This window comes from Peromyscus californicus, unplaced genomic scaffold (genome assembly GCF_007827085.1).
Source record: "Peromyscus californicus insignis strain IS unplaced genomic scaffold, ASM782708v3 Scaffold_14__1_contigs__length_90479793_seg_2, whole genome shotgun sequence".
Taxonomy (NCBI): Eukaryota; Metazoa; Chordata; class Mammalia; order Rodentia; family Cricetidae; genus Peromyscus; species Peromyscus californicus.
Window position 1 is genome coordinate 68125176 of NW_026294436.1, and position 143474 is coordinate 68268649.

A 143474-nucleotide genomic window follows, 5' to 3' on the forward strand; every position below is an offset into this window, starting at 1 on the left:
ATGTGAAGACTATAAAGATAATGTATTTTCTCACTTTTATCTCCTAATATCAAGAGATGTTTGAAAACTTTGATATCAGAACACTCCCCCCCCCCATTGGGTTTTTTTTTTTGTTTGTTTGTTTGTTTGTTTGTTGAGACAGTGTTTCTCTATGTAGCTTTGGGTATCCTGGAACTCACTCTGTAGACCAGGTTGGCCTTTCACTCAGAGATCCACCTGCCTCTGCCTCCTGAGTGCAGGGATTAAAGGCATGCTTGACCACTGCCCAACATTTCTCCCTATTTTTATAAGCATGAACAAACAAAACAATCAGTTGATTCATTTTGATGAACCAAGCTTCCAGATAACAAACTAATCACTGTCTTAGTGTGTGTGACCACCCCTCCTTGGCCACATCATCATTTATTTTAGCTTTGCCTGTAGTTATAAAGTACAGTTTTAAAGGCCAGGCATGGTGGTACACACCTTTAATCACAGCGGAGACAGAGGCAGGCAGAGCTCTATGAATTCTATGTATCTCTAAGACTTCCAGGTCAACCTTATCTACATAGTGATTTCCAGAACAGCTAGGGCTTTGTAGAAACTCGGTCTTAGAAAAACCCAAAATAAAGCAAAACAAAAACAGCAACAACAAAAAGAACAAGCTTAAGGGCAAAGACTAATGATACAAAAACAGTATAAAGAACCTTTCTCCAGTGCTTATGGCTACTGGTTATTGGTTATGAAGAAAACATAGAATAAAATATCTGTAGCATTAAAAAAAAAACAACAATTATGTACAAATTCTTAATTTCCATGATGCACAGTTTCTGTTCTCGAGCAGTAAATTCAGAATTTTGGAGGAGTCCATACTTTCATTTATGCAGCCTTAACTGAACTATAAAGTCATTTCTTCCAGTGACTTTAAGGTGGCCTCCCTTTAGCTTTTACTCATTAATGTTTGTTCACATCTCCGTGATAATCTGTTCATTAACAGATCAGTCCTTCAGGCCCAGCGGGGGGGGGGGGGGGGGGGGGGGGGGGGGCGGGCGCACAGAGCCAGGCAGATCTCTGTGAGTTCGAGGCCAGCCTAGTCTACAGAGCGAGATCTCGGGCAGGCATCAAAACTACACAGAGAAACCCTGTCTCAAAAAAACCAAAACCAAAGTAGATCAGTCCTTCAAGTAGTATTTTTCCATACATCTCTGGCCATTCTTCAGGGTCCTCTTCCCTAACTCCTCCCCTCTTTTCACACGGCTTAACAATTTCACTATCCACCTCCATAACTAATATATGGCTGTCAACGTCCCTCTTGAAAGTGAACTCCAGGCCGATCCCTAGAACAATCCACATTGAGAAGGAAAAATGGATTCTTGTGAAGGCAGCAAGTCACTTACATCGGATGCTAAAAATTGTAATAAAAATAATTTTCAAAGCGGCAATCAGAATCGGATATGTGCCGCCCCCCACCCCCCACCCCCCCCCCACCCTATTTTCATCTCCACACTCAACTTGGCGATGGAAACCTTCCATTTTCCGGCTGGCACAAGACCAAGACGTAAGTCTGGGCCAAACCAATGGGAAAGCGGAAGCTAACATCCACTTCCGGGTCACGTTCCGAAGCCTCCACGGAGCTGGAGAGGCTCTGCCGCTTTCCCATAGGCAACGCACGAGGTAGTACTCATGCACGCTCCCCGACTGCCCGCCGGGCTGGTTCTGCGCAGGCTCACAGGAAGCGCTGGCCAACTCTTGCTTCCGGAGAGGGTTTTCTCTGCCTGTCCGCGGCGTGGAGACCCGGCAACTCTGCAGCCGGGCTATAGCCACTCGCGGGGTCGGTGCGCCCTCCGCTCCCACTGCAATTGGAAGAGGTATGTGAGCATCCTGCTTCTTCCTTCTGCTATTTCCTCTTGACTTTCTGTAATCTTGGGTTCTGGGAACGTGAGTTACGGGGACTGTGAAGTGTTGGTTACCGTGGCAACCGCCACCACGCCAGTTTGAGTTCTTGAGAACTGGAGAAGGGTTTGCGTTAGGTCTCCCTTACCATAGTGGTGGGTCGATTTCACATTCAGGCGTTTTTTCAAGCTTTTGCGCCGAACGGTTGAGTTTGATTTTTTAAAAGGCTTAATCTGGATTGAAGGCGGAGGAGCAAAATTTGAGGCAGCTCTTGGGAGATGGCCCAGCAGGGAATAGCCATTACCGTCAAGCCAGGTGAGTGCGATCCATGGTGGAAGGACCCCTGTAAGTTATCCGCTGACGTCCACACGGGCGCGGTCGCTCACCCCGCACAATAAACAAAATGTAGTATTAAAAAAAGAAATTGTCAGCAGGCACAAGGCCCCGGGTTCCATCTCCAGCACCGCAGAAAACAGACAGACAAAAGCAGCACCAGTGCATTAATCCTGGACAAGTCTGAAGGTGTCCGGAACTAGGTTGGTGCTGTAGGATTCAGAAAGGAGGGGAGTTTGGTGGAATTCTAAATTGTAGTACCGGAAGCTTCAATACTCGGTAGATACACAGAACAGGGGTCTTGAGCTTTTTGACAGGTAAATGCAAGCTCAGTGGCACATGGCTACTTTGGTAGAGTCATTTATTTGCCACGATCCCCTGCCCACCTCCTAGCCATTTTCGTCATACCAGCTAGTCTGTGTGCTTTGCATTTCCTAGATCCTGTCTTCGCTTCTTTTGGTCACATTACATACTTTGAGTCCTGTAGTTTTCATTACTGACGTGGAAGAAAACAAGGTTGCTGCTGTGATTAAATTAGCTAATTTATAGGCTAAGTATGTACTTAATTCCTGGTAAATACTAGCTACTGCTATTATTGTACTTGTTATATTGTGTTGGTGCTGTGGGATGTTCTGTATGTCAAATGTGTTGCTGATTAGTCAATAATTAAAACACTGATTGGCCATTGGCTAGGCAGGAAGTGTAGGCGGGACAAGGAGGAGAATAAAGCTGGGAAGTGGAAGGCTGAGTCAGAGAGACACTGCCAGCCGCCACGATGAGAAACAGCATGTGAAGATGCCGGTAAGCCACGAGCCATGTGGCAAGGTATAGATTAATGGAAATGGATTAATTTAAGCTGAAAGAACAGTTAGCAAGAAGCCTGCCACGGCCATACAGTTTGAAACCAATATAAGTCTCTGTGTTTACTTGGTCGGGTTTGAGGGGCTGTGGGACTGGCAGGTGAGAGAGATTTGTTCTGACTGTGGGCCAGGCAGGAAAACTCTACCTACATGTTGGTATCTATCCTTCGATTTCTTTCAGTAGCTTTAGGTTTTTACTTTGTAATCAGGATGTCTCATTTTTGTATGTACTTGATACATGGCTTTACAGTAGTCTTGATTTTTTTATGGATTTTAAAAAGGATTCTTATTTTACGTGTATGAGTGTTTGCTTGCATGTAATTGCACTACATATATTCCTGTTGAGAAGGTCATTGGATGTCTTGGAACTAGGGTTCCAAAAGATCATGAACTGTTATGCATGGGTGCTGGGAACCCGAACAACATGGGTCCTCTAGAAAAGCAGCAAGTGCTCTGCTGAGCCATCTCTCCAGTCCCCAGTCATCGTCACCGTCTTTTTTTTTTTAAGTGGAACTTCAGTTTGGGCTGTTGAGGACTTGAACAGATTCAACTGTTACTTTAAAAGAACTACCAGATACAATGGGTTCTGCTGCTCAGGTGATATTTATTAGAAGAAAAGATGGCTACTTTTCTGTTCAGTTCAGTTGCCCGTGGATTAGCATGTACTGAAGCTGACGGATACTCTTCCGTTTTGACTAGATATGAGCGATTTCGGGGAAGAATTGACAAAGCTTGCTGTGGCAGAGGATGGCAAGAGAGAAACTTCTGTGTTCTCTAATCCAGGAATGCACTTCCCGTGGCTTCAGAATCGTGTAGAAACTGTAGGTAAGTGGACACTTTCGAAGCCTTTCACTCTAGTGCAAGGAAGTGCTGAGATTGAACACAGATTCGAAATGAATAACCAAGCTAGTTAGTTTTTCCCCGCCCCACAGTTTATTTTAGTTGTTGTTGGGACAGGGTGCTATTTATCCCTGGCTGGCCTGGAACTCACTGAATGTAGCTCAGGCTAGTTTTGAGCACATGGTTGTTCCTTTGCCTCAGCCTCTGAGTGCTGGGATTACAGGTGTGAACCATGATGTCTGATTGATTATCTTGTTAAGATTAGATGGGAGGTTTCTCTTTTTCTTTCTTACAGCTGTAGACAAAAAGGAAGTTATAAGAAATCAGTTCTCTTTTTTCTTTTAGGGTTTTTTTTTTTTTGCATTTAAACTAATACAGAGTCTATATTATAATAGATATATATTTATTTTTAAATTTTTGGTCCTCTCTACTGAGCACTTGTATCTTTGGCATTGGCAAAATATTAAGGACTTACAGATGAAGAAAATGTGGTCTCTCATGGAGGAGCACATACATAGGAAATGTTAAGGAAATTTCTGTTGAATTCAATGGAAATAATGCCTTATAGAATTGATGTAATAGGTTTAGAAAGCGTTTTTCTTCATTTGTAATCTAATGTAGGTGCAGACAAGGTTTTTAATGGGTTAACCTCTATAAGACTATAGAAAGAAGCCGGGATCTGTGTGCTGCCGTGTGTCAGACTTTAAATACACGTACACCAGCACTTTTCTTACTGCTCTTGATGCTGTTCTTGGCTCCTGGATTTAGCTCCATTTAAAAAGAAAAATTTATTTGACTTTATATTTCCTGTAAGTTAGTCCTCAGTAAATGTGTGCACTGGCATTTTTCATGTGAGGACACTGAATTGCAAAGAAATTAAACTCTTAAGTAATGATATAAGGAAGCAAATCAGGTCTGTCTGATCTCAAATCCTATGATTTTTTTTTTTTTTTTTTTTTGGTTTTTCGAGACAGGGTTTCTCTGTGTAGCTTTGCACCTTTCCTGGAACTCACTTTGTAGCCCAGGCTGGCCTCGAACTCACGAAGATCCGCCTGGCTCTGCCTCCTGAGTGCTGGGATTAAAAGTGTGCGCCACCACCTCCTGGCTCAAATCCTATATACTTTTAACCATAAAGAGGTAGGTAGAGATTGGCCTGAGAGCAGTCTCCAGTTCGGTGAATTATTTGAACAGATTATTTGCCTGTTTTGTGGGCTGGTTGCCTGGAGTTGTTGCGATATAAGCAGCTTGTGTAGTTCTTACTAGATGCAGGGCCTGCTTCAGAGAGCCGGCTGAGGCACAGCAGTCTCCATTCCTTCCTTCCTTTTTTTTCTGTCGTCTCCCTTTCTAGTTAGCTTTCAGATAATTCCGGTACTGCTAGTGTCAGGCCCACGAGGGTGTCAAGGCTGGGGATCCTGGGTGTTTGGAGTGCGCGTTAAGTGTCTGAGAAGTACCTGGTCTGTGCTGTCGTCTTCCCTCCAGCCCTCCTCAAGACAGGGTCTTGCTGATCAAACCAGGTTGGCCTCGAACTCGCAGCAATCCTCCTGCCTTTGTCTTCCGTTGCTGGAGTGGTGGATGTGCACCACCGTGCCCCACTGAGGGGCTGCAGTCTTAATCATGTTTGTAACTTATGTGACCCTGTGAGTATGTTCTGTGTGCTGTCTTGTAATACTTATTAAACTGTCTTGGCAGTTTTAAGGTGTCATATAAATTGTTTTGTAAGTTTATAGTTGCAGGTGAAAAAGTTTCACCCTGTGATGGATTTTTAAAATGGAGTTCTGTTACTTTTAAAATAACCTGGTGGAATCTAAGCATACAGAAATTTTTAAATGATAACAGATAGTAAAAAGCGGTGGTGGCGCACGCCTTTAATCCCAGAACTTGGGAGGCAGAGCCAAGCGGATCTCTGTGAGTTCAAGGCCAGCCTGGGCTACAGAGTGAGTGAGTTCCAGGACAGGCACCAAAGCTACACAGAGAAACCCTGTCTCAAAAAAGCCAAAAAAAAAAAAATGCTTTTAATAGATGGGAGTTTTAGAATATTGCTTTTTTGAAGACAGTATATATCACTACACACACACACACACACACACACACACACACACACACACATATTCTTAATGTCTCATATATTGTAAGTATTAGGAGTTTTATTTTTGCATTGAGACATTGTAACTATTGGTTGTATACAGTTGATCAAAGTAACATAAAAGCTTCGTTGAGAGATTGTTGGGACTTAAATATTAGAGTAAATTTTAATTTGTATTTTATCTCAACAAAATAGACAAGGGTATCACTTTTTCCTCAGTTGCATTATGAACCCATGGGTAATTGTTCTGTCTTTATCTCCCTTCCCCTGGCATGATCACTTGAGTTTTGAGGCAGAGTCTTGCTGTAGCCCAGGCAGACCCCAGACTCAGTTTTCTAGCCACAACGGAATTATAGGTGTGCACCACAGTTTGACTGTTCTCTATTTTTCTCCCCTATGGAGGACAGATTTAACATCAATTTTATTGTTTGTTTCACAGAATTATTAAAAAAGAAAAACCGAGAGAGAGTAAGGGAGAGTCAGGAGGACTGAGAGATGCACAGGAGGTGGAAGGGAGGGACATTGAGTTTGAGACGGTGTAGGGAAAAGGGGCTTCTGGGACATCAGCGGAGAAGGAAGGGCAGCTGGTGATTTCTCTGCCTCTCTGAGCTAGCAGGCTTTCACCCCAGCGTCTGGCTCCCGAGTCTTTATTGGTAAAATTGAACAATTGAGATTTTTGTTAAAACAACACCTCCTTTTTGGGAGGCAGAGGCTATCAGATCTCTAAGTTCCAGGGAAAACAAAGTTAGCAGTATCTCTGTGGTTTTGACAAGACAGATTTTGGAAATCATCTGACTTGCAAGGGGCAATGTTAAGAGCCGTTCACTTGTAAGCCTCATCTTTTGCCTGCAAGTATTATGTACATTTTGACTGTAGGCCTTGAACACAGGCATAGTTCTCTAGAAGATCAGTTTTAGGAAGGAGTGTGTGGCGACACAGATACACACATTGATTTTGTGCTCTTTCTGATTATTATGGGCATGCTGGGGATTATATCCAGAGTCTTGCATGTGGCTTGTAGTGCCACTGAGCGGCAGCCTCTCTCCTGGCTGTTTACATTTAAGAAAATTTTACTGTGTTAAATTTATTTTGGCTTCTATGTATATGAGTATTTATGTATGTGTGTGTACTATGTATGTGGTACCCACAGAGGCCAAAAGAGAGTGTTGGATTCCCTGGAGTTATTGACATAGATGTGTGTTGCCATGTGGCTGTGGGAACCAAACCTGGTCTTCTGCAAGAGCAGCAAGTACCATCTTTGCCATTGAGCCATCTTTCCAGTCCCTAAGATTTTTATTTCTTATTATGTGTATATGTATGTGTCTTTCGGTTTGTGCATGTGAGTGCAGTGCCCATGGAGGCCAGAAGAGGGTGTCAGATTCCCTGATCTGGAGTTACAGGTGATTGTGAGCTGCCTGGGTGCTGGGACCTGAATTCTCAGGGTCTCTTTAAGAGCAGCACGTGATCTTAACATCCGAGCTGTCTCTCCAGGACCTGCCCAGATTGTTTGAAAAGTATCTTCTCATGGTTCCTATTGGTCTCTGTACTTGCTTAAGTAAGGGAGTCTGGCTGGAAGACTAGGGCCTGGAACCAGGGACGATTGTGCACACCTGCAACTCCATTGTTTGTGAGACCAGGCAGGAAGAGTCCCAGGTTGTACTGGCTACATAGTGAGCTTGAGGTCAGCCTGGGCCATGTGAGTCCCAGGAAACCAGGAACAAAATAGAAACAAAACAAAACAAAACAAACAAACAAAAAAGAAAGAAAGAAAAAGACTGCTGGCCAAACAGGATCGGTTAGAAGGGAAAAGGAGCTATCAGTCTAACTTGTCTCTTCTATAATATAATAGTGTAACTAAGCTCATGGACTGTTACCATGGAGATTCTCAGTACTTCATAGACCTAGCTGATGCTAATGTTTACAACTGTGTGGATCTTGATTCATTTACTATTACTGAATTACTGGAAACTTGATCCTTAAACAAAAAAGGTTCACTTGGAGTTTTCTGAACGTTAGTGGGTAATAAAGACCATATTTCCCTAGCATGATAGCATTGGTGACTTTTACCCATTTTAAATACTGGGGCCTGTTCCTTTGGAAGGTTCTATCCAAGTTATTTAGTAAAGGAACAATCAGTTTTAAAAGATATAGGGAGCTGGTAGGACAAGGCCATCTACTATATTTATTGAGGCAGAATTTCCTTATGTAGTGCAGTGTTTGGACTCACAGTCCTGCCTCAGTCTCTTTAGTGCTCAGATTACAGTGCCCTTGTGTCCAGCTTGGTTTTCGGATTCTCCTTTGAGTTTCTATATAAGCTAATTTCAAGAGTATGGAAAGACTGAATGTATAGCACAGTGGCTCCTTGCATAAGATCCACGCAGGACTACTTGTCAACATTCCATCATCGGTCGGGAGACCACTAAAACTAATATTATATGGCAGGGTTTAAGTTAGTGGGCTTGATACTGTGATAGGCTGGGTCATAGCACTTGCTGCCCTTATTAAAACTTGTATTTACTGAGGTTTTTGAGTAGCTGAATTGGAGTCAGTGGAGTAATCCGTCTTCTGTCCATTGTTGCAGTGACTGGAGGGAAGAGGAAGAGGGATTTTACTCAGACGACAAGCGCGTGTTTAAACTTTATCCACGAAGCCCTGCTGAAGCACCAGTGGCAGCGGGCTGCCGAGTATATGCACAGTTACTTACAGACCCTGGAGGATTCCGACACCTACAAGAGACAGGCTGCCCCTGAGGTAGACGCGGGAGTCTGCTGGACGCAGCCGGTTGCTGGCAGTTCTGTGTCTAGCTCTGCCCACAGGGCCTTTTGTTTCCCCTGCCTCTGCTTCCTGAGTCCTGGGGTGGTGGGTATGCCACCACCATGCCTGGCTCACTCCTTCCTTTCATTGTCAGGACTCCATTGTATGGAATATCATTTCATACATCCACTCATCAGTGGATTCGCTCAACGTTTCATGTATGTGTTTTCGCATGGTGCTTGCTTTAATTTCTCTTTGGTATATACTGAGGAGTAGAGTTATAGGTTATATGATAACGCTACCTTTAATCTCTTAAGGTTTTACCAAACTCCTTACCAAAGTGGCTTTTCCACTTTATATTTCTACCAGTAATATTTAATGTTCTAATTTTTTCACATCCTCATTGATAATTTCTATCTATCTACCTACCTACCTACCTACCTACCTACCTACCTACCTACCTATCTATCTATCTATCTATCTATCTATCTATCTATCTGGCAGTCTTGATTTGGATACCGTGCTGGCCTCAGACTCAGGTTTACATCAGGCCTCTGTCTAAACCTCCTGAGGCTGGGAGGCATGAGCAACCATGCCTGTCTTTTTTGATACTTCAAGTTGTGAAGTAGAATTTGCTCGTGTTATGATTTGTATTTCCCTGTTGACTAATGATGGAGACGGGGCTTCTCAAAACCGTGGTTGGTTATGAGAACACTGATGGCTTTCCATTTCCCGAGCACCAGCCACAGTCCTCTGCTTGCTGTGGCCTTCCTCAGGATGTGCTCACCCTCTTCCTGGTCTTCCCGTCTGACCCCATTTCTTTACCTTGGGTGTTCTTCTCTAGCCTCACTGCCGTTGCTTTCCGTGGAGCAGGTGAGGCAAACTCTATCCCTTCCATTTCCTTTTCTTGGAAGGGTCTTTCTTCAGCCACTGCCACCCTCCTGAGGCCTCTTCTAGTGACTCCGCTCACATACCCATCCCTGCCCTTTGCCCAGCACTCCTGATGTCCTGTTGTGTAAAAAGCCAGATGTGGAGGTGCACACCTGATAGACCAGCAGGGGAAAGAGAGGCAGAGGCAACTTTCTTTTAGAGACTCCTGATTTTATTCATCTACTTTAGGTTGAAAGAGAAATAGACATTTGCTCCCTGAGAAAAGCAGAACTCAAGTTGTGTCACCAAAATGTGGCCTGAGGACATATATTTCATTACAATTTGTCTTTTCTGATAAATACTCTTCGATTGCCAGCCTAAGTACATAGCACATACACTCAGTGTGGATGAAAGTTCAGGGAGCATGGACGTGTCTGCTGTCTGCGCTTGGAGGGTTGAAGATGAGATTTTGGGGAGCGTGGACATGTCTGCTGTCTGCCCTTGGAGGGTTGAAGATGAGTTAGCCCTGTAGGAACCTGTTTTCTGATTTACCATTTCATACTGATTTTTAAGTTTATGCTGAATATGCATCTTAATGGTGCCTTCTAGAGAGCACTGATTTAATAATGGCACTCTTACTTTTACCTAGGGTAGTGGTGTGAGTGAGAATGCCCCCATAGGCTCTGATTCCACTGGTGGTACTGTCAGAGTGTAGAGATCACTGTGCTTCATGCTTGCCCTTAAGGTGTGAGCTTGCTGCCACCATGCCTTTGTGCTCCGTTGCAGACTAACCCTCTGAACTGTGAGCCTAAATACACTCTTCTTCTAAGTGCCATGGTCATGGTGTTTTGTCACAGCAACAGAAACATCACCAATCCAGCAGAATTTTGAGATGTAGTGATTACCACCTACTTAAGAATGCAGGTTTGCTAGGGAAGTGTAGTGAAGTCTGGACTGGTGGTCTCCATGGAGAGGAAGTATAAGTTGCTTTTAAATGTTATAATCAGGAAAAAACAAACACAGTTTTGTAGGAAGAAACTGGATAAGGTAAGGATTTATTGTTTTGATACTGATTTCTGCTTTGATAGATCATTTGGAAGCTTGGAAGTGAAATTCTATTTTATCACCCCAGAAGCAATGTGGAGACTTTTAATAGCTTTGCTGACCGGATGAAAAATATTGGTGTCTTGAATTATTTAAAGGTGAGAATGTAGATTTTTATATATTTTTTAAAATCATTTATTTTATGAGCATTGATTGGTGTTTTGCCTGCATGTATGTCTGTGTGAGGCTGTCAGATCCTCTGGAATTGAAGTTACAGACAGTTGTGAGTTGCCATGTAGGTGCTGGTAATTGAACCTGGGTCCCCTGGGAAAGTAGCCAATGTTCTTAACTGCTGAGCCATCTCTCCAGCCCCAGATTTTATATTTTTAATGTGTGTTTATTTTAATTGCCTGTATCAATGCTGAGATAGAAAATCATGGAAAATCGTTAAGTCCCGTGGGTAAGGAGACAGGAGAATACTACTGTGCAGACTGCTCGTTTCTGGTTTCCAGCCACCTTCCATGTGATCGGATTGGAACCCTGTTGGTCTGTCTCTGGCTGTCAAACCCAGTTCTTCAGAGATGAGGCTGGTCCTCACTGTGGACACAGCCAGTCCTCACATGGTTGCTGACCTGACTTGAGCCAAGCTGGCAGTTTTGGAAAAAAGCAAACTGTGAAACAAAGTAGGAACTTGAACTTGTTCAAATGCTGTAACGTTCCTGCTGTTTGGATAGAACCTTCTCTCCGAATTCCTGTCTTTTAATAATAGTTTTTCTGCGAAAGGGACTGAGACCATCCCACAGTATTATAGCCTCTTCTCTATTATATACTCCTAACTAAAAGAACACCATTCTTTAGTAATTTTATAAATAATCTGTTATTAATATTTTTTCAAGACTGTAAAGTTGTATAAGAACTTGACCACAAGTTGAGTAAATATGATAGAAACCATGCAGTATGCAAAGCATAAAATGTGCATTTCTGGCTCTTGGTTTTGTTTCGGCTCTTGGTTTTGTTTTTACTTGTTCAGTTTTCTAATATTTTGTGTGTGTGTGTGTGTGTGTGTGTGTGTGTGTGTGTGTGTGTGTGTGTGTGTGTGTGAGAGAGAGAGAGAGAGAGAGAGAGAGAGAGAGAGAGAGAGAGAGAGAGACTATGTCTGGAGGTCTGATGTTGACACTGGGATTCTTTCTTGATCATCCTCCACCTTACCTATTGAGGTAGGGTTTCTTGCTGACCCAGAGCTAACTGGTTCTGGCCGGCTAATCTGGCTAACCAGTTTGCTCTGGGATCCTGGATCCACCTCTTGTGCACTGGGGTGATAGGCAGGCCCCTATGCCTACCAACTTGTTCTGTGGGTTCTGGGGATCTAAACTCTGGTCCTCATGCTTTCTCCGCATAGCTTATCCACTGAATCATCTTCCTAGCACTTCCCGCTCCCACACACTTTTTATTTTTTTTTTTTATTTTTTTTTTTTGAGGCGGAGCCTTGCTGTGTAGCCCAGGCTAGTTTCCAGCTCACAGTCCTACTCAGCCTTCCTGGCTCTGGGATTCCAGCTGAGGCCAGCACGCCCCAGCTCTGTGGTTGTTTTTGCCTTTCAGGGATCCTCTTTCCCTTTAAACTAAATCCATTCTTCAGCACTGCCTGGCAGGATGTTTTCTCTGAGCATATTTGACGTTTGTGAAGTTGTTAGTTAGGCTGTTGTCTACTGTAGGTCAAGCAGGTAAGGCTATGTCATTTATCTTGAGCAGCCTCTTCTGAAGGGTCATCGACAACAGGTGAAGTATGGTGTGAGCAACTAGTTGAGGCTACAGTGTGGCCTCTCTGCCCAGTTCTCTCACTGTGTTGCACTGTATTCTGTGACTCTCAATTACACAGTGTTAGTTGTTTCACAGTGTCTTTCTTTGCTCTTAAAAAATGTAAATGACAGAGTATAGACTATACCACTGTCTGAGCTTTCACCCTCTTCTCTCTCTCTCTCTCTCTCTCTTTTCGTTTTCTCTGTGTAGCCCTGGCTGTTCTGGAATTCACTCTGTAGCCCAGGCTGGCCTCGAACTCACAGAGATCCGCCTGGCTCTACCTCCCAAGTGCTGGGATTAAAGGCGTGCGCCACCACCGCCCAGTTGAGCTTTCACTTTTATTTGAAGGTTCTATTGCATAGTTTTCAGGACTAGGCCAGCGTATGTTACACCTTTCCTGGGGTTTCTGACTAATAGTTCTGACTTTAGCAACAGTGGGTTCTTCTTTTTGGTGCAGATCTCCTTACAACATGCATTGTATCTTTTACATCACGGAATGCTTGAGGATGCAAACAGAAATCTCAGCGATGCAGAGACATGGAGATATGGGGAAAAGTCGTCCTCTCAGGAAGTGTTGATCAACCTTGTTCAGGCCTACAAAGGGCTTTTACAGTACTACACTTGGTCCAAAAAGAAGAAGGAGCTGTCAGAGCTTGGTGAGTGGCCATAGTCAGCTTTCTTTTGGTGAAGGGACAGCAGGGCAGCATGGCTCACACAGACCACTGAGCTCATCCAGATGGGATGGAAGACACATTGCTCTTGGGAGGCTGAGGCTATCTTGAGTTTGAGGTCAGGGTGGGTTATATTACATGATCCTGTCTCAAAAATTCAAGCAAGCACTGGGCTTGTATGGGCAGAAACGCTTTTGGTTTTTTTGTTTTCTTCATTAAAGACACTTAAGGTTAAAGATCTTCTGAAAGCTCCTCTCATTACTCTCCCTAAATCTACTGCAGAGTAAACCATCAACTGCATGCAGAAAGAAAGTGCAATGTTATCTATCCAAAGGAGTGGTAAATACCAGTCCAAACAGTCACGAAAGAACTTGCTCATTTTAGTACCACATGTAAGAAGAAAAGTAAATAACAACTTTAAACCAGTAAACGATTTCCATTTGCTTGCCTCAAATTTTTTTTTTTTTTTTTTTTTTGGTTTTTTCGAGACAGGGTTTCTCTGTGTAGCTTTGTGCCTTTCCTGGAACTCACTTGGTAGCCCAGGCTGGCCTCGAACTCACAGAGATCCTCCTGGCTCTGCCTCCCGAGTGCTGGGATTAAAGGCGTGCGCCACCACCGCCCGGCTCAAATTTTTTTTTTAAATCAAGACAAGGTTTCTCTGTGTAGTTTTGGTGCCTGTCCTGGATCTCACTCTGTAGACCAGGCTGACCTTGAACTAACAGAGATCCTCCTGGCTCTGCCTCCCGAGTGCTGACATTAAAGGCATGTGCAACCACTGCCCAGCTTTGGTCTCATTTCTAAGCACAGACTGAAACTAACTCACCCAGCTACTGAGAAAAGAATCAGTGTGCCTTTTTACTTTGAAGTATCATTTTGTGCTTCTGTTAGCTGTTACTTTTGAAAAACTAACTCTGCTTCAAACCTTTTATGAAATTTAACACATACAGTATAGAATGAACACATGTACAATTCCCATCCCTGTAACCACCACACAGATTAGGGAACTGGTCATTGCTCTCACCTTAACCTGGTAGTTGTACCCATGAGTCTTCTTAATGCTTCCTCTGTGCCTAACTAGTAATCACTCCTGAGCTGGCTAGTTAATGTCAACTTGACACAAGATAGAGTCACTAGAGAGGAGGGAGCCTCAAGTGGAAAAAACACCGCCTCCATAAGGTTGGGCTGAGGGCAAGCATGTAAGGTGTTTCCTTAATTAGTGATTGATGGGAGAGGGCCCAGCCCATTGTCATGGGCAGATGGTACTGGGTTCTATAAGAAGGCCGACTGAGCAACTCAAAGTCATGTAGAGCAAGCCAGAAAGCAGGACTCCTCCAAGGCCTCTGCATCAGCTCCTGCTGCCAGGACCCTGCCTTGTTTGAGTTTCTGTCCTGACTGCCTTCAGTGATGAGGAAGTGTGAGCCAGATATAAACCCTTTCCTCCCCAACTTGATTTGGTCATGGTGTTTCATTGCGGCAATAGTCACCCTAAGACAATTCCTCTGCCTTTATTTATATTCTTCCCATATAACAACTGTAAATGATGAGGGTAATCTTATAAAAGAATCTTAAAAGAATCACAAATCTGAACTTTTATGTATGAAAAACAATCATCTCTACTTTAAATCCTCAGGTTGCATACCCACTCACTAACAGTTTTTTATTAAATCATATCAGGAAGCCGAGGGCAGAAATGGGTACAAGGAATTAGTCATCGCCTTTGATCACCAACACATCCTCGCAAGAAAGGCACATCAGCCGCAGTAGCCAGGCTGCCATTGCTTTTGTTCATGACCTCAACGCGTCCCTCGCTCAACTATTAAGTGTGTCTTTCTACACTTTCAGTTGTTCCCCAAGATTTTCTACCTCAAAGTCATTAACGAAAACATCTTAACCTATCTTTACTAACAATTCTGCATGTCTAAATTCTTTCTAAGGGTGGGGGTTGAATCATTAATCTGCTTCAGCAGCAGTGCTTGGAAAAAGTCAGTCACTGTTATTGTAAGTACTAGTGACAGTGCCCAGTGAGGGACCAGAGACCTCCGAGAGTTTTCATGCAGCCCATAGATTAGGAGGGATGTGGTAACCACGAGGTGGTGACCACAGGGCAATAAGCAGAGCTGTGCTTAATGACAGCATGAGGTCAGTCAACTATTTCTCTTTCAGACTTCTCACAGATCAGGGGCTTCCAGCCACAACCGTTCACGTAGACAGTAGTTTTTATAATTGCCAGGAAAACAGATTACTAATTACTTTTCATATTTTAGAGTTCTGTCCAATTATCTTAATAAATCATCCAATTCTCTGTTTTTTAGTTACATGAAGACATTATTTAAAGCTTTTTTAAAGCTATGATGTACATTGAAACCATGAACACATTTCCCAACATAAAGATTAAAAGAACTTTGGCTAGCCTAACACCTGGGATTAGATCATTTTCCTTAATCTTTAACCTAAACCACAGTCTATATGACTCCTCAGGGAAAACTCCTAAGTCCTAGCTGCGTGACACTTCCTTGTTCCTGTGTTCTATCTTCTGCAGCCCCTACTTTTCAGGGGCGGGGGCAACACTATATCTTACCTTTACCTATATTAACTTTCCCACTAACCTAACCTCTATCATAATCGTACTATATGTGTTAGAAATCCTTAATCATCAAAATTCTATTTAAACTAACACTATTATTGTATAAAATCATTACTTCAATTAACAGTTCAGCTTAAGAGGGAATCATCTTCATAATAATGCACAGGTGAAAATGCCCAGTAGAACAGAATATTTCCATGAGATAATCACACTACAGTAGAGGCAGTGGGGATCCTCCCACACCCATTCATGTCATGCCAAATACCAGAGAACACTTAGACATTTAAAAGTCATCGCAGTAGCAAGAGACGTTCTGTAGCTGAAGCCCTGGGAGCTTGCCTATCTGGGAATCACCCATCAATGCCTTGCATTCTGGTGAACCACACTCCTGAAGCTCAGTTGCCACGTGTTGCTCCTCTGACATGGGCACCGGCAGAATTGGTTGTAGACTTCAGATCTACAAGGATGTCTACTATAAGAGTCTATTACTGTTTTTGTCCTTATATTTAGATGTTTAATCCATTTTGAGTTGCTTTTTTGTACATAAGATAGGTAACAATCCACCCTGTTGTTTTGCATGTGGCTGTCTAGTTGTTTGATTGTACTTTTTGAAAATTCTTCCTTTCAGTCAGGAGATGATGATGTTGCACACCTTTAATCCTAGGACTTGGGAGGCAGAGTCAGGAGGGTCTCTGTGAGTTTGAGGCTAGCATGGTCTACAGAGAAAGTTCCAGAATAGCCAGAGCTGTTTTGCAGAGAAACCCTGTCTTGCGGGGTTGGTGGGGGGTGGTGGTGGTGGTGGAGGGGAGCGTTCCTTTTTTAAATTTGTCTTGTAAGCTATACTGAAAATGAGTTGCTCATAATCATGAAGGTTTAATTTGGGGCTCTGAGTTCTCTCGTGAGTGGTCTATGTATGTTAATCCTTATGTCTGGAGCATACAGTTTTGATTACTATACATTGTAATAAGTTTGGAAATGATAGTATGCATCTTCCAACCTTGCTCTTTTTAAAGATTGTTTAGACTTTGCTCAGCCCCTTGTATTGTCATGAACTGTGAGATCATTCATCTCAGCTTGTCAGTTTATGCAACAGCCGTTGCGATTTTGATAGGGATTATAGGATTTTGGATGAACCTTAGCAGTCGTTTTCTTCTTTATAAACATGAGGCAACTTTACATTCAAATTTATTTAAACAATATTACCTTTCAGAGTATAATTTTTCATATCTTTATAAATTTATTCCTAAGTATTACCTTTGTTGAGTGTGTACTTGTGTTCAGGTGTGCATGAACATTGGGAATATGGGAATGTGGAGACCAGAGGTCAGTCAACCTTGATTGTCATCCTCAGGAGCTGCTGTCCACTATGTTTTTTGAGACAGGGTCTATGTCGCCCTGACTGTCTGGAACTCACCATGTAGACCAGGCTGGTTTTGGAACTCACAGAGATCCTTCTGCCTCTGCCTCCCAGGTGCTGGGATTTAAGGTGTGCATCACTGTGCTCCATCATGTAATCTATTTGTGTGTATTAGTTTTATATCCTGGGATCTTAATGAATTGTGAATGCTTATAAAGTTTTTAAAAATTAAAGTCTATGTGTACTGTCTGCATGTATGTCTGCACCACATACATTCCTGGTGCTTGCAGAGGCCAGAGGAGGGCAGCAGATCCCCTGGGCCTGGATTTATAGATGGTTATGAGCAACATGTGGGTGCTAGGAATCAAACCCTGGTCCTGTAAGAGCAATTAGTGTGTGTAACCACTGAGCCATCTCCACCCACCAGCTCTTAGGAGTTTTTCATGGATTTTTTTTTTTTTTTTTGGTTTTTCAAGACAGGGTTTCTCTGTGTAGCTTTGCGCCTTTCCTGGAACTCACTTGGTAGCCCAGGCTGGCCTCGAACTCACAGAGATCCATCTGCCTCTGCCTCCCGAGTGCTGGGATTAAAGGCGCGCGCCACCACTGCCTGGCTTTCATGGATTTTTTAAGGCTTTCTGTGTACCAGGATCATGTCATCTGAATGGAGATAATTTTTCTTCCTTTCAGTCTAGAGTCATTGTGTTTCCTCGCTTCGTTACCCTGATGAAAACCTAGGGTAGTGAGCAGAAGTTGTGACAGAGGAGGCCTTGTCTTTTTCTCAGATTTCATTGAGCTTGTTAGCTATTTTTTAATTAAATTTTAAATATTTAGAAAAGTTCAGATGGAGTGAGTCCTTCTATTGCTAGACTGGTGCCTGTTTATATGACATAAAGCGTTATTGAGCTTTGTCACGGCTTTGCTGCCTCTGTTGATCACCGTGCACTGGTTTAGTTTAGAGGGTGGCTCTTCATGCTTACGTTAGTTGATAGTCATCTGCTTAGCTAACCTTGGGTGTAGTCTACAATGGCTTTTTCTAGGTGGCTAGACTCAGGATTGCCAATACCCTGTGGGGGAGTTGGGCATTCCGTAAGAGGTACTAGTTAGTTCTCTTTACACTTGTTAGAGTTTACCAGCGTCCACCTGGGCTTGAGCTTTGCTTATGGCTTCTCTAGTAACTTTTTTTTTTTTTTTGGTTTTGCTTATGGCTTCTCTAAATGAATGTATGACTCTCACGTTTGAGCAGATGAAGATGATTATGCTTATACCACAAAAACCCAAAACATGCTCAGCCAGAGCTGCAAGACGTCTGCAAATATTAGTGCACTGCTTAAAACTCCTGGAGTTTGGGATCCTTTTGTGAAGAGTTATGTGGAGGTAAGTCGGTTTTCATAGGCCAGGGTGGCGATGCGCTTGTAGTCCCAGCACTGAGAAGGCTGAGACAGGATTGCTGCAAGCTTGAGCCCTAGGTTAGCCTGGGCTACATTTGTAGTAGAACTCTCTCGAGAACAAAAGTACAAGATTGTGTTAGTTTAATTTTTGTCATATGATCAGAAGGAAGCTAATAGAGGAAATGCTTAAAGTTTTCTCTTTTTTGGTCTAAATAATTTCTGCTTACTAATATGCTATATAAGTTAGTCTTGTTTCGTTTTACCCCGGCTAACTTTTTAATGGTTTGAATGTGAAATGTCCTATAAAGACTAAATTGCTTGAATGCTGGTGGTCACTAACTTTGTGAGATTGTGGAACCTTTATGTGGTAGGGCCTAGCTGGAGGAAGTGGGACTCACGGAGGGGCCTGCTTCCATCCTCTCCTGGTCAGTATCATGTGATGAGTAGTTGCCACATGCTTTCACAGACTAAGCCTTCACCATGTCTTCTCTTTCTTGATGGATTCTGACCCTCTGAACTAACCCAACTGAGTTTTTCTGTATGGCCCTGGCTGTCCTAGAACTCGCTCAGTAGACCAGGCTAGTGTCAAACTCAAGAGATCCGCCCTCCTCTGCCTTTGAGTGCTGCGATTAAAGGCGTGTGCCACCACCACCTGGCTAAATCCTTCCTTCTTTTAGTTGTTTCTGTGAAGTTTTTGGTGGCATTGATGAGAAAAATAAATATACCTGTCATGGCCATGTTCATAGTGATATAATTGTGACTGGCAAGTTTGTTTTTATTGTTGAACATATGTAAAAACATAATAAAAGAAATCATTGCTAAAGATTTGGTGCCATGTAGAAGGGAAGTGGGAAAAATCTGGACCAAATCACAACATAAGGGGTGAGGAGAACGGTGGCTTTTAGAAAGTGTTTAAAATTACCCCCGTATCTCAGAGTCCTTGCAGAAGAACTGAGGGCTTGGGCATGCTTGGCGCTAAAGTGACCATTTTGCTATCAGAAGATAATCTAGTTCATCTGTGAATCGCTTCAAAGGTCGGAGATGTAATTATCGTGTACTCCTTAGTGCTGAAGTTATGAGGGCGCTGAGGTAGTTGAGTCACACTCTTGAGTAGTGTTCTCTACTTTGGGGACGTGGATGGATATCTTGTTCTTACATTGGGGGTCTACATTTTCCAGTAACAAATTCAAGGAAAAAAATGAGACCACATGTAGACCTTCGATCCTGTTTTGTAGAAGTTGTAGGGACGTTAGAAAAGCAGAATGAGTGTTGCTGTTGTCTGCTCTACAGTATTTGTCAGTTTTGCTGTTCTTAGCAGTAAGCTTGTAGCTTCTTTTTGTGGAGTTGTTGTACAGAATTAACCTAAGACGTGCTTTGTTTCATACAGATGCTAGAATTCTATGGTGATCAAGATGGAGCCCGAGAGATACTCACCAATTATGCGTATGATGAAAAGTTCCCCTCAAACCCCAATGCCCACATCTACTTATATGAATTTCTCAAGAGGGAAAAGGCACCAAGAGCGAAACTCATAAGTGTTCTTAAGGTATAGAAACTTCCCCAGTGTTTGAGTAGAAAGGCATTCCTTACATCGCGGCAGCAGGCTGGGGATGTAGCTCAGTGGTAGAGCGTTGGATAGCGTATGCAAGGCCCTGGGTTTGATGCCCAGCACCATAAGACAGAACAACAACTAGTAAACAGCAATGTACGAGTGGTGTACTGTGGTCAGCAAAGAACGCTGCTCCCTCTGTGGAAGGAAGCTTTAGGAGGGAACTCCAGCTCCAGCTCCTGAGGAGAAAGTCTCTCACTCTGCTTGGAAAACACACAGTGATATTTTTGAAAAATCAACTGTACTGAGATTTAGTTGCCATACTTTACAGGCGATCATTTTCATACTTGGTTGCACTTTAATGAGTGTATGCAGCCACAGAACCTCCATGATAATGAAGCTCAAGAGTACTTCTGCAGGACTCAGGAGTCCTTGTCTAACCCCCTAAATACCAGCCCACCTACATGCCCCTGTGCCAGGCAGCCATTGGTCGATTTATTTTAAACCTCTTCTGAAATTTTATATAAATGCAGCCTTATAGTTTTTGCTTTTTTTTTTTTTGGTCTGGCTTCTCTTGCTTAGCATATTTTTAGTTTTCTCCATGCTGTGGTGTGATAATGTATGCATATGTACATATGTGTGCATGCATGTAGAGGTCAGAGCTGGTGGTGTGTCTTCCTGTTGCTCTCCACTTTATTTTTCACAATTGATGATAGCCAACAGGCGTAGAAGTAAGCCCCCTTTGAGCAGCTCCTCACTGAACCCAGCACTCCTCATTGGCTAAACTGGTTGGTCAGTGAGCTCCGGGGAGCCGCCCTTCGCTAAGTTCATAGGCATGCACTGCCTTGACGTGTGAGTTCTAGGGATCTGAACTCAGAGCCTTATGATTGCGGAGTAGGTACTTTATTGAGCATGGGTTTTAGTCATGACTTAAATTTCTTGATGGACGAGGAGACACATACGCATGCATGCATGCACGCATGCGGCTCGCACACACGCTTGGTGGTGCTGGGGAGTGAACTCAGGGCAAGCTCTCTCTCACTGAGCTACAGTACCAGGCCTTATTTTCATTCTTTCACTGTTAAGAATCATGTGCCGAGACATATGTAAGTCTTTGTTCATTTTCTTGGGTAGCTAGCCACCTAAAAATGGGATCACTAAGAAGGAGAGTCTGTACTAACCATCTAAGAAAGTGTACTGTTGACACCACTACTGTCTGTGGATAAAAGTTCAGTCTCTAGCTCCCCTGCCTCCGTCCTGAAGATTGGATCATGGCCACTGTAGTGCTGTATTGGGGTCTCATGTGACTTTAATTCAATGTTCCCTGACTGATGCTGAAAATCTTTTGGGGGCTGCTGACTATTTCCTTGTATTTATTTGTCAACAGTTTGTTTAGATATTTTGTGTGTTTCTTGGGGGTGTTTTTATTACCAACTGGGGAGATTTTATGTAATTTAGATATAATTCCTTTGTTAGATATGGATTTGTTAAATGTGTTGTCTGTGGCTCTTTGCTTGCCTGTATTTTTTTTTTCCAGTCTTCTTGGTGCTGGGGATTGAATGAGTTCCTTCAGTATTCTAAGCATCCACTGTACCACTGTGAGTGTGGTATGTCTTAGTTTGGGATACTATGACCACGGCAACTCTTATAAAGAAAACATCTAATTGGGGTGGCTTGCTTACCATTTCGGAGGTTCAGTCCCTTATCATCATGATGGGGAGCATGGTGGCGTGCAGGCAGATGTGGTGCTGGAGAAATAGCTGAGAGTCCTACATCTTGCAGGCACCAGGAGGTCAACTGACAGTCACACTGAGGGAAGCTTGAGCAAAAGAGACCTCAAAGCCTGCCCCCACAGTGACGCACTTCCTTCAAGGCCACACCTCCTAATAGTGCCACTCCCTTTGGGGCCATTTTCTTTTAAATCACCACAGTATGTTTCTATCCATGCCTCTCTGTATTATATATACATAATACTATATGTTCCATTTCTTAACAGTGTCTTTCAGAGAGCAGAAATCTCAATGATGTCCAAATTTCCGTTTCCTTTTATGGCTTAGTGCCTTTTATCTGAGAAATTTTTGGCCTTCCAAACTAACAGTTCGCTTTTCTGTTTCATTTTTTTAGATATGCTGAATGGTTTTATGCTAAAGGTCTGTGATGGGTTATTTTTGTGTACTGTGATGTGTAAGATTCAGGGTTTTTTTTCTCCACTTGGCTGGTCTAGCACTACTTTTTGAAAAGGCCTGTCTTCTCCATTGGGAGCTTTAAGATCGCTTGGCCCTGATGATATATATTTCTGTCATTGTACCAATAGCATGGTCACTGTAACTGAGGAAGTCTTGGAATCTCATGAAAATTATATTAATCTGTCCATTTTAAATTTTTTTCTGCATTTTCTGGGTCGTTTAACTTTTATATACATTTAAAAATCAGTATGTTGCTATAGAAACAAAAGTCTTGGAGGGATTTTGAATCTGTAGATCAATTTTGAAAGAACTGGCACCTTTTATATATATAAATATATATATTATAAAACAATAAGCACCTTTGTTACATGAGCTATGAATGATGATTTACTTGCCTTTCTGGGCCTTAATCTTCCTCAGATAGAACTCCAGCTCCTTGCCTTCTAGCACGTAGCCATCTGCTCGGCCACACTGGCCTGGTCTTGAGGCAATACAGGCAAGAAGCTTGCCCTGCTGGAATTGCTCCTCCAGAGGACTTCTGATTTTGGTGTTCTTTTTCTTTGTATCATATTTCTTTTGGAGTTTCTTTGATCATTTTTTGTTTAATATTTTTTCTCCTCAGGAGTCGGCTTGGCCCCCTTCTTGCGGCCCAGGGGCAGCGCATAGTGAGACTCATACCACTGTCGGTATGGAGTGTTGTGGAAAAGCACAGTACAGTTCTTCACCAGGGTCTTGGTGTGGACCAGCTCATTATTGGTTTCATTGTAGACAACATCAATGATCCTTGTTTTGCGAGTACAACACACAGAGCCCCAGGAAAAGTTCTCCACATCCAGTCTTAGGGCACTTCTTACTGCCTCCGCGAACTCGGACTGTGTGTATACAATGAGGGCCAATTTTAGTGCTGGCAGCAGGCTGTCCCAGCTCATCCTTCCGCCTCCTTGTGGTAGGGCTTTGTCTTACCCCCGGTCTTGTTGCGATGGTGCCAGTTGTCTCAGGAGATGCCCGTCACTCGGCGCTGGCTGGAAAGAGGAAGCGCAAAGCTTCACGGTCTGGTTTCTAAAATGCAGCCCAGCCTTCTTTTCCTTTTACTCTTTTTTGTTTAACTACGTATGCATGTGTGGGGCTGTGCACATGAGTGCAGATGCCCGAGGTGACTGGAAGAGGGCACTGGAGTCTCTGGGCTTGGAGTTACAGGTACTGGTGAGTCACCTGACATGGCAGCTGGGAACTGAACTCTGGTCATCTGAAAGAGCAGCAAGCTCTTAACTGAGCCATTTTGCCAGCCCCAAGAATTGACGTCTTAATGAGATTGAGGTTTCCAAATGGAACATGGCATGTCTCTAGGTCTTCATTTTTTTCTGAAGTATTTTACTTTCTGGTGTATTATTTTGATAAATTTATTACAAAATAGTTCATGTTTGGGGTTATTATATAGTATTTGTAAATTTTTTTATTATGATAAATATGCATATCAAAACTTTTCACCTTAAGTAATAGTTAACATTAAAACTTAATGATTTCTTGCTGTCATCACCACAGTTTTTGATGTTTTTATTATCACAAAGTTTAGACAGTAAGTTGTTACTGCCTCTCTGAAACCCTGGACATCTGTCTTCTCCTTAATGAATCTGCCTGTTCCAGATACCTCCTCTAGGGCAGAGTCACGCAGCATTTGTCTTTTGTGTGGTTCTAATTCCATGGTCCCTCGGGTTGCAGTGTGTCGGAGCTGCCGTTATTTGAGAGGCTGAGTGTTTGACTGTGCCTACAGAACACCTTTGGCTGGCCCACTCACCTGCTGACAGATGCCCAGGTTGTGTCCTGTCTGACTGTGGTCAGCAGTGCTGTGGAGGAGGTTGCTGTGGGAGTGTTTGAGTGCTTGCTTTTAGTCATTTAGGTGTACACCTAGGGGTGACATTGCTGGATGATATGCGGATTGTTTGTGGAACATTTGGAGGAATCATCAAACTGCTTCCCAGAGCAGCTGTATCCTCTGTGTGCCCTGCTAGGAACAGAGGAGAGTGCAGGCCTTCCACGTCCTTGCCAACTCTTTATCCCACCCCTTTCTTTCAGATCATAGGTTATTCTAGTGGGTGTGAAATGATGTCTCATTGTAGTTTAGATTTGTGTTTCCCTAATGACTAGTCATGGTAGAACATCTTTTCATGTACTTATTGGCCATTTATTACCATCTGTGAGTAATGTCTATTCAAGTCTATTGCCTTTTTAAGAACAATTAGGTAGGGGTGTGTGTGTTGAGTGTAGGCATTCCCTCCCTCCCTCCCGTCCTGAACCTAGGCTCCCCATCATGTTAAGCACATCTTTAACTACTGAGCTCCAGCCCTTCTTCAGCCTCCCAAATGCTGGGATGCAGAGGGACAGGCTTGAACACTTATGTTTAAGATAAAATAATTAGAGAGAAATGCTATTTTTTCTTCTGAGAAACCAAGTATTGGGAGCTAAGAATACGGTCGATAGTCTAAGATCTGTCGTAGCAAAATGAGGATCAGTGTCATAGGTGCAGGGAAAAGCGCAAGTGAGGGGTGGAAGTGCAGAAACGTCTGGCGGGGCTCGGTGGGAAGAGCTGTGCAGGTGTGGTTGGAGTCGGGAAGACAGGGAGGAATAGCACACAAAGCAGATGCAGACAGGCGGCACTAAGGAGCCGTGCCTGAGAGCTCCTGAAACTCATCAGGGTGGTAGTTACGTGAGCGTGCTTAACTTCACAAGAACGTGTTGACTACCACACTGCCCTTGTTTGCCATAACAGTACATGTGTTTCAATGAAATATTTTAAGTGAATCGAGACATTCATAGATAAATCATGAAAAAATGTGACTGTAGCAACCAAGTTTAATAACTTCTGTTATTGATGTGACAGTATTTATTCTGACTTTGCTTCACTGACCTTTTATAAAACCACCAAGAGAAACGGACAAGATTTGTTTTTTGTTTTGTTGGAAATCAAGTCAAAGTATCCCAGGAAACAGAATGAACTCAATTTTTTCCCCTTCTCATACATTACATCCCAAACAGTTCCCCTCCCTTCTCCTCCCAGCCCCTCCCCACCCACATCACCTTCTTCGGGATGCACTCCTTCTTTCTCTTCAGAGAAGGGCAGGCATGAATTCACTTTTTAGATGAATTTATTTTGTCTGTGTCCAAGGGTGTGCATGTGTGTCACCGTGCGCTTGTGGAGGTGAGATGATAACTTGTAGGAGTCGGTCCCTCTCTACCTTCCGACCCCCAGGGTTCAAGCTCAGACTGCCAGGCACAGCGCAGCAAACACCTTCACCCATGGAGTCATCTTGTTGACTCAACTCCTTTTTAGAGTGTTTTCAAATGTGAGATCATGTGACTTCAAATCCTGTTTGTTCCAGTCATAAAATAGTTCTTTGTATTCTTAAAAAATAAAATCTTTAAGTTTCTCCTTACTTTACAGAAGCACTGTTTAAAATATTCACAGGCTTTTTAGTGTGTTTTGTTTGAGTATGTTCTCTAAAATTGCTCTCTGCCCTTTTGAGTTTTTGTCTTATGTAAGTCTTCTGTGATATTTTCTGAGCGGCATGGTATTTTCTATGTGAGTTCTTTGATTTTGTTCTCGAGACTTGGTGTCGTGTAGTTAGAGACTGCTTCAAACTCGTTCTTCAGCCTGGTCTGGACTTGAGGTCCTGATCTCCTGCCTCTGCCTCCAGAGTGCTGGGATTACAAGTAGGCCACTATACCTGGCTTGTAATTTCTTCTTTTATTCTTTCTAAAAGCAACATCTTTTAAGTTTTTACGTTGGCAAGCAGTATAGATTTGTGTAAGATACAAATAAAAGCCTGTTTACTCCATCTATTTCTTCCGTAAACCTTACCATTTGTTAGCAGGGATTTTGAGAGGGTAAGGAAGGGAGACTATAGATGAATTAGAGAGAGAGAGAGAGAGAGAGAGAGAGAGAGAGAGATTGCGAGTTCGCAGACGCCAGAGATCAACCTCAGGTGTCCTTTTTCAAGAGCTATCTACCTTGTTTGTTTGTTTCCTTAAATGTTTTTTTGGTGAGAGAGTGCCTTGTTGTGTAGCCCTGGCTGGCCTGGAACTCTCTTGTGTAGACCAGCTGGCCTTAAACTAACAGAGATTCACCGCCCTCTACCTCCCAAGTGCTAGAATTAAAGGCATACACCACCACACCTGGCCTATCTTGTTTCATAAAGAGGGTTTTCTCCCTGGAACTCACCAAGTCGTCTAGGCTGGCTGGTCAGCGAGCCAGGGACCCACCTGACTCTGCTTCTCCAGCGCTGAGACTCCACATGTGCCCAAGTTTAGGGATGAGCGTGTGGTCCTCGTGCTTACTGTGTGGGTATACTTCAGCGTCCCTACACATGTACGTGTGGAGGCTAGGAGTCTGTTGCTAGGTGTCTTCCTGTGTTGTTCTCCACCATATTATTTTAATTTTTTCCTTTATTGTATGTGTACGGGTGTTTTGCACGTCTGTACATCACATGCATGCAGTGCCTCTGGAGGTCAGAAGAGTGTTGGATCCTCTGGCGACTGGGGTTCAGATGGTTGTGAGCTGCCATGTGCCCCTCCACCTTTTGTGATACAGGGTCTCTCACTGAACCTAAAGCTCACCACCAGGCCAGGTTGCCAGGGCAGTAAACTCCCAAGATCGCCCTGTTCCCCACCCTCAGATTATGGGCACGTGCTACTACACCCGGCTGTTCATGTGGTGCTGAGGAGCTGAGCTCGGTCCCCGTGCTCCCACAGTGAGCACTTTCCCACTGAACCAGCTCCTGGACTTTTGTTTTCTAAAGTAACTTTTCAGAGAATACCTTCTGTTCAGATTGAAACCGGATAAAAGCAAAGTACTTTTTAAGCCCTTAACTCATTTGCTGAGTGCATATTAGCCGGTTAGAATTTTACATGAAAAGAAGCTAGAATTTGAGAAAGTCTGTATAGTGTATAAATTACAATACCATTTTCTCTTTCAGATTTTACATGAGATTGTGCCATCTCATCCACTAATGTTAGAATTCCATATGTTGCTTAGAAAATCAGGTAAAACTGTGTTTTATACTCATTTGTGCATGTAGACTAGAGGGAGGACCAGCCATCCATGGTCCAGGGGCCACGTCTACTCATCTCCTGTTCTCACAAGCTAAATTCACTTGCACCCACCCCTCCTGGAATGCTGGTGGCTGCTTTGGCTTTATGACTGTAGAACCTGCAGCTGCAATGGAGATTCCACATCCACAGCTCACAAAGCTTAAAATGCATGCCGTCCAGTCCTCATGGAGAGACTTCGGAAGCAGGAGGACAGAATGCCCTTCACTTCTGTGATTTGCCTCTTGTTAACTCCTTGAGGGCTGCAGTGCAGTATAGTAAAGAATGTATGTCTTAGAAGGAAGTCAGCTTGTTTAGGTCAGTTGCTCAAAGTCTGTAGGTCTCAACCCATGTATACCAAAAATGCCGAATAGGGTAGGTGGTATTTAAATTGAGGGGTATAACTCCAGAAGAGGCTCATCATCTTAGTCATTAACCTTCAGCTCACCCCAGGACAGTGAGCATAATGAATCGTTTTAAAGAGTTAACCAACCCGAAGGCTTGCGGTTCATACGCTTCGTTCACTTGGTGTGTCGTCTTAGCCCTTGTGCGCCTCTCCAGTGCCTGCTCTAAGCTTGGGCTTCTGTGACCATTGCAGAGACAGAAGAACACCGGAAGCTGGGCTTGGCTGTGCTGTTTGAAGTCCTGGGTTTTGCTGGATGCACTAAGAACATAACTGCCTGGAAATACTTGGCAAAGTATCTGAAGCAGACACTAATGGAGTAAGTGAGAAGCAGCATTTATCACTGGTTTATCATAAGTATTAGTCACCACATTTTAGCTGTTGCTTTTAAAGTTTTTAACTTCATATTTTTGCATTTCCTGTATAAGATCTTTAGCTCTTTTTTTCTGAGTATCAGAGGCTAGAAAATACAAAATCATAAGCCTAATACACATAAATTCTATGCATATGTTTCATATTAGCAAAGTCAACACTGCATCTTAACGTGCATTTTTTTGTTTTGATTTTGTGAAACCTTGTGCTTATAATTTTGTTTTTTTGGTTTTTTTTAAATATTTTTATTTTATAATTAATTTTACATGCATCTTAAAGTGATGCTGCACCTGCCCATGCATATTGTCAGCACCACATTCTGGGTGTGAGAAAAGGCGTGGCCCTGCTCATGTGTATGTGAGAAGAGAGGCCTCCTAGAGTTAAGCTTTACTTGAATGCTATCTCTAGTTTGGGTGGTAAGGAAATCCCGTGCTTCGGGAGTAGAACTGACTTTACCCTGTGTTTACCGCTCTAGTTGTGGCATGAACCAGGGAGATGGGGCCTAAAAATGAGGCAGACTAAAGTCTCATGCAGTAGTCAACTTTATTCAGAGCATCAGACAGTTTATACTCTGAGGGTTAAGAAGAGTCACCTGAGTAAAGTGTCCAGTCACAGGGACAAGATACATGTGGAAGAACATTTTTCCATAGAGGCACATGAGTAGCAACGGCTGAAATAAACTCATTCTTATCCACTGTACCCGGAGGGGCATGCAGACACAGTCCAGGAGCAGTTCCGTGTTTTTGAAGAAACTGAGGTCACAAGACTCTTGTCTTGTTTTCTTGGAATTTTCCCCTCACACCACTTTATTCTTGGACTATGTTTCGACAGCCATGGAGATAGAAGAGTGCTGGAACTAGGTGGTTTTTACAGAGAGAGCTGAAGACTTTTTTTTTTTTTTTCCTGAAAAAGTTCTGGTAGCAGAGAAGTCAGAGGTGAAGGAGCAGCAGATTTGTGTCTGGTGAAGCCGTTTCCTTGTTCCCGGTGCCCGCTTGGTGTTTTTTCACATGGTGAGGGAACCCAGGCAGCTGCTTTCTGGGGCTCTTAAGGGCACCAGTCCAGTTTGTGACTGAGCACCTCATGTCCAGGCCCGGTGCCCCCCACCCCCTCATTGTAAAGGAGTCTGAATAGTGCGTTCACACTACGGCAGTGTGATTGCTGGCACAGTCACTGCCAGTCACTTCACAGATCGAAAGTTCCATTTACACCTACTGGGCCATAGGGTTCCTGAAGGCCAAGACACGTACTGGTCACACGTTGGGTCTCCGGTTCTACCACAGGGCTGCCAAGGTGTTGAGTACACAGTACTCAGTTTACACGGTACACTGTTGGTGACGCTTAGTTTGCTTGGCTCAGCATCAGGCCTGTGTACTTGTATGTTTTTGTAACAATGGCATCTGAATTGGCATAGTAACTTTGGTAGCATTTAATTGTATCTAAGGCTGTACAGTACCTCTTTAAGTGATTATGATAATAGCTAACAGTTACTGTGTAGCAGACACTGTGCCAAGGAGCTTTATGGAGAATCTGCTGTACTGTTGGGCTAATTTGCTCTTCCGCCATGGAAGAAATTGAGGCTCAGAAAGGGAGCATGTGATTGGAGATGGAGGATCTGAGAGTTCCAGGATTTGAACTCAGTGTCCGTGCTGTGGAGCACTCTGCTGAGACAGAACAGAGTGAACATGGGCTTGCCCCATGCTCCTGTCATGGCCATGCTCAGAAGTTAGTCCAGGAACTTCTCCGCTATCATCTTAGAGACTGCTCACGTTCAGCTTCTCATGACAGCTTTCCATTAACTGACTTGTCCTTTTCACGTGTTTCCTTCCAGAAGCCATCTGGCGTGGGTGGAAGAAGAGTGGAAGTCTAGGAGAAGCTGGTGGCCGGCCTTTCACTTCAGCTTCTTTTGGGCAAAGAGCGACTGGAAGGCAGACACTGGCTTGGCTTGTGAGAAAGCGTTTGTAGCGGGAATCCTTTTAGGAAAAGGTCTGTGGTTTTCTTCTCTGTTTATTTGGATGTAGCAGAAGCTAGAAGGAGGGCCCAGTTAGTTGTTTGTCTTGTCCAGGATGATGCCTAGGGGTTTTAGATGCTTGAGAAAGGACTGGGATCAGAGTGTGAGCCCTGAGCAGGATTGTGATAAGAGCTTAGGAGGGATCCTGTGAACTGTGTGGTTGGCGTCCATGCCCTGACTTGAGTTCGGTGCCTAAAATACACTGTGCAGACTCTGTTGGTCCTTGCTGTGTAGATTTACTGAGCTTGTGGGCATCTCAGAAAGCACAAGGATGCTCTTCATTGACCTCAGTGTTCTTTTTTTTTTTTTTTTTTTTTTTTGGTTGTTGTTGTTTTGTTTTGTTTTTGTTTTTCGAGACAGGGTTTCTCTGTGTAGCTTTGCGCCTTTCCTGGAACTCACTTGGTAGCCCAGGCTGGCCTCGAACTCACAGAGATCCGCCTGCCTCTGCCTCCTGAGTGCTGGGATTAAAGGCGTGCGCCACCACCGCCCGGCCGACCTCAGTGTTCTTCATTAGCTTCATGTTATATTCACTCTCCTGTCCTGTAAAGAATGAAATACCACCTATCAATAGCGAGTCTTCAAAAAAGAGGAAACTGGTCTTTTATTATGGGATATTTTGGCCAGTAAAATGCTCGCCTGCTTTGCGCCACTGGCGTGGGTGGTGGAGCACACTGAAATAAGAAAGGAGTGCTGCAGTGTCGCTGGGGAGCCCTGTGCCAGCAGGGTTTGCCTTTGTTTGTGTTTGTATAATGTGCAGTGAGATCCTGAGGCTCACACCCACGTGCATCTCTTGTGGAATGAGAATTGGTATGTTTCTTAGAGTTACTAAGAGTAGGAAAAGGTTGATTTTTATGAGAAAAGGGGGATTAATGAGAACAGAGCTGAAAAATGCCATTTCTAATAATGCCCACTATGCTTCACTTTCTGAACACTGAGCACAGTACAGACGGCTCAGGGCACTGAAGGCCCAGGACAGTTTCTAGTCTTCTTACTTGTCACTTAGGCCAAGTCGTGACCTATGGTGGCCTTCTGTGTGAAATGCACATTGTAAACATGGCTCTTTTCCTTATTTGTTAACAGGATTGTAAATACCAAGTGAACATCTCCTGGAGGGCTCTATGAGTTCTCAAGTATTCTAGAAGTGTGAGGCATGGCTCTTCTTGAGAATGGGCGCCTTTCTCCCATTGGGGTTGGTTCTGGCACTGAGCTAAGTTTCCTTCTTGCTCTGGCCATCATCGTTACATCCCCATATTCCATCTCGGTCAGCTTCTGCTTTGTCTTAGAGTGGGTGTGACAGCTGTCCTTCATCCCATGCTGTGTGGAAAGCAAGGCAGGCCCTTTTCTCTTTGGACGGACCTTTCCTCACAGTTAGCAACCCAATTCCCTTCCTACTTAAGCTCTCACAAAGTTTATGCAGTTGTTGGTATTGGGATAGGGTGAAATTCTTTCCAGTCTTCTATATAGGTAAAAGCAGAAATCTCGCTGTATTTAACTTCTTCTGTAAGGTAGTATGGCATGTTTCTGAATACAAATTAGTGCCTTACTTCCAGATACTTAGGAGGCTGTGGGAGGAGGATCATTTGAACCTAGGAATTATATGCAGGCCTGGACAACACAGCTAGATCTGTCTCAAAAGAAGCACCACAAATCATTTTAGTAGCACCACAGGCCCTATAGCCCCCATCACTAGCATGTGTCTTCAAGGATGGTAGATGGGGAGTGTTGGAGTTATGGTAGATAACCTAGCATTTCCTTAGGAAAGATAGATGAACGTCAGCTGAGGATATAATACAATTAATTTTTCGTGTGATTTGTGATTGTTTTGTTTAATATAAATAATTACAGGTAGGCCTGGCAGTACAGGCCAGTAATCCCAGTTACTTGGGAGGTTGAAATAGGAGAATTGCAAGTTTAAAGCCTGCCTGGGTTACACAGTAACTTCAAGGCCAGCCTGGATAGGTAACTCAGTGGGACCCTTTCTTAAAACTAAAAGTAAAAAAAAGAGGCCTGTAGCAGGGACTGAAGAGATGGCTCAGTGGTTACCAATGCTTGCTGTTCTCACAAAGGATCCAAGTTCAGTTCTCAGCACCCATATTGGGTGGTGGACGACTGCCTGAACTCCAGCACTCTCTTCTGGCCTCTGCAGGCACCCAAAATACGTGGTGTGTGTATACACACACAAGTATACATAAACAAAATCCTTAAAATCAAAGTAAAAGATGCCGGGGTTAGGGAGCTCAGTGATAGAACATTTGCCTAGCATGTGCAAGACCTTAGGTTCAGTCCCTAGACTGCATGCATTCATGGATGGATGGGTGAACAGAAGTCTCATCATATCAAGCTTACATTTTTCTTTTCGAAATTGACTTCTCTGAAACCCTTGACAAGTGTCTTATCTTTGCCTTGTGAGACTGAAGGGCAGGTAGACTCTCTCAGGAGCACTAGGCACCTCGGTCACAGTGTGATATCTGTCCGTCCACCGCTTGCTAGAAGACCAGAAGGAACTGGGTTTGATCGTTTCTAATCTATAATGTATTTATTCTAATCTTCCCCATTCCCGCTTTCTACAGAAAACTTTCTTACTGTGAGAGACGCCACTGTAGCTGATTTACAAGCTGGCATTGAGAGGGAAGCTGGGCTAGGGTAAATTAGCTTTTGGAAGGCTCCTTAATAAGTGGGTATATGTAATATGGGAACAGTGGAAAAGGAGTTGAAGTGGTTATGGGTGAGCTCTGCCTTCGCAGCCAGTACTCGCTTTCATTGGTGAAGCTTTGACAGGATGCCTTTTACGTGTACATTTTAAAGGGTGATTCTTACATTTGATTTTAGCCAGAAAGCTGAGAAAGGAGTGTTTTTGTTTCTTAAACAGAAAAAGTGTTTGTTTAGTGGGAGAACTTGGTTCTCAAATAGTTACTTTTTACATTGTGACACAAATGAATCATTAGTGTCTAGGACTGAAGCAAAATTTAAAAGTATAGTATAGTATAGTATGTAGAAATATACTTAATTGATAAATATTAAAACTTTTATTTTGTTTTATTTTTTAGATTGTAGATATTTTCGGTATATTTTAAAACAAGGCCATGAAACCTTGAAGAAGAAAATAAAGCGGATGAAGAAGTCTGTGAAAAAATATAGTATTGTAAATCCAGATGTTTGCACCTAGATTGTAAGTTGTTTTATGGCTCAATGGTTATTGAATGTGTTGGTTTGATATTTTAAGAGGGTTGTTTAAATTATTTTAAGTGTGTGTGTGTGTGTGTGTGTGTGTGTGTGTGTGATAGAAGTCAGCGGCATCATTCCTCGGGAGCCTGGCTTTGAGACAGGCCTCTCACTGAGACCTGGGGCTCACCTAGTAGGCTGGCTGGCTGGTGTGTCCCAGGGACTCTTCCTAGCTCTGGGATTGTAGTTGTGGGCTACCCTGCTCAGATTTTTATTTTTTAATTAATTCATTCATTTGTGTGTGTGCGCGTGTGTTTATGTGTGTGCACATGTGCAGATGACTTGGCATGAGTATGGTGGAAAATAACTTGCAGGAGTTGGTTCTCTCCTTCCACCATGTCGGTCTCAGGGATTGAACTGTGGTCGTGAGGGTGACAAGTGACCCTTCCCACTGAATCATCTTGTCACCCTATGTACTGCTCCTTATGTGGGTGCTGTGCCGGACTCATGTCTTAGTGAGCCGTTTTCCCAGTCCTTTGTTTTTTTTATTTATTTTCATTTTATGTGCATTGTTTTGCCTGCATGTATAAATGCGTGAGGGTGTCGGATTCCCTGGAACTGGAGTTAAAGACAGTTTTGAGCTGCCACGTGGATGCTGGGAATTGAACCTGGGTCCTCTGGAAGAGCTGAGCCATCTCTCTAGCCACCCCCATTTTTATATTTTTTTATATTTCATTTTACTCTCAGTTATAGTAAGGGAGATGACCTCACTGCCTTTGCTGTTTGTAAATGTCTATATACCTATAGTTTTCTTTTCTGTAACATTACGTGTACTTTTTTTGTCTTGTTCCCAATCTTTTTATTTATTTATTATTTTATTTTATTGGTTTTTTTCTAGACAGGGTTTCTCTGTGTAGCTTTGCACCTTTCCTGGAACTCGCTCTGTAAACCAGGCTGGCCTTGAACTCACAGAGATCCGCCTGCCTCTGCCTCCCGAGTGCTGGGATTAAGGGCGTGCGCCACCACTGCCCGGCTTCTTCTTTTTTTTTTTTTTTTTTTCCATTTTTCTTTATTAAGAAATTTTCTACTCACTCTACACACCACAGATCCCATCTCCTCCCTCCTCCCACCCCCTACATGTTCATTTTTAAAGGATGATTCTTACACTTGATTTTAGCCGGAAAGCTGAGAAAAGAATGTTTTTGTTTTTTAAACAGAAACAGTGTTTGTTTAGTGGGAGAACATAGCTGTGGAATAGTTCCCTTTGCAGCTGACCTGCCTTTGACTGTTGTGTGCTGCATAGTGAGTGCATGTGCTGTGAGACCCTAACTGATCTATGTCCCATTTACCACCAGGAAGGAAAGTATTAGAGATGAGATCTGTTGGGAGGTGAAGAGAGGCTCAGGAAAGGGCTTCTCCTTCCTCTGTTGGTTTTAAGCAGAGCCAGTGGGACCAAGGGAGGAGGGACCTTTGACCCTGGAGGGCTGATTTAGGTCAGAGTGATAGAGGCTGTGGCTTAACCTCCAGGGCCCGGTGATCTAGGATATGCTTTGGGACTCGGATGTGCCCTCTCCTTTTCTCTTGCGAATGAGAACATAACAATAGAATCTTTACCAGTAAAATAATGTCCCACAGGTACAAAGTAAGCCCAGTGGGACAGCTTGACCTGAGGCCAGTGATGTGTGCCAGGAACATTAGCTGGGCTCTGTAGCGTATTGTGCTGATAAATGCTTCTTCAAAATGATCTTGGCTCTTGTGCAATTATTGTTGAAGTGGCTGGTATTTGGATTCCAGGAAGGCTTACTAGTGTTCAGGTGACAAACCACACATTTCCCCATTGGCCTACAGCCCTCCCAGTCTTAAATCATGTGCAATAAAATTGGGAAAGTTAGGCTTTGTCAATAGTTATTGTCTCAGTAGTATTTTGTACGTGGGGGAGGGGCATCTTATCAACAAACAGCTTCACAATGGACAATGAAACAAGCCGGTGTTTCTTAGCACCACTTGTAAACCACGTCGGAGTTAGCACATGAAAAGGACCAGCTTTCCTGAGAGCGGGTGCTTGGATTGCATGGTAGTTCAGTGTAAACAACACTGTGGGAGTAAATGCCCAGGCAGACCTCAGAGTAGAGGCCGAGATTAGCAGGACACCACTCCTGGAATCTTAAGTTAGGGTCTCGTGTTTTCTGGGACTGTGAAAGGGAGGTGAGTGGCCGTGGTTCTTGGTTTCTCCACAAAGCTTTGCTCTCTTGTTCTGTTTTTGTTTTTTAAACAAGGTCTGCCTGTGTAGACATGGCTGGCCTTAAACTCACAATTCTCTGCCTCAGCAGTTACATGTATATGCTCCAACATCTAGTTTTTCTTTCCTAGAATTTTCTTATCACATGTTCAGTTACAGCACTGTGATTTAACACCTGTGGAAATTACTTTAGGTCTGCTGACCCTAAAGCCAGTACTATGAATAATGCCAGGTTTTGTTAGGCACCTTGAAACTCCCATTTCTTCATACCAGCACACTTTTGTGTTATCTCTTCTGATCAAGAAGGGGAAGTTGGTCCTCAGAGATGAAGTACCTCTCCAGGGTCAGGCCCCAACCATGCAGACCCTACCTCTCCTCCCAGCCCCATGTGAAGCACTGAGCTGGGTAGCTAGGATCAGAAGAGAGAGGATTCACAGCCCTGAGCCCATTGGCTCAAGCAAACTAGGTCTGTTCTCTCTCTCAGGCTTTTGGAGACTCCCCTCTTTGTGTCCTAGGAGCCCTCATACTGCGTCTTACCAAATTACCACATTTAATTACTTTTGTATTCTTGCCTTTCTCATTAGTATGTTAGTGAGGCATAAATATCTTTATGTTACCACCACCTAACAATGTTTGATTTGGTAAATAAGTGAGTTGAAGTAAATAAAAATGTAGGAAAGTGACTGAGAGTGTCCTTAGCAAGTTTATGCCAAGAATAGGGTCTTGTGAAACTGTTGGGTTAGTGTCTTACTTAGTGTTCCATTGCTGTGAAGAGACATCATGACCAAGCAGCTTACAGAAGAACATATTTAATTAGGTGTTTCAGAGAGTTAGTTCATAATCATCATGGCAGGGACCATGGTGGCAGGCAGGCAGGCATGGCACTGGAGCAGTAGCTTGGAGTGTGCGTCTGGTCCATAAACATGTGCCAGAGAGCCAGAAACCGAGAGAAACTGAGCCTGATGTGGGGTTTTGAAATCTCAAAGCCCACCCCCAGTGATATAACTCCTCCAGGAAGGCCACACCTCCTAATCCTTCCTAAACAGTCCACCAACTGGGAAAAAAAACATTCAAATATAACAGCCTGTGGGGGTTTTTCCTATTCATACTACCATAGTTAGAATCCTGGGTTTTATTGTTATGTTTTAGAGAGAAGGTTTCACTGGGCAGCTCTGGCTGGACTTGAACTTAGATCTGTCTGCCTCTGCTTCCCAAGTGCTGGGATTAAAGGCGTGTTCACCGCACCCAGCTATGGGTTTTTCATTTGGTAGTGTGTGACTTGGCAAAGTTGCTAAGCATTCTATTTTAAAATTGGCTTGCTTTCATTTAGTTTGTTGTCTAGGATAGTAGTTAATGTTGGGTCAAGTTAACTGCTAAATATCCATCATGATTGCATGAGGATCCTTTAAAGAACAGGAGCTAATAGAACTTTAAGTCTCTTGCTTTTTCCTAGAAACTTCTGAATGTATATCTTTGAGGTGTACAGCTTGGTATCTTGGTAGATGTACACATTGTAAAATGATTACTATGATCAAGGTAATCTATTACCTCTGCATAGTTACTGTATCTATCAGGATTCTCTAGAGGAGAAGCCGCCATAGAATGAATACATAACACAAAGGGGATTTACTAGTTAGATTGGCCAGTGCAATACAGCCTGAGTAGCCCAACAGTGGTTGTCTGCACACTGGAGAAACTGAGAACCCTAGCTGCTCAGTCCGTGAGGCCAAATGCCTCAGCAGTCCTATTCTGTTACTGAGGGCCTGGAGAATTTCTGGAGAGAGGTTGGTCTTCAGTGCACTTTGGAAGCCAAAGAATCTGGGTTCCGATGTCAATGGAGGGTCATTGCAGCACCGTTGTAGGCAGTAGGGTTCATGCCAGCAGTCTACTTCCCAGCAAGGGTGCAGAGGACAGGCAGTTTTCCCTCTCTGACCTCTATACCCGGTCCACTGCTGGAGGCTGGAGCCCACTCTGGAAAGATTCTCCCCATGAATGAATCTTTCTAGGATGTACAATTAAGAAGTGCCCAGAAACACATCACTTAGTTGATTCCAGATCCAATTAAGTTGACAACCAAGACATCATCATCACCACAGTTAGTGTTTTGTGCATGTGTAAATGTGGTCAGAGGACTTAACATTTCATGTCTTAGCAGACTACAGCTCAGTACATCACTGAATTGTGATCCCTGCTTTGGATTTCCAGCAGTTATTCCTCTCACCTAATTGCAAGAGCAGTATGCATTCATATTGAGCCATCATCTCTCCAGCCCCCTAGAGTTACCTTTTTTTAATGACTGAAGAATATACACAAATCTTTTTTTTTTCTTTATTGACTTATCTATTAAAGGACATTTGGATTGTTTTTCCTTTTAACCATTGTGAATGCTGCTGCAGTGAGCATAGGAATCGTATATTTTTAGTCCTAACTCCCAGTTCTACTTTAATAGACGCCAGCTCTGCTTTGGAGTTTTGAAGAGCCTCTGTGTTGTTTTCAGTAATGAGCATGGTAGGCTGTAGCTGTAGTTTGGTGGGAGAGCATTGCCTATCATACCTGAGGCCCTGGGCTCCAGTACTAGCAATACTACCACCACCACAATGACAACAACAATAACAACAACAATAACGATAATATAATGAAAACCAGTTCACATTGCCATCAGTAGTACACAAAGTTCCCTTTTCCATATCCAATGCTTGTTTTTTCCTCTTTGATAATCACCCAAAAGGTGTGAGACAGCACCTCCTTGTCTTAATTTCCTTTTCTCTGATTATAACTGTGAGCATCATTCATTCTGTGCACCTGGGAGTCATTTCAGTGTCTTCCCTTGAAAAGCATCTACTTAGGATTCTGCTCGTTTTCATAATCAGGTTACTTGCATTTTTATTACTCATTTGTCTTATATATCCTGACTATTCCATGTCAGATGATTGTATATGAATCTTCCCTCCCAAAACAATCCCAAAGTACCATGGAGTCAGAAAGACCTGGTGGTTCTTAAATCCCAGCACATCTAAACACCTCCTCTAATGGTGCAGCCCCTGTGTTCTGTAACAGTGGGTAATGGGAGAATGGTAGCCATTGAGTGGGTGCTATGGGGCCTGGTGCATGGATTTTCTTTAAGGGGTAATATTATTGGATAGTAACATTTTAAAAAAGAAATGATAGGCTGCTAAATGAGAGTCCCCACAGAAGATGTGGAAAGTATCTTCGTAGATAGAAGTTGGCCTTGAACTCAGAGAATAATGATTCATTCACAGCTCCCATTATGACTCTAACCTGAATTCACAGGTAACCTCCCCCATCACTATGGCCATGTTCAGTTAGTGTGCCTTCAGAAGCTAGCTGCAGTTGATACAAGTTTTTTTTTGATATGAAGAACAATTAAAAGTGATTGCTGAGTTTGGTAAATCATGCCGAGCTGTAATCAGAATACTGGATTTTATTACCATTTGCCCTCTGGTGGGATTCTTATGTATCTTACCTCTGTGACTCTGCAGGCTTGTCTACATGCTGGTAATGGGATGTATGTCTAACCACCTCTGAGAATTATTTTGAAGATTGGGAGGTGAGGTGTGAGAAGATGCTCTATAGACAGGAGCTGCTTTCCATCATCAGGTTCATCTGTTCATCTGCAGAGTTCAAGAGAGGAGCATGGCCTACAAATGGACTGCAGAGAGACCGTAAGCTACAGGAGGACTGTAGCTCAGGAGATGACCTCATTTGGAGATGTCTGTACATAAATAAAATAAGGTCATGTTAGTGGGCCTTAATCCAAATGGCTTGTGTTCTCATATAAACAGATATGCACACAGGAAAACAGCATCTGCTCATGAGGCAGCAGTTGGAGTAGCACAGCACTACTAAGCCATAGCTGCAGAAGATGGCTTGAGAACCACCACAAGCTGCTCTCACAGCCCTCAGAAGGAACCAGGCCTGCCAGCACCATGACTTCAGGGCCATCAGAGCTGAGAGACAATAAGTTTTCTCTTGAGAACCTTTCAGTTTATGTACTTTGTACAGCAGTCTAGGCAAACTAACACAATAATTTACAAATGTGTTTTTCAAAGATGGGTGCTGAGGGACCACAGCAGCACCATGGCTAGGCTTCACCTGGCCCTCGCCTCCACTAGGCCTGAGTTTTAGTGTAGCTTTAGTATCCAGTTTCTGCACCCTGTTAAAGCAGGAAGAGGAACCTCAACCAATCATGTTCAGGATGACCTCATCCCGCCCTGGCTGCCTATAAAAGGAGTCTCAAACTCCATTTGGGGTCACTGCCATTTTGTTGTCTGGCTGAGAGACCCCTGCATGCTGGAATAAACAATGCTCTTGCTGATTGCATATGTGAGTGGTGGTCTTTGTTTTGTGGGGTGTTCAGTGGACCCTAACACTGACGTGATTTCAGCCCTTAGTCTGGTTCTATCAGATAGGTCCAGACAGTTCTCCAGCTCCGTCTGCTTCTAATGGTCCAGTGGTGACATAATTCCCAAGATTATCTAACATTCTGTTCTTTTCTGCCAGTGCTCTATATCAAACCCCCTTCAGCCTAAGATGTTCAGATGTCTGGTGTCACCATTCCTTCCTGTGAGTCCTCCATGGTGCTGTCCTCCCTCTCTATTAATACAATCTGCCTTCCATTATTGGACATTGTTTTATGCTTTCCCCCATCTTAGTTAGGGTTTCTGTTGCTGTGAAGAGACACCATGACCACAGCAACTCTTACAAAGGAAAACATTTAATTGTGACTAGTTTACAGTTCAGAGGTTTAGTCCATTATCATCATGCAGGACATGGCAGTGTGCAGGCAGGCATGGTGCTGGAGAGGTAGCTGTTGATATGCAGGCAACAGGAAGTAGACTGAACACTTGGAGTAGCTTGAGTAAAGGAGACCTCAAAGCCCACCCCACAGTGACACTCTTCCTCCAACAAGGCCACACCTACTTCAAGGCCACACTTCCTAATAGTGCCACTCCCTTTGGGGGCCATTTTCTTTCAAACCATCATACTCCTTCCTCCATCCTCCTGTATGGTCCAGGTTAGCCTCGAGCTGCTGATCCTCCTGCCTCAGCTTCCCAGGTATCTGCCACCACACCCAACTTCTCAGAGCACATTTGAAGCATCTGGCTTATTTATCAGTGTTCCTTTTCCTACATAGCACCTTACATACAGTAATACTTCGTTGACACTGAGGATCTGTTGAAAAATGACATTGCATCGTGTAATTGTATCTGAAATGTGACATTAATCAGGAGTTTGTGTCAGGGTGCCCAGTGGACTGCTGATCTTGCCTTAATAATCTCTGCAAGGACATCTGCCTCAAACAGGAAAATCTCCATGTGTTTTTTGTGGTCAAAGGAAAAAGACTAAGACATAAATGCTAATAAAAGACCAAGACATTGTCTCCAGGATGGGAGATGCACACCCCCTCACCCAGGCTCCGGTGCTTAGGAGGCCGTGGTGACTGTGGGGCCAAGGGTTACTGCTCCCCTCCAAGGCTTCTGTAGCAACGACAAGCACTGACCTTTGAGTAAACAGCCCTGTGGAAAGTGCACAGTCACAGTGAATCACGCTCCAGCCTGTGCCTTCAGAAGCAGGCTGTGCATTTATCTCTGGGGTGGTGTGTTTGCCTAGCGTGTATGAGAGCCTGGGTTCCAGCCTCAGCTCTGCCAGCGAGCCGGCAGGTGAAAGCAAGGTGTAGTGTTGACAGTCACCGTGACCACCCACTTCTGACTTCCCCTTGGTTTTATGGGCTTTGTTTGTATCTTAAATATTGTGGGGCTTTTAACATCCAGAGACTTAGCTACCCCTAGGCTCATGGTCTTAATGTCCTCCTGGTAATGGCTCTCCTGTGGTCAGTGGGAGAGCTACTTGGGCTGCCCTCTTGAGAAGCACAGCAGGGCTGGGAGGGCATGGAAAGATTTCTGACAGTTCCAGTGGAACCACAGAAATGCTGGAAGGAGGCTCAGGTCAGGTACTAAACATCTGCACGAACTCGTGCCCTCTGGGTTTGGGGCCGTGTGAGTTTGGAGTTCCATATTCAGCCATTAAAGAACTAACTAAAAGCCAGGTGGGTATGGTGGCACATGCCTTTAATCCCGGCACTCGGGAGGCAACAATCTGAGGCCAGTGTGGCCTACATAGGGAGTTCCAGGCCAGCTGGGGCCATGTAGTAAGACCCATGTCTAAAAAAAAGAAAAAAAGGCCTATTGGGTGACAGAGACATATATGAAGCAAACAGTCTTAAATACTGATTAAATGTACATGGGAAAGAATGCTTCTAAAGCAGCTGTAGGGCTAGTGTGGTGGCTTAGCAGGTAAAGGTGCCTACTGCCAAGCCCAACAACCTGAGTTCGATCCCTGGGTCCCATATAATAGGAGGAGAGAACGTACTTTTGAAAGTTGTCTTCTGACTTCCAGAGGTACCATGCCCCCCCACCCCCACACACACACAATGGCTGTAATCAAATCAGAGCAGCCATAGATCTGGCAAAAATAAGGAAGTCGGGTGATCTGTGCTTCCTGGTCTTTGTGGTCCCGCATCCACTGCACTTGGGTCTGTGATACAACCTCTCACAACCGTGGGGAATGTGGTAGAGTAAAGCTGCTCACCTATGCAGCTGGAGAACAGCAAAGGACAAGGCGGGGTCTCAGGTACTGCCAAGGACACCCCCTCTGCACCTGATTTCTTTCTGTGAGACCATGTCTCTGGAGGTTCCAGCACATCCCAATGGTTCCACAAGCTGGTGGTGGGGGGCAAGTTTTCAATGTATGCATTTTAGAGAATATTTGATGTCTAAACTATAGCAGCTAAGGGGTACAGGTCAGTGGTAGGGTGTGCTCAGCGTATGTGAGACCCTGAGTTCAATTCCATGTACCCCTTTGACCTGCTAGGAGGCAATTGGGGTGCCTGGAAGGGGGCTTCAGAGGGTGGGTTTGTCCTGTCTCTTACTGTGAGGATATAAAGATTCCTCACTGGACGCTGGACTTGCTGGCTCCTTGATTCTGAGTTCTCCAGACTCTTAAACAGATAAATTTATACTGTGTATAAGCCAATCAGTCTATGGTATTTTTGTGTACTTTTGAGATAGGGTCTCATATAGCCCAGGCTGGCCTCAAACTTGATTTGTAGCCAAGAATGACCTTGTACCTTCGATCTTCCTGTCTCTACCTCCTAAGTATTAACTTGACAGTTGCACACAGCACAGTCTGGTTTGTGAGGTACTGGGAATCAAACCCAGGACCTTATGCATGCTAGGAAGCACTCTACCAACCAAGCCACCTTCCCGTCTGTGCTGTTTGCTGCAGCAGAGTGAAGTGACTGAGACATCCTCCCTTGACTGCTTGTGCTTTTCTTGTTGGGGATGCAAGATGGATGAAATTTCCTTCCAAGCTGTCTAAGCACACGCCAGACCTCCCTCCCTGGCATGTTTACAGACCCACACCAGTCGTCCTGTGTGCCATTCCACACTGCAGGAACCTGGACGCTTGCCTTGCACAGAGTCTGCCGTTGGGACTCTGTGATGTGTGATGTGCTGCTCAGCCTGCAGAGAAGCCGTCAACAAGGTGAGAGTTTCCTGGCCCGCTCCCCACATGGTGGGAATTCTGTGCAGTTTGAGGAATCACAGCACCTCGGTCCCTGGCACCATCACACCTTTTGGCTGAGCACCCATGAGCCCCAACCACTTGGTACTAGTATTGAGACTTGCTCCAGCTTTTCTTTTAGACAGAACTGCCAGGTAGGGACACCTCTCACTGATATCACTAGGTATGTTGAGCCACCAGTCCAGAGAAAGGACTCCACCTCAGTGAACCTGGGGCAGGATGTGAGGGAGAGAAAGAAGGAAGAGAAATTGGGAGCGGGGGAGGGAACTTGGGCAGACTGGGCAGGCCAACCCAGGAAGGCGGCAGCAGAGACTCCCCAAGGCCCAAATGCTGGGAAAACATACTAGCCCACGGGCTGTTCCTGGTCGTCCGGCCCCATGGCTGTCTCCTGGCATTTTCTACCTGGGTCTCTCATTCTTGGGCTGGGTGGGCCTGCTGCAGGGACACCCCCAGTGCTTGGATTATGGACCACCCTTCCGTCCTCCTCTCCACCTGGAGTTTTGCTCTGACTATGACTCCTTCGGCTGCTGTGATCAGCGCAAGGACCACCGCATCGCTGCCCGGTACTGGGACATCATGAACTACTTTGACCTGAAGGGCCACGAGTTGTGTGGAGGTTACATTAAAGACATCCTTTGCCAGGTGGGTCTGAGTGTAATCCTATGAGGAGGAGAGAGGGCAAGTTTGGAAAAGTGCTTTCTGGCTTTAGGGTGCTGGGCTGAATGGCAGATCCTGGGCTAGGACATTCTTGCCAGGTACCTCCCTGGAGAGCTGGAGGAGAGAGTGTACACTGGTTCTCCATACTCTTCCCTCTGGGGTTTTTCCCCAGACAGCAGAAGACTAAGAAGTATTCATGGAGTTCTCAGTGCAGCTGCTCTGTCCTGCCTATAGGGACCAGAGAGCTGGGCACAGCATTCCTGTGGCATTTGTGGATCATACAAGGGAGGGTGTGGTGGCACCTGCCAGGGTGGGTGCTTTGCAAAGGGGGCTTCTGCTGTGTCAGTGGTGGGTCCAGGGCTTGGGGTCCTGTCTGCAGAGCTCCCGAGCTGGATGGAGACAGCCTCAAGTTGCTGGGAGGTGATGACTCAGAGTTTCTCTTCTCCAGACTCACCAGCAGCCAAAATCCACACTTGGGAGGCATCGCCGTAGGTGAGCTGAGATTGAAAACATGAAGGTTGGGGGAGGGGGGAGGGAGAGGAGCTGCTGTTAAGAATGCAGCACTCTAGTGATGGGACAGAAGTCCAGGCTGACCTTTGACCTGATGCCTTCCAGGGTATGTTAGGGCTATGATGTGGCTGTCCCAGGCCTTCTTTTCAACGATGGCCACTGTTCCCAAGAATGCTGGCCTCCCCAGCTCTACGCATGGGCACAGACATCCCAGGCAGGAATCATAGTGCAGTCTTACTCAGAGGACAGCCGCCTTGGTGGCATTGCCCTGGGGCTGTGCTCTCATGCCAGGGCACCATCCCTTAGCTGTTTCCTGGAGACTTGTCTCTGAGATGAGCGTGTGGGGTGTGTGTGTGTGTGTGTGTGTGTGTGTGTGTGTGTGTGTACTGGCTGGAGGTCAATGCCAGGTATCTTTATCACCCTTCACCTTATGTTTTAGGACAGGGTCACAGGGTCTTGTAAGATTGGAACTCCCTGGGTTGGGGATTTAGCTCAGTGGTAGAGCGCTTGCCTAGCAAGCGCAAGGCCCTAGGTTCGATCCTCAGCTCCAAAAAAAAAAAAAAAAAAAATATTGGAACTCCCTGATTCAGGTAGGTGGCTGGCCAGTGAGCTGCAGATAGCCTCTGTCTCTGCTCCAGTGCTGGGGTTACCGACCCAGTGCCAGGCTGGGATCCAAATGCAGGCCCTCATGCAAGCAAGCCCTTCAGTAACCGAGCCGTCTCCTCAGCCCCAGACTTTGGGTTTTACAAATAGCAGGGAAACTTTATTTCTGAGATGTCCTCTACTGAAAACCCCCCTCCCTTCCACGTCCTCTCCAACTCAGAAAGCCACATTCAGCTGCTGCCTTGTTTTATTGAACTTGAAGAAGACTATAACCTGATTTGTGTCTATCCGTTAGACAAGGCCATTTCCCCCCACCATGTGTGGTCTGTACCTGAAAGCGATTCTGCGGGAAGCAGGTTGGCTTCAGGTGTCAGGACCTCTTGATCACATCACACCAGAGTTTTGTGCCAGCATCATGTCTGCCCCGTTTCTGCCGTGGTTTTCTGAACTCCAGGGAGTATGAGCTGCGTGAGAAGTTGACTGTGCACTTTGCTCGCCGCTGCTCGTGGGCCTTGCACACGGGGGAGGTGCAGTGGTGCACACACACAGCAGAGGCTCTTCTGGGCCTGAGTCTCTCCCCCTTGGAGAAACACTGGTTTGGTTCCTGAGACGAGTCCAAACAACTCTGAGATCTAAATGGCTGCCTTCGTGTGCCAGGGTGAAGGTTACATTTCCGCTGCCAGCTTCTGTTCCCGAGTGTTTCACCATTCCTCCCCTTCTCCCTTCGCTCTCCAAGAGGGCACGGACTGGGCTGGGCTGACACTAGAGAGTGGGCCCTTTTGCTTTGTGTGGCTCCTCTGACAAGCGGCCTGGGATGAGCCAGACAGTCCAGGGGGAGATACTGTGTATCTCTGGGTTTCTTTGTTTCCCTCTCCCAGTGGCCAAGGGCCACACTGCTCTCTAGTGTCCCATCACGGGGAGTGAGTGAGAACAGTGGGACTCTGTATACAGGAAAAGTGCTGCTGTCCCTTGTAAAGGGACCAGTGAGGAGTCCAGTCACATAGGCTGCTCAGCTTCCAGAGCTGCCAGTGATCTGGGGAGCATGGCTGACAGAATCCCCTCTACCCTACTGCCCCGAATTCTGTCCTTTAAACCTATGTCTTAGTTACTTTTCTATTGCTGTGACCAAGGCAACATATAAAAGAAAGTATTGAATTTGGCTTCTGGTTTCAGAGGGTGAAAATCCATGATGGCAGAGCAAAGGGAACAGCTAAGAGCTTGTATGAGGGGCCTATTGGAGAGCCTACTCCAAGGCTACCTCCAGGGTAATGCAAGAAAATCCACGAAGGCGGCGAGGGCTAGACCTTTTCTATCTGAGGGTAGTTAGAACTAGGTTTCTAAGTAAGAAAACACACATGCTTTCTGATGGTAACTTTCTCTTTTACTTCATCTGAAGAGTGGTCTCTGACTCTTTCGGTCTCCACACAGCTACATGTCTTTACATACATGCATCTTTTCACATGGCTACACGTCTTTCTTTGACATACATTTCTCTTCTGCATCTCTTTTCTATACAGCTTCATCTCCCTTGTCTCCACACAGTCACAAATCTCCACACAGCCACAGCTGAACATCTCATTACACAGCTCTCTCACCATACAGCACTCTTTTTTGTTTAGATTAGCATATCTTTTTTTTTGTTTTTTGTGTTTTTTTTTTTTTTTTGTTTTTTGAGACAGGGTTTCTCTGTGTAGCTTTGGAGCCTGTCCTACATCTCGCTCTGTAGCCCAGAATGGCCTCGAACTCACAGAGATTCCCCCGCCTTTGCCTCCTGAGTGCTGGGATTAAAGGCGTGCGCCGCCGCCGCCGCCGCCGCCGCCGCCGCCGCCGCCGCCGCCACCCAGCTCAGCATACAGCACTTTACACAGTTTCTAGGCACAGCTCCTCTACATAGCAGCAGCTCTTCCACACAGCTCTCTCTCATAGTTACACACACACACACACACACACACACACACACACACACACACACTTCTACATTATTCACTCACTCTTTACTCACTCTTTCACCTATTCACCCCCTCACACTTCTCTCATGCTTCTCCTCCTCCTCCTCCTCCTCCTCCTCCTCCTCCTCCTCCTCGTCCTTCATCTCTCACTTGATCTTGAGCCACAACAATGGGGCAGAGGGAGAGCACTGGAAACCCCAAAGCCCACCCCCAGTGACACACCTCCTCGAAGGCCACACTCCTTCCCAAACAGTCCCACCAACTGGGGACCAAATATTCACATATATGGGCCAATAGGGGCCAGTGTCATTCAGACCACTACAGCTGCCGTTTTTACTTTCCAAGTCTCCATGCCTCTGTCTGTTATCACTACAGGGAGACAACAGAATTCTGTTGTCTCCTGAAATCGCTATAGCCTAGGTCCTAGACTCTAGGAGGTCAACCAGCAGATACTCCCTTGGACATTTAATCCTTACATACTTATATATAGGGCAGTCTCATTACTGAAATGCTGGCATTGAAAGAGAAACATATAGCTTCTAGCATAGTGCCTTGCCTGTGTCAAACACAAATATTTAATACATGAAGAAATGACTGAACATCTTAATCTCTCGGAGTATTTTTGATTATATAAATTTGAATTGTTAACTATTCAACGTGAAGGAGCATAGACTGAAATACTAACACTAGGTGTCTGGGTTTAATAGACACGGAACTTGTGTCATGGTGCTTCACCTTGAGAAAAGGAAGAGTTGAAAAGTGTCTTGGAAAACTATTCTTCCAGGGATAGAGAGGTGCTTCAGTGGTTAAGAGCACTTGCTGCTCTTGCAGAAGACTAGGGTTCAGTTCCCTGCACCCCACATGGTGGTTCATAACCACCTGTATCTCTAGTTCCAGGGGATCTGATGCCCTCTTTTGGCCTCCGCAGATCCTGCATACACAGTGCACATAAACTCATACAGGCATCCACATGTACACATAAATAAAGAGAAATCTTTAAAAGATAGTCATCCACCATGTAGTCTAACCTGAAGTGTCAAGAACTAAGCTATTGAGAGCTGTGGTGAGCTGTGCAAGATCTAACAGCCTGTCGTGGAGTGGGGAGGGGCTCATGGGATCCCACCCCTGAGGATTACTATCTAGTTAGTGGTTGGCCAGAGAGGGAGAGACATCTTCTCCAGTGGTATAACCACAAACAAGGTGCCTTGATCCAGTAACCAAATCACCACCCATTCCCCTGTAAACAACATCACACACACACACACACACACACACACACACACACACACACACACAGTAGATGGGATGCTCTTTGGAAAGAAGATCAGTGAAGATGGGAAGGGGACAGGAGAGGTGATGTGGTGAATTATGATCAAAATATGACATAAAAATGTCATGAAACCCATTATTATATACAACTTAGTATTTGCTAATAAACTTTTTAAAAAAGAACCAAGCTACTGAAATGCTAGATACAGTGTAGTGAATACGTGAGGTTTTTCTCCGGGTGCATTAACTCTATCAAAAATCCAGAGAAACGATTAACAGCAATTTGTATGCAAACCTCCAGAATGCCGATACCCCACTAGACCGTTTCTCCTTTTTTGGCTTGTTCGAATTGTGATGGAGCTTCCCGTTCTTTTTGCAGGAGTGCTCTCCTTACGCAGCCCACCTCTACGATGCCGAGAACCCTCAGACACCGCTCCGGAACCTCCCGGGCCTCTGCTCTGACTACTGCTCTGCCTTCCACCACAACTGTCACGCTGCCATCTCCCTGCTGACCAATGACCGCAGCCTCCAGGAGTCCCATGGAAAAGATGGCGCTCGCTTCTGCCACCTCCTCAACCTGCCCGACGAGGACTACTGCTTCCCCAATGTCCTGAGGAACAGCCAACTCAACCGCAACCTGGGAGTGGTGGCTGAGGACCACCAGGGCTGCCTGCAGCTCTGCCTGGCCGAGGTGGCCAATGGGCTGAGGAACCCCGTGGCCATGGTACATGCTGGGGACCGCACCCACCGCTTCTTTGTTGCCGAGCAGGTAGGAGTGGTGTGGGTCTACCTCCCTGATGGGAGTCGCCTGGAACAGCCCTTCCTGGATCTCAAGAGCATGGTGCTGACCACACCGTGGATTGGGGATGAGAGAGGATTCTTGGGGCTGGCTTTCCATCCCAAATTCCGCCGCAACCGCAAGTTCTACATTTATTATTCATGTCTGGGCAAGAGGAAGGTGGAGAAAATCCGGATAAGTGAGATGAAGGTTTCTCTGTCCGACCCTAACAAAGCGGACCCCAAATCAGAGAGGTGAGACAATCCCATGAGAACCTGGAGCGGTGCTCCCAAATGATGCCCATCCATTCTTGGGGTGATCGAGGAGGAATAGACCTGGTGTTTGAGTGCTAGCCTAAAATCTTAAGAAAACAGGCTGGACAGTTGGCTCAGGGGCTAGGAGCAGTTGTTGCTCTTGCAGAGGATCTGAGTTCAGTACCCAACACCCACGCAACGGCTCACAACCATCTGTAATTCCAGTTCTGAGGGATACGACTTCCCCCTTCTGGCATCTGCTGGAACTGCATGCAGGGAAAAAAAACCCATACTTGCAGGAAAAAAGTAGTACACATAAAAACATGTTGAGAAAAGAGTCACTACTGATGGATGAGGACAACCTGGATAACTCAGTAAAGCATCCTTATGGGGTATAGCCCTTGCTTAAAGATCCTAGTTAGAGTCAGGCTTAAGGCAGGAGAAGCCAGGACTGGCAGCCAAAAGGAATTCTAAAGTGATGATAGATCATATATCAAACACAACAGTAGCCTCTAATTGATTGTGTGGCCACGAGAAATCAAACCCTTTACCTTTAGTGAGGGGTTTCTCACTCCCATGGGAGCTGTGGCACAAGGCCATACAGCTATTGATGCATGATTAGATGGTGCTGTGGTTTCATTCTGCTGCTGTGTGACAGGTCCCATGACTAACAGCTTAGAGGAAGGAAGGATTTATTTGACTTACACTTCCAGGCCACAGGCCACCTCTGAGGGAAGGTAGGCCTGCTTGCTACTCCATACAGCATTACCTCTAACTGAGGGAATCATTACACTGTCAATAAAGACAGCAGGAACCATGGAGGCTGCTGCTTGGTAGCTGGCATATACTCAGCAAGCTTCTTTATACAGCCCAGGACCACCTGTCTGAGGATGGTGTGTCCACAGTGGGCTGTGCTCTCCCACGTGCATTAACAATCTAGATAGTCCCTATAGACACGCCCACAAGGCAATCCAAGGAGGCCGTCCCTCTTCTGAGACCCTCCGCTCAGATGATCTGGACCGTGTCACGTTGCTCACCAGGACAGATGAGACACTAGTACTAGCCGGCTCCACGATCACCTTTGTCTCTCCATCACGCCACCTTCTCCCCTTCTTTCCCCTTCCTGCCCCGGCCCTTTTCCCATCATAGACAGGCTAAAGGGTTGGAAAGAACAGGATGACCTGCTCCATCTGCCTTTCTAAGGAAGGAATGGGGAGTTCTGCTGGGTAGAAAGCAAACCCCAGAGAGGGGTGGCTGTTACCTGGCCGTGTCTCAGCTTGCGAGGTCATGGTATGAAAGAGGAAAGATCTACAAAGGGCTGAGGAGGCAGCTCAGTGGCAGACGATTGCCTGGCTTGTGCAAAGGCACTGGCATCAATCTTTAGTACTGAAAAAAAAATTAAAAGATTCACATAGGAATTACACCAGGAAACATGGGGCCCCTCAGGGCCCCAATCCACCTATGTTGTGGTCCTTGGAGACTGAAGCCAGGCTTGGCTAACTTTGCAGACCTCGGGGGCTTGGGCCAGCCAACTTCTGGGTGTCTCGAGAGCATGTAGCTTCAGCCTTGTCAAAGCCTAACGTATAGTTTCTTTTTCTCTTCCAGGGTCATCTTGGAAATAGATGAACCAGCCTCAAACCACAATGGGGGACAGCTTCTCTTTGGCCTAGATGGCTATCTGTACATATTCACTGGGGATGGAGGGCAGGCTGGGGATCCCTTTGGCAAGTTTGGAAATGCTCAGAACAAGTAAGCTGGATGGAGGCTGCGCCCCTGTTCCTCTTGAGTGTACCTCTGCTTCAATGTTCTTTCTGCCAGAGTCAAATTCAGATCTGATCCCTTTCTCTGGGAGGAGCCGGTGGGAGGATCCGGTAGGAGGACCTGGTGGGAGGAGTCCATGAGAGGACCCTTTGGCTTTTTGCCCTATAAATAGTACAGAATACTTGTCTAGCTAATATTATAAATGCTTAATGTAGCCAGGTGTGGTGGCATACACCTTTAATCCCAGCACTTGGTAGGCAGAGGCAGGTGGATCTCTGTGAGTTTGAGGCCAGCTTGGTTTACACTGTGAGTTCTAGGACAGTCAGAGCTCCAGAGCGAGACCCTGTCTCAGTAGATAGATAAAGAAAACAAATACTAGTATAACTACTACAGTGTTGTGTAGAAAAGAATTTAAAATTTAAATGTATGTTATCTGGATGCTCTATGACAACCACCATCTGATTTGGCTTAACAGTAGTGTTGAGCAGTGTGTCCCAGTCTCTGTACTAGGTCCCGAGACACATGAGAAGCCAGTTAATAAGAGCTGATATATACTGAGTGCCCAGTATGTTGACAGTGACTGCTTCAGTCAGACTGTATATTATACTTGAGAACATGACGTGCTTCAAGGGCAAGAAAAATGTAATCGGTTTTCATTGTTATGACATCAGTACCAGGGCTCCTGGAAACATGTATGAAAAACTCCCATGAAGTGTAGGGTTTATGGTTTGCCCTTTACAGCCACAAGAAAGAAGCACAGTAGGTAAATGAGGGACCCTGGGACTGGGACACTGGTGTCAGAGCCCCTCAGTGCCATTCTGCCCTTTGCACTCAGGAAGCACTTCCTCCCACTATTTGTAGGAGTAAAATATTAACGTTAATCACACTAAGCTAGTGTCTGCTGAATGCTGTCATTCAGGGATTTCACCAAGAACCATGTGCATAATAGCTTATTAAAAAGTATTACGACAGCAATGCCACACAGTGTTCCTTACCTACGCGCTAGGAGAGTGCGGCCCAGCAGTCAAACTCATTGGAAGAGCCTCTCCAAAAAAAAGTCTATTCTTTTTCTATCTGGGGAAAATGAAAACCTTTATTTATTTTCAAATTTATAATATTAGACCAAATTGGAAAGCACCCATCATTAAGATAGTAAACAAAAGCTGCCGTTTACTTAGGGTCACGTGGTGCAGTATGGCGTCATGTTCTCTAGGAGATATCCTTGAGCCAGAGGTGAGGAACCCTTAAACATCTTGTATAGATTTAAAGAACCAAGTAGGTCACTTTCCCCTGAATTTCCAGCTCTCCTGGCGCCAGCTCTCAGCCTGTCCTGCACCCACCCCACCCCCACCCCTCTTCTCTCCTCAGGTCCTTTGCGATTCTTACTTGTGTCCTTGCTCACCCAGGGCCTCTTTCTCGGCTTTTTGTCTTTTAGAAGTTCCCTGCTGGGGAAAGTGTTGAGGGTTGACATGAATGGAGCAGGCACAGATGGCCGGCGGTACCGAGTGCCCTTGGACAATCCCTTTGTGTCTGAGCCGGGTGCCCACCCTGCCGTCTACGCCTACGGGGTCAGAAACATGTGGCGCTGTGCCGTGGACCGAGGGGACCCGGTCACCCGCCAGGGCCGAGGGCGGATGTTCTGTGGGGATGTGGGCCAGAACAAGTTTGAAGAAGTTGACCTCATCGTTAAAGGCGGGAACTATGGCTGGAGGGCGAAGGAAGGATTTGAATGTTATGATAAGAAACTTTGTCATAATGCTTCCTTGGGTAAGTAAGAGGGCGTCTGGGCTTTTGAATGAGCTGACTAGGTTGGCAGTGGAGGTGGGGGAGCACAACCTGAGTATCCTGAAGGTTGTCTCCATGGTAACTTGTTGCCGGGTTGTGGGGTGGTACCTCTGCTTCCCCCCGACAGTGGCACCAGACACACATCCTTGTTAGAAAGTCCATCTCTGCTGGGTGTGGTAGTACTTGCCTAGAATCCCAGTGCTAGAGGCAGAGGCTGGAGGATTGTGACTTCAGGGACAACTTGGGCTACACAGGGAGTTCAAGGCCAGCCGGAGACCCTGCAGGGGGTGGGGAGTAGCTCCCTAATGTTAGTGGATCAGTTATTTTCCTATATCGTTCTCTCTCTATGTGGCTGCTGCCGTACAAACAGAGGTTTGAATGACTGCTGTGTGGCTTGTTTTTGTTTCTGCTTCTTGAGACAGAGAATAAGCCCGAACCAACCTTGACCTTGAATCCATGATCCTCCAGCCTCAGCTTCCTTGGTGCCAGGAATGCACAGCCTGTTCGTTTTCACAAAACCCTTCTCTCTGTAGCAGCTTCCTTTGCATGCCTCACTGGAACACTAGTTCTGTTTTGTGGAATGGAATGTTGACCAACTCTGAGACAGAAAACAAAGCCAATTGATATTGCTTTGGGGCCAGTGAGAAGGCTCAGTAGGTAAAGGCACTTGATGCCAAACTTGGTGACACGAGTTGGTCCTGGGACCCATGGGATGAAAGACTTGAACCAGCCCCTGAAAGCTGTCCTCACGACAAGGGCTCACACCCATAAATGTAAAACGTTTTTTAAAAAGATGGATTCATATGGTGTGTGCCAGGCATAATGCACTTACAGTTTTGGGTGAGCTGGGGTACAGGAACTAACTGTACTTTAAAGGAGTTCCTTGAGTGGCTTTTCGGCATACTATTTTAAGAACCACTGGTAGAGCTCATTTGATGGCTGCATGAACTGAAAACAGTCTCCCCGTTGGGACATCCACTAAAATGGTTTTCCACATACACAAGGAAGAGAGCAGCCCCTCAAAATCAACACTCAAGGGGCATTCTGGAGCTCCACCCCTTCCAAGTGGAAGACTGACTAGCACCTCTGCTCCTTTTGAGGTAGGGTCGCACATAACCCAGGCTGGCTTTGTGCTTGTTGACCCTTCCACCTCCACCCATGTCTTAAGACTTCCCATATGCTGACACCCGAGGACCTGGCCTGAGAGTCTAAGAGGGGAACCAGGTGTCAGGGAGGCTTGCATGCCGTGCTGAGAGAAAAACAATAAAAACAACCTAAAAACACTTGACTCAGTTGTCTCCCTTACTAATGGCCGAAAGCTCAATCAGCCAGTTTCATTAAGAAACCCACTTTTGATTCCTTAGAACTCTCCGCTCAGGCAGGATCTCTACTCTTTTGTCTTGGTCCTGACAGATGACATTCTGCCCATCTACGCTTATGGCCATGAGGTGGGAAAGTCGGTCACTGGAGGGTATGTCTACCGTGGGTGTGAATCCCCCAATCTCAATGGCCTCTACATCTTCGGGGACTTCATGAGTGGGTAAGGAAGTATTTATTTATTTGTTTGGGTTTTTTTTTTTTGGTGTGTGTGTGTGTGTGTGTGTGTGTGTGTGTGTGTGTGTGTGTGTGTGTGTGTGTGTCAGGGTATTGCTCTTCCTGTCTGACCTGCAGCTCTCTATGTAGAACAGAATGGTCTCAAACTCATGGTGATCCTCCTGCCTCTTAGAGGTGTACTTCACCAGGCTCAGTTAAGACCCTGTGCTAGTATTTATGGATCCCTGATTCTTGGTGGGGAAATAATCTCTGGAGTGGAAATACGGATTCCTACATCATAAGGTTTTATTTTTCATCTAGTCGACTTATGGCTTTGCAGGAAGATAGGAAAACCAAGACATGGAGGAAGCGAGACGTCTGCCTGGGCAACGCGACCTGTGCCTTCCCGGGGTTGATCATCACCTACAGCAAGTTCATCATCTCCTTTGCGGAAGACGAAGCAGGTAACCCGTTTGAGTCCTGTTGGGTTGTTCTTCCATAACCACGGGCACCGGCTGCACGCTGGCTGTCATTTGAACAGTGACTGTCACTTCTCTCACGGCGATCCTTGAGCTGAGTTGGATAACATGCTGGGTCATTAGTAACCTCAGTGGCAGGTGATGCAGTGACATTTCAGTGTCACCAGGGAGGAAAAGGGTTGACTGTTGATTGTCCCACATGTCACCGTGTTGTGGTGAAAGAACACACCTCCTTGTGAGGGACACCTCCGGGTCTGTGCTCTCATCTCTGACTCTGGAGAGGTTCATGTAGTGCCCTTCTGCCGACTTTATTCTAAAACAAGGATGAGAATGTGGGCAAGGCCCAGTGGGTCAGATTACATGTGCAGCCTGTTCTTCTCCTCTTGGATGGTCTAGGAGATTTGTGTTCACTGATTGGCTTGGGGTCTTCCTGACTCTGTCAGAGTTTGTAAGGAAAGAGATCTGGATGTAAAAGTTGTATGGGGGGCGTGGGTAGGCAGCAAGGTATACAGTCAGTTAACAGAGCGGCAAGGTGCATGCTAAGGACATCATTATGATTGAAGCTAAGATATGTACTCATGTCTGTGGAACATGTATGCTCCTAAAAACATACAGCCAGAGAACTCATTTTTAATTTCAGTATTCCATTAGTTAATGTTTCATTTTGAAAGGTTAAAATTGAACATTTTAAAGAAATTCCACTTTGTTTACCTAAGTATGCACAGGATATTTTATCTAACCAAGCTTAAATGGCAAAAACATAGTAAGATGACATCTTAGGCTGGGATGTAGCTCAGTTGCTAGAGTACCTGAGGTTCTGGGTACATTCCTGTAATACCAATATTTAGGAATGGAGGCAGGACAATCAGAAATTCAAGATGCTCCTTGGCTACAGGGCAAGTCTGAGACTAATTTGGATATATGAGATCTTGTCTCACAACACAACACACACACACACACAAATGCACACACGTACACACATACACACACGTATGCATGCACACACAGAGAGACAGATAGACAGAGACAGACACAGAAACATAGACACAGAGACAGACAGAGACAGAGACAAAGAGACAGAGAGACAGAGAGACCGAGAGAGTACAAAAAAAGCAAAGACCAGTATCTGTGAGTTATAGACACCTGGGATTCTCTATAGGTGTGAAGCCAGGGCTGTGAAAGCCCCCGAGTTTAGCCTCTTTCCACTTGGGGCTTCGGGGTTGCTGCACAGAAACCTAGCTTGAGTAAGTAATAAAGACATCCAGTTAGTTCCTTTTCCTTCTTCTCACCTATCTGCTAGATGGATACTTTGAGAAGAACATTCTGTATCAGCAGAGGGTATTTTGGGAAATTCAGGATTTTTAAATAGAAGAAGTCTGTATGAGTTACAAATTGGGAATCCAAATCCATGAAGAAGTAGAGAAACCACAGGCTGTCAGGAGTCTGCTCAGTGGAGAGAAGATGGATCCGTGCAAGCCATCCACCCTGGTGGGGCTTCTCTGCTGGATCCTCCCAGAAGGTAGACAGAGCCAGAACCCCAGAGGCTGGCCTGCCTAGAGATGTGTGTCTTCTGTGCCTTGCTTCTCTGAAACAGCACAGAACCCTGGCTTTGGAGGTTTGGTTTGTAGAGCCTGTAGGCATCTGTCAGAAGGAGAAAACAGGCTGCTTTTGAAAGCTGTCAGGACTCCTGGCAAACAAGGCTAGTGTCCCTGGCTGAATTCTGGGAAGTAGGTCTTGGCCAAGGCTTTGCCCCAGGTCAGCCCTGAGGCCAGGGAAGCTGCCCCGAGGCGAGCTCCTTTCTCTTGTGCCTTACTTAGCAAAGCACTTAGCAAAGCAGGCTCCACCTCATGCTCACTGTGTATTCTTCCCCACCGAGACGCTTTCAGGCGGGAAGGTCACTGTCTCCTGCTCAGTTGCAGCTTTCCGTTTGTTCAGTGGAACTAGACTCCTCCCTCTGCTCCTGCCTCAGTTTACTCACAGGCTCTTAAACCTGCCTCCCAGTGTAATGGAAGTGAGACCGAGTGGCTGGCTGGCCCCCAGCTACCCAGGGGCCACTTTGCAAGCTGACCTAGGTAAGGGCTGGCCTAAGCAAGCATGCTTGCAGCGAGTCCCACTGTGTTAGAGTTCTCTCTCTGCCTAAAATAGATACTAAGGGGCTGGCAAGATAGATCAGCTGGTAAAGGTGCCACTGATACCTGACAACCTGAGTTCGAACCCAGGACCCGGGGAGAGAACTGCCAATCCCTGCAAATTGTTCTCCGACCTCCACCCATGTGCCATGGTATACATGCCCCTCACATTCACAAAATTAACAAATAAAATGTAAAATAGATATTAAAAGGTTAGCTGGACACCGTAGATAAAATTTGCCCTTTGTATTTCCCCCCCAAAGATAGAACTGGAAATCCAGAGCATGCTCGTAACATATACATTACACAGGCTGTAGTCATGTACCGTGAACTCGAAGTAAGACAGCCCCGCCCCCAGCTTTGGAGTTTCTATATGGGTTGGAGGGTTCTTGCCAGAGAGTGGCCTGCATTCACACAAACTATCGGAAGACGGCTCATTTGTCTGATGATGTCTGAAGGTATTTGGCGTTTCGGGTCAGATAGTACAAATTGTAGGATGTGTCCTCATCCCTTGGACCCCTTCTCAGAACAGTTATAGACTATCTTATCAGTATGTGAAGCCATAATGTCTTCAATACTTGTCACCCTGGGTAGCAGACTCGGCAAAGCCTTAGAGCCTCTCATGGCAGAGAAACACATCGTCTGTTCTCCACAGATCTGAGGACAAAAGCTGTTAAAGGAAGCCATAGAACTGTCACGTTTGCAGCTTCATGGCCGTCTCCTGTAAGGCTGACAGAGAGTCACATGAGCCATGTTCATGAATTTAATACAGCGCAGTTTGCTTCGCATTGTGTCATGTTGGCCGCGCTGCTGAGGCGCCTGCCCTGGAGATGAGGAGGAGGAGAGGGCTGGGGAGCTGGCTCGGTGGTCAAGTGCCTGCGTGCAAGCATGAGGACCTGAGTTCAGTTCCCCAACACCCAGGTAAAAACTGGTGTGCGCTGTAATCTCAGTGACGGAGAGGCAGAGGCTGGTGGACCCTGGGAGCTCAGTGGCCCAGCCAACCTACACAAATTGTGAGGTCCTGATTCCACAAGAGACCTTGTCTCAGAAAATAAGGTGGAGAGCAGTCGAGGAAGAGACTTAAATCCACCTCTGACTTCTGCATGCTGTTGCATACATGTGCACATCACTCGTACGAGCATATACATATCCTCCTTCCCCTCCCCCACACAAAGCACTGGTAACTGGTTGTTACTCTATGTTTCTTTGAGACACTGTGACTCTCTCTTATAGATGAATGACTAGCTGAGTATGTATGTAGGTTGGGAGATCACCTGGGGTAGCACAGCTCAGAACTGGTGTTATGAGAATTTGTGTCTAGAATTACCGATATAACATTGAAGCCTAGGCTCACCCTCAGACACAGCCATGCTCCTCACAGACAAGTGCCATGCCAGGTGAGAAACCTGGTAGTGTCTTTGAGACAGGAATGAAGATGTGTCCTGAAAGGCAAGGACTGGGAGGAAACATGGCCCTTTTAAAAAGTGGTACTGGAGAGTATGCATGGGGTTGTTGGGGATGGGGGTGTGTGGAGAAGACCAGGAAGAAAGGTTGGAAGGGTGAGGATAGTCACAAAGAGATAAACAACCCAATGACTGAGAAAGAAAATGCCAAAGCTAGGCTGGGAGGAAACAGGGATGAAGGGACAGAGTAAAGTGATTGGCGGATGGCCCCCGCCTGCACCCAAGCCTCACCTGTGTAAGTGGCTGAGAAGCGGGTGGAGCTTCACTGAGGTGATGTTTCCAGGAGTAAAGAAGTAACCGGAGAAAACCCTGCTGGATTCAGCAGCACACACACACAGAGTGACCTCTACCGGGCCTCGTTCTGAGATAGTCTTTGGGGGTTCAAAGGTGAACTTCCCCCCAAGAAGCCTGCAGCCCAGCGAGAGGCTGGCGGTCAGGAGTCCAGAGCTCATCCATGGTGCTCACAGCATTTTAGCGCCATAGCTTCATTAGGCTGTTTTCTGTGTGTCCAGACGTGTCTCCGCCCTGATGATATGGTATTCTGGTTGCTCACTCCTGTTTCTTTAGGGGAGCTGTATTTCCTGGCCACCTCCTACCCAAGTGCCTACGCACCACATGGATCTATTTACAAATTTGTCGACCCGTCAAGGTGAGATTTGGTGTCGTTTTAATCTCAGGAATTAGCTCATAGCTGGACCTGCAGATAGGCGCTCCCTCTGAGGCTTGTTTCCCCAACCCAGGGTGGAGCTCAGCGGATAGCTGACACATAGGTCTAGCCATTGCTCAGGGTCCGGCATGGCTTCACTTCACAACTGGGCTCTGCATCTGTGTGATCTCAGAAGTGATCTCATCTGGGAGAGGTTTGGTTGGTCCCCAAGGCTGTAGAGTGTGGACTGGCACAGGGTGAACCCACCCTCCTCCGTGCTCTGTTGCTGTGCACAGCTCTTGTTCTCGGGCCGGAGCAGTTAGTTCAGCCTCTGGAGTACTCTGGGTGGGTGGTGGTGCCTGGACAGGGAACTCTGTCCTTTGTACTAAAGCCTCCAGAGTGAGCCTGGCTTCCCCTCCCGTGGTACTTCAATGATTAAGTGTGCCAGGAGATAATCCCTCTTTCCCAAGAACAGCTGTGAAAAGCCAGACAGAAAGCAGTTGTAAGCTTTTTTTTTTTTTTTTTTTTTGAGAGGGGAGTCTCGTATTATTGTCTAGGTTGGCCTGGTACTCATTATGTAGTCTTGAACTCAAGGCAGTCCTCCTGACTCAGCCTCCTGAGTGCTTGGAGTGTAGGTGTGAGCCACAAAGACCTTTTTTTTTTCTCCTCTTTTCGTGACGGCATTTATTGTCACTGTGCACCGGGGGCCACAGCAAGCACTGTGCACACACACACCTGTTCACAGGATGCCAAGGAGACAGAAGAGCAAGCCAGTCGAGTTAAGCCGCTGGCCTACGTGGGGTGAGAGTGACCTCGGAGAGAGGGCTGGAGTAGAGTGGTGGCGGCAGAGAGGACCGGCTGGGGGGTCCAGCTCAGTGCCCGAAGCCCCACTTGTTTCAGGAATTGCGCTCATGCAGTTTAAGAATGAGCGTGATGCTGGCCGGAGAGGTGCGCCATACTTAGGGTCTGTGCCAGGACTCTTTGAAGGGATTTTCCTCAAAGTGATTCACCATTGCCACTGCAACAGCTGTTACCATCACCACCATCATTACCACCATCACCACCATCATCACCATCACCACACCATCACCATCATCATCACCATTACCACCATCATCACCATCACCACCATCATCACCATCATCATCACCATTACCATCACCACCATTACCACCATCACCACCATCACCACACCATCACCATCATCATCACCATTACCACCACCACCATCATCACCATCACCATCATCATCACCACCATCACCACCATCATCACCATCACCATCATCATCACCATCATCATCACCATCACCACCATCATCACCATCACCACACCATCACCATCATCACCACCATTACCATCACCACCATTACCACCATCACCACCATCATCACCATCACCACCATCATCACCATCACCACCATCATCACCATCACCATCACCATCACCACCATCATCACCATCACCACACCATCACCATCATCATCACCATTACCATCACCACCATTACCACCATCACCACCATCATCACCATCACCACCATCATCACCATCACCATCATCATCACCATCACCACCATCACCACCATCATCACTATCACCACCATCACCACCATCACCACCATCACCACCATCATCACTATCATCTGTTACCATCACCATCATCACCATCATCACCATCATCCTCCGAGCACTCACTATGTGCTGGGCCTTGTCCAAGTGTTTTTTTCTTTCTTTTAAACTTCATTTTTCATCAATCACTTATGCTGTGCCAGGCACACTGAGCTTCACTATCTTCCTGTGAGCCACTGGAAACCATTATTATTATTATTATTATTATTATTATTATTACATTTCATAGAAGCACACATGGAGACTTTGCATGGTGTCCTGGGCTGCTCTGATGTGGACTGAGCTGTGCCTGTCACCGTGCTGACCTCCTTTTTGTGCTGCCTCCTGAAGGCCCCGAGGACCCTTTCTCCTCTCCGTCTGAGCTCAGAGCACAGTCCTGTCACATCCATGCAGCCCTGTGCACAAGAAAGGACCCACCCCAGTTCTAAAATGTCCACCCCATGGTGATCTTGATCCCCAGTCGTCACCCTCTCTGCCTGTGTTTCTAGGCGCGCCCCACCAGGCAAGTGCCGATACAAGCCAGTGCCCGTGAAGACCAAGACTAAGAAGATCCGCTTCCGGCCGCTCGCCAGTGAGTCCCTTCATGAGTTTTGGTGTTAGTCATTGGTGCAGCCACAGCCTTAGAAAACCCCCAGGGTGGAGGGTCAGACTCTCTTTGTTTTCTTTTTGTGAGATTTATTTTGTTTTATGTGTATGGATGTTTTGCCTGCATTTATATATGTGCACTGTGTGTACGCAGGAGTCTACAGAGCCCAGGATGGGGCTTTGGATCCCCTGGAACTGGAGTTCCGGTTGGTTGTGAGTCACTGTGTGGATGCTAGGAACTGAATCTGGGTCTTTGACAGGAGCAGCAAGTGCTCTTAACGGCTGAGCCATCTTGAGCTCCGTGACTACAGCTTCTCTTACGAGGGTTGTTACGAGGGTTGTTCACCTGTAGCTCAGGTTATACATCTCTACCGCAGACCAGAGTTAATGGGGGAGATACCTGCTTCTACCCTGATCTGTTATTCTCTAGTCATCCATCCATCCATCCATCCATCCATCCATCCATCCATCCATCCATCCATGTAATTATTTATGCATTCATTCATTCATGTAATTATGTGTTCATGCATTTGACAATAATTATTAGTACTTTGCAGCAGGTTCTGTGCTAAGCCTGGGGCTATAGCAATGGATGTTCAACATCTCTGACCTACACACATTCCAAGTCAAATGGGAGGAGGACATAGAGAAATGAGCGTATCACGAGGGTCTGGTCCAGAAGGCTATGCAGGGCACTGTGAGGGAGCCTGAAGAGAAGGATTCTTCATGGTAAAATGGGGAGTCACGAAGACTTGAAAGAGGAAGGATGCCATCTCAGGCAGACATCCCAGAACCACTTATCTCTGGGGTGACCCCAGTCCACAAAGGAGGCATTTACTGCAAGGCCAGAGAAGGACATTAAAGCAATATCAATACAGAGAATTGCTATCACGGCAAGCTGGGTGTGGTGGGTGTGGTGGCCCTTACAGTACCAGCTCCTCAGGAGGCCGAGACAGGAGGATTGCTTGAGTCTGAGTGTTGGAGGCCAGTTGGAGAAGTCAGCACGGCCCCTCTTTAGGAGGCTGTGGGGTCCCCTAGTGCGTCTTTTACAGCCTCCTCCCAGGCCATAGCTTTCTCACTGAATAAATGCTTACCTTTCAGCCACGGTTTTGGACTTGCTGAAGGAGGAGGAGTCACAGAAAGTGGCTGGGAGGTCATCCAACGCAACCTTAGCTTCAGACCGGACTGCATCTCAGAAGGGCTCCCTCAAGAAGCCAGCTTCTCCCACAAGCAGACAGAAAACAACGAGAGGGCCTGTTACCAAGAAGAAAGGCCGAGTGTGGTCCCCGGGTCCCCAGGGCAAGAGGAAGCGGAATCCCCACGCCCGCAGGGCTGGGATAAGGCAGGTGGCAGAGCAGAAGTCCCTAGGCAGAAGCCAACAGTGACCTCTTGGTCAAGCTGGCTGCTGAGACCAGAGTTAGGAGATGGCCTCACAAAGTGAAAATTGCTGAGGGTGGGTCTCAGACAGTCAGGGAGCCTGGGTGGAGGGGGGTGGGGGTGGGGGTGGGCAGAGCTTAACTCCAGTGTGTGTGGTCTCTCTCTCTCTGGGAAATCTTGCTGTGTACTGAAGAAACAGGAGCTGGTCTGTGGGCGGCATTTCTGTGGGGAGACCACAGCCCACATGACCCCGCACCTGGCTTACAGCATGCTCTTGTGTGTATACCTGCTGGAGTCCACCGACATCCCTTCAACCTGGGGTAATAAATCAGCTTTGGCTTACACTGGTGCATCATTTGATCTCAATGTTTGGCAGTGGGAAATCTGGCACGATTCAGCCAGCTTGCTTAAGCAGCTCACCCCACTCTCCTGTTGCCTGTGAATGACTGGATCCGCAGTAAGCCCTCTGGAAGATAGATGGCCCCTTTCTTTCCTCCAGACAGAAGACCATGAACTGAAGACAAGCAGGCTCAGCTCTGATCACCTGTTGTTTGGGCTCAGCAAGGCTAATAAACACAACTACATTGCATTTGGGGTCCTCCGATCTGCCACCTCTGTATGCTTCTTCTTGAAATCTCCTGACCCTGCTTCTCAGCCTTGCTATACCACTCTGGAAGATAAGGGGGGGGGGGCTTTTTGATTGGACTTGGCAGTAAGGAAACAGGGCACAGATCAGCCAGCCAATGGTCCATCTCAAAACAGTATCCCTGCTTCTGTGAGGGCTGTGGCTTCTGAACCACAGGAGGAGTCAAGAACCAAAGTGTGTGTGTGTGTGTGTGTGTGTGTGTGTGTGTGTGTGTGGTGCTGGAGAGATGGCTCAGAAATAAAGGGCACTTCTTCCGCAGGACCTGCGTTCAGTTCCCAGTGCCCACACAGCAGCTTACAACTGCCTCTCGTTCCAGTTCCAGCGGATCCAGTGTCCTCTTCTGGCTGCTGCAGGCATCACATACACATTTGGTACATATACTGACATGCAGGCAAAATACCTATGCACACCAAAAAAAAAAAAAAAAAAAAAGAATAACTAAGAAAGGAAGTGAGGTTCTGGCAGTCCTCCAAATCCCGAAGATCAGCTCTGTGGGATGTTCAGTTTCAGAAGAACAAGCATAGCACACTGTGGTGGCTAAGGCTTTCGGAGGCCATGTGGGCCTGCTCGAGATGGGGATGAATACACTCTGGACAGGTTTTTGCTTGCTTTTTGCACACCGACTCACTCTGCACCTCCCCAGCCTCTCCAGTTCTTGCTCTTTCATCTTTATGGAAGATTCTGGAATCTTCAGGTTCTGGAAGTCCATTTTCAGGCTTGTTTATCCTTCTCCTTCTATCCCCGCACAGGTCCGCCCCCATCCCTTTCCTTACCAATAGTTCTTACAAGTCCTCTGCAGGATAGAAATAAACTTCAGAGGGCAGCTCTGAGGCCTCACACTTTTTGTTGTTGTTTTTGTATTGTTTTGTTTTGTTTTTTTGAGACAGGGTTTCTCTGTGTAGCTTTGCACCTTTCCTGGATCTCTCTCTGTAGCCCAGGCTGGCCTCGAACTCACAGAGATCCGCCTGGCTCTGCCTCCCGAGTGCTGGGATTAAAGGCGTGTACCACCACCGCCTGGCAAGCCTCACACTTCTTACTTTGCAGATGAGCACCTCATCTTAAAGATGGAAGGGATTTCAACCCAGCATCATTTGTTGTATGATGGCTGAAAATCTCGGATCCGTTCAGAAGGATCGGCTCTGACCCCTGAAGTGAATATTTGAGCACACATTGTCTCACTCTGCCGGTGAAATCTCTCTTCAAAGGCAGACAACAAAAGCAGAGTCTAGGTTGGTAGTGTTTAAACTAAGTATCCAAAACCCAGGTTATCAAAATACAGACCACACACACCAGATGTAAGTCATTCTGAACTCTTAAAAAAAAAAAAAAGATTTTGAGCCGGGTGGTGGTGGCACACGCCTTTAATCCCAGCACTCGGGAGGCAGAGCCAGGCGGATCTCTGTGAGTTCCAGGCCAGCCTGGTCTCCAAAGTGAGTCCCAGGAAAGGCGCAAAGCTACACAGAGAAACCCTGTCTTGAAAAAAAAAATAGATTTTGCTTTTATTTTTAATTATGCATATATGTGTCTATCTGTATGTGTTGACTACAATGCCCATGAAGGCCAGAAGCCCCTGGGGTGGGAGTTGAAGGTGCTGAGAACTGAACTGGATCTGGAGTCTTTTGTAAGAGCAGTGAGTGCTGAGTTCTTTTTCCAGCCCCAGTCTGAACCTTCTGCACGGGTGGATGGAGGATGGTCGGTGGGTCTAGAGAGCCGGAAGGAATGGTTACTCTGAAATGCCCGGGAGCTGGGGGAGGGGCAGAGAGTTCCTGGCCCAGCGTTCTGGATGAACTAGTCTGGGAAGGTTATTCATGCTCTGAGCTTTCACAAAAGGGCCTAAGAGTTAGAAAACCCAAAGGTCCAAGGTGTGTTCAGCTTCCACGTAATTTATGGAGTTGAAAGGTCCAGAAAGGAAAACACAAAACCAAACCACAAACACATGTGCCGGTGTTTGCTGGGACAGAAGGACAAGGACTGGCCAGACGGCCGAGGTGATACGAGGGTATGGCAGGAGACAGCTCCATGCTGCCGCCCACAGCGGCTTTGAGGAGCTCCATGGCCAGAGACCTCTCCCCAGGCGAAGGTGCCGGACTGAGATGGCAGGGCAGCACACTATGATGCTGAGTTGGGGTTTTAAGCAGAGGTTTTAACAGGGTAAAGCACGGGGTTAACAGGAGGCAGACACTAAGAGCCGGTTAGCAGACGCACAGTGTGGGCTCGGCTCACACCCGCCCCCCCAACGCCCTCCCCCCTCCCGGTGGGGGGTGTCTTAGTCACAGCGGCACGCTCTTGTGGTGGCTCCGGAAAATACATCAAGATTTCTTGGGAACTTTCTTTTTTCCTCCTCTTGCCCTTTTTGGTAAAATGGATCCACAGGGTTCCTGAGGCACCTTGGATAGCATTCCATTCTGACAAGCTAAAACCACACTAACAAAATAGGGGAAATTCGTTATAATTATATATTTTATTTAATCCAGCAGTGTTGTTTGCAACCAGTTAGTTGATGTCCTAATGACATAGTTTACGTTCCTTTTCTTCTTTGTTCTAAGTTTCCTAAGTGGAGGTACGTTTGTCTCTACTCATCTCTATTCGGCCCAGACGCGCTTCAAGTGGCCATCAGTCTGTGGATCCTGACTGTTCTAGGCACAGTCCTTTAACAGGCCCCCAGCCCTGAGATCTGGGTGAAAAATCCGGAGTCCGGGAAATCCATGAGTTCAGAAAAGGTTCTTGGCCCGGCACCCCCAGTGCCTGTGCTCACAGGGCATCCCAGCATTCACCCCCAGTGCCTGTGCTCACAGGGCATCCCAGCATTCACAGGAAAACATTTTGGGAGTCCCTCCCCCGCCCCTGCCCTTGCGCAGGCCAGGACCTTGGACCCAGGCTCGGCTGGCGGACCGGGGCTGCCACGTGTCGGCCACAGCGCAGGGCGGTGTCCGGGTCCCGCTGGCCACAGTCCCAAGGCCGGGCGTGGGCGGCTCGGGGTCCCCCCTCCCTAGCAGCCGCCAGAGACGACCGGAGCGGCGCCACAGCGCCTCCCACCGGCCGACCTGCGCAACGGCAGGCCTGGAGCCTCCCCACAGCCAGAGGTCGTTTGCCTCCTGGTCCGCCTTCCTTTAGAGAGGGGAGGGTGGAGCCTGACACCTCCGTCCTGACTCACCAGAATGTCCCCCCCTCTCCCCCACCCCTGCGCGACGCTAGCTTCTGTTGTATTCCAGGATTTTTTTTTTCCTGCGTCACTTCTGTGATACAGTAAGGATGCCTGGCATCCATGCCTGTGTCTGTAGAGGCATCCCCAGGTGCTAACGTCTTAGGAATCTCGTCCCCATCGACTCTTTTCTGTTTGTTTATTTATTTTAAATGGTATTTTCATTCTTGGAGAGTTCCGTATGCTTATGCAACTGTTGATTCTGTCCACTCGCCTACCGCCTCTCTCTAGCTCCCTCTAGTGCCTCCGCCCCTCTGCCCTCCCAGCTCCACCTCCTCTGTTTTTATTTTTGTTATCAGTGACCCCTTGAACCCAATTAGTGCTGCCCGTACGCACCTGGGTGTGGGGTCATCCACTAGGGCATGCGCAGGTAGCCACGTTAATGTGATTTGATGCATGCGACAGCCGTGTCGTGCCTCAAAGTCAGTGCTTCACGGCTCTCCTCCCTACCTGCTGGCTCTTCCGTTCTGTCTGTCCCTTTGAAGTCCCCTGCGCGCTGGATCTTGGGAGGTCGGTGCAGATGATCCACCCACAGCTGAGCACTCAGTTATTTATACTCGGTGCTTTGACCCGTTATGTCCCTCCACACGAAACCCCACCCACTGCAAAAGGAAGCTTCTCTGACCAGAGTTGAGGCCAGCGTGAATCTATTGCATGGGCATACATAGTTAGAAGGTAGTTGATAGCAGGACCATCTAGCAACAAAACAAAACAACAATAACAACAACACAATAGTACGGGCTTGAGAGATGGCTCAGAGGTTAAGAGCACTGCCTGCTCTTCCAGAGGTCCTGAGTTCAATTCCCAGCACCCACATGGTGGCTCACAGCCATCTGTAATGAGATAGAGACAGAATGTTGTATACATAGTAAATAAACAATCTTAAAAAAATAAACAAAACAATAGTAGGTACCCATACCCCCCGACAGTGCCTATGATCTCAGTCATGGGCTTTTGACCAGGTTTACAGCACCAGGCATGAAATCCCTCCTGTGGAGCGGGCCTCACATACAATTGGAGAGTGGTTGGTTACCTGCTTAGCTGTTGTGCCATTATATTCCCGCAGGCACGCTCTGCTCTCAGGCCAGTGTTGCTGCATCCAACGTTCACAGTTGTATACTGATATTGGTGTCTTTTCTCCTCCAGGGGCCTGCATGGCACCTCTGGCACTGTGCGGCGAGCTAGCCAGCAGTTTCCTGGTCAGTTCACATGGCGTCTTCAGCAATAGGGTCTTACTATGTAGGTGGGTGTAGCTAAGGTTTTCCTGGTCCTGCCTGGCCCACGGTCAGGATAAATCTCTCTCACCCGCCAGTCCTGCAGCTGCTCAGACCCAACCAAGTAAACACACAGAGACTTATATTACTTAAACTGTTTGGCCTAATGGCTCAGGCTTCTTGCTAGCTGTTCTTATATCCTAAATTAACCCATTTATGTAAATCTACCTTGCCACATGGCTCGTGGCTTACCAGTATCTTACATGCTGGTACTCATGGCAGCGTCTGGCAGCGTCTCCTGACTCAGCCTTCCTGTTCCCAGAATTCTCTTCTCTGCTTGTCCTGCCTATACTTCCTGCCTGGCTACTGGCCAATCAGCATTTTATTTATACAGAGCCATATCCACAGCAGGTGGGCAGCTAAGAACAATAGCAGCAGCCTGTGTTGTTCTGGGTGCCTCTGGGGTCTCCTTAACCAGTAACTCATAGGGAGGTATGCCTGCTGGCACTGAGATTTTCATGTAATAACATGTCTTCTGGGAACAGCATTATCTACTCATGCAAGATACTTCTGTTCAATATCTATCTATCTATCTATCTATCTATCTATCTATCTATCCATCATCAATCTATCCATCCATCCATCTATCACCTATCTAGCTATCCATCTATCATCTATCTATCCATCCATCATCTATTTATCTATCCATCCATCATCTATCTATCTATCTATCTATCTATCTATCTATCTATCTATCTATCCATCCACCATCTATCCATCTATCATCTATCTATCCATCCATCTATCATCTATTTATCTATCCTCCATCTATCATCTATCTATCTATCCATCCATCCATCATCTATCTATCTACCCATCCATCCATCTTTTATCTATCTATCTATCTATCTATCTATCTATCTATCTATCTATCTATCTATCATCTATATATCTTAAAATTAGTGGGATTTCATTAGGCTTCTTCATATACCCATACTTTTGACTAATCCATTCCCTGCCATCTGAGCTCCCAAATCCCCTATCCCCATGAAAATCTTTAGCCCTTTATTCTACCTACGCCTTTCATGTCACCCATGTTCTACTCTCCCCTTTAACTGAGATTTTTTTGGGGGTTGGAAGATGATGATGATGAAGAAGAAGAAGAAGAAGAAGAAGAAGAAGAAGAAGAAGAAGAAGAAGAAGAAGAAGGAGCCATTTTTGTGTGGGTCCTTGTGAAGCATACACGAGACAATGGGTGTGGGATTCTTTTACTATTGGTTGTTCCTGTGAGTGCCAGGTGAAGCCATCCTGCTGGAAGAGGGTCATTTGTGCACAGTGACAGCAGAAGGCACAGGAAGGGACAGAGGCCATGGACTCTGGCCCAAAGTTCCAGTGGTGTGGCCCAAACTGCTTCCCCACATCAGTTGCATGGGGCATTATTCCCTTCCTCTGGGAGCTGTACCAAGAGGTGTGAATTGTGTTCAGATAGGTGAGCTCCCTTGTTTCCTGTAAGACCATGGGTTACAATGAATCTCTCTAAGATCAAGCAGCAAGTGTCCACCCAGGCCAGGAAGATCATCTTCCAGCAGATACTGCTGTCCTTGTTCCCAGGGCTTCCCCCTACCTGGAAGGACTGTGGGCTCTGGTGTTTTGTGGTGACAAATGAGATCCTTTCATGGACTGGAGAGCAGCTGAGCCCACAAAGAGACTCCAGGAAAGCTCCCAGCCACCCACTCGCACCAGACCATCTGTGTGTCTTGACTGCCTAGTGGCCATGTGAGGGAGAAGAGGTGGCCTTCAGCAGAAACAACCTGATGTCTCAGGATCTTAATTCTAACTGCACATGGGAGTTAGCTGAGTGCTGAAAGAATGCCACCAGGTGCCTGAGATTCCCATTCAGTTACTCTGTGGTGCGGTTTAGGCATTCCTTTTGAAAGTCCTTGATATGATTTTATTTGAAGGCAAAACTGAAAACCACTGATAAAGATTTTTCTTTTTAAATCTTGTAAATGAATGATCAGAAACTCTCAGAGCTGAAATACAAATCCCCTAGCATGAAAACGTTGGGTTGGTTTTCTTCTGGAGAGTAGTTAAGCCTCTTTATCTGCAGATCTGAATCCAGACAGATTGTTCGGACGGTGCTGGCAGACTGGAGCAGCACGGTTGAGAACAGACTGTTCTAGAACTTTGTGTCCTGGATCGGGAGATGGTGCTAATTCTTGTTTGGGGGCAGGAAGTCTGGTTTCCTACGGCTGCTGTGTGCTACTCCTGGCTGTATGACCCCTGCCAAGTGACTTGATGTTTCTGAACCTCAGTTTCTTCATGTATAACAAATGCTTCCGTAGAGAGCCAATATAGACTACTCATGGGTTAAATAACCGGAGGCCACGGAGTTCTCTGCATGCATTTGGCGCCTTTAGAAGACCAGTGACTCACCATTATGTTCCTGGGGCAACTCGTTTGTGTTAAATGGTGGGGGTGGTAGTGCCTTCTGCTCCCTCCCACCCCTCCTCCTCCCACCCCTCCTCCTCCTACCCCTCCTCCCACCCCTCTCCACCACCCTTCCTCCTCCTCCCACACTTCCTCTTGCTCCCCTTGCCTCCTCCCACCCTTCCTCCTCCTACCCCTTCTCCTCCTCCTCCTCCACTCACCCTTCCTCCCACCCCTCCTTATGGTGATATTTTATTTGTATTAAAATGTTATTTGTAGGTTAATAAATAAAGTTGCCCAGGGGCCAGAGCTATTAGCAAGCCACATGAAAGCAGGACAGTGGTGGCGTACGCTTGTGATCCCAGCACTTGGTAGGCAGAGCTGGGTAAGTCTCTGTGTGTTCAGGGATACAGCCATTATTGGATACACATGCTTTTAATCTTAATACCAATCATGGAAAACCTGGAGGCCTATACAGACAGGCTGTGAGGAGGCGGTCATGTGGTTGGATTTACAACCAATGAGAAGGCAGGACAGGAACTCTATATAAAGACTTTAACACAGGGGTAGCTCTGGTTCGGAGAGGTAGGACCACCGCAGGAGGAAGGGTAAGGTTTTAGCTCTTAGCTCTGACATCTTGGCTTTCTTCTTTGCATTGGTTCTGTGTTTCTTATTTAATAAGAAGGTTGGTTACATCTACACCTCCTTTCATACTTCCTCCTCCCACTCCTCCTCCTCCCACCCCTCCTCCCACCCCCTCCTCCTCACCTTTCCGGTTTCATTCTGCTTCTCCCCCAGTGTACTAGTTCCCTTCTCCCTGCCATGACCAAATACCCGAGAGCAGCAGCTGAAGAGAGTAGAAGGTTCTTTCGACTCATCATTTAGGGCATTTAGTCCTTCACGGTAGGAAGGCAATGATGGTACACCTGTGGTGCTGGGAGCTTGTGCTGTGGCTTGTTCCTCACCCAGGGAAGCAGGGGCAGAATCAGGAATCAGGGAGTAAGTTCCAAGCAGGGCCTGTCTATACACCCAAAGGTTCGTTCCTACAGCCTCCCATGCCCCAGCAAGGCTCCATGCCCAACGCACCGTCCCCGAACAGCGCCACCTACCGGGACCAAGCATTTAAACACATGAGCCTATGGGGGACATTTCACATTCAAACCGCTGGACTTGGGTATTTGAGTTCTAGACACAAGGTTGTTAATCAGGGGTGGTTTCACATACCCCCACCGCAGGGAGTCAATGGCAACATCTGCAGATATTTTGGTGGTTATAACCTGATGGAGTTGGGGAGTGGGAACGCTACTGGCATCTCCTGGGCAAAAGGCTAGGGCTACTGTTAAATGTTTGTGGTGGGCAGGCCGCTTCACAGCAACACAGACTGCTTTGCCCAGCGGCACCAAGGTCGAGAAACCCCAGTCTCCAAACATCGGCAAGGAAGGAGTCTGGAGCAGGCGGTGAGTGCTACTAGCTGTGCATCATGCACTGGGCAGGCAAGGAACAAGGACTTGGGGCGACGCCCGACCAGCAGCCTATCTATTCTTAGTGGCCACAGTGGAGACACTCTACCTCTTAGATGAGGAGGGCCATGATGACACAGCACCGTGAGAATAATCTTGCCCCAAAGTTGAGAGACCTTGGTCCAAAGGTTAAATATAGACCAGACGGTTGCATCAGGTCCCTTGGGAGGGCCGTCTTTCTCCACGTCTGTGCTTGGGACACCTGGAGACAGCATTAACTTGTCTGTCATGAACTCAACATTTAGAAGTGATGGCTGCCAAAGAAACAGGGTGAGGCAGGACTGTAAAAAGCTCGCTCAACTTCTTTGTTGGTGCCATGAGTCTTAGCTCATTTACCTCAAAGATAGAAAGATCATAAGACTTCCAGGCGAAGTGTTCCAGGTGAGTAAGTAAAGGAGAATTCATGTAAAACTCCCTTGGAGAAAGCTATTTTCCCTACAAGACGACCTCTGTGGTCCTCTTGGCTGCTGCTAAGCGACTGGCCAGTAGGTGGCGCCAGGTCACCACATAAGAGGATTCCTGCCCGGCCTACAAATTATTCCTGTCAGTCTTGGAGTGCAATTTACTCCGGGAGAGAAAAATAGAGTAACAGGAAAGATTTAGTTCTTAAAATAAGCTAGCAGCTTAGTGAAGCAAACACGACCACGGCAGGTACATTTTCTGGTGGAAAAGGACATTTGCTGCCAGAGGCCCTGGCTGCAGATGCCAAATGATCAAAACACACAATTAAATGAAGTCAGGCAGCAGGCCTGGCCTCACAGGTGAATTTGAGCCATCTGGCGCCCAGTCACAAGTCTGGGATCCGGCCTGGCCAGTCTCCTGTGGTACCGGTCCGGAGGGACCGGCTCTGCCACCCAGACCCCTGTTTTCTCTGTCAGTTCTGGTGCCTGGCCTGGGGTCCCAGCGTGTAGCTGTTTTGTCCATTTGCAGTTGTCACACGATCAGCTTGTCTCTTTCTGGATCGTGGTTTGTGCTTCCTTGCCTGGGAATTGAGCAAAAGGTGGATAGCAGTTTGAAATGTTGCAGAAGAAGCCCCTTCTCCGCACCCCCCCCCCCAACCCCCCAATTTTGAGAGCTAGGTGGCTGGAAAATGCTGCGGAGCAGATTCTGATATTTTGGGAGAGTCAGTGCAGGCCATTGTGGCAGAGATTTGATGGGGATAAAACCGGGGAGAAAGATGGTGGGTTAAATAGGCAGTAGGATGATAGTTTTTACCAGCATATAATAATTATACATCATAATGAGTTTCATTATGACATTTCCAGACTTGTATCTAAAGCATTTCGACTATGTTCACCATCTCTTGCCCCCTCCCCCTCCTGCTGGTCCCTTCCCTCTTCTCAACAAGCCCCCCTTCAACTTTCATGTCTCCTTGTTGTTGTTGTTATTGTTTCGTCAGGACCGCTCGCAGCGGTATGAGTGGAAGGTCATTTACTGGAGCAGGGCGACTTAGCAGTGGTCATACCACCGAAGAAAGCGTTCCCTTCCCCCAGCAGCCATTCACTGCCCCCAACTCCTCAGGGAGGGGCTGGCCTCCAGCACCCCTTTGCCTCCTGAGATGCTGATGGCTTTGTCCTGTGCAGGTCTTCTCAACGGCTGTGAGCTCAGGCACGACATTGCCATACCATGCCCAGAAGACAGTGTCCCACAGCAAAGCATTTTTGTTTCTTAAAAATGTTGGGGGACCCCCCCCCCATGTATGCCATGCTCTGTTCCCAGAAGGCAAGCACCAGCAGTAAGTCAGTATGACAAACTATAAACAGAATTTATGTAGTCGAATGAAGGAATCAGTAAGTTTGCAGCCCACGGTAGCCTACCAGCCACATTCTGCAGCTGACAAGTGCTACTTCATGAATGATCAGAATCGAAGTCTCTGCACGTTAATGATGCTTGTGAATCTCAGTGGTAGACACCAGGAGCCTGGTGGTGGGACGCCGTCTCCCAAGTCACTTCACGTTAGCAGCGGACCCTCAAAGCTCTGTTCTAAGAAACAGTTTCTTCTTCATGCCTTAGAGAGCAGAAGTGTTCAGGCAGCTAACTCTCATGCAGAGATAAACTGAGAAGTGAAATCCACGTGGGAGTTTGCATCCCTCATCCTGGGACATGGCCGCCGTTCATCTGATGTTTCTCTCGCTGTGGAACACCCGCTCTACACCGTGCCAGTTTCAGGGCACTGAGGGAGAGCTGAGCAGAAACGAAAGTTGGCTCTCTGCCTGAAGACATGGAAATAGGTCCTCTGCTCTGCAGATCCTTCACATATCTGATCTGAGATATGGACGCTTCTAAAATTAACTTAGTGTAGAAGAACTTAAACGAACTGCCCGAGGTTGCCCAAGCACAGATGGAGGTCTGAAAGGTAGAGGAGAAATGACTTCCGGAGGTGAGAGGAGAGATGGAGAAAGGCTGGGGAGGTAGTCAAGGGAGACAGTCCCGAGCCAGGACAGATGCCTGTGGAAGGCAGGGGCTGCCTCTCTACCGGGGTGTCAGAGGGGCAGAGGGTGGGGGTACAGCAGGGGGAATGGAGTACTCACAAGGTCACTGTGAAGTGTGGGGCGAGATGGTTGTTTTTGACAGTGTTGGGGAGTTTAAGGAGGGCAAGGGAGATTTGACCTTGGTGCTTTGAGCTTCAGAAAGGACTCAGCAGGGCCACAGGAAGAGGCTGCCTTCAGTCGGGTGCTGGCATTCCCTGGAGGTTTAGTGATGCATATCCCTCCGCCTGCCCACCCTGGAGCAGAGGTGGGAGAGAAGATTCTCAAGGCTGTGGACAGTACTGGGGCCTCCTTTTTTTTTTTTTTTAAACATTATATTTACAGTGAAGGGATTTCTTCTTCTTCCTCTTCCTCTTCTCCTTCTTCTTTCTTTTTCTCGAAAATAGTTCTAGAAGCTAGCAATATGGTTTAGCAGATAAAGTTGCTTGCTGCCAAGCCTGATGACTTAAACCCACATGGTGGAAAGAGAGAACCAACTCCTACAAGTTGTCTACTGACCTACAAACACGCATACACAGACACAGACACACACAATTAGGATTTGTAAAAATCTGGTCCATTCTACACAATGCCTTGCCGATTGCTAGTCTTCTGTCTGTCTTTTCCAAACAAGCATTAGTGAGAAGTCCGGCCTTCCTCTCTCGGTCTCCAGCCTAAGGTCTTCTCTAGTCCACACCTCTTTATCTATTCACTTCACACTCCATGTGAGGGGGGATGCTGTGGGAAACGCAAAGACGACTCAGCTGCCGGTCCTTTCTTGAGGGGGCTTCGACGTCTGCCTTGAATGAGAAAGTATCGGATGACGGAAGAGAGGAAACGGAGTGCTCCAGGGATTGAGGAGGAGGGGGCATGTCTGCTGGGGAGAGCCAGGAAGGCTTCATGGAAGAGACAGCTCGGCCTTGAAGGAGTTTGGTTTGGGCCACATGGAAGTCAAGGTCTACACCACAGGTGCTCACTGAAGAAATGAATGACAGCAAAGTGAATGGGGCTGATGGAGTGGCATGTCCCCAGTAAGACAGTCAGAAAGACCAGTGTCTAGAGAATAATAATAACTTCTACCGCAGTGTGTTAGGTCTTGCCCCAACACATTTGTGTGTATTGTAACTTAACCCTCACGGCGGCCCTATGACACAGGGACCCCATCTTGCAGTTACAGCGTAAGAAAGACCTAGAAGGGATGAACAAGTTGTCTGAAGTTCACAGCTTGTAATAGGGGGCTGCACTTTGACCCTGGCCTATTGTTGGAAGGCAAGCAGAGAAGTTAGAATGCATCACCTCAGCCTGCACCTGCAACTTTCACCTCCTCTTCAACTCACTGTCACATGTGTCCTTGCCCAGCCTGCACGGTCCAGTCTGATGTCCAGTCTCCTCTTCCTGAGGCTGCACACAGCCCAGGGACCTCCGGGTGGCACTGGAAGCCCCATACAGCATCCCTGTGGGGCACAGGCAATTTCTGCCCTGCTGGCTATGGACACAGGCGCTGAGTGGTAACAGCAAACAGCAGCCGTGGGGGGGGGGGGGCAGGGATCTGGGCCTCATCAGGCTCCTTTCCCCAGTTTAGAATGTAGATTTTGTGGACTCTGCAGTATGGGAAGGATGCCAGCATGCTTTGGGTAATGCAGAGCCCTGCGGACCTCTTGGGCTAAGAACTAATTATCTTTTTTTCATGTCTAAGTTTTCATGCACATAGATGAATAGGCCTCTCCGGGTGTCTGCATTAATACGAATCAGCACAGGATGAAAATGCATTATCATGCTTCTACAGCCCAGAAACATGAGGTATGGGAGCTAGGGATGCAGGCATGGCATGGAGGCTTATGTTTCCTGTGACAAAATCATTCACATAGAGTGAGAAGGTGATAAACGAGTGTGAAATGAAGAAATGAGAGCTCAAGAGTAGTGTGTCCAAGATCTCGTGTCAAGGGAAGGAGGGCGGGGGCTGAAGAGGGTTGTGCATATTTTGATGTCTACTTTGACCATTTATATTGAATCATTAGAAGGCTAACATTGAAGATTTGGGTGATGCTCTTCAAGTTGGCTATAGGATTGGGCTTTCACAATGGTCACTAATGTTCAGACTCGTCATAGGCTAGGAATGTGACATGTTGGAGAACTGTCCCAGAGGGTCCCTATTGGGCAGAAGAGACAGAGGTGACAATTTATTACTCACATTTCAGAGATGGCAAAGAATGCTGATGTGGAGCCTAAGGACAGAGGACCAGCTACAGAGAGGAGCTGCCTGGGAAGAGTGGACAAGTGTGAGACTCTGATTGGTTGTCTGGTTTATGTACATATGAGACAGTTGATGAGATATTGGAATGGGAATGTCCCCCATAGGTGTAGACGTTTGAACATTTGATCCCTAGTTGGTGGCACTGTTTGGGAAGGTTTGGGAGGTGTGGACTGTTGGAAGCAGTAAAAAAGTTTCAGAGTAAAAATGCCTTGCCTACTTCCAGTTTGCTCTCTACTGTTTTGTGCTTGTAGTTTGAAGATGTGAGCTTTCAGCCTCCTGTTCCTCCCACCAAGCCTACCACCATGCCTCTCACCATGATGGACTCTTATCCCTCTGGTGCCGTAAGTCCAGGTGAACCCTTCTTTCTGTAAGTTGCCTTGGTCATGGTGTTTCATCACAGCAACAGAAGAGTAACTAATCCACATGGCTATTCCTACAAAGGCCCAACGTAATCCTGATAGTCTTGCAGAGCTGACCTCTCATCATCCAAATGCTTGCTATGTGCCAGGGAGCACTCCGTGAGTGAGAAGTTGGTTATGCAAGATCATAACAGGGCCAGCAGCACAGCTCCTGTGTCCAGTGGTATTAACGGGCTCTGGGAGTGCCCCATGACAATGACTGGGTCTGATACCATCCATTTCAGCTTAGTTCTGCCATCCTCAGTCACTTTTGGCATTACCTGGGTGATGAGTGCTGCCCCTGGGCATTCGTGCATGTGTTTTAACCTATCAGCCTTGGTTTTTATCGAAAGCTGCAATTCCCAGAGTTGGTGTGAGGACATAATCCTACACAAGGCTTCTCAGTGTCTGACTTTCAGCAGATGGTCATTTTTTAAAGAGTGTTCTTCTAAACATTTATTTATGTGTGTCTGTGTCTGTATCTGTATCTGCACACATATGCCAGAGCACACTTGCAAAAGTCAGAGGCTAACCCACCAGAGGGAGTCCTCTCCTTCCATCATGTGAATCCTGGGGATTGGACTCTACTGGCCAGCCTTGGAAGCACACACCTGCACCCTCTGAACCACCCAGCTAGTCCCAGGAGATGGTCCTTCACTCTGAAGCAATAACATCTGCCTCACTGGAGCCAGGTGGCTGGAGTCAGGCACTGTTAGTAGAGGAGCACAGCTGGGAGCACAGCTGGAGGGAGCAGGGAGCACTCTTAGGGAAGTGGGATCGAGGAGAAATTAACTCTTCCTCTCCCAGCTCCCTGTCTCCAACCCATCCACTGCTCTGAGCTGACGTTCTCATGTTTTGTATTTGACTTAGCAGCAGGATTAAGTGTGCCACCAGGTTCAGGAGACACGGGTGAAGGTGAGTCGGCTGACATTCTCATCTGCATGCAGGGATAAACTGTCCTTGAATCTAGTTCACACGCCAAAGCACAGAGCTATTAGGCTGGACTCTAAGCAGGGCTTTATTGGACAAAAGTGTCTACCGTGGCTCTTCATGCCCGATAGTTTTGGAAGGACAGCTATGCATATTAATCCCTTCCCTTGGCAGACTGAAAACCCCTTGCAAGGAGAACTGGCTTGTTCTGCAGTGCGCCAGGATCTGATGAACTGAAGCCATGATTGTAGGACTCATTTTGGAGGGTCATGCTGCAGCCCGGGGGAGCCCAGGATCTTCTCTGACAGTTGTTTCTGTTACGTCTTAAGTGTCCTTATGCTCTCTTTCTTTCTTTGGTAGTAGGCAATGCGAGTCTTCAGTTTGCTTCTATTACAAGGACGTGCAAAGTTAGTCAAAGTTCTACGCAGCTGGCACGATCACTCCTGCTTAGTGTAAATTTGCAGGGGGTGCATAAACTGAGACAAACCCTGAAAAACTGCCAGACAAGTCCTCCCTGTATTTTTATTTTTGGCTCAGTTCTTTCCAGAAAGGCAAGTGTTGGGGATATTAACAGAGATGTGAGCCCTTAGGGTTTGGGTGTGAATGTCCCCCACAGGTTCACATTTGAATATTTGCTCATCAGATGGTGGCGCTGTTTTGGGAGGTGGAGACTGTCTGCATGAGGCAGATTTCTGGGAGATGGACTTGGGCTTCTAGTCCAGGGCCCCATTTCCTCATTCATTTCTACCCCACCCCCATCTGACAGAGAACAAGCAGGATCATGTTCCCCCCAGCAGCTTCAGGCACTGATCTCACCATGCCTTCCCACCATGATGGAATTCAGCCTCCTACTATGATCCAAAATAGCCTCTTTCTTCTTTAAGTTGCTTCTTTTAGGTACCTGTTCTCAACAAGGAGAACAGTGAGGGTGGCTGGGGGGCTGGTGTTGGGGTGTATGTTAGAAGGAAGGGAGAGTTTGGGTAAGTGGGGCTTTCGTCTTAGAGCAGGGATGTGATTTGGGCTTAATTCTTGGTGATGCCCCTCAAGGAGAAGAAAGGGCATTTGAGAAACTGACATGGAATCAATACATTCTCCTTCATTTTAAGCATCTCTTTGTGAAGATTAAGCCATCACCCACTGCCCATCAGTGATGCTTTATGATGAGAGGGCTATGCTTACAGTGGCCTGGATAGCCTGAAGGTGGGCACTTTTTGGAGATTCACAGTTCATACGGCAGCAGGTTAAACGTTCTGAGTTCTGCTGGGTATAGTGACACACGCATTTAATCTCAGCACTCAAGGTCTCTGAGTTCCAGGCCAGCTGGAGCTATCTCATTTTGCAGACTCTATGTCCCGAGAGTGCTGGGATTATATAGGCACTTGGCTACCATGCCAGGCTCCAATTAGCTTAACCAAGGTCTTTTCAAATTTGATTGTAAACACTTTTTACCATTTTTTTTTTTACACAAATAGTACCTATATTTGAGGAAATTGAGTTAAAGTAAAGGCAAGTAGCACAAACTGAGTTCTGCAGGCACCTGGCCAGGTGCTTTATAGAAATTACCTTTGTGTATTAGTCTTCCAAGCAACCTGTTCTGTTTTGTTTTTTTTAAATCTCCTTTTTCAGATCAAGGATTGAAGTTGAGCAAGGTCAAACTTAAGCTTACCCAGCTAAATGGTGGTGGTGGTGCTGGGCTCTGAAACTTGGTCTGCCTCTCCCATTTTCAACCACAAAGCAGCAAACAGGACGGAATGGGAAACAGAGGCACCCAGTCAAGTCAGCTGCAAGCTCAACACTCTCTCTCTTATAGTCACAGTCAAGTTCATCTACCTGGTGATGATTATTTCTGCCAAGAGAAATACTTGAAGAGTGGCCAGGCCCATAAATTCAAAGGTGACTATGAGGAAGAGTTGGCTGTCCTTGGGCTGAGTGCATAGTGGCATTTAGGTGGGTTAACAGAGGTTACCGCCCTCATTATGGCACTCCCACTTTTAAGAATTCCTCCATTCAGGTGCTGCCCTTTTATGTCTGTTGGAGCCCCGGAGGGCTATGCAATGCACTCCATGCCCTGCTGGAGAATAGCGTGCCATTATAACCCGACGGGGAGAATGTCCGACGAAGGGCTTTGCTGGTCACCTACCCCCAGTGTGTGACATCAGGTGTTTCTGACCAGAGGTTGTCAGCAGGGCTGGGCTTGGTCTAGGGCTCAGAGGGCTGGTTGCAGGGTTGGCTTCCCAGGATGAGGCTGGATGCCAGAGAGTTGAGGACATCACCATCACCATAAAGTGAGTATCTGAGGCCCTCCTGTGCCCACTTCTGTCCCTCTTAACACATGCTTGACACCCCTGTGTCACAAAGGGGTTTCCCACCAAATCTGGCCTCACAGCACAGTTGACAAAGGCTTCCTTTATGTGACCCTTTAAAGGAGAGTTTTTTAAGCTTTTAAAAATTATTTATTGTGTGTGTATGTGTTAGTATATGCATGCTCCAGCATATGTGTGTGTGAATGTGTGTGTGTGTGTGTGTGAGTTGTGTGTATATGTTTGCATATTCATGTACCAGCATGTGTTTGTGACTGTATGTATGTGTGAATGTGTATGTGTGTGAGTGAGTGTGCATGTGTATGTTGGCGTATACATGCTCTAGCATGTGTGTGTGTGAATGTATGTGTGAGTGTGTGTATATATATGTTTGCATATGCATACACCAGCTTGTGTTTGTATGTGTGTGTATGTGAGTGTGTGTGTGTGTGTGAATGTGTGTGTATGTGTGTGGGAATGTGTGTGTGTGTGTAGGCCAGGACAGAAAAGGGCATTGTATTCCTTGAAACCCATGTTATAGGTGCTTATGGGATGCCCTGGTTGCTATGTTGGTGCTGAGATCTGAACCCTGGTGCCTATGATTGAACAGAAAATTCTCTTAACCACTGAGCCATCTCTCCAGGCCCTGTTCAAAAGATCTGACAGAAAACAATCTGTGTGATGGGCATCTGCCATGAGTTCTTTCTTAGAAAAGTAGAGTGGAAGTGTGACTGTCTAAATTCTGGGGGGAACCTGTGACCTTAGGGAGTGTTCTCAGTTCATCTAAGATGCTGTGGTGAGACTTGAAGGCCGGGAAAGTAAAGATGAAGGAGGCCACTTCCCAGGAGGCCACTTCCCAGGAGCCCACACGGATGGGCACTGCAGTTCAGAATGGAGAGGGCTTCGTGAGAGGTTGACAAGGAGAGCGGGGAAGCAGAGTGGCGGGACCTGAGAGTGGGGGTCAGCCAAGGCTTCAGTGAAGCTTGAGAGTGGAATTTCTCTCCCCCCCCCAAGATTTGGTTTTTACGTGTGTGTGTGTGTGTGTGTGTGTGTGTGTGTGTGTGTGTGTGTGTGTGTAAGTGTGAGTTTGTGCCTGTAAGTACTATTCCTGTGGAGGCCAGATGAGGGTGTCAGATCTCCCAGAACTGGAGTTACAGGCACTTGTGAGCTAATGGATGTGGTTTCTGGGAATTGAACTCTAGTCCTCTGCAAGAACAGTCCACATACGACCTTAACCATGGAGTCATCTCTCCAGCCAGAAGAGTTAATATCCCCTTCCCTCCCCTCCCCTTCCCTCCCTTCCAGCACAGAGAGGGTCGCAGGGTCCTTGCTCCTTCTGAACCTCCAGATCAGAGAAGTGAACCCCTTCTCCAGCTGTGGGTGAGTGCCTTCCTGCTGGGCCTGAATGCCAGCCCTGTCCCATCTTGGATCACTGGCTGAGATTGAGAATGCCCCCATTGTGCGGGAGAAAGGCGTTCTCCAGAACTGTCAGGATCTGAATATATACAGCGAGCCAGGCTACAATCCACCCAGGGTAGCTATCAAAAAGAAAATAATGGATATTTCCATATCTGCCAAGATGTCATACCCCATGGATCGAAAGCATGACTCGCTGACCTTCATACTGCCCACAGGGGGCTCATCCGTCTTTCCCTTACAAAATCCCTGGCCTCTCAGCGGCCTTCCAATTGGGTCAGGCTATGCCAGTAAACCCTGGGCCCCCAAGTCATCTGAGAAGCCCAGCCTGCAAGGAGCCTGCATCTCTGGCGTAGGAGGCATGCATCCTTTGCTTGCTTTCTCCTATTTGTCTTATAAGCTCATGACTTTCTTCAGAGTTTCTATAGATCAACAACAATAGGAAATGTAATGGAAAGAGAGCCAGGGACCATGTGCACACACTGTACACACACATACACACACACACACACACACACACACACACACACACAGACACACACAGACACACACAGACACACACACATTAGCTCTGCAGCCTAATGGACTGCTCCGTGTGACTTGAATAGCAGTGGTTTTCAAGGCTGCTGGAGTTGGAAAGACTGAGGCTGGGTGGATGGAGTGAACACATGATGGGTTGTGAGCAAGAGGCAGGAGAGAGGAAAGGGCAGGGTACCACATGGCTGGCAGAAAGGAGGTGGGAAAGAGGGGTACAAAGCCCAAGTTGTGTGGCCCTAGGGGTAAGGGGAAGGATGGCTTCCAGAAAGCCAGGTGTGTGTGTTGGGGGGCAGTACATTTTCTTTTTAGGACTCTTTATCAAAGCCCCAGGCTATGATGGAGGAGTATGGCTTGGGAACTCGAGCAAAGATCCACCTGGGGTTTCCATGGAAACAATAGTTTTATGAGGCAAACTTTCCTTTTTCTCCTCCTTCCTTCTTCCTCCTAGACTGCATCCTTTCAGGTACTCCTGCATAAGTCCAGGTTTGAGGGAAAATTCTGTTTTATGTTCCCACATCTAAGACAAGGCAGACACCTTAGCAGCAGTTCTCAACTCGTGGGGTGCGACCCCCTTGGCAAACCTCTATCTCCAAAAAACATTTGCATTATGATTCATAACAGTAGCAAAATTACAGTTATGAAGGAGCAACAAAAATAATTTTATGGTTGGGGGTCTCCACAGCTTGAGGAACTGTATTAAAGGATCGCAGCGTTAGGAAGGTGGAGAACCACTGCCTTAGGGATGTGTACCCCCTTTGACACCACGACATGCTGTCAATGAAATTCATAGTTGAGAACTACACAGCTGAGCAAAAAAAAAAAATTTCTTATAGTGTTTTAAGCCAGTTTCTGATTTTGCTTTGGGTGCCTTCCATCGCTATTGTGGGTGCATACAACCTGTGAGCCACAGGTTGGACGCGCCTTAGTGATAACCAGTAGAGGTTCCCTTTCTCCCCCTTTTCTTTCAGCCTCCAGTCTGTATTAATGGGGGGGGGTGTCTAGGAGAGCCTAGTGAGAGGGAAGGCCGGGGTGTCGTGTGCAACAGCAGGCCAAGCTTTGTTCCACCTCAAGAGGAGGGAGAGAAAAGAATAAGAGTGGAATCCAGGACTCAGGGGCTCCAGGGTGCCTGTAATCTGTCCTTGCTTGCAGGGTTTGAGCTGGTGACAGTCTGGAAGGCAGAAAGGGGCCCAGGTGACTCCAACAAATTGCTCCCTGTCACGGTTTGGCATAGAAGAGCTGTGCTGGAGCCCTTGATTAGAATAATGCAATTCTCTTTCTGCAGGATTGAATCAAGAGGCGAGGGCAGTTCCCCGGTGGGGAATCAATCACCTAGATTCTTTCTTGTCTTCTCTGCACTTGCTGCTTTTTCAAACATACACCCAGGTGAACAGAGTGGGAAAAGAAATAAAGAAAACAAAAATGGAGGCAGCCTGGATGCCAGCCGCAGACACTGAAGGGTAGGCATGGCTTGCTTCTCTTATGTGGTGCGGTGGTTTACACTCAGGACCTTGTGCGTGGTTAGGCCAGTGTTCTAACACTGGTTCACACTCTCGTTCTCAGGATCAGTTTTCTTCCACAAGACTGTCCTTCTTTGACTGCCATGTCCCCCAACCTCACTGCTCCCTACGTTAAAGAGATTAGACTAGCATGGCTGGAGTTTTCATGGTAGGAAGCTGGAGTCCCCATGTTAGGATGGTTTACGACAAGGCTGGGAATGGGGCGGGTCAAGGATTATGAGTTCAGAGGACTAGGACTGATTACTCAACAGTTCAGAGCTTTGCTGCTCTGCTACCCACGTGGGGGAGCTCACAACCACCTGTAACTCCAGCTCCAGGGAATCTGATGCCCTCTTCTGGCCTCTTTGGACATCAGTGAACAAGTGTAAGACACACACCTATACATACACATACATATGCACAGAGGTGTACATACACATATGTGCATGGACACACACACACACACACATACATACACACCCATACACTTATACACACACACACACACACACACACACACACACACACACACACACACACACACACACATTAAAGAATTATGATCCTGGGCCAGCAAAGCTGTAGCTGATTTCTTTGCCTCTCACTGGGAGTGGGGACTAGGAGGGAAGACATAGCCGTAAGGGGAAGAGCATGGGAGAAAGGGAGCCTGCTGCCACTTGAGCTAAAACCGAGGTCCTTGTGCAGATGTGTTTTCTGTCACTTAACGCTTTGACTCCATTCTTCTGTCCTTTGGTAAAGCCCCTTTCCAAGTGCAGTTTGTAATTGTGAAGTTAGGCAAGCCCTACTGGCTTGGTCCATGTTAGGTCTCTGGATGGAGGAACCTGTCTTTAAGAGACCTGTATTATTTAAAAGGACTGACTGTCACGAAATATTTCATATTAACAACAAATCTTTAAATATGCCTCAGCTCTTTGAAAAGTTACATAACTTTCTAGGAATCTCATATCTTTGCCTGTCACCACAGAGTGGGTTGAAATAGCTTTTAAAAAACGTTCATTATTATTCTCCGTGGATATGTGGTATATGTGTGGGTCCATAGCAAGGTTTGTGCGTGCGGCTGGCTGTCTCCTTCCACCTTTATGTGGGTTCCTGGGATTGAACTTGGGGTGTCAAGCTTTCATGGCAGGCGCTTTACCCATGGAGCCGTCGCACCAGCCCTGAAATAGTTTATTTTCATATTTATTTATTTAATGCAGGCGTGTGTATGTATATCTATGTGAACACACGTGGTCCACAGTGTACATGTGGAGGTCAAGGGCTAATCTGCAAGAGTCGGTTCTCTCCTCCCACTGTGTAAGTCCCAGGCATCAAACTCAGGTTGGCAGGCCTGGCAGTTAGAGCCTTTGCCCAGGAAGCCATTTTAAAGAGTCCTGAAGTAGTTGTCATGCTTGCATATCAGAACTCTCTCCTGGTGCGGGGCAGGAGGAAGCAATGTTTGTTCATTCCTGGCTGCACGAGGGTTTCCTCTTTGACAGACCAGCCCACCGCCTGATGGGGGTATTATCGTCACCCTGTGGGTGAGGTGAGCGAGGCTCAGAGTCGGGTCAGCAGAACCAAGGGAAGGAGTCAGCAAGGGTCCGCCCTGGGCTCGGAGCCTCAGCCAGCACGCCTTGGCAGGGCTTGCAGCTTCCATCCCGTGTGCCACTTTGCTATGGCGCTGGTTCTTGTTTTAAAGGTCAAAACCAACAAAATGTTCCATCTTTCCAGGTCAGGTGTGCCAAAACTCCAGGTTTGGCACTGGGCCGTTGGCCTCTGCGATGCCTTCGAGGTGACGCGAGTGTGAGCCCCCCTGTCGCTCACAGCTGCGGGCTAAGTTGGGTTGGGAGGGCAGGTGGCACAGAAGGTGGGTAATTGATTTTCTTTTATGAATATTCATTTGTGGCCACTGCTCCATCTGTTCTCCTTATGTAGTTTCAAAATGGCCACTGAGGACTGAACCAGGGCAAACCTGTCCTGCTTCTGTGAGGTTACTACGCCACTGTGGGGCCAGGGCTGAGGCGGAACAGAGAGCCTGGTTAATCATCTGGGCGTGGGACTTTTTTTTTTTTTTTTTCCAGATTACATGTCCTGAATTGTATTGCTGGATTAGCGTGCCGATGGGCACACAAAGGCAAGGCTGCTTGCGAAAGGGCCAGGAGTGGTGCACAAGCTGTATGGCTGATTCCCCAGGCATTCCGACGACTGGGAGGGCTCAGAGGGTCGCTGGTGATTGTGTGTGATGGAAAAGAAGAACCATAAGGTGCAAGAGGCCCACTAGTTAGGATGGATCTTAGTCCCTTGTGTTAAAATCCAGCCTACACAACAAACACGTCCCATCGGGCTTACTGTCTCTTACGGGAGAAATAGCTTTAGGATCCTTTGGCATGCTACAGTTCAAAAGTGGTTCAGTTTATGTTAAAGCTATGCCTATGCCTCAGAAGAGACTGAATATCTGGCATTCTGTCAATACATGTTCAATGTCGAGCTGCTCTTTTTCCTAGCTACAAAGAATGTTAGTTGGCATTCTTAAAAATGACTCCTAAAGACAGAAACATCTTACACAAGTCTGTATATCATGACAGAAGGATAAATGAGGCTTGTTTTAAGTTGTCATGCAAAAGGAACATTATGGGATACAAACTTTTTGAAAATTGTTAGTCTTTGTATGTAAAGTTACAATACTTTCAATATGAAAGTAATCAGTGCAATTATGGACATATTGGATACTATATAGCTTAATTTATATTTTCATTTGTTTGTTCATCCATCATTTATGTTTTCATGCTTGACAAATGATAGATACATCATGACTACAATTTAGATTTTGTTATTTTGCAAGGAGCAGGGAGCAAACAAGAGTCTTCAGCTCCGTGGCAAGCGTGGGAAGCAGACTGCTGCGTGTAACCCAGCAGTCCTGCAGTGGAACTGTCTAGTGGGACAACACGCAGAGAGGCTGCACAGTGATCAGTAAAAGACAGCTAAGGACCATCCCTGACTTGCAGGGGCACTGGGAAAGAGAAGATAAACAGATCGTGCCCAGGTTAAGGGGTGGCTGAGTGGGTGGCTGAGTGGGTCTCACACGGAGGGGAGGCGGGGAGAGCTGTGACCCACGGGGATGCTGATTCCCTTGTTTTCTTTTCGTCCTCTTTTGAGGTGTTGGGGATTGAACTGAGAGCTTGGTGCATGCTAAGCAAGTGCTCTACCACTGAGGTATGTCCCCAACTGGGGATGTCGGGTTGTTGCAACTGGAGGGTGTGGGTGCCAGCCTCGAATGGTCTCAGTCAGGAATGCTGCCGCATAACTGTAGATGCGAAACACAGATCTCACCTTGTGGGGAGTAAGACTTTATTCTTGAGCCAATTAGGAGTGACCATGACCCAGGAATACAGATTCAGGTTACCTCCAATTCCATGTAACATGGAAGGAGTTTTACCCAGTGTTTCTAGTAAAAGCATGAGGGAAAGTCAACAGCCAAGGCATTTCACAAATGTTGGTGGACATAGCGGGTAGACAGGCTACAGTGGAGAAATTTCTGTTATAGATCTCAGAAATTATCTGATCACATTATTAGTTTTGGGGTCAGTGGAAGCTAGTGGTCTGTTAAGTTAATGTATTCTAAAGGTTCTACCTGCCGGTCACAAGGATGTTAGGTCAGACACGTAGGTAGGCAATGAATAGACATCAAGATGACTGAAGACAGCCCGAGAGAATTTGGCTCTGGATCTGCAATGTTTTAATTATCTACAATCAATAAATTCTAATCGGTCAATCAGAATTATTAACGTAGAAGTGGCTCTCCGCCCTTCCCTCAGCCCCTGGGGACTTTGTTGACTATTTCCTAATAATGTACAGGCCAGCTTCCCATAGTCAACATATTAATAATGCTGCCCTGGGATTTGTGCTAGATACTTGGCCCATACTTGAGGGTAGGACCACCACAGGGTAGTGCTTTGGCTTGAAGAACATGATAGAAATAAAGAAAAAACAAATGTCATGTGGTGTGGTTAAAAAGATAAGCAGGAGTGTATACAGGAGCCCATGAGAATGTACACCTTGGACCTGGGAATTCACAAAGCTCTTTGAAAGAAGTGACACCTTAAACCAGAGGATGGGGAGGAAGTATGGAGCCAAACACCTGGACACAGCTGGGTAATGCCTGTGACTTAGTGAGCAATTTGTTGCATGCATCTGTGTTTCTAGGGATGTGTTGTCATCTTCCTATTTAAATTGTTTCCTTGGTTGGGAGGGCCCTATGGACCCCATTGCTTGTGAGAAGTGAGGATTCTATGTGAGGTTAACACCCAAAAGTCACCTCTGACAGAAACTAATTCACTCGGCCAAAGTTTGTGTCTCTCTCAATTCACTCATTGAGTCCCAAATGCCAAACTTATGATTCTAAGAGAAGGAAATGTGGGGAGGTGTGTGGGTCATGAGGGTGGATCCCTTACAAAGGTGTTAGTGCCCTTATGAAAGAAGCTGGAGGGGGCTCGTTTGTCTGTTTTACCATGCAGACACGTGGAGACACAGCACAGGCTGTGAGTACCTTCAGCAGACTCCAGATTTATTTATTGGTACCTAGATCTTAAACACCCCACTTTCCAGAAGTGTAAAAGTAGATTTCTCCTTTTTTAATTTTATATGTGGAGTGCTGGATAAGTGATCTATCATTGACTTTCATCCCTGGCTCTACTTTCTGTTGTTTATAAGCCATCTAGTTTTTTGGATATTTTGTTATAGTAGCTCAAACAGATTAACAATCTCCTAGGGAATGAGCAATAAAAAAAATCATTGTGACAAACTTTTGGGAAGTCTTTCAGGTATAAATCAAGGGAGGTACATTATAAGATAAGAATATTGTGAAAGATTGTAGGTGAAAGGATGTAAAAAGATAATTCTGCTCTTGACCTGGCCACAGGGTTTTCTGCAGTGGGCAGCAATGTAGAGACTCAAAATAGGTTAACATACTGAGGACAAATGACTATTAATCATATGTATATATGATTAATATATATATATATATATATATTATATCATATCACTCAGCCCTCAGTGAGACACCGCTATCAACCCCGCCCCCACAAGGTTTAGAGGTCATTGTGGGAGAGGGGGATGGAAAGAGCATACTGCTGGAGAGTGAGGGGGAGTACTCTGAAATGCTGCGTTCTGGACATCACTACAGCTATGGTTTCCTGCACAGGACGTGGATAACATCAAACCAATGAGATCAGTCAAGTTGGATTCAGTGGTTACAAAAAAAGGAGCAGCATGAAGATGAGATTGGGACATGTTAGGGGGTGTCATGGGGAAGTGGGAGAGGGGAGTTGGAGGTGGTAAGTGTGCTCAAGATGTATAGAATTTTAAACACGGTCCTTACACACACAGCTGTACAACAGGGCTCGTCTGTATAGGGACAGTCCCCTCTGCTGTGGGATGGTCTGTATGTCAAATGTGTTGCTGATTGGTCAATAAATAAATCACTGATTGGCCCGTGGTCAGGCAGGAAGTATAGGCGGGACAAGGAGGAGAATAGAGCTGGGAAGTGGAAGGCTGAGTCAGAGAGACACTGCCAGCCGCCATGATGACAAGCCGCATGTGAAGATGCCGGTAAGCCACGAGCCATGTGGCAAGGTATAGATTAATGGAAATGGATTAATTTAAGCTGTAAGAACAGTTAGCAAGAAGCCTGCCACGGCCATACAGTTTGTAACCAATATAAGTCTCTGTGTTTACTTGGTTGGGTTTGAGCGGCTTGGGACTGGTGGGTGAGAGAGATTTGTCCTGACTGTGGGCCAGGCAGGAAAACTCCAGCTACAAATGGCGCCCAACGTGGGGCAAGAGTTTCCACCTAAAACCTGAGAAAAAAGATTCTAAAATGGAGCTAAAAACAGCTTCCTAATTGTCTCTCTCAAATGAGCGGCAGCTGCCGGTTTGAGCTACTGGCAGGTTCCTGGCGTGTGCGCTTGACCTGCAGTATGGCGGGAATGAGGCCTCTGCAAGTGGCACATTAAGCTGTGTGGTGGATTTAGCCTTTGCTAGTACAAAACAAAAAAAAAAAAAGAGAGATTTCTGGGCTACACGCTGCTTTGATAGAAGCATAGACCCACTATTTCTGAGAGTTGATGGCTCCCAGAGCTGGCGGAAAACGTACCACCGCCATGTTGGGAAGCTGAAGTGGGCGGAGCCAGCAGCCATAGCGCCAGTGCCATTTCAGGCTTAGAAGGCTGCAGTTTAAAACAATAGGCTCAAGTCAATATAAAAAAATAAGCCACGTAAAGATGGCTACCACACAGAGAATCTGGATTATGTTCTCTATGATATTCGTAACTAAAGAAAAACATTTGATTACAAAAGCTTTTGAGTTATGCCAAAATGTATATTTTAAAGGTAACTTGACTTCAAAATTTGGATGTAAGGATATGTTGCTTTGGAAAGGAGGCTCTGCTTTTGTTTCCACAGAAAGCCAGAGGCTATGGATTTGTTCCAGATTAAGACACATCAGGTTTGACCAGCCAAGACCACCTGAAAGGTCTCCGATGACACCATGGCCCAGATGATCCAACATCCAGAACCATTTCAAGGCAACTGGCTCAGACGATACACCCTCATGGACTACTCCATAACCCTAAAATATTCTTTGTGTCCCCATAAGATACAGCGCCCCCCCTCCAGCAGGAAGTAGTAAGAGAAGCTACGCCCAAATTCCCAAATATACCAAGCTGACTTTGGAGATGTGTAAAGGTTAAAACCTTCCTTTTTAAGAAAAGAAAAGGGGAGGTGCTGTGGGATGGTCTGTATGTCAAATGTGTTGCTGATTGGTCAATAAATAAATCACTGATTGGCCCGTGGTCAGGCAGGAAGTATAGGCGGGACAAGGAGGAGAATAGAGCTGGGAAGTGGAAGGCTGAGTCAGAGAGACACTGCCAGCTGCCATGATGACAAGCCGCATGTGAAGATGCCGGTAAGCCACGAGCCATGTGGCAAGGTATAGATTAATGGAAATGGATTAATTTAAGCTGTAAGAACAGTTAGCAAGAAGCCTGCCACGGCCATACAGTTTGTAACCAATATAAGTCTCTGTGTTTACTTGGTTGGGTTTGAGCGGCTTGGGACTGGTGGGTGAGAGAGATTTGTCTTGACCGTGGGCCAAGCAGGAAAACTCTAGCTACACCCCTCCCCCTTTAAAAGATTATTATGAAGGATTTGGATAGCACATACAGGCTCAGGCTTCACAATTACAGAGTTTAGAGGCAACTGTGAAAGCCTGTGATAGACAATTCAAGAACAAAAGGGAGGGAATGCCTTTACTGAGTCCACTTTATGGTACTTTTTATTCCCTAAAATGTAGCACAGACCAACATGACAGAAAAGTGCAGACCTTGGGCAAAGAAATGTGTGATGGTGTCATAATGGGCTATTGAGGGGATCAAGGACTATTTGAAATAAATCATATTATCATTAAGTATCATCATACCACCAAGGTTGGACACCATGGGAGATTTAAATGGCCTCAGTGATGCTTCCAGAGGAAGACACTAGAAGACATGGACCACAGGACCTCAAAGGATGCTGACAGGGCTCTTTCCCCTAGTGGGTGTGCTACACAACATGTATTTGTATTTGTTGTATGAACTCTCTGTCTAATCTGTCTCTCTTGTCTGAAGAAAGGTACAGAGCAGTAGAGAGTCATGAGTTACTGCACGCAGCAAACAGCAGGCTTCTTGTATCACACCCAGTGGCCTGGAACTTCTCAACCTTCTGCCTCTACCTCCCAAGGGCTAGATTTCCAAGTATGTATCACCACAGTTGGTTTATGGGGTGCTGGGATCAAACCGAGGGCATTGTGATGCTAGGCAAGTACTCTGCCAACTGAGCTACATCCCTAGCCCTAATTCCATAATTTTTAACAGGCACATTATAAACCACAGAACTTTATGTAAATGTTAGTAAACTGATAACCTATTTTTTTGTGTGCATGTGTGGTATGCTCCTGTGTATGTGTGTGTGTGTGTGTGTGTGTGTGTGTGTATACAGGCATGTGTGAAGACAGAGGTTAATGTTGGGTGTCTTCTACCATTGTTTTTTACTTTATTTTTTTTTGTGTGTGGGGTCTCTCTCTGAATCTGCAACTCATCAATTTGACAGAGATGACTGGCTAAGGATCTCCAGAGATCATCCAGTTCTCCCTCCCAGCTACCCAGCGCTGGAGTTATAGATGCACGTTGTCAAGTTTGGCTTTGTACATGGGCACCCGGGATCTGACTCAAGTCTTCATGCTTGGGCTTGAGGCACTTTGCCACCTGAGCGTCTCCCCAATGCCCCTGATTACCTATTTTGATAGCAAAAGTATTTTGTTTGAAACTCTTTCCAGAAATGTAATCTGACTCATATGGTCTATAAAACAGCTATTTTGCTTAAAAACCAACCAAAGCAGTCATTAGCCAAAGCAAAACGCACGCTCCTAATTAAATACTGAGCTATCAACAAAATGGTCAAACTCTACTCATTCCACTAGCAGTTTCTTCGAGTTCTGCTCTCTGTGTAGTCATGCATGCAAACAATTCCTCAGAGTCTCATATGTTCACTACAGAGACCCAAGTAATCAGGGCTTGAAAGGCTGCTGGGGGTCTTTCTGTTTGATATGGAGTTTGTCAAAGAGAAGCATGGAATTTTGCAATGTGGAAAAAATAGTCTAGGAATAGAGATGAGTCCATGATAAACACAGTACCCCGTTCTAGAGAATAAATAGTACTTTGGAATTGGAGGACTGAGGTTGGAGTTTGGTCTATTTAAAAGCTATAGATCTTGGAATAGTCATTTCTCTCCCAGCCTTTGATTTCTTATGTATTGAAATGTGAAGCCTCTAGGGGCCGCTTTTTTCTTCTGGGCTGTGATGCCTCTTAAAATTGATGCAAGAGGCTAACTATTTGAAATGAGTGATCTAAGATACTTGATTTTATTTCTTTTGGTTTATTATATTTTACTTGTTTTGAGACAGGGTCTCACTATGTGTCCTGACTGGCCTGGAACTGGTTTTATTAAAAGTGCAGCTCACTTTATGAATATGCAGCAGGAAGACTGTCATAAATATCTGCATCATCACTTCAAGCCAGCCGCTCTGTATTCCCATTTCTCATTTCCACTCTGCAGTCTTGGACTTGCTCCTTGTTGCGTCATCGGGGGGGGGTGGGGCAGGTCTACATGGTCAGCGTTATCTTCAACTTCATTCCCCTCCTTTACCAGCACACTGTTTTCTTCAAGTCTTCTAGTGACTAAATCCTTCCAAGAAGAACTGCTGTCCCAGCTGTGGAAAGTCTCGAGGCTCTATATCTTGGCCATGAAGTTTGTGTTCATAGGAAAAGAGCAGGGCTTTCTTGGGACTATGACTGGCTCTGTACATGGTCCTTGCTCTTGGGCTCCAGTCTGAGATGCCATAGGTAAGAGCCACATTAAAAGCATCAACCCAGTGATTCCTGAATACAGCTTGATTTGTTCTCCAAGACGCAAGAATTTGCTGCAAAGCCTTTGTCTGTCAGTCCCTGAGACAGGGCTGGATGACTTCTGCTGCACAAAGTAGGAAAATCTGAAAGTTTCACCTATGCCTCTTGGGAGAAATGAAGAAGAAGAGGAAGGGAGGGACTTTAGAGACCCAGTGAAGGCAATAGTGTGTGTGTGTGTGTGTGTGTGTGTGTGTGTGTGTGTGTGTGTGTGTGTCCCTTCCACAAATTCAGCCTTCCCTTATCTACCAGTCTAAGATCACCCAACATTTTTCATGTATTACTTAGGGGCTATCAAGTCCTTTCAGAAGAAATTGAGTTATTGGAACTTGGGTAGTCCTGGGGATAACTGTACTTTCCCAGAGTTTCATATTATTCATTTCCAGAAAGTAATTTGAGTTGATTGCCTTGTGGTCGTTCTGAATGAGGCGTTTTAAGAAATAGAAAAAAATTGAAAGGGTTGGCTTGACCTCAAAACATATCCCTTTTGAACGCTGCTAAGAGCTTGGCCTCTGCCAATCTGGGAGGGAAACTTGTTGGAATTTCTCCCTGGAGGGTTGTAATGTTAAGGGCTTAGAGTTAACAGGCAACTCTCCTTCTTGGTCCATGTAGCTGGACAGCTGCCCAGGACAGGAGTATCAGGTGATCCTGTAGTTATGTGGAGGAGTTCAGGCTGGTTTTTATGTTTGGATGGTAGATCAAGAGGGTCTAGTAGGCTGTTCTGCATCTGCTTTAATATTTTGTTCAACGTCTCTTCACATTGACTCTCCAAGAAGATCTTGAATTCTTTGAGATCTGGCATTCTATTTTATATTTCTTTACATCCCACACGGGAAAGGAAGAGGCTAGGTAGAACTAGTGAGACAAGGCTCTGGAAGAGAGGTATTGAGGAAATGGGTACAAGAAAAAAATAATCCAAATACTCGTGAGTTCAGAGGGAAAGAACATATGTTGCTGTGGCTTGGTGTTGTAGACTGGTATATATGCCTCCAGCTTTTATACCTTGTGGCCCTAACCCCAGTGTGGCTATATTGGGCTTAATGAAAGAATGCAAGTTGATTGAAGTCATAAAGATGGCGCCCTGATCCAGTAATATTGGTGACCTTATAGGAAGTGAATCAGACAGCCTGCTCAGCACCATCCCCTCTCTGTGTACACACACTGAAGAAAGGCCGTGTGAGGACACAGTGAGGAGGCAGATAGCCTCTTCCAGCCAATAACCAGGCCTTCACAGACACTGAATCCTGCCAGAACCTTGTTCTTGGACTTTCCAGCCTTCAGAACTGTGAGAAAATATGTCAGTTATTTGACCCACTCAGCCTGTGTTGTTCTGACAGCCCTCACTGACTAACACGCTTCATCTAAGTACATTTCTATGAAGAAAGGATGAGAAGGCACTCACTCTGGAGCCCCATTTTCATTGACAAAGGAGGTGTCAAGGTTCTAAGAGGGGCAGAACCTGGATGGATGTACTTGGAGTGGTCACTGGGGGGATGACAGCAGACACTAAGTACAAGTGGCCGGGAGAACCAGGAACAAGGAGCGGGCCAGTGCTGTGAGCTGACAGGTCTGCAATGTGGAGGGGATGGGCGTCATGATGGAGACAGGGGATTGTGGCAGTGGCCAAGGGTTGGGATTTCCCTGAGAAATGTGATAGCAACGGCAGGAAAACAGAGTCATTGAGGTTAGCAGGGAAAGAACACTTCGGACAACCCACTTGGAGGGGTGGGTAGGCTTGGAAAGGCAAAGAGAAGTGCCTCTGCTTCTGGAGGGGTGCAGAATGGAGGAGCCAAGGAATGGGTTGACCCCTGTGACGCCAGGGATCAGGTGTAGCAGGAATAAGGAAACGAAGACCATAGAACAGGGTCGAGGAATGGATATCAGAGTTCAGGATTTTTGGGGAACGACAACCTTGAGTTTGGCTGTGGCGATGGGAGGCTCCACGAAGCAGGGTAACTGTGAGCAGTGTCGGGGGGGGGGGCGTGGATTTCAAGCTCTCAGCGTTGGGTGGACTGTCACCCAAGTGCTTATCTTTGTGGACATGCCGTGTCTACTAGGATTAGGAGGGAGAGTGAAATGCACGGTAATGAGGGAAGTCTCAGGCACGCTGGAGGGGATGCTCAAACCCTTTGGGGATCCACAGAGAAGGCTCAGTTCAGAGGAGCAAGGTTAGGCCTCAGGGGTGTCATGGCTGGCATGCTCCTGAAGGATAAGAGAAGTTAGCCAGGGAGGGAGAAGAGCAGGAAGGAGAGCTGGGGACAGAGGACTGGACAGTTCTATGTAGAGGCAAGTAGAGCCATGTTTTACAAAATCCTCGGGTTTATAGAGTGACCTATATATATATGAAGATGAAGCCTACAGCTTGCTAATTCTGACCACTTCCAGCAACACCCCTCTTTGTCGTTTTAATTAAAACCTTTTAAATATCAACTCAGTTCCCGTCTTCAGGGGAACAACAGACTTTGAAACTTGTGTCTGGTAGGAGAGGAAATACTTTTCAGAAATGCTATGCGTTCTCCACATGCCATGTGATTTAACTTCTCTCTGTATTCATCATTGCTTATGGAACTAACTAACTAACTAACTAACTAACTAACTAACTAACTAACGAACTAACTGGTGTGGGTGGCCGAGTAGAGGAGATCAAATGGTCGATGATGAACAGCAAAGCTGAGAACATTTTGACTCCTGTCTTGGTGAGGTACAAGTGGAGATGTTATTAATGTGTGTGATGCCCATGGGCAAAATGTGGATTAAGAAAAGAGAAAGGCACTCGGATAGCAAAGCCAAAATGTCTGCCAGGGGGAAAATGTCATAAAAGGAGCCAGCTCTATTTTGACCAAATGCCTTGAGCTGTGAGTTATTTCTGAGGAGACTCAGCGAGCTGACATGTTGAACTTGGAACTGTATTCCCTTCACTGTGTTCTCAGTATGGCTGGGGCTAGATATGGTGCAGTGCAGAGAACCCAGGCTTTGGCCCAAGATGGCCCTGGGCCAAAATGCTGGCTCTGTCACCCTGCAGGTGATCGGCATGACCTTGACTTTGCATCCAGGCTGTGACTTTGCATCCAGGCTGTTTTGAGTCCTTGTTTCAGCATCAGCAGAAGACAAACTGTAGGTCAAGGGCGAGGGCTGGGAGGGTCCTTAGTATGAGATCTAACACATAAGCTGTACATGGTCGCCTAACTGCTCAGTGAGTCTGTACGGTAGAAGCAGGACTTGCAAGGGCTGTGCAGATACGTCTATGCTGCTCTCGTAATAAATGATTGTTTTAAAATAATTAAAAATGCAAATGAGCCCTCTGCAGTGCTGCAGACAGGGTAGAAGATGTCTGTGAGCATGTGCGTGTGTTCGTGCTGACGGGGGTCTCAGCCCTGGGAAGGTGACAAAGAGCCAGGGGTGGCTTCTTTTCTGGCCTTGTAGGACTTTTCTCAGACTGACCCAGAGAAACAATCCAACCCCTATAACCATTTTGCAACTGCTGCAGGGACCCACTTTCCAGAGGGAAGAGAGTGGCGCTGTGGGGTGTCCCCAGCTCTGAGAGGGGGTGACATTGGAGTGACTGGTGTGAGGACTCTGATGGGCTGGGAAGAAGAGTGCCTTGTAAGAGCAGCTGGGGTGCAAGAATTGAGGGCCTCACTCTCAGCATGCCTGCGTGAGCGACCCGTTTCCAGGGGGCTCTCTGGACTTTCAGCCTGACTGTGCATCTGTTCTGAGGAGACTCTAGGGAGCTTCATCTTCCTCTTTGGTGCAGGAGTGAAGTGACATTTAAACTTGACTGTTTCATAGCCTCTAATAAATAGACTTAAAAACATGTAACTCCCGCTTTGATGACTCCAAACAAATAAAGACAAACAGACAAATCAGGCTTTATTAGGAAAGCTTTGGGGAGGGCTGGGGACACAGTTCAGCGGGCAGAGTGCTTGCCCGGTATGGACAAAGCCCTGGATGAAGTCCTCAGCCCCTCGTCCACCAGCCCTGGCAGTGTATGTATACCTGTAATCTCAGGCATGGAGGAGGTGGAGGCCGGAGGATCCCAAGCTCAAGGACATGCTGAGGTATGTGAGACCCTGCCTCAGAAGGATGAGAAAGCTTCAGGGGAAAGTGTCTTTGAGATAATACAGTGACCAAGTGGAGGCGATCGAGACGGGAAGTGGCTAGGTGATTTTAGAACTGGGAAGAGCACACCCCCTTCTGGAAAAGAAGCTTGCTTGGTTTTGTTTTCTAATGTTTGAATTTTAGTCAATTCAGGAAATTCTAGGAAAAATCACCCGAGAAAAACATGACTTTATTTTCTCTGGACTCCCTGAGGACAGGTCTGTGAGCACCCAGGATGCAGGAAGAAGACGACTTGCTGACAGGCAGGGAGTGGATGGGAAACCGCCAGGCCCCCTCTGGACCTTCTCCTTCTGGGTTAAAGGGCAGAGCTGCTGACATTAATCACAGTGCTTAAAGACGTTTAGATGAGCAGGTTTCCAGAGCCGTGCAGCCAGCAAAGTGCTTGTTTTTCCCTCATCCACAGAGGCGAACCTGGCTTGTGCTGGCCCGTGATGCCGTGAACTCACAAGATGCTCCTATTGGTATGGAGGCGGAGCGTCACGCTGTTTGAGTGACATGCCTTCTTTCCCCACTACTTTCAGTTTTTGCTGGCTGGAACCTCAGGATTGACAGCACTATTTTGACATCTATGTACAGCCTGGACCTGTTGCCCGGGAGGAAACATATGTGCATTTGGTTACTGTGTCATTCTCTGCCCCTCAGTCCCATCTTGGGTCCTAAGGTTCTGAGTGATGAGGGCTGACTGTATCTTGTACCACAAATATTATATTGGAGTCACACTAATCTCTGGTGTTAATATCTCCAGTCAAAATTCTAACATGATAGAAGATGCACCTGGAAGGCCCTACCCATCCTAGAGGAGCTCTTGGCAGGTGATGGTGGCTGAGGGAGGGAGAGCCACTCTCTTGGGAATGTGTCAGACGGTACGCTGCCCATATCCCAGTGGATGGCTGCACACCATGTGCAGTGGCATCTGTGCTCATGATGTTCTTAATAACAATAGACAAATAGGACATGAAGCTGGGAGCGAGATGGGGTGGATGCTCTAGAGGAAGTTAGAGGTAGGTAATGGTGGATGGATTTGAGCAGAATACATTCTAAAATGTATGAGAATTTTAAAGTGAATGGGAATATTATAGAAAGGAGTTAGAAAACTCCTGACATTTACGACTGTTTCCTAAGTCAGACATGGACATGCCCATGGCCACTAATCTTCTTTATGAGCTTTAGGCATAAAATTACACCTGTGGTTGTATACATTATATTTAAAATTGTAAGATATCAAGCCAGGGGGTGGACTCAGGAAACAGATGGGATGTTTTCATTGTATAGCCCAAGATGGCCCTGAAAACACCATCCCCCTTACCTCAGCCACCTAGGTTCCGGGATTACAGGCATGTGCCATCACCCTGGTTCTAAAGCTAACAGTTCTAATGATGACACCATTTAACCGAAAATTTAGCTTGATTGAGGGAGATGCACAAACAGCTAATGGAACTTATTAGCTGATCACACAGGCACATATCTTTACCAAGCAGGACATAGCATCACATTTGTTATCAGATATATGATGCATATATCATATACACACAACATATCATGTTATATGTGATATATATATGTGTATATATAGATATACAATAACATGGTGTATATATAGTTATTGTTGGATCTCACTACATGCCTTAAGCATTGAACTCACTGTATATCCAAGACTGTCCTTGAGTTCCTCTTACCTCAGCCTCCTGAGTACTAGGATCATGGACATGCAGCACCACACCTGGTTGTCATTTACTGAGTCTTGGAGCAGGAGAAATTCTGGAACTCAGTCCTTTTCCATGATAATTCACTTCAGGATTACCACTGCAATCTCATTTACAGAAAAGGAAGTTCTGGGAGATGTATATATACTTCACAAAGCTCTAATCATCCCATTCATCTCATTGAAATGAATATGGCACTGAGATGGTCTAGGTCTGTGAAAGGTCATGGATGGATCAACCAATCCATCACCCTCATCACGTCACAGAAGCAATCTTTATGTCATCCTTCAGAGTTCACAACATTGTTACCTAAATGATCTTGTTTGGTTCTCCTGACAGTCTCAGAGACGGATGGACAAGTCAGATATCATTCACCCTCGTTTTTCTGATAAGTAAATTATGGCCCAGAGAGGTTGATTGACATTTGTGGTTTGAAGTCAGGAAGTGTCATGGTATGGACCAGAAGCCAGCACTTTGAAATCTGAGTCTGCCCTACGCCAATGTGCTGTCGTGCATTGAGTGTTTATAGTCAACGATGCCAAGGACCTGCCAAGAGCTTGGCTGACCAATGACCACATGAAGTGTTTTCAGACCACTCCCCACTACAGTCTCTTCACCTGTGATCACGCTGTCTGGATTCCAGAGAGGGAGGCCAGCCTGGTCACCCTGGGCATCCTTTGCTGCTCCTGTGCATCTCAGTGATAGGGGTTGAGCTGTCCCGATGTGAAGCCTGCGATACTTGGATGTTCAATTCCTGCAGAGTCAGAGGCTTATGGCTTTGTGTCCCACATCTATAAGATGGGGGTGATTTGTCTAAATTGGATCTCTGTTTTCAGGATGATCCAGACTGCAGACTTGAGATGGCAGAGCAAAGCCAGATTTGGCAAGATGATGACGGGAGACTCTTGCTATGTGGACACATGAGAGGACACACGATATGCACTTTAGAACTTTGTGGAGGGGTTGGGGATTTAGCTCAGTGGTAGAGCACTTGCCTAGCAAGCACAAGGCCCTGGGTTCGGTCCTCAGCTCTGAAAAAAAAAAAAAGAACTTTGTGGAACATTTTCACATACATTTTTTTTTTCTATGAGTGCTCCAGACTCTTATGGCTGACCCATTTTACATATCAGGAAGTGGAAGCTTTTGCTTAGGTAAAGGCAGAGGCTTTAAGCTGCCAGCTTATGTAGGAATATGTAGGCTTTCCTTTATTTCTTTCATGCATGGATGGTTTGGTTTTGGGTCTTATTCCAGCTTAAATGGTCTATGTTTTGGGTGACTGCTCAATTGTTTTCTTCCTAGGTTCTCTTTTGTTATAGAGTATTGGGAAATACATTCTCCATATTTAAAATTTTATTTTTGATAGGAATAAAAGCTCCTTGATTGGGGTTCAAACTTCTACACTGAGCATAAACGTAAGACTCAAGATGCTTCTTAGAGTAGTTAACACTCCAAGAACACAATTGCTAATGTCTTCACAGTCCATACTGTACCATACCATACCATTACCATACTGTACCTGTGATTCTACCATGTTCTTTGGTTCATGGCATTCAAACACTGGGTTTGCCCTCACCTTTCAGGTATTGTTAGAACTATCCACATGCAGTCATCTGGGACGGGGTGGGCTGTTCTCAGCTAGATAAACAGCTTAGTCGTTCCGTGGGCTGTTGCCCACTGGTTGTTCTTCTGCGGTGGCTCTCTCTACCGATGCCCCTCCTACAGAGATGTGGGCAGCAGCTGTGGTGTTGTATTAGCTACTTTCTCGTTGCTGTGATAAAATGCCCTAGCAAAAGCATCTTGAGGGAAAGAGCATTCATCTTAGCTCACAGTTCTAAAGGGATACAGTGCAGGATGGCAGGAAGACAAGGCAGCAGGCAGAGAAGGGCCAAGGACACTGCTGTAGTCTGGACGCAGAGGACAGGGAATGCTTGTGTTCAGCTCCTTTTCTCCTTTTCATAGTTATAAGGTTGGGGATCACCACCCACAGTGGGCAGGTATTCACACCTCAATCAGTCTAATAAGATAATCTCATCAGGCACATCCAGAGGCCAGTCTCAGCAAGCTGACAATTAGGTTTAACCCACAGACGTCTTCCCCTCTGTAATCCTATCTGAGAGACTTACTTACTTATTACTGACCTTGTCACACCTTTAGCCTCTGTCTGGAGGAGGGAAATTCTCTGTCCAGGGTGGGCCATGTCTTGGTGGTGGAGGCCTGGAAAGCAGATTGTGGGGAAAGAGTAAGAATAACCAGGAAACCACACAATGTCACGGTAATAGTGTTTCTGATAACATTAGGTAAAGATTCCCAACATCACAGCCACAGTGCATTCAGGTCAGAAGATGCTCAGACTGATTTCTGCTGTTAAGAGGCATTTCAATTCATGTCACACGCATGCTCCTGCAATTTCAGTAGGAGGGAGCGTAATTACTGAATGGGCATTCATTACAGACTGCATCAATAATACATTGGCTTTTGCAGTATGCTCCCTTCTGTTATCACTGTGGTGATAGATTGTGAGTCTAAGCAGAATCAGTAATGTCCCAGTGATTTATGACAATATGATGTGTTCAGAAAGGTCTGGAAGTAAACTGTTCATGGAGGGTGGAAGAAAGATGTTGTCATGATGGTGAGCAGCAGGTGGTAACTCTTCTATTTTGTTTAGGCTTTGGAAATACAGAGTGCATCCCTGGATACTCTATTAGCCATCTCTTTTCCTTGTCTTTTGTATCCCCTCAGGAATTGTGAGTATTTACATTTCTATTTGTAGTGAGATATGGTAGAGCAAAACAAAAACAAAAAACCCTATTTTGTATTAATATTTACAGAAAAAGGAAAAATTGGAGTCAATCTTTGGTGGTAATATATATCATGGAACCTGATGGGTCAAATACATTTTGATCGTTAGAATTATTTGTTTTTAAATTTATTTATCTGAGTATCAGTTCCATTAAATGAAAGCATTACCGAGTACCTGCTAGGACACAGCAGTTGATGTGGCGGACCCATCCGAAATAGACTTAACAAAAGACAGAATGAAGTAAGTGCCACTCACAAGCTCGCTGGTGGAAATGAGGTCAAAGGAGGACAAGGTCATGCTTATTTAGTGTGCTGGCTGTAGGCCATGAGAACAGAGTCTGCGGTAAAGCTGCATATATGAACGCCTTCCTGTGGGCACAATCCCGGGAAGCAATAGGGTGGGAAAAGTGGCAAGTGAGGTGAGAAAGCGGGGGAAGATTAGGCAAGTGCATTGGCAAGCTGATGTCAGTGGTCGGAAAACCAGAGGGCTGCTCCAGAGAACCTGGGGGAGTGGGTAGCTCTGTCCTATAGAAGGTGCTCCGGAGAGCTTCCATGGAGTGGGTAACTCTCCTACAGAGGGAAGGAGAGGACATGAATTGGGGGTTCTCCCCTCTTTCCTACCTCCTAGTAGACACGTCAAAGTCTTCTCCTGAGACACTGATTTTCTTACTGTTGACTTGTGTTGTTTAACCCTCCAGGAGACTGCTCTTGAGGCCAGCACCTCAGTGATGGGTCAAGTTTGTCCCAAGGTCAGGTATAGTAGTGAGTACCTGTAGCTAGAATTTTCCTGCCTGGCCCACAGTCAGGACAAATCTCTCTTACCTGCCAGTCTCACAGCCACTCAGACCCAACCAAGCAAACACAGAGACTTATATTGCTTACAAACTGTATGGCTGTGGCAGGCTTCTTGCTAACTGTTCTTACAGCTTAAATTAATCCATTTCCATTAATCTATACCTTGCCACATGGCTCATGGTTTACCGGCATCTTCACATGCTGTTTGTCATCGTGGCGGCTGGCAGTGTCTCTCTGACTCAGCCTTCTACTTCCCAGCTTTATTCTCCTCCTTGTCCTGCCTACACTTCCTGCCTAGCCAATGATCAATCAGTGTTTTATTTATTGACTAATTAGCAACACATTTGCCATACAGAACATCCCACAGCACTCCCCCCCTTTTTTTTTTTCAAAAAGGAAGGTTTTAACCTTAACAAAGGAAAATTACATATAATTTGGGAATTTGGGCGTTGCTTCTCTTACTACTTCCTGCTGGAGGGGGGCGCTGTATCTTATGGGGACACAAAGAAAATTTTAGGATCATGGAGTAGTCCGTGAGGCTGTATCGTCTGAGCCAGTTGCCTTGAAACCATTCTGGATGTTGGATCATCTGGGCCATGGTGTCATCAGAGACCTTTCAGGGGATCTTGGCTGGTCAAACCTGATGTATCTTAATCTGGAACAAATCCATAGCCTTTGGCTTTCTGTGGGAACAAAAGCAGAGACTCTTTTCCAAAGCAACATATCCTTATATCCAAATTTTGAAGTGAAGGTACCTTTAAAATATACATTTTGGCATAACTCAACAGCTTTTACAATCAAAAGTTTTTCTGCAGTTAAAAATCCCAAAGACAACACAATTCAGATTCTCTGTGTAATATTCATCTTCACGTGGCTTATTTTTTATATTAATTTTACTGTCTCTTTAAAGACTTTATTTTTTTAAAACTATGTATTTGTTTCTATAACTGTATATATCACCTTTTTTGTCTCTTTCAAGCCTACGTATATTTTACACACATTGTAAACTATTACATCTGAATCTGTCTTATTGTGAATCTATTGCTTTAAACTGCAGCAGCTGTGGCTGCTGGCTCCGCCCACCTCAGCTTCCCAACATGGCTATGTTTACCACCAGCTCTGGGAGCTATCATTGGTCTATGCTTTTATCCAAACAGTGTGTAGCCCAGAAACCTCTTTTTTTGTTTTGTACTAGCAAAGGCTAAATCTACCATGCAGCTTAATGTGCCACTTGCAGAGGCCTCATTCCCGACATACTGCAGGTCGAGTGCACACACCAGAAACCCACCAGTAGCTCAAACCAGCAGCTGCCGCTCATTTGAGAGAGATAATTAGGAACTGTTTTTAGCTCCGTTTTAGAATCTTTTTTCTCAGTTTTTAGGTGGAAACTCTTGCCACCACGTTGCACGCCATTTGTAGATGTAACCAACCTTCTTATTAAATAAGAAACACAGAACCAATGCAAAGAAGAAAGCCAAGAGGTCAGAGCTAAGAGCTAAAACCTTACCCTTCCTCCTGCAGTGGTCCTACCTCTCCGAACCAGAGCTACCCCTGTGTTAAAGTGTTTATATAGAGTTCCTGTTCTGCCTTCTCATTGGTTGTAAACCCAACCACATGACCGCCTCCTCACGGCCTGTCTGTATAGACCTCCAGGTTTTCCATGATTGGTATTGAGATTAAAGGCATGTGTATCCAATAATGGCTGTATCCCTGAACACACAGAGACTTACCCAGCTCTGCCTACCAAGTGCTGGGATTACAAGCGTACGCTACCACTGCCCTGCTTTCCTATGGCTTGCTAATAGCTCTGACCCCCGGGCAACTTTATTTATTAACATACAAATAACATTTTAATACAAATAAAATATCACCCTAATTACCTGTGGGTACCTCTTCGGTCTGTGATGGAAGTAGCCATGGCTTGTGTTCTATGATTACTGAGGCAATACGAGACATCTGAGGACCACTCCAGCTTGTAATTAGGACAAGTAAATAAATCTAAGGACGAGGAAAGAGTCACCAGGAAGCAAACATGGAGTGGTCCATATCTTTCTAGTTAGGATCAGGAAAAGCTTTATTGAGAGGTAGAACAGGAGAGGGCACTTAAAACGATAACCACATATGATGGCAATTCTAGATTGTCAACTTGACTACCTCTAGAATTAACTAAAACCCAAAGGGCTGGGCACACTTGGGAAGGATTTTTTTTCTTAATTAAATCATTTGAAGTGGGAAGACTGACTTCTAATTCAGATTTTTGAGGTGGAAAAAGACACCTTTAATCCAGATTTTTTTTTGAGGTGGGAAGATCTACCTTTAATTTGGACCACACCTTCTGCTGGCAGCCTATAGAAAGGACATGTAAGAAAGAAGCTTGCTCCCTTTGCCTACTTGCTCTTGCTGGCAAGTCCATTCCCTCACTGGCATTAGAGCCTACTTGTTTGGGATCCTGGCATATACTGCAGACCAGCTGAGACATCCAGCCTTGTAGACTGAAGAACTACTGGATTCTTGAATCTTCTGTTGGTAGACAACCTTTGTTGGACTAGCTGGACCACAGACAGTAAGCCATTCTAATAATTATCTTTCTCTCTCTCTCTCTGAATACACACACACACACACACACACACACACACACACACACACACACACACACATTTTATAAATTCTGTTCCTCTAGAGAACCCTGACTAATATACTGGACATGGCAATATTCCTCGTGTCTAAGTTACAGAACCAGACTAGGTGCCCATCAATACATGAATGGATTAAGAAAATGTGATATGTAATGCAGTGAAGTATTATTCAGTCATAAATAAGAATAAAATTCTACCATTTTCAGCAAACATAGGAAAATATAAAATGAAATGCATTAGACACAGATGAGCACTCCATGCTCTTTCCTACTTGTCAGAACTTAAAAAAAAAAAGGTTGACTTGAATGTAGATAGATGAATCATTAATAGAGGTTTGTAACTGGGGGAAAGGGTGGACAAAGTGAGGTTGGATTTGATGAATGAATGCTGTGTACCTGTGTGAGCATATCACGCTGAACTCTTTCAATAAGTATAATTCATGTGTTAATAAAAATGATGGGCAGTGTTTTGACCGAGATACAAAGAGATGTTAGCACTGAGATTTAAGTCAACTTAAGGCATGGAGGTAATGCTATAATTGGAATCTAAGGTGTTCCCCCAAAGGCCTATGTGTTAAAGGTTTGGTTGCTAATTTGGTGCTATTTGGAGGTGGTGGAACCTTTGAGGAGTGGAACCTAGTGGCAGGTCATCAGGTGTTTGGGGACAAGAGGGACATTGGAGCTTGGTAACTTCCTCTTTTGCACTTCCGGTCCATGAGATGACTGGGTTGTCCCCTCCACATGCTTCCACCACGATGTGCTAGTGGAGGTCTAGAGGCCATGGGGCCAACTGAACATGGACCTTTCACAAAACTGTGAGTCCAAACAACCCTTTTCTCTGTAAAGTATTAGTTGTAGTGACAGGAAGTTGAGTAACTCTAAGAAAATGTAGAAGAGAAGTAGAGATGAAGTTAGAGATGTAGACCGAGGTTTGCTTAGCAAAGGCCTTGAGATCTAGTGTGTCAGTCTGCTGTTGCTGCATAACAAAGAAATGACATGTTGAGTGTCATAACAATAGGCCTTATTTCTTGCATCTCTGCTAGTCAATTGAACTAGCTTTTCTTCACACTTCAGGTCCTTGGGTTCCTTGGCAAGTCTATGTCTGTCAGTATTTAAAGTGTCAGGTTAATGACAGAACCCATGCTCCACTTTATACACATTTATTCTGGTGCCTACACTAAAGTAATAGGAGATCTCTAAGTGGTGGAGGCGGGGGAGTCTTCTAGTGGCAGAGGTAAAAACTAAAGATGCTTTTGGTGTCACACTTGCTAGCATACCACTGTCTCAAGGAAATCACACGTTGAGACCAGAACAGGTGGGGCCAGGAAATGCACAGCTGAGAGGAAAAAACCTCTATAAGAGCCAGTTGTAAGGCATTTTCTTAATTAGTAATGTGGGCAGGCCCAGCCACTGTGGGTGGGGCCATCCTTGGGCTGGAGGTCCTGGGTTCTGTAAGAAAGTAGGCTGAGCAAGCCACGAGGAGCAAGCCAGTAACATCATTGCTCCATGGCCTTTACATCAGCTCTTGCCTCGAGGTTCCCACTTTAAGTTCCTGCCTTGGTGTCCCTCAGTGGACCATGTGATTCAGGATATGTAAGCCAAACAAACCATTTTCCTCTCAAAGTTGTTTTGGGTATGATGTTTCATTGCAGCAATAGTAACCTTGACTAAGACGCATTCCATACTGGATATTTACTTTTTTTTTTTTTTTTGGAGCTGAGGATCGAACCCAGGACCTTGCACTTGCTAGGCAAGCACTCTACCACTGAGCTAAATCCTCAACCCCTGAGAATACATTTTTAGGAAACACAACACAACACATACACACACACACACACACACACACACACACACACACACACACACACACACCCCAAAAGGCAGTTGAGCGAGATAATGGGCGTGTTAACTTACTTTGCTGTATTAGTTACTATATCAGGATAACATATCATCCACCTTAAATAGCTGTAATAGAAAACAAGGGGAGTAAAGCCCTGTGTCAAAGGGGGAAGAGAATGAAGAGTCACACCCCCTTTCTGTGACCACCAAGCCGCACTTCTTTGCCTTAGTAGCCTGTATCCTGCTGCTCCTGCTGTTAACTGTCTGCTGTTCTTGGTGGCCCCTCCTCGCACTGCTGGTACCCAGGCAGTGTACTAACCACAGCACATGATTCCGTTTCACAGGAGAGAACATCCATTCTCTTTGGGCGGACCTCGTGCCCACTACATAAACATGGTATGAACATACCAGGCTGTTTTGATTTCTCCCTCTGAAACCATGAGGACAGTGAACATGGCTCTCTCTCTGCTAGGGTTTAAAGGGGCAACTGACTTTGTCCTTTGTGGCGAGGAAGATTCTGTTTTCCTTATTATTTCCTCAGAGACATCCTCCCTCAGAGTTGTGCTGATTCAGGGACTCGCTGAGGGAAGCTGTTTTTTCAAGGGGTGGAGTGACGTGGCTTATGCCAACAACAAGTCTGGCAAAAGCAGGATCTGGCCCTCCTGTGTCACAGGTTGCTCATGGCAGTGGGCAATTCTGTTGATCCAGAGGATGTCCAGGGAAACTGGGAGCGCTCCAGCTTTGTCCTTTGTGCCCTTCCGTTCCTCTTTCCAGGTCCTCTTAGTGTCCTTTTCTCTGGGATACCTTTTCCCTACCTTCTTCAAAGCGGCACAACAATGTCCTTACAAACTTAGGGGATTTATAGGAACATGGATGGGATTGGGAAATGTTATATTAAATGTGGCAATGCCGTCTCAGGAAGGCAAACGGCGTGTGCTCTCTCCTACGCAGGTCCCAGCTCTCAGGTTTTATATGTGTGTGTTTATGTGAGAGTGAGTGTGGGTTGAGGTCAGAGGACTAGAAGGGACCATGAGAGGGAATAAGAGGCGCTGATGGACGGGGCTGGGAAGGATGACATGTGCGGCGTGAAAGTGGAACTTGGGGGCAGAAGGGTACGCGTGGGGCCAGGGGACAGAGGAGGGGGTGGGGGACAAAGTCCTTTTGGAGTGGGTGGGACGGTGCAGCCCCAGCTTTATTTATCTTTTTCTTAACTGCAAAACTCAGCTAACCAGTGCTTCATGCCCTCGGGGCCAGCTTGTTGTCACAGCTTTTTACTTTCATTTTTTAAAAAATTATTTGACAGGCTCAATATTTACATAATGAATTTTAGTTGTGTTTGTTCCCAGTTTTTCTCTTTCCTCCTTCCCTCTCTCTGGAACCCTCTTCTCAACAGGTCTTCCTTGTACATAAAAGAACTGTCATAATCTTAAATTTATTTTTGTTTTACTTTATTTAAAAAAATAATATCCAAAATTTTTATTCCATACACACTTGTTTTTTACTTAAAAAATTCTTTTCATTTTACGTACCAATCACAGTTCCCCCTCTCTCCCCACTTCCTGCTCCTCCTCCACCTCTTCCCCACTACACCTCCCATCCACTCCTCAGAGAAGGTAATGCTTCTGTGGGGAGTCAACAAAGTCTGGCATTTCAAGTTGAGGCGGGATCAAGTTCCTTCCCCCTGCATCAAGGCTGAGCAAGGTGTTCCTCCATAGGGAATGGGCTCCAAAAAGCCAGTTCATGCACTAGGGATAAATCCTGGTCCCACTGCCAGGGGCCCCACAAACTGACCAAGCCACGTAACCATCACCCACATTCAGAGGGCCTAGCTGGATCCCATGCAGGTTCCCCAGCTGTCAGTCCAGAGCCCATGAGCCCCCACTAGCTCTTTGTTTTACTTATATATGTGGGTGCTTTACCTACCTTTATTCCTGTGCATATATTCCTATATTTACTTAGTACTAGAGGGGGCCAGAAGAGGGCATCATGCCCCTTGGGCTGGAGTTACTGATGGTTGTGAGCCATCATGTGAGTTCTGGGAATTAAATCCAGGACCTCTGGAACAGCAGCCAGTGCACTTAGCCACTGAGTCATCTCTCCAGCCCCTGTTATAGTTTAAAATAGATTCATGAAAACACTTCTTTAAAATTAAAAAAAGGGTTGATGTATTTTGCATGTATGGGTATTTTGCTGGCAATGTATGTGCACCACATGTGTGCCTGGTGCCTGCAGAGTTCACAAGAGGGCACCAGATGCCCTGAAACTTGAGTTACAGGTGGTTATGAGCTAACATGTGGGTGCTGGGAACTGAACCTGGGTCCTCTGTAAGAGCAGCAAGTGTTCTTAACCACCAAGTCACCTCTCCAGATACACAACATACTTCTTAAGCAGAATTTCCTGGTGACATTCAAGAAAGCACTCCAAGTCACAGGACAATCCACATGTTCTCCAGAGTCAGTCTTATTCAGTGAGAAATCATTTTAAGTATCTCAGGATCCTAATGTGAGTGCTGGTAAACCTGGGAACAGAATGTCAAATTCCAGTGAGGTTTTAGGTTAAGCCATGAGATTTGAAAATCATGTGCCATGTATGGGGCATTTTGTAAATGTGTGAGAAGTACGGGATATTTTGGACTGTGCCCAAATATGGTGCCCTCTACTCACCCATGCTTTTATTCGTAAAAGCTTTAGAGGGTGTGATGGTTGGTCTTGTCAACTTGTCACAACGTAGCATCACCTGGGGAGAGGGTCTCAATGGATTATCAACATGCGTTGGTTTGTGGGGGCTTGTCTTGGTTGCCTTAGTTGATGTGGGAACACCCACCTTAAATGTGAGTGGCACTTTCTGGAAGCTGCCAAGGTAAGACGACAGAGTAGGAAAGCTTTGCTCTTTCACTCTTGCTGTTGAGTTCATCTGCCCTGTTGTTGCTACTGCTGATTCCTTCACTGACGTTAGAACCACCTTCTGGCTTTCACTGTGGACTGAAGACAAGCACCCTTCCAGGCATCCTCTAAGCCTTTGGAGCCAGATTGGAAGTGGCAAGGCACTCCTTGGTTATCATGATGGAATGGTAGAACACTAGGGCCAAGGGACAGGCTAGAGGCGTCGTGGTATGTGGGGTACGAGCTCTTTCCTGTGCTCTGATCAAAACTTCATCTTTACTCCCCTCACCTTCACTCCTTTCCACTGAGATTTTATATAAGAAGTAGTCACCTAGCTTTGCGATAGGCTGGGAGAGCAAATGATGCATACGGGGAGGGATGGGGAAGAATCTGGACCCCTAGAACTTAATAGTCTCTGGGGGTCCTTTGTGGACTTGAGATATGATAATTACTAGCAATTACTGATGCTTCAGATGGTCTCATTTACTCTTTAGGTTGGAATGTAGACATTACAGTAGTCATCCCATAGATAGACCCCATAGGAAACACAGAATCAGGGTAGAGGTAGCCCTTGCTCGATTGACACTATCAGTTCATTTACTGCTAGTGGCTATGGCATGCTGCATCTCTGTGGGCATCATTCATGTGGCATTCTGATGGTGACAGCGTGTGGTGATGCTCTCTGGAGCAGTGCGGCTGCCAGAAGAAAGACTGATTAGTGAAACCAGAGCTGTTTGCCCCTGAGGTCTGTGCTGAGACATCGTGACAACATGAAGGACTGATCGTTGGCTGAGACATTGTGACAACATAAAGGACAGCTCTCAGGACTGATAGCTGGAGGAGTGGGTGACACTTACTTCCTCTCTCTCAACCTGTGAGTGTGTTAGGCACGAATCCTAGTTGGGCTGGACCTGAGTTCAATAGAGTACTTTGAAAATAGGTTGATGCATGAGACCTGGGGAGGTCGTGTGTGTGTGTGTGTGTGTGTGTGTGTGTGTGTGTGTGTGTGTGTGTGTGTGCAAAACTGTGGCTCCGTTTGCAAGGGATAAGAATTTTTCTTTTCTTTCTCTCTTTCTCCTTTCTTCTTTCCTTCCTTCCTCCCTCCCTCCCTTCCTTCTTTCTTTCTTTATTTGAGACAATGTTTTACTATGCATCCCATGCTGGTTTAGAAATTGAAATCCACTTGCCCAAGCTTCCCAAATATTAGGAATATATGAATGGCCACCATGTCCAGCTGAAGGCTTTGACTTTCATGGGAAAAAGATGAAAAACATGTTAGACAGTCCCCCTAGTGAACTGTCCGGATCTCTATTCCTCTTTAGCCACAACTTCATGTGTTTGTGCCTACATGTATGTGGGGAGTTCTCTCTGTGTGTGCTGGATCTGAAATTCCAGCGTCGGTGAAGAGAGATTGATTAGTGGAGGGATGGAAGGCTACGTGCAAAGCCTCTCTTTGTAGTTGGCGCTCCTTGGAGGAGCACAAGAGCCCCTTCTGTGTGAGGTGGAGGAACACACATAAAGGTTATACAGGATCAAGAACACAGACAGCAGGATTAGGAGTAAGAAGGCAGGTATTGACCGACTCAGCTTGGTGACCTGGTGACCCTGTGGAAGGTGAACAGACATAGAGCTCTGGCTTCCACATAGTTCACCAGTGAGAAAGCCACCCAGAAGCCATGCTTTGGGAGAAGGTAGTTTTAGCTCCTTTCACTAATATTGGTATGTAAGATTAAAAAAAAATTATGTGTGTACATGTGTGAGTGTGTTTGCTTATGTTAGTGCAGCACCCATGGGGACCAGAAGAGGTATAAGATCCCCTAGCCAGAGACCTTGTTCTTGCCAAATTGTCAGTGTTACCAAAACTGACTTCTAAAACCAATATGGACATTCAAGGAGCCTCCCCCATCCTAACATTAACCTTCAATTATACATCATTGTAATCATATACTTTTCTCTTATGCTTATATAAAGCAGACTGAGGGTGGCCATTTGTATGAATTTGGTTGTTGCTGAGACAAAACTGCCAATAAAAGCAACTTATAGAAGGAGGAGTTTATTTTTGGCTCAGTTTGAAGGTGCAGTCAGTTCATCATGCAGTCTGAGGACCCAGTGCTTGAGATGGTACTGCCCATATTTAGGATGAATCTTGCCTTCTCAGTTAAGCCTTTCTGGAAACATGCTCACAGACAGAGTCTGAGATGTATTTCCATGGTTTTGCTAAATCCGTTTAACTTGACAGTGAACACTAACTGTTTCACCACGTGCTCTCCAAGCCTCTTAAGACCTTCTTCCTCTCACACTTGACATTTGAATTATATTTGATTTTGGAGATTGATGCAAGCAGAAAAGTTGCGAAGCATAGCCATCTTAGCACACTGCACACTGCACCATTTCCAAGGAGGCGATGGCGTATGCTGGTCACACAGCTTCTGTACTTTGTATGCAGCACAGGCTCCTTGATGGCTCTTTTGTTGTTTATTTCACGGTGCCCGTGACTGCTCCCCTGCAGCCGTAATTACAGATGCTTCATGGGGAAGGTCAGTGGACATCCTCCTATACCAGCTGAGTTCTACAAAGCACAGCTAGGTAATTCCTGTCTCCCCTTCTGAAAATGCATGGAAGGTCCTCGCATTCATCTCATTCCTCCAGTTGACAGGCAAATGGTTGCCCTGGCCAGGTGCTCACTCTTTTCCTGCGGGACGTTGAAAAGTGAGTGTCCTACACTTCTCAACCAAGGTGGTTACTGGGGGAAGGGTGGAGCTGTGTAACAAAGGTCAACCTACTGTGTCCTTCTTGCCTCTCCTCTTCTGGAAGCTTTCACAAACATTGGCTTTACATCCCTGTGGAGTTACGTTGGTACCATTTTGCTAGTGGCAGGAGGCCAGCGTGGACAGTTTCTCGATATCCCTTTCTTTAGATGGCTCCTACATATACTTACAGCTTTAGGTGTGCAATATTTACAGCCATGTCTTCATGTTTACAGAAAAATCAGCTTATCAAGACCCTCTGGAGGCTCCTCCTCCTTCATGCCTCTTAGGATCAGTTGAGTGTTAGTCTGTAGCCAAATCCTGACTCAGGAACTCAGCCTGTGTCCCTCCCTTATGGAACTCTGTGGAGATGCTGCTGAAGGGATAGGAGCCTCCTGGACTATCCATTCTGCCTTGAATGATGCCACTTGTTCCTTGGGGTGACGATGTCTTCTGCTAAGCTCCATCAGAGCACCAACAGTTTTGCCTAACTTCACATGGGGATATATTCTGGGAAATGCATTGTTAGGCAGTTTAACATAACTTTATGTGACACCATAAAGAATCAGACATGCACTAAGATTGCCACAATGTCACCAGGTGGTATAATCTTATTGAGGTCACTATTGTTGACCAACATGTCATTAAGTGGTATGTTAGCTGTGCTTCCTAGTCTTCATAGGCATTGTGGTTTTGGAAAGACATGGCTTCTCTAGAGGTGGGGTCAGGAAGGCATATGTACCTAGTTCCAATCCCTTTGCTGGGAAGGTCTCAACAGAAGGGGAAGGGCTGGCAAGGGCATGTAGATGCTCTCACTGTGGACATGTGAAGTCTGTCTTTGATGATGCTGTACTTCAAAAAGGCCATTCTCTTTCTCTTGGAGTTAACACAGTGTGACACCATTAGGGATTCAGATATATGCATCTTCTGTGGCACTTCTTGTTTTCTGTCATCTGAAGCCTGTGCAGTGTGTACTGGATGGTGCACAGGCTCTGGAGTCAGTTTGTCTGGCTCTACCACTCACTAGCTTTGTGACCCTTTGCAGTTACCTACCTTCTTTGAACCTCTGTCCACTCATTTGTAAAGTAAGGATAGTAGTCATACTGACCTCATTTTTTTCTGGAAGCCTTAAAATTAATTCAAAAGTGTTAAGAAGAGCATCTTTTACATAAAAAATAATCAAAATGTCTCCCCCTCTGTACTGATGATTGAACAGAGGGCTGTTTTCAGCCCTTTTAGTTTTTGACACAGGGACAACAACTCTCTTAGTTGTTGAGGCTGGCTTTGAGCACACTGTGTAGCCCTGGCTGGCCTTGAACTGCTCCTCCTGTCTGCTTCCCGGGTAGCTGAGATTATGAGCATGCACCACCACACTGAGCAATGCCCAGTCCATTCTTCTCATGCTGTTCCTTTCTGCTGTGTTCTGGCACGTCCCACATTACTGGGGTACCACTTTACCGTAAACACTTCAAGGCAGAAGAGATGGCTGGTTTATGCAATCGGCTCACTTAGCACTCAACAAAGAAGGTTCTGACATCGTTCCTGGTATGAGAATAGACAGGCAGCCTTGGCATCTGCCCCTTTGGATGTTATTATCATCAATACCTATTAACTGTTGAAATTAATGGGACTCACTGTGATGCTCTATACACTCATCCATCATACGCTGATCATGTCTATCCACCCATCTCCCATCTTCAACCATCCTCCCCCCGACTCAGCACATTCTTCCCATTCCCTAAAAATCCCTCTTAATTTGCTTCTGTTCTCTCCCCTCTACATTCCTCATCCCCAGTGACCGTGATTCTCTACCATTCTTCTAGGCTGACATACTGGTTTCCATACTTGAGCAAGAACATGTGGTCTATGTCCTTCTGTGTCTGGTTTCTTTCACTCAATAGACAGCCTCCAGCTCTATCCATGCTGCAAAGGACAGAATTTCATCCTTTTAATGGCTGAGCACTACTCAAGACTGAACTTTCTGCATCCATTCACCCAGTGAAAGGCATTTGGTTGCTAGTGAATTTTGGCTGTTCTGAACGATGCTTATCTGTTTGGTAGAAAGATCCCATTTCCTTTGAGTATATATACCCAGGAGTAGACTTGCTGGATTGGTTGGTAATTCTAGTTCTAGTTTATTTATTATTTATTTATACTTTTTTTTTGAGGAACTGTCACAGTATTTTCCATAACGCTTGTATTAACTCACAGTGTCATTACTTGTGTACAGGATCCATTTCTCTATATCCTTTCCAGCATCTGCCATTCTCATCCCCACCCTGACCCTTGTCTTCTTCCTCCTCCTTTTCCTCCTCCTTCTTTAGGATGATAGCCGTTTGAATTGGGTTGGGATAATACCTCATTTGACTTTTTCATTTTTCCAATGACGGGTGAAATGGAGTGTGGTTTCATTTATTTTGTTGGCTGTTGGTATTTTGAAAAATGTTTGTGTATTTTTTTTTTTTTTTTTTTTGGTGCTGTGTATCTAACCCGAAACCTTGAACCTTTTCAGGTAAGCATCCTGTATGTTCAACAGTCCATGCTCTGTGATCTGTAGTCCATGCTCTGTGATCTGTAGTCCATGCTCTGTTTTGGGCCCCTTCTGCTGAGACCTTCCCACCAAAGGGACTGGAACTAGTCTCACTCTGTGGCTCAGGCGGGTCTGGAATGCACCGTATAGTTCAAAATGGCCTTGAACTTGGATCCTCTTGCCTTTGCCTTCTCAGTGGTGGGATTACAGGCACGAGGCACCATGTTTGGCTTCTGTTTTGTTCTTTAGCCTTTTTCAAAGCTGGATTCTTTGCTTCTCAGGGTCCAGCTTTTCCAGTTTCTTATACTTGCTGCATGCCAGTTCCTTGTCAGATCTACCATTGGTAATATTTTCTCATGCTTGGTAGGTTGTCTCTTAATCCTGTTGACTGTTCCCAGGCTGTGCCAAAGCTTCTAATTTGTCTAACTCTGCTTGGTTGTCTGAACTTTAAGGGCCCTAAGTGGCTTTTTGTGTGTGTGTGTTTACTTGGAGCAATTTCATAGTTTGAAGTTCAAGATTTAGGGCTTGGATCCATGTTGACCTGATTTTTTGAGCATGATAGGAGAAAGGAATCTAGTCTCTTAGCCAGCACCATTTGTTGGAAAGATTTGTCTTTCTTTCATAGCATACAGTGTGTTTTGGTTTGTTCCTCCCTTTTTTTCCATTTGTGTGTGTGTGTGTGTGTGTGTGTGTGTGTGTGTGTGTGTGTGTGTGTGCGTGTGCACGCGCACGCTGTGGATTGAATTCAGGGCCTTGCACATGAAGCACTCTGCCCCTGAGCCACACTCCAAGCCTTTAGTCACACTCTAGGGAACTGCTCTATGTCCCACACAACTCTGCTTCCCTTCTTTTGGGGTGGCGTGGGGGGAAGTGGGGGGAAGTGGGGGGGAGTGGGGGGGAGTGGGGGGGAGTGGGGGGAGTGGGGGGGAGTGGGGGGAGTGGGGGGAGTGGGGGGAGTGCGGGGAGTGGGGGGGAGTGGGGGGGGGGAGTGGGGGGGAGTGGGGGGAAGTGGGGTGGCGTGGGGGGAAGTGGGGGGGAGTGGGGGGGAGTGGGGGGGAGTGGGGGGAGTGGGGGGGAGTGGGGGGGAGTGGGGGGGAGTGGGAGGAGGAGGGAAGGAGGAGGAACTGAGGTTGGTATGTAAAATGAAAAAAAAACTTAAATAAAACAAACAGACAAACAAACAAACAAGCAAACAAAACAATAGATAGCCACCTTAAGCTGGAGCTATAGATGTTTGGTAACAGAGTATATACTTAACATGGGCGAAGTCCTGGGCTCGATCTCAATAACTCTCGCTCCCTATCCTCTCCCTCTGAATAGAAAACTATGACTTCCAGGTCCGTAAAATGAAAAAGTTAGTTAAATCCTTGTACACACTGAGCAAAGATCTGCGGGTGGCAGGGGAGGCAGCTGTTTCTATAAGAGCTTCACACTCATAGACTCTCAGGGTTCAGAGCAGCAGCAGAAAACGCAGCCAGGTAGTACCAGATGCACAGCCTGAGGAGCTTTTCAGAGCCCTGCTCAGGTGCAAGCAGGATCTTGGCTTATGCCACAGAAGAGAATTTTAGGACAAACTGGTATAAAGCACAGTTATTTGGAATTTATTAAGGAAAATCTGGGAGGGATAGAGAGAGAGAGAGAGAGAGAGAGAGAGAGAGAGAGAGAGAGAGAGAGAGCGCAGAGCGCAGTTGTACATATCCAATGGCCTTCTCAAGAGAAAGAGAGAGCCACCTTCGTCTCTGCTCTTGAAGAACCCGTATCCTAACACACCAGGTCAGCAAGTGTGTTGAGATGAAGAGTGATGTCACAGGTGTGTCCCTGTGGTCAGCCATCTCTGTAACGCAAGGCAGTGAGAATAACTCAGCGTTAGCACCGGCACTTCAAACTTGGACTCTTATTTCTGCCTGTGAGAACTTAGAGAAGTTTCTTCCCACTTATGTGAATCAATTTGATCATTTGGAAAATAGATGTCATAATGGCATGACCTCCTAGGTTGTGAGGAATAAGTGACAAAATGCCTGATATTAAAACACCTCCCCTCCTCCAGTCTAAACACACACTATGTGGAGTGTTCCTTACTCTCCAATCCCGTCTGTATTGGTGAAATTATTAGACTCCAAGGATCTAGAGATTGGACCAGTTCACTCATTCATCACTCCCTCTCTCCCTCCCTTATTCATCATCCACACACTCACTCATTCATCTCTCACACACTCAGTCACTCATTCATCACTCACTCAGTCACTCCCTCCCTCACTCATCACTCACTTGCTCACTTCACTCACTCACTCACTCACTCACTCACTCGTCACTCCCTCCCTCCCTCCCTCCTTCCCTCCCTCTGTTCCTCATTCACTCACTCACTATCACTCACACACTCACTTACTCACTCATTCATCACTCACTCACTCACTCAACCAGGACTCACTGGATTCCTTCTGTGGGCTAGGATTTGTTCCATACATTGGAGACACTGCACCATGAAGATGTGCTAGTATATTAGTTACTTTTCTGTTGCTGTGATATGATAACCTGATAAAAGCAAGTTAGATGAAAAAAGGCTTTATTTTGGCTTAGAGTTGCAGAGGGGATGCACTCCATCATGGCAGCAGAGGCAGGGCAGCAGGACTGTGGGTGGGTCTAGTAGTCGGCAAGCTGATGATCACATTTCGTTTACACACGGGAAGAAAATAAAGAGAATAGGAAGTGAGGCAAGGCTGAAAAACCTCAAAGCCCTCCCCCAATGATGTGCTTCTACCATCAGCTGGGGACCAAATGTTTAAACACATGAGCCTAAGGGGGCATTTCGTAGTCAAACCACAATAACAGAAAAAGAAATCCTCTCTCAAGAAACCTTTAAAGGGATACACACAACTCAAACAACCAATTATAATTCTTACAATGTTAAGTATAATGAAGAAAGTAGTGACTCAAACAGTTCTTTACATGATGGTGAGTCTCTCTCTCTCTCTCTCTCTCTCTCTCTCTCTCTCTCTCTCTCTCTCTCTCTCTCTGTACAGGGTAGAATATAAAATCACTGTCTCTTTTGAGTTATTCAGGGAAATGAGAGCCTTTGCTCCGAGGTCATCCCTCCAGTGTCTCCAGTTCTCTAGATGAACTTTAATTTGCCACCATCCTTCTTACAAAGTGATGCTCAGAACTGAACCCTGACCCCACCCCTGGGGTCTGGCAGGGTCCAGGAAGAACTGTGCTGTTCTTTTGGTTGCCCACTAGACACATCTGTGATACAATCCAGGCCTGTATTTGCTTTTTGACAACCGGAGACTGCAGTTATAGACGGAGTTCTAGAGCTCTTCAGGGCATGCTGAAACACTACTCTGACTCTCTCCTAGGTGTCTACAGATGTATCTGGGTCTCCCTTTCTCAGCGTTTCCTTGGTTAGGTAGCTGAAACTGTCTAAAAACCTGATGTACCCCACATTTCCTAGACAGCCCCCATCCTTCCTGGGATTGTGTGTATCACCCAGGTTGAAAGAATTAAAATCCGTTTCAGGAAGACTCTGAAATGGTAACTTAATGGAATTGCTTGTATCTCCAAAAGCTATGTAGGCTGGCCCAGGGGATTCTGATGCAGAGTCCCTGCTGTGGGCAGACAGTATGTACAAGCTCTCTTGGTCCTCACCTTGAGAGTCATCACTCTGCAGCTTCTGCTTCTGCAAATGTGAGCTTGCCAGCTGGGGTGCTAATCCACCTGAAGATGGACCAGATGTTGTTGTTATAAGTCTCCCAAATGATCTGAATCTTTTTTCTGGCTCTAATGCCTTAGACTGAATAGCATTTCCAGCCCTTGATCTTGATGATATACATGTATCCCCCTACCCTTCCATTATCCCTTCCTTCCTTTGTAGGCTGGCTGGAACCTGGGTGGGCTGGTGAAATATGAAGGCCCCTCTCTTTCCCACCAACACTTTCCAGGTCTGTCCCAGAAGGGAAAAACTTACTTTTCAAAGAATAAATCTGTAAAAGTAGCAACATTTCAGGGCAGTAAATCTTTTGCAATGTGTGCACAGGTATGCATGCCTGCACATGTCTGAACTCCATGCCCCTGTGTATATCTGTGGGTCTGAGAGAGGAATTCTGTGCCTAGAGACCTTTAATTTCAATAATAAGGATTTTGGAGGGAAAGACGTGGTTGGAGAATCCAGCGAGGCATGAAACTAGGGGAGAAACAGGGTCAAGGGAAGGGGAGCTGGGCAGAAAGTCTTCCCATAGATTGCTTTAGCAGAGATAGGGAGAAAATGACATAATTTGAGGGGATTGTGTAGTGTCAGAAGGAGCCCCCCCATTCTTGGTAAGTCCCCTTTGGTGATCTTTGGGGGTAGTGGAAGGAACTCCTGACTTCCTCCTCATCATTCAGCCATGTTTCATAGACACTATATTTCTTCTCCAATCCCGAGGAAGCAGTGAGAAGAGGAAGAATGTTGGAGTGGAAATGAGTTTAACTCTATGAAAAGCTGTGAATGACACAAAACTCCTTCAGCCAAGAGCTGATGAGCTCATCGACACTCCCTCTTGCTTCCCTGTAGAAACCAGATGCATGGAAATGGTAAAAACACTGGGCTGAGATACAAATTAGGTTCCCATTATTGTAGGTATGAATGAGATAGGGGGAGGGGAGCATAGATCAGCCAGGGGACAAAGCTAATGATGAGGAAGGGTCCTTCCTTGGACCGCAGGATTGCTGGGAGGATGACTGAAAGTCCTATGTCCTTATAATAACCATCTTCCACCAAATTACTTAGGAAGACCCCTGGGATGGATAGGGTGATGAAAGGTAGCAGAAGGACCACAGAAGGCATGGGTTTGGCTGATGAGACAGGTCTGGGGAGATATATTGAGGTCCTATTAATATATATCATTCAAAGAAGGACCCTGAATCTTTTCAACCGTAAGTGGAATGTCGTTGCTGGAGTGTCAGAGGGAAGTGAGGTGGGGTGGTAGGATGTGGGACTCACAGGAAAGAGGAGTCAGAGGGCTACGGAGATGTTGTGATGGAGGAGATACAGGCTTCAGAGATGGAGGGAATCAAGAGCATGCTGCCTTAGCTCAGACAAGGTAGAGAGGCTCTGGGATTCCAGTGTGCCTAGAGATGGCAGGTTCTGCCCGAGTCAGCCATGTGGGCCACTGCTGAGAGCAAAAGTGTCTTATTGACCTGGAGGCAGAATGAGTAGCTGTCAGGCTCAATTGTGAAAGCCCGTACTTTCTGTCCCAGGGACAGAACTAGCTGAGAGGGTGGTTGGACAGTGAGTCTCCAAATTACAGTTTTGGGAGGAACTCTTGGGCTGGAAAAGAGATAACAAAGGAAATGCCTGGTAGACTTGTTTAGTTCCTTCATCCACAAGGGAGGGTTGTATCATATGGCTGCATCTAGATTGTGACTTTGTCTGGATTGGGCCTGGGGTTTGAGTGTGCTGAGCTGAGAATGCATGCAGGGAAAGTCTGGAGGAGTCTCACATCACGTGCATCATCTTTGGTTCAGTGCTCTCCCTGCCCCTCTATGACTTCTAGCCCCTTTCAATACTTGTGTGAAGGTGAAATCATATCCAAGAAATATATTTGGGGCTAGAGAAATGACTGTTGGTAAAAAAAGGCCTTGATATGCAAATGTGAGGACCTGAGTTCAGAGCCCAGAACCATGTAAAAGCCAGGTACAGTGACACAGGTCTGTAAGCACAGTACCTGGAGGGCCTTGGGAGACTGGAGGATCCCTGGGGTTAACTGTCCAGCCTAGCCAATCAGCGATCTCCTGGTTCAGTGTGAGACCCTGTCTAAAAAGATAAGGTGAAGAGCAATCAAAGAAGACACATGACATCATCAACCTGTGGCCTCCATACACAATCTTACATACACACCCTGGAGGGAGAATAAAAAGGAGAGAGAGAAAAAATGCATTTGGAAGAGCCTTGTTTTCATCACAGTTTTTATTCTGAAACATTTCCCAGAGAAAATACAATATCATGTGATAGGTCTTTTGGGTTGTGTTTCTCTTGTTTATTTCATCTTCTCATAGTGGTAATGAGTGGAAACATGTCTATCATCTAGTGTTCTCTCTGGTCACGGCACATTATGAGAGCCACATACTGCCCTAGGATAGTGTGATTATGGTAGATGTGAGGGAGATAAATGCACAAAGACAGAAAAAAACACACAGGGAGGCACATCTGAAAACAGACCCAGATGGCTGAGTTGATTTTAAACAAAACTATGCATGACATAATGACACTTTGTCGGTGACGGACGGCTTGAGTGTTGGGGAATTCCATAAGATTAAAATGAAGATTAAATATTCCTGCTGCCTAGTATTTTCAATGCATTTGCACTTAGATATGTCAAAATATACAATTCCTTATTATCATATTGCGAATACTTTCAGTATCCAGGAGTATGGTTCAGTATGATGCTGTGAGATTTGTAGCCTAGGAACCATGGTTTAACCTGAAACGTCTCCACAGGCTCTTGTTTGGAAAGCTTGTCCCTCAGCTGATGACATAGTCCTTGAAGGCTGTAGCATCTTTAGGAGGAGGGTCTTACCTGGTGAAGGTAGGTCGCCAGGAGCAGGCCCTTGATGTTTATGCCTAGCCCTTGGTTCTGACTTTCTTTTTCCATTTCCTGGTCTACCACGAGGTGACGAGTCTTTGCCACCTGCTGCTGCCACTGTGAGCTGAGCTTCCCTGGGGTGCCTTCCTCAGCATGATGGGCTGAGGCCATCTGAAGCCACGAAACGAAACCAATCTTCTTCCCTTAGGTTGTCATGTCAGATATTTTGATCTCAGTGATGTGAAAATAACCAAGCAATAGGCTTAGAGGCGGGGTGGGGGTGGGGCTTAGGGGCAGGAGTGGGGGGTGCTTAGGGGCAGAAGTGGGGGGTGCTTAGGGGCAGGGGTGGAGTGGGGCTTTAGGGGCAGGAGTGGGGGGTGCTAAGGGGCAGGGGTGGGGGGCAGTCACCTCATAAGTCTATTCAAGCCGTCTGAATTGGTTTTCTCAGGTTCTGGTGTGTGGCGTGGCAGTTGTGGACACCCCCACGGTCGCCATATTATCTCAGAGGGAAGGACCACGTGCTTCAGGGGCAGCTCCGTGCCGTGAACACACGTTTCTGGTTTCTATTTTAGGCTCGTAATTTTCCCTCCCCTGCTTATTACTTATGGATTCCAGATCACCACCCACTTGGAAAACATATGAAGCTGGCTTGTGTGTGGAGGGAACAGCTCTGGGGAGGTCGGCCAACAAAGCAGTGGTATGAGAATCACCCATCAGCACAGGGCTCCATTCAGGGCCACAAATCAAGTCCAGGTGCTCTCGGCCTGGGGCAGAGGTGGGTTCTCGGTGCCTGCTGCCCACGATCAAGAAGTCTCCATCCAAGGCCGAGGTCAAACTGTGTTTAAAAGGATATTACAGAAACCGTATGTGCGCGCAAAAACATACTGCCCTCTTTCCTTCCTAGGGCTGGCAAAATGTGCTGCTCCTTTTTTTCCTTGTAGTTTTTCTGAACTGGAAACAATGTAACAACCAGGGGGAGACAGCTACTGCCGCCACCCCCAGCATAAATCCAGTCAACAGGGACACTGAAGACAGGAATGAACTATGGACTTTTCCAACAATGGTTCCTTATACAATGACAGCATTTGAGGGACCTATTGGACATTTTAAGGAGCCAGGAAGTTCTGGAATATGAAATAGTCCTAAAAGCCTCATGGCCCAATAGAAGAGTATCTTTTTTTTTATGAAGTTATTGGTGTATGGGCATATGTGCATGTTTGTGTGAGTTCATGTATGTACAGGTGCATGTGTGCATGCCTGCACGTGGAGACCAGAGGTCAGCCTCAGGTGCCATTCTTCACCTTGTCCTTTGAGACAAGGTCTCTCACTGGAACTTGGAGCTCATTTATTAGGCTACATTGGCTCACCAGCAACCCCCAGGGATCTGCCCGTCTCTACCTCCCCACTGCGGGGATGACAAGCCTGCGTCACCACACTGGCTTTTTAATTTTTGTGATGTGGGTTCTGGGGGATTGAACCCCCGTCCTCAGGTGTGTGATGCAAGCGCTTCTGGCTGGGCCATCTCTTCAGCCCCACAGAGTTCACTTTCTTTCCCGTGTTCTCAAGACTCCAGAGTCCCCTGCAGTGTAACCCGAGCCCTGCCAGCTCCACTTGTTCCTGACGCCTTCCTGGCCTTTGGGAGGCAATGTCTGTGCGTCGTCTTCTTGCTGCTGTGATCGTTCAGAGCATGACTGTGCAAACGATTGTCTCGATTCAGCGGATAGAACTAAGGGACTATGTCAACCTGCCCATTGTCCTTACAAGCTTTTCTTTGTAAAATGTTTTCTAAGCAACCCAGAAGGCAGGGGTCAGAGTTCTAGAAGCTAGAGTGACCATTTAGAACTTTGATGTTGTTTAGAATTTTTTTTTTTAGAAGATAGATTCTAGGCTGATCTCATATTAATGTAGCCAAAGATGACCCTTAAATTTCTAATCTTCCAGCCTCTACCTAAGACCCCCTCAGTGCCGGATTACAGGCATTCACCACCACACCTGGGTTCTGCAGTGCTGGGCTTGAACCCAGGGCTTCATGCATATTAGACAAGCACCCTACCAATAAGCCACATCCTCACCCTGAGAACTTAATTTTTGATGGAGAGCAGCTAACCACAAACATAAAACACATAATGCACAGCGGTGATTTTCAAAGTCAGATGCCTTGAATGCTGGTGTCAGGCTCCTTGGGAACTTGGCTGTGATTCAGAGGCCCAGGCTCTATGGGGTTTACTAAACCAGCAGCTTTCATGGAGGGGCTCAACTGCCAGGTCTCAGCAGGTCTTCTGGGTGCTTCCGAGAGCCAGAGTGACAGGTGCAAGGATGATGATGTAATCCAGCATGATGGGAACCAAGGTGGTATTTGTCATAACTTTGGGGAAAATAACCTTGTGTTTCTTCTTCCAATTTTAGTGGTAGAAGAGGAGATTTGAGCCTAGAAGCTCTGTGGTCCTGCCATGGTGAGGGAAGCCCAGGGAAGCTGACCAAACATGCCAGAAGTCAACCTTTTCCCTGAATCTTAATATTTAGGAGTCAGCACACCTGTCCTTTTTTTTTCCTGTTTAAGCCAGATTGATTTGCTTTTTCATTTGTGTGTGTGTGTGTGTGTGTGTGTGTGTGTGTGTGTGTGTGTGTGTGTGAGATTTGCCACTCAAGGAATTCTAAAATTCACAGGTCTTAAAAACAAAATGATGATGCATTTAGATTAATACGCTTTGATGACTCAGGAGGCCTTTCAGGAACCCCCGACCCCGACACACACAAATGCTCTGACATCTGTGCCTATATAACCTGGTGACAGACTGACCCTCCTGAGGACAGCTAATTCTTAGAGATAACAAGGAGCAGATCCTTCAAGTGCACATCAGACTCACCAACCCAGAGCCCACACTCTGAGGCCCCCTCTGCCTGGCTTCTCCATTATAGGAGGCCTAGTCCTCTGTCCAGAACTTTCCAGAGCTAAATTCCAGATGCTGGGAGGCCACTCCTGTTGCAGAGACCAGGTACTGCTCTAGTTTCTCCACAGCTTTTAGTCCGGACCATCAACAAGGGGCACTATTAAACTGAACAGTAGTTTGCATCATTTTGAGGTAGAAGGACGCTATATCATGTTTATACAAATTAACAGCCACCACCTGCCCAGTCTGGGCCCCGAGGCATAGACTATCAACAAATAACTTATCCACACAACTAAAACTCATAAACTTACCAAAGTAGATACATCAGGAGGGCCTGTTTTCATGACTATTCCTGCGAGGAAAGAGGCAGTCTGAGAATGCCTGTAGCTAGTTCCTTTTGCCTTTGTTCTAAGTGCATTCCTGAGCACCAGAGCCATTTATCCCACAGCAGAAGGTGGTGACCAGGGTCCTGTGCTGTTCTTAAACCTGCTGGATTTTATCTTTCATTTTCAGGTGGTGGTGATTTTGATATGAAGAAAGGTCTAATTAGGCACAAAATGACCATGCATATGCTCTGTTCTGTATCCCAGCAGCCCCATCTTGAGGGTACTAGCATACTGAAAGGCATCACTTCAATTTGTACCCCAATTTTTAAAATGTGAATTTGAGTTGGGGATTTAGCTCAGTGGTAGAGCGCTTGCCTAGCAAGTGCAAAGCCCTGGGTTCGGTGAATCCAAGAATCAGTAAATGGTTTAGGAGCTCAGAGCAGTGTCACTTGTACTGTGCACGATCCCTAAAGAAAGAAGCATGGAGCCCAAAGCCCTCACTTTGTTCTGGGATTGCTTTGACTCATGAGCCACCTTTGTGGCTGGCAAGACCACCAGGTCAGACAGAACGAGGAAGTGTGTGGGGGGGGTTGAGTTCACTGCTTAGGTTTCTAAACACACACTTGATTATTCTGGAGAGGGCAAAGCATACTTCATTCATTCATAGGGTCATTCATTTGTAATACTACACCCAGGATCCTGACTGAATGCTCAATTTTTTTCAAGCCATGAAACTACCATTTGTAGGTTGCAAGTGGTTTCTGAATCATCTTTGTGTAGAGCCTTCCAAGGTAGCCTGTGTGTCTGGTTTTGAGTAATAGAAATCAAGGCTGCATAGCTCAGGCTGAGAGAGGATTTTGGAAAGGCCATGGAGGGATGTTGTGTCACAGAACAGACAGGAAAGTCTGAGGAACATGACCTGGAAAATGGCAGAAGCCAGGGTGGCTTGAGAGTAGAGGGAACCAGTCCAGACTGTGGGCATGACCACTTTTGGGTATCGCAGCCACTGCCAGACTCAGCCGCTGCTCCACACAGCCACTACTGGGGATAGTCACTCGGGATGTACCTTTCTCCTCCCATTTCATTGCCTGTGTCTTAGGGTGGTGGACGTAGCTCCATGTGTTGACTGCTGGTTCAGATCATGCACTCATCCTGTAGTGTGGTACCCCCAGAGGGCAGCAGTATTGGTTCCAAACTTGTACCTTTCCAAGGATTCAGTGGGGGACATTTTATCATCCCATAAGCTGCTTTCAGGTGATAGGGCACATTAAATACTGTTGAGTTTTGTGGACATCAACCGTATTACCTTATTTCTTTCCTTGGTCAAAGCTGATGTCCTGTGGCATACAATGGTATAGAAGGCTTCCTGAAGTGAATCAGTGAATATACTGCTATAACCATAGTAGCTAAGGCAGAGAAAGTAAGTCACATTAAAAATGAACATATATCACAGCGAGAACAGTATAGGGAAGACCCTGATACAAGCAGCCTCTATAGGTAGCTGGCTAACCCCCACGAGCTTTAGAGTCATGTCAGAGATTCTAAGTAGGGTGCTGCAGGTGGACTGGAAGAGATCTTGTTTTTAAATTTAACAGCAACATTTGTAGGTTATAAGGATGCTGACCGAAACAGCAATACTCTGGAGAGAGGGGGAGTTGGCAGCGTGGGAGACGGTGGTTGTGAGTGCGGTGCTGGGTTAGGGGAAAGGACATGAACTCTAGTGGGTAAGTGAAAGGTTCGCTAAAATAGGACCAGAATTCGTGGCAACGGGAGGAGAAAGTGAGAGATGGGTAGAGATGTGTTTCATTTGCTCCTGTTCCCTTCAGTGGCGAGGAATGAAGCTATCAGCTGAAGATGGAGATGGAGAGAGAGAGAGATTGAAGGAGGCACCAGAGCTACTGAAGAGCACAAAAGGGTATGTTATAGTTCCTGCCAAAACAAAGAAACAAGTGTATTCAAACAGTGGTTCTCAACCTTCCTAATGCTGCAACCCTCTAATACAGTTCCTCATGTTGTGGTGACCCACAACCATATAATTATTTTCATTGCAACTTCATAACTGTAGTTTTCCTATTGTTATGAGTCATAATGTAAGTATCTAAATATGCAGGATATCTGATATGTGACCCCTATGAAAGGGTCATTCAGCCCCAAAGGGGTTTTGATTCACAGGTTGAGAACTTTTGTATTAAGGAAGATGATAGTTTTTGCATGGTTGTGAGTCTTTCTCTGGCTATGTCTGTCTAGCTGTTTGATAATAGCAGGAAGCTTGAATAATCCTGGCTTTCACAGAATCAATGTGGAAGCTGGAATGTGGAAACATGGGAACCCTGGCTGCAGACAGTGGGGTTAGCCCACAGAGGATCAGTGCAATGGACCCTTGAGATAGGCTGTGACTATGGCCACTGCTTTATAGTACCACTGCTGGCACTATATACAGCCACCACGTTATACTGTCACCACGATACACCACAACTCTTAGATATGGGATCCGGGACTATTCACCTAACATGACCAGTGAAAGTGAATCTCCCTCAATTTGATCTTTATATCACTTGCTTATGATTTAAAGTATTAGAGGGGGCTGGACCAGGGGCACTATTAGTCCAAATGAAGCCTTTGTGTAAACTCTACAAAGCTGTCCCCCTCTGAGACATTTTACTCCCCTCTGCTGGAATGTTGTTGTAATGAAGACTTAAATCCAGGAGGACTGTGATGGGCAGGCACAGACTGCAGTTGAGCAGTGTCAAGCATCACCATGGTAACCCTGCCCTGGATGACTGTGATGGGCAGGCATAGCCTGCAGTTGAGCAGTGTAAAGCATCACCATGGTAACCCTGCCCTGGATGACTGTGATGGGCAGGCATAGCCTGCAGTTGAGCAGTGTAAAGCATCACCATGGTAACCCTGCCCTGGATGACTGTGATGGGCAGGCATGGCCTGCAGTTGAGCAGTGTAAAGCATCACCATGGTAACCCTGCCCTGGATGACTGTGATGGGCAGGCATAGCCTGCAGTTGAGCAGTGTAAAGCATCACTGTAGCAGCCCTGCCCTCGACTTGTTGCCAAGATGTGGAAGGAATAACAATCATCTACATTTAGCTTCTGTGGATTTGCACAAAGTTCCCTCAAATGGGAAGGGAGCTTTTAAAAATGTTTTATTTTTTATTTTTAATTATGTATATGTGTGATTGTCTATGTGTATGTGAGTGCAGGTGCCTCAAAGGCCAGAAGAGGTCATATGACCCCCTGGAGCTTGCAGGCCATTGTGAGCTGTCTGTCATGGGTACTGGGAACTGAACTCAGGTCCTCTGCAAGAGCACTATGCATTCTTCACCACTGAACCACCTCTCCAGACCTAGAAATGAGTTTTTGATTGTGATCCTCAATCAAACAAGAAATCCCAATATACCCCCATAGTTTACAGAACTACCTTAGATTGATCTCTTTAACTAAGCAAAGTTGAGGTGTAACCCAACCCAACACAGTGAGAAAGATTTGGACCAGTCAGCAGACACACTGCATACCGAGATCCTGAATCCTTGGCTTTGTGATGCAAGTTAAACCTTATACTGGAAGGCTTTTCTTTTTTTCTTGGCAATTTGGCATTCTGTGAACCAGGTTTATTCATCTTATGTCATGAGGGGTGGGATGGCTTCATCATTTCCAGATGAATGACTGTGACAAGGATTGGGTATGGGATGGGAGCTATGTTACTGGGGCTATAGAAGTAATATTGTTATTGGTACTAGTTAAGATGGAATGAAACTAGTTAAGATGGAATGAATCCACATGTTAAAAGTTATTGATAAATATAGTGATTTGGGGGAGTGGGACAATAGTGACCAGAGTTCCTTGTTCCTAAAGAAGATGTTTCCACTGCCAGTCATTCTGAGATGGGCAATAAGACAGGGTGTGGTGGAGTGTGGTGGGGCAGCTTCCTGTTCTTCTGCCCCCAAGCTGGAATGGAGCTATGACCTGGGACAGTGGAAGGCCTAGAGATTCCTAAGATGATAGGGAGTCCCTATCCCACATCATCAAATGTAGCCCATGGGGAAGCAAGCAGGAAAAGGAAGGAGACTTTAGAGCAGCCGTTGGTAGTTGCACATGAAAGTACCTTGGACTCTCCAAATCTCTGGTAAGGGATCTGTTATGTGCCGTTGCCTCCTCTTACCAGCACACTGAGAACTCAGCTAGAGTGATGTGGGTTGCCTTTCAGTTGAAATCATACAGAGTGTGCCTCAAGTACCAACTAAGGGGCTGAAGAGGAGGCTCATGGTCAAGAATGAATACTACTTTTCCAGAACTGGGAGCTCAGTTCCTAGTGCCCATGTATGCAGCTCACCACTGGATGTCACTCCACCTACAGAGGGACCTGACTCCTCTAGATTTCTTGGGCACTTGCATGTACATGCATAATCTCCTCCACATATTCATAATTAAGAATATTAAAAATAAATCTTTAGAACTCCAATGAAAAGATGACAAGAAGTAACTTCTATGAATTCTGATGGAAGGACTATATGTCACTAGGATAGATTAGTGGACATATTAGCCTTCCCTGAGAATGCTCAGAAATTATTTCATGGGTAGAAATCTAAAAAAATAAGAACTCTACAAAGAAGTATAGAGATGGGCTTGGATTCTTTGCAGCAGAACTCTATAGAACACTTCCATCAAAGAGGCTGGCAATCTTGGTAGCACAGGGGTAGCACACTAATAAAAACCTTCTCTGCCTCTGTCACGTGACAGGCATTGGTTTTTAGCGTAAGTGGTAAAGCATGCAAATGTGATGCTGCTCCTGTCTTTCTCTGGCTCAGTGAGGGAACTAGATCAGGCCAGCAATGACAGCCCATCAGTGTGAGGTTTCAGGTAATCAGTCATGTCGTGGCACGGAAGGCGAGGTCTACAGAGAAGCCACTAACTGACACCTACCTCCTTCCCCTCCCCTGACCCTGTCTCCTCCAGTAGATTTTCTAGTGTTCTCTGGGGCTGACACTGTCCACGGTGCAGGACGGTCGCATTAACATTCTGCGCACACCAGCACTTCAAGTCCTTCCTTGGCTGTGATATATAGAGATCTGCAGATCTGGTGTTGTAGCCACTGGGGCTGAGAAGGCATCGGCTGGGCTCTGTGGGGGTGTTCAGCTGCTCATAGTGGATGTAGAGAACACCTGGGATAGCATCTTTGCCTTTTTGGATCTCAGGGGTCAAGGGTAGTAAATCTGGAGGCCTGTGGAGAATCTTGCCAAAGAAACTTCTCGGTTGCATGAAATATAGCAGTGGCTGCTGTTTCCTGGCCCTCACTTCTCAGCAGTTGCATTTCGTACAGTCTCATTTTAATACTCAACAACACTGCAACCCAGTAGTGAGGGGAGGCGAAGAGAAGACAGTGGAGCCAAAGTTTTCTAAGGTCACCGCAGCAGTAATTAGAACCAAGATCAAACTTTCCTCTTTCTGACCCAAAGCCTCAAGACATTGCCTCTCAACCAGAACACTCTGCCTGTAGGGGACATTGGACAATGTCTGGACACATTTTGAATGGTTGTGACAGGGATGATGTTGACATGAGGGGCATGTAGATAGGATGCTGCTAACCATACTACATACCCAGGATGCTCTTCTTTATGGGTTGAACCACGTCTCCCTAAAAAGACCCATGGAAATCCTAATTCTCAGCACCCCAGAACTGACCTGGCCACTTATTCCCAGGTGATGGTGTGATGACAGAGACTAAGAAAAGCCAGGAGGAGGGGGCAAGCAGAGACTGGAGTGATGCATCACATCAGCCCAGGAGCACCAGGGAGTGCTCTTTGTATGTGCTATGCTTCTTGTGGTGGTGACCAACTGCCTGGCAGAAATGACCGAAGGGAGGAAGGTTTCGTTTTAGCTTGTGGCTTCAGACAGATTTCAGTCCAGTGCAATGAGGAAGAGGGAGAGAAATCAGTGTTGGGAGCAGCTCACTGGAAGTGTGAGCTTGTTCACATTGTAACAGACAGGAAGCAGAGAGAGCCACACCAGAACAAGGGGTAGACCCTCAACTGTCCACGCCTTTGACCTGCTTTCACCAGGCAGGTCCCACCTGCTGAAGATTCCACAGTCTTCAAAACAATGGGCAATCTGGGCTTGAGTGTTGAAAGCATGAGCCAACGGGGGTGCATTTTGGAGCCAAGCCCTAACACTGGCCATTGTCAGAAAGCGTGGAGAGGGACATGGACCGTATCCTCCCTCAGAGTCCTGAGGAAGAGCCAACCCAACTGACACCTTGACACCAGACTTCCAGCTTCCAGAAGTATGAAGGAATAAACCTCTGTTGTTTTTAGCTACTCGGTTTGTGGTCCTCATTTGCAGCAACGTTGGCAAAGCAACACGCCCCACAGTGGAAGATTACCTGACCTACAGTGTCAATAGTGCTGCTGCTGAGAAACCCTGAATTAAGAGGACACCACGCTTCCCTCTGCTTAGCAAGCATTTGTCCTCTTCCTCCCTCTTTGTGGAGGCCACCAGCCATTCTGGGGAATCCAAATAGAGGCTTTAGTGGTGCAAGCTGCTTTAGAGGTTAGAAACCTGTCTGTCAACATGTTTAACATGCTTAGTTCATCTGGTAACCCAATTAGCCTCAACCCTCCATGGGATCAAGGGGAACCAGCTGGAGCTGTGTTAATGGATTGAGACACTGTTTTCATAAGGTGAGAGCCTGGGTTTCTTCCTGGCCTGTTGAAAACCTATGGCCTTCAGGGGTTGGGTGGGTGGGCTGTTTCTTCTACAATGTCACATCCTATTTTGTTGGCCCCTGTTTTCTTTATAAGATTTAGGGCCGTGTTTTAACCTGGATCCCAAGAGTAGTATTTCACGAGCATTGAGAGGGAAACACTGCACCATATTGTAATGGGAAAAAAAGATAATGGAGTGGTGGGAAGACTGTTCCTGCTCAGAGCAAACGGAAGAAGCCATTGGTGTCCTTTGCTCATTCACTATCTGCTAAGGTCTCACAGCACAGTCAGAGTTGTCCTGCAGCCCAGGTAGCTCATTCAGTACTCACTCAGTGCTCATTCAGTACTCATTCAGTACTCACTCAGTGCTCATTCAGTACTCACTCAGTGCTCATTCAGTACTCATTCAGTACTCATTCAGTACTCACTCAGTGCTCATTCAGTACTCACTCAGTGCTCATTTAGTACTCATTCAGTGCAAACTGCTTTTTATTAATAAACCCAGCTCTGCAGGACTTGTGCTTTGCTTGCCTTGTATGCTGGGGTGAGTTAGATAGAACATTGAAAAGGCAATGCTTCTTGCTTGGGCATTGGGCATACAGGCAAACACACACACACACACACACACACACACACACACACACACACACACACACCCCACACAGACACAGACACAGACACAGACACACAGACACAGACACAGACACACAGACACAGACACACACACACAGAGACACAGACACAGACACACACCACACAGACACATACCACACACACACACACAGTCAGAAAATGTACATGGAAGTTAGCTTGAATGGACTTTGCAAATAGTGATCCTCAAACTTGGTATAGAGACGTTTAAAATGACTCCCATTTATTTATTATATTTTATATATTTCTTTAGTGTGTGACTGTGTGTGTGTGTGTGTGTACATGTATACATGCCATAGATCATTAGTGGAGGCCAGAGGACAGCTCTAGGGTTTAGTTCCCTCCTTCTACCATGTGATCTCCAGGATCAAACTCAGGTTCTCAGATTTGGTAGCAGGCCTCTTTACCGGCTGAGCGTCTTGCTGGCACCTAAAACGACTCCCTTTCCATCAGAGAAGAGTGATGATGTTGGTGAAATAAATTCAGATGGAAGTGAACAATGACCTATTGCAGCTGGAGTTTTCCTGCCTGGCCCACAGTGAGGACAAATCTCTGTCACCTGCCAGTCCCACAGCCGCTCAGACCCAACCAAGTAAACACAGAGACTTATATTGCTTTCAAACTATATGGCCGTGGCAGGCTTCTTGCTAACTGTTCTTATATCTTAAATTAACCCATTTCTATAAATCTATACCTTGCCACGTGGCTCGTGGCTTACCGGCATCTTCACATGCTTCTTGTCATGGCGGCGGCTGGCAGTCTCTCTCCCACTCAGCCTTCCACTTCCCAGAATTCTCCTCTCTCCTTGTCCTGCCTATACTTCCTGCCTGGCCACTGGCCAATCAGTGTTTTATTTATACAGAATGAGATCCACAGCAACCTATAGGAAACAGAGATGTGGCTAGTGAAACATGGAGTTCCCAGGGTCTTTGAGCAAAGCGTGGCCTCCACTCTGTGGCTCCACCTTTGCCTTGGGAGAGCTGGTTTGGCTGGCTTTCCAGGGCAGAACAGTGCTTTCTGCTTTATTGATGGGTTCTTTCTCCATCTTTCTCAAGGCCTGGTATCTAGTGGGCACTCAGTGATGTAGTTAGTTAGCAATGAACCTGATGGTGGCGAGATCTGGGAGTTTCTTTAGTTCATTCTGGGCCTTAGACGTGCATCGGCCTCCATCCTTCAGCATCTCTGTGTCTAAGTGCGTTTGCTGGAACACAGGTGAAATAGGACGGAGTCTGGGTGGATTTTCAAGATGAGCTGTTGAAGGATGGCCTTCTGATATCACAGCTATCATTTCTTTCCTTGTAAAAATTAATTAATTTTTTTTTTTGTTTTTTCAAGACAGGGTTTCTCTGTGTAGCTTTGCGAATTAATTATTTTTTTGTGTACGAGTGTCTTGCCTGCATGTATGTGTGTGTACCACATGTGTGCCGTGTGTCATGGAGGCCAGAAGAGATTATTAGATCCCATGGAAGTAGAGTTGTGGATGGCTGTGAGCTGCCTTATGGGTACTGGAAATTGAACCTGGATTCTCTGAAAGAGCGGCAAGTACTTTTAACCACTGAATCATCTCACTAGCCCCAATGGCTCTTGTTTCTTGATCCTCTGCTTGGGCCAGTTTGTTTCTGATGTGCCATTTCTAGTAATTTGACAGCCTAATGCTTCCTTTGAGACTTTATTATTATTTTTTTTTCATGGTGCTGGGCATTGAACCCAGGGCGTTGTGCATGCCAGGCAAATGCTCTTCCACCGAGCCACATTCCCAGGCTTTTTCATTTTTCAATCAGTTCTCATGACAGCAGATTTCCCTAATGGGAAGCACTGAGGTGGAAGCTCGGAGACCTAGGCTTAAGGCTCAGCTCTGTCACCGACTGTGTGGTCATAGAAAAGTCACATAACGCTTTGGATTATAGTTTTCCCATCCGTCAAAGGGAACCATACCTGTGCTGCCTGCATTTAAGAGGTTTCCTGAGCACCAGATTTGATCATGACCTGAAAGGGCTTTGAAAATAGCATGGCGGTATATAATATATATTCACATATAATAGTGAATCCATTGAAACTCCCTTCTGGTTTTCATGGTCTAATGCAATCACAACTCTAGCCAATCTTGCTGCTTATGCAAGGGGCAGCAGTGCCCTTCCCTGTGCAGCTTGACTATAGTTTGACTCGTCTCGAGTTGTCCAGGCTTGCTTTGCAGTGATCCGACTGAGTTTACAACCCCAGGTCCTTCCAGGGAGCATGCTGACTTCCCAATGTCATTGATTAAGGTGGTGACAGTGATTTAAGTATACACAGTTGCTCGGGAGCTGACTTTTAAGAGTGTCCCACGGACCTCTGCATCTTCAAGCAGTGCCTTGCATGTGTGCCTGAGTTTAATTGGCAGTTTAAAATATAGATGGGTTGGAATGCTCGGTGCCTTTCACGGCTCCAACCGCGGCCGCTGTGGAGGAGTCAGGAGCACTCATGGGTGAATGGGTTGAGTGATCTGATGCTGGGGTTTCTGGTGTTTAAGAAGCCACTGACAGGGTGGAGGGGGGCAAGACTGCATCCTGCTAATTAGATCACTTGCTGTCTGGTATTTGCGTATCTAAGAAGGATGATAGATTTTTTTCCCCCTTGTGAGAATGACAAGGCATTTTCTTCCTCTCCTGCCCGCCTCCACCGCCGGTCCTAGATGCCGCACACCATTCCTTTTATTCCAGACCCTCATGGCCAATGCTCTCTTCTTCTTGACCCTTACAGTCACTGGTCTGTCGTCTCTTCTGTCCACACCCTCTTGGCTGTGAGGGCCGGGGGCAGAGGGCCTGGGTGGATAATGGTGCAGACGCTCCTGGCTCTCTTCAGCTCTGGGGCAGTAGCTGAAGCAGTAGGGATGGGCTGTGTAGCTGCACGTGAAACCAATGAATGGGAACCCCCCAGACAGGTCCCCGCAGAGAGCTTCTGGGTACTTCTAAGTCTGACCTGGGTGACCTTCAGAGTATCTGTGAGCCCAGTGGAAGGTAGTGGGGCCCCAGTTTCTCTCTCCCATGATTTCCTTAATACTGATGCCCCCCCATTTAAGTCTGACTGATTGGCCTACCCCTGCCTAACTGCAGGTGGCCGAAGTTTGGGTCCACTTGTATCAGTGATTTCCTTGACTGAAGTATGTGCTGAGTTCTACTGACCAGCGGACCATCTAGAGATGCATGGTGATGTTCAGAAGGAGCAAACAGTTTTTATAGTGCTCTTTCATGGGAAAAGTCTTTTATATAAATTGTCCTGGGAACCCTGGAGAGTAGGGAGGGGATGACTCATCATGCTCTTTACAGTTAAGAAAAACAGAAGGGTGGAGATAAAACTCAGTCAGTAAAGCGTTTGCCTTGTGAGCACTAAGACCCAAGTTCAATTAGAACCAATGTAAAAATCTAGCGTGGTAGTGCACACTTGTATCTTAAGGCCACAGAGGCAGCTCTCTGGCACTTATTGACCAGCCAGGCTAAGCTTACCTATTGAGCCACAGGTCCCAGTGAGAGACTCTGCCTCAAAAGCAGGGTAGGCTGGAGAAATGGCTCAGTGGTTAAAAGTAGTTGTTGCTCTTACAGAAACGCCAGTTTTGGTTACCTGCACCCACATGGTGACTTAGAACCCTCTGTAACTCCAGTTCTAGGGTATCTGATACCTTCCTCTGACATCCATGGGGACCAGATACATACATGTCACACATATATAAAAATAGGCAAAATACTCATACACATAAAATAAAGTCTAAGTAAGAAAAATGGAGGAGGGTAACTGAGGAACAACACCTGAGGTTATCACCTGGCTTACACACACACACACACACACACACACACACACACACACACACGAAAGGTAAAGAAAATCTCAGGGAGATGATACCACTGGCAAACAAAAGAAGTCAACTTCCACATCACGTCTTTTATGTCTGAGGCTGGGGCTCTTTCCTTCACACCACTGGATTTTGGGATTGTTGAGCCATGGGCAGGAGTACAGAGGATAAATAAGTCAGTAGCTGGCAGTTCTCAATCAGCTATGCTTGAATCAATCTATATAATTGGTTCCATAGGAGGCCAAGAGTTCTGCTTCATCTTCTATTAGGAGTACATATTCTTTATTCTTTTTAAAACAGCACTGTCCAGAAGACCTCTGGCTTTTGCCAAATAAAAGCTGGCACAGATCTGTACACATGAATCTGAAATTGAGGAGCTGTGATTGAGGGGAGGGGTGGGAGTACCTTGCCCACTCTACCCCTCTTTGACCTCCAAATTGGTCTCAAGACACCTTTGAGAGCTCAAAGAAGTGAACACGGGAGCTTCCAGACAGAGAGACATTTTTCTCCTTTTTTTTCCCTTCCCTTTTTGTATTACATGGTTATGGTGATATTTTATTTGTACTGAAATGTGATTTTATTTGTATGTTAATAAATAAAGTTGCCTGGGGGTCAGAGCTAATAGCAAGCCATAGCAGAGCTGGGCATTCATGGCGCATGCCTTTAATCCCAGCACTTGGTAGGCAGAGCTAGGTAGATCTCTGTGTGGTCAAGGATACAGCCAGTATTGGAGACACACGCCTTTAATCTCAATACCAACCATAGAAGACCTGGAGGTCTGTACAGACAGGCAGTGATGAGGCGGTCATGTGGTTGGGTTTATAACCAATGAGAAGGCAGAACAGAAAGTCTATATAAAGACAAACACACAGGAAGTAGGTCTCTCTTGGCTGAAGAGGATCGCTGAAGCAGGAAGGGTAAGGCTCTTAGCTCTGACCTCTTGGGCTTTTATCTTTACATTGGCTCTGTGTTTCTTATTTAATAAGATGGTTGGTTACTTCTACACATGGCGGATACCAGCCTTTGTGTGGCTCAAGCATCCTGTATTTCTGCTCAGGTCAGAACACAGAGGGCACAGTGTGTGGTCCAAGGACACGCCCACTCTCAGGCAACTGGTCAGCGAGCCAAACCCGTGGACCTATTCTGGGCTGTCAGCATATTTCATGGGTATCAAAAGCACCAAGCCATAGCTGAAGGTTCCCCCTGCCCCAACTACACTCGGGCTGTGGGAGCATTGAAGAGATGCTTGCCATCATCCAATTAGGATGATCCCACGGACTCGCGCCTGGTTGTAAGTGATCTAGACACAGCCTTTCCTGTAGGGTTAGAACACTTCCTGAACGTCTCCATTGGCCTTGGGGTGGCTCTGCTAGCTGTGCTTTGCTTCCAGAACTTTCCTTATACTGCCTCACCTTGAGACTAGGTGGTCACCTGTGGAGCTGGGATGGGATCTGAGGCTGCATTGGTCTCTTAGCTCAGCATGTGGGCTGTCCAGTGCCCTTTAGAAAGAACTTTTCCACAAAGCAATAAACTTACGGATAAACTTTCTTGTTTACATCACCTTTCTTTCTTTCTTTCTTTCTTTTTTTTTTTTTTTGGTTTTTTCAAGACAGGGTTTCTCTGTGTAGCTTTGGAGCCTGTCCTGGAGCTCACTCTGTAGCCCAGGCTGGCCTCGAACTCACAGAGATCCGCCTGCCTCTGCCTCCTGAGTGCTGAGATTAAAGGCGTGCGCCACCACCGCTCATTGTGTTTTCTTTTCTTACATCTCAACAGTTTTTAAATTATTGGAGGGCAGCAAACCTAGACATCTCCTTATCTGAGACAAGTACTGACAAACACTCAGACCTTCTTCATCTCTTCTTCAACTCTACAGACACTCTGTTCCCTTGGCAAGGAAAGGTCACCAATGTCCAGTGTTTTGTTTGGGTCTCTGGTGACACAGTGCTCTGTTGACATTGTTCAGTAGACTGCAGACTTGCTCTGAAATTCTACCATATTCCTCACTCCTGGAGTGTATGCTCAAACATGCAGTAGGGCATGAAGCTGCTTGCTGGGTGGAGGTGGAAGGCTCCACTTAGGCCTTCTGTCGTAAACCATGTGGTACTATTTGGTTTTGCCCCCAAAGTATTGTTTTTTAGACTTAGTCACTTTCTCAGTTATTGGAATAATGTATTTTGCTTTGTGTACTCTCTATTGGAAACTCCATCAGGGAAGAGTGAGAAGTAAGATTTAGGCATAGAAAATCTGCCTTAAACCTTAATATTACAGATAGCTCCAGTACATTCTAATCCTCTACAAATTCTGGGAAACACTCCTCCTTTTTAAAATATGTGTGCCTGTGTGTGTGTGTGTGTGTGTGTGTGTGTGTGTGTGTGTGTGTGTATGTGGTGATGCATGCAAGTGAATGGATGCCCAAGGAAGCCAGAAGAGGGTGTTGGATCCCCTGGAGTTGTACTTACAAGTGATTGTGAGCAACCCCAAGTGGACACTGAGGTCTGAATGCTCATCCAAGCAGCAAGTACTCTTAACTCCTGGGCCATCTCCCCAGCCCCACATTCTCCTTCCTCTGTTGGATTTTGGAGTTTATAGTATATGGTGATATTTTATTTGTATTAAAATGTTATTTGTGTGTTAATAAATAAAGTTGGGGTCAGAGCTATTAGCAAGTCATAGGAAAGCAGGGCAGTGGTGATGTACGCTTGTAATCCCAGCACTTGGTAGGCAGAGCTAGGTAAGTCTCTGTGTGTTCAGGGATACAGCCATTATTGGATACACATGCCTTTAATCTCAATACCAATCATGGAAAACCTGGAGGTCTATACAGATAGGCCGTGACGAGGCGGTTATGTGGTTGGGTTTACAACCAATGAGAAGGCAGAACAGAAATTCTGTATAAGGACTTTAACACAGAAAGTAGCTCTGGTTCGGAGAGGTAGGACCACCGCAGGAGGAAGGGTAAGGTTTTAGCTCTTAGCTCTGACCTCTTGGGCTTTCTTCTTTGCATTGGTTCTGTGTTTCTTATTTAATAAGAAGGTTGGCTACATCTACAATAGTACTTTCATTATTCATTTTCAACTGCTTTTGAGTACTATGAGGAATGACCAGAGGCAGCCTGTGAAGGGTTGCAAATGAGTTAAGTATTCTCCAAGCCAGTGGCTCTCAACCTGTGGGTCACAACCTCTTTGGGGGGGGGGGGTGCCGCATATCAGATATCCTGCATATCAGATATTTATATTATGATTCACAACAGTAGCCAAATTACAGTTATGAAGTAGCAACAAAATAACTTTATGGTTGGAAGTCACCACAACATGAGCAACTGTATTAAAGGGTCGCAGCATTAGGAAGGTTAGGAACTGCTGCTTTAGACTATGTCTCTGACTTTGTCAGCTACACCTCTTCCCAAGTTTCTCAGCCACCATGTAATGCCACTGCCTTTGCAACTGGCTATCAGGTTCTGGCTGGTCCATATGCAGCCATCTCTCAGCCTCAACCATGACCTCAGCTCTCAGGCGACATCCTTCTCTGCCTATGTCCTCTGTCCTGCTGGGCTTACAGGGCACTGAGACTGACTGAATGACAATCTTGTTCAGAGTTGCGGAGATAAGGAATCATATAGCCAATTGGAATCGTTTGGAGCTGGTAAATAATATTTCTTCCTTCACAGACTTTTTGTTGTTTCTTTATAGGTGCAAGTCATTCTTGACAAACATTAGCATTCTCAACTCCAGCGGTACATTAAAACAGTGACCTTGACACCTCCTAGACTGTAGTAAAAGAAGCAGACATTGCTGTTGCTGGATCAAGTTTATTTTGTCAAGATAAATTCACAGAGTGAAATGATTGGGGGACTGGGGAAAAGACACTGTAACTCTCTTCTGAACTCTCTCTGAGCCAAAAGGAAGCCTCTGTCTGAGCAGCTCCTCATTCTCCTCATGGCTGGGAGCGTCTTCCCTGAGGAGCAGATGACATGTCTGTGCCCTCCTCATCTGGAGCTCTTCATTTCCCTCATGGCTGGGAGCATTATCCCCCATGTGTAGATGAGGTGGCCACGCCCTCCTTATCTGCGGTCTTTTCTGTTCTCAAGTTCTTCCTGTCTTCCACTCTCACCAGGTTCACAGTGACACATCCCTCTTCCCTTTCCTCTGAAGAGAAGAAAAACACAACGCTCCATTCTTCTTTAATCCCTAAGAGAAAGCCACATCAGCAAGCTGAAGCCACACCTGCCTCTCTCCACTGCAGGGCTTCGTGGCTGCAATGGTTCCCAAGTGTGACCATGCCAGCTGCCCCTGCCTGTGGGAAGCAGTGGAGAGATCCCTGGTCAAAAATTATCCTCGGGAGAGCAGATCAGCAGCAAAAGGAAGGTGAGTCACAGTTGATTAGCGTGATGTGAGCTGTCCCTCAGGTCCTAATTCTTTGGTCATAAATGGAGGCTGGAACACACTGTTTGGAGTTACCTAATGGTAATCTATTTTAGCTGCTGGACGAGTGACGCATAGGTAGGCTCTGTCGCATTTTGGGATTCATCCAGATACTGGTGTAGGGTACATGGAAGAACTAGCTATGATGGAAACTCTAATAGTGAATGCCTCACTGAGATTTTAATTTGGTCAGCTCTCTACACTACGAGCTGCAGCTGGTCTGATGCACGGCCTCCAAAGAGCATCTATCGATGTACTGCAGAGGAATTAACTTGGACATAATGGGATTTCTGTTTTCACCGCTGCTCATAAAAACAACCGCCTTGAGCAAATGAAAATGTGTGTGGCAATTTGTGCATTTGTAGTAATGACCACGGATGGACAGAGGCTTCTTAGAGATGGCAACCATGTCTCTGCAGATCAGGGGTGGCTTCTGAATGATTAATGAAAAAGCTCTGTAACCCAGATATTGGCTCTGGGGAGATAAGGGAGAAGGATGGAGCAGGCTACATGGAGGCAAAGTGCTTGAGAAGGTTGGCTCTCTCCAGGGCCAGGTGCCAAGGAATCTGACTGGTACCAGGAGCTACAATCATTTCAGGGAAGAGTGAGCAAAAGCAGGTGCCCTGAAGTGGGCAAAAGATAGTCAGAATATGAATACTCCCTCCCCACAGATCTTCCTGGAGCCTCTGACCATTCCTTCTGGGACAGGGAACACTGTCTTCTCAGTGTCTTTTCTCTTCACTGTGACATCCTTCCCCTGCAGTTCCACCCTGTGTTTTCCCTGCTCTCTACAGACAGGGTCCTTGGGACCATTGCCTGCTTGGCCATTACTTCTTGCCAGTCTCTGGGTAATAAAATCCCACTGCAGGTTACCATGCAAGTGTGGGATTCCATAGACCAGCAATGCTCCCTGCTACCCTCACCACTGTTGAAGTAAAGCCTCCAGGTGATTTCTGTGCTTGGCCTGACCTAAAACTCAGCATCCCAGCACAACGCTGTGCCTGTTCTTTGGATTTTCACTTGTCATTTCTGTGGTGTGCTCAAGAATAAGAAATCTGACTTACGGAGATATTTCACAAAGCCCAAACTCTATGTCAGGGTCAGGGGAATTCTGAGTCCTTGGGCATGGAGCCTGGGTCTCTGTACCCAATGATGGGCTTTGCTTTAGATTCAGTAAAGGGCCAAGGTCCTCAGACAGCCTGTGCCTTGGTTGTACCATGGATGTGGGGAGGAGTCTGGGCTAGGCTCACTTCTGTTTTGCCTTGGTGGCTGTGTAGGAGCGCATGTGTGGGAAATGAAATGTGAGTAGATTGGGTGGTAATGAACCCGGAGTCTGACTGAACAGAACTGAGACCCAGCTCAAGCACTGTCATTACTTTTGGCTGCTGTGATAAAACACCATGACTGAGGCAACATAAGGAAGAGAGAGTTTATTTTGGCTTATGGTTCCCAAGGGATAAGAGTCCATCATGATGGGGAACTATGGCACCAAACGACAGGCATGGTGTCAGGAGCAGGATGCTGAGAGCTCACACATCAACCACAAGCACTAAGCAGAGAAAGAGGACCTGAAAGTGCCATGAAGACAGTTTTGAACTGTCTTCAAAGCCTGTCTCCAGTGATGTGCTTCTGCCAGCAATCTGCACCTTCTAAACCTACCCAAACAATGTCACCAATGGGGTTCAGATATTAGAGCTGAAAGCACCACAAACACTTATTTTTCTTCCCAATCTTGAAAAATCACTTGCCTTCTGTACGTCAGGTTGGAGATGGTCACTGTGGTAGTTAGAAAGAAAACGGCCCCCAAAGGGAGTGGCACTATTAGGAGATGTGGCCTTGTTGGAGGAAGTGTGTCACAGTGGGGGCAGGCTTTGGGGTCTCTTTTGCTCAAGCTTCCCGCAGTGTGATTTTCAGTTGACTTCCTGTTGTCTGCAAGATGTAGGACTCTCAGCTCCAGCACCATGCTGCCATGCTCCCCATCATGATGATAATAGACTGAACCTCTGAAACTGTAAGCAAGCCACCCAATTAAATGTTTTCTTTTTAAGAGTTGCTGTGGTCATGGTGTCTCTTCACAGCAATGAAAACCCTAACTAAGACAGAAGTTGGTACCAGGGACTAGGATATTGCTGTGGTAGGCCTGACTATGTGTTTGTTTGGAGGAATTTGAACTTTGGTACTTTGGGTTTGGAAAGCTGTGGAGTGTTTTAAGCACTGTTTAATGGGACATACTAGTAGGAACATGGAAGACAGTGGTGCTAAGAGTTATTTGAACTATGGGGGAGCTCACTCAAGAGGTTTCAGAGGAGGAGAATTTTATAGTATGTTGCCTAGGAATCATTCTTGTGATATTTTGGTGAAGAAAGTGGCTGCCTTTTGCCCTTATCCGAAGAGTCTGCCTGAGGCTAAAGTAAAGAGTTTTAGATTTATTCCATCGACAGAAGAAATATCAAAACAGTCCAGTACAGACTCTGTGGATATTAGTGGTAACTCTAATGAAGATTTATAATGAAAAGGAGCTAGCCGAGCAGGGTAAATTACAAAATGAAAATTTTGAGAAAAAGAGTACCAGGAAATGGAATGGAGCTAAGTTCTGTGTGCAAGGAGATAAATGGATTAAGAAATGGAATAAAGGGAGTGAGTAGTAACCTCAGGGAAAGATTCTACCCAGCTAAGTGTCCAACTTGTGAAAAGGAACTAAAGAAAGGCTTAGAGCTGGGTGTGGTGGGGCACACTTTTAATCCCAGAACTGGGAAGGTGGAGGCTGGTGGATCTCTTAGTTTGAGGTCAGCCTGGTCTACAGAGCAAGTTCAAGGACAGCCAAGCTTAGGCAGTGAAGGTAAACAGAGGGCTGATGAAGATGTAATTGAGCAAGGGGGCCATGGTCCAGCCCCAGTAAGCAGCAGAACTTGGCAGCTTCAGCCACGTGGTTCTGGATTTAGAGTTAAGGATAGAAGAAAGGAGTTATGGAATAAAGCTGCTGAGGCCAGGCATGTGTCAGGGATGTTCCTGAATGGAGGTCTAGAGAGGTCATTAAGTGAAGCTGTGAAGTTGAAACCTGGGTTGCCTTGGAGCACCGAAGATGTTACAGATGTCAGAGCCTTGGGATACCTGCCAAGAAAAGCTGCTAACAGAGTGGAACCAGCTCAAGAGAAAGAAGTGTGTTGCAGTCAACAAAGCTGAGCAGAGCTGGAGAGCTCAAGAGTTTTTGACATCAGACATGGAGCTGAAGAGGTTGGAGAAGGCCGGCTGGCTTTGGGTATAGCTAGAG

The 143474-nt window shown here is 46.1% G+C and overlaps 2 protein-coding genes, 1 long non-coding RNA gene and 1 pseudogene across 5 annotated transcripts; 3 read left to right on the plus strand and 1 right to left on the minus strand.

Moving 5' to 3' along the window:
• Nucleotides 1-1601: 1601 nt before the first annotated feature.
• On the plus strand, nucleotides 1602-39795 carry Taf1a (TATA-box binding protein associated factor, RNA polymerase I subunit A). Of its 3 annotated transcripts, XM_052737915.1 has the most exons (12): nucleotides 1603-1847; nucleotides 3765-3890; nucleotides 8570-8739; nucleotides 10701-10814; nucleotides 12911-13109; nucleotides 18309-18439; nucleotides 19841-19999; nucleotides 27159-27225; nucleotides 27869-27992; nucleotides 29874-30028; nucleotides 33101-33222; nucleotides 38955-39795. In XM_052737915.1, exons 2-11 carry the CDS (start codon nucleotides 3767-3769, stop codon nucleotides 33217-33219), a joined length of 1362 nt encoding a protein of 453 aa, XP_052593875.1. In that variant the 5' UTR covers nucleotides 1603-1847; nucleotides 3765-3766; the 3' UTR covers nucleotides 33220-33222; nucleotides 38955-39795. The 3 variants fall into 3 exon arrangements, with proteins under 3 accessions (XP_052593876.1, XP_052593875.1, XP_052593877.1); XM_052737916.1 differs by lacking the exon at nucleotides 10701-10814 and having other exon boundaries at nucleotides 1602-1847; XM_052737917.1 differs by lacking the exons at nucleotides 1603-1847; nucleotides 3765-3890; nucleotides 8570-8739 and adding an exon at nucleotides 8758-8960.
• LOC128109531 (40S ribosomal protein S8-like) lies at nucleotides 20007-24081 on the minus strand (annotated as a pseudogene).
• A 3577-nt stretch (nucleotides 39796-43372) lies between the features above and the next one.
• Hhipl2 (HHIP like 2) lies at nucleotides 43373-62555 on the plus strand. The gene is made up of 9 exons (XM_052737918.1): nucleotides 43373-43698; nucleotides 48424-49076; nucleotides 50682-50825; nucleotides 52273-52604; nucleotides 54036-54162; nucleotides 54477-54619; nucleotides 58794-58875; nucleotides 60992-61074; nucleotides 62190-62555. Exons 1-9 carry the CDS (start codon nucleotides 43384-43386, stop codon nucleotides 62471-62473), a joined length of 2163 nt encoding a protein of 720 aa, XP_052593878.1. The 5' UTR covers nucleotides 43373-43383; the 3' UTR covers nucleotides 62474-62555.
• A 13084-nt stretch (nucleotides 62556-75639) lies between these two features.
• LOC128109512 (uncharacterized) lies at nucleotides 75640-76421 on the plus strand. Its single transcript, XR_008217830.1, has 2 exons — nucleotides 75640-75745; nucleotides 76144-76421. It is a non-coding gene; the product is annotated as an uncharacterized LOC128109512 (long non-coding RNA).
• The last annotated feature ends 67053 nt before the right edge of the window (nucleotides 76422-143474 follow it).

Excerpts from the sequence above, each read along its gene's own strand:
- Hhipl2 (XM_052737918.1), top strand. The coding sequence starts at position 43,384 with ATGCTGGGAAAACATACTAGCCCACGGGCTGTTCCTGGTCGTCCGGCC. Across the intron at positions 43,699-48,423 it reads TTAAAGACATCCTTTGCCAG|GAGTGCTCTCCTTACGCAGC; the intron begins GTGGGTCTGAGT and ends TTCTTTTTGCAG. Across the intron at positions 61,075-62,189 it reads CCGCTTCCGGCCGCTCGCCA|CCACGGTTTTGGACTTGCTG; the intron begins GTGAGTCCCTTC and ends CTTACCTTTCAG.
- Taf1a (XM_052737915.1), top strand. The coding sequence starts at position 3,767 with ATGAGCGATTTCGGGGAAGAATTGACAAAGCTTGCTGTGGCAGAGGAT. Across the intron at positions 8,740-10,700 it reads AGAGACAGGCTGCCCCTGAG|ATCATTTGGAAGCTTGGAAG; the intron begins GTAGACGCGGGA and ends CTGCTTTGATAG. Across the intron at positions 27,226-27,868 it reads TATGTTGCTTAGAAAATCAG|AGACAGAAGAACACCGGAAG; the intron begins GTAAAACTGTGT and ends TGACCATTGCAG.